This window comes from Hemiscyllium ocellatum, chromosome 47 (assembly GCF_020745735.1).
Source record: "Hemiscyllium ocellatum isolate sHemOce1 chromosome 47, sHemOce1.pat.X.cur, whole genome shotgun sequence".
NCBI classification, from domain to species: Eukaryota; Metazoa; Chordata; class Chondrichthyes; order Orectolobiformes; family Hemiscylliidae; genus Hemiscyllium; species Hemiscyllium ocellatum.
The window spans coordinates 4,188,181-4,306,671 of NC_083447.1; the positions used below are offsets into that span (position 1 = coordinate 4,188,181).

The 118,491-nt window shown below is 43.4% G+C and overlaps 2 protein-coding genes and 1 non-coding gene across 3 annotated transcripts; 2 read left to right on the plus strand and 1 right to left on the minus strand.

Moving 5' to 3' along the window:
• Positions 1-2,085: 2,085 nt before the first annotated feature.
• Positions 2,086-24,326, minus strand: eif3k (eukaryotic translation initiation factor 3, subunit K). The gene is made up of 8 exons (XM_060856089.1): positions 24,150-24,326; positions 17,733-17,831; positions 16,885-17,005; positions 15,300-15,374; positions 11,742-11,808; positions 11,353-11,430; positions 2,807-2,932; positions 2,086-2,197 (listed from the first exon to the last, which is right to left on the minus strand). Exons 1-8 carry the CDS (start codon positions 24,206-24,208, stop codon positions 2,169-2,171), a joined length of 654 nt encoding a protein of 217 aa, XP_060712072.1. The 5' UTR covers positions 24,209-24,326; the 3' UTR covers positions 2,086-2,168.
• A 3,710-nt stretch (positions 24,327-28,036) lies between these two features.
• Positions 28,037-28,165, plus strand: LOC132836809 (U6atac minor spliceosomal RNA). The gene has a single exon (XR_009647399.1). It is a non-coding gene; the product is annotated as a U6atac minor spliceosomal RNA (small nuclear RNA).
• A 4,903-nt stretch (positions 28,166-33,068) lies between these two features.
• On the plus strand, positions 33,069-97,885 carry LOC132836688 (CAP-Gly domain-containing linker protein 3-like). The gene is made up of 14 exons (XM_060856086.1): positions 33,069-33,143; positions 47,995-48,160; positions 49,236-49,375; positions 61,732-61,825; positions 63,082-63,243; positions 64,477-64,595; positions 65,740-65,976; positions 67,629-67,764; positions 69,245-69,373; positions 74,641-74,775; positions 77,023-77,146; positions 77,987-78,051; positions 78,666-78,738; positions 90,489-97,885. Exons 2-14 carry the CDS (start codon positions 48,007-48,009, stop codon positions 90,541-90,543), a joined length of 1,623 nt encoding a protein of 540 aa, XP_060712069.1. The 5' UTR covers positions 33,069-33,143; positions 47,995-48,006; the 3' UTR covers positions 90,544-97,885.
• The last annotated feature ends 20,606 nt before the right edge of the window (positions 97,886-118,491 follow it).

A 118,491-nucleotide genomic window follows, 5' to 3' on the forward strand; every position in this document is an offset into this window, starting at 1 on the left:
CTTACCTCCCAGGTCTCTTGCATTGAAGGAAATGCAGTTTAATTTGGCAACCTTCCCATATTTTCTGCCAAGCTCTTGTCTAGTTTGAGTATTTGACTTGCTCCCCTTACCTGCAATACTAGCCTCAGTCTTTTCTCACTATTGCTTTGATTCTCACACCCACCACTGTCACTCTTGACTAGGTCATTTCCATCCTTGAAGATGGTCTCCAAAAATGTCAATCCTTGCCCAGTGCACCAGCTCCTCAGCTATGCATTCATCTGTTCTCTCCTCCTATTCCTACATTCATTAGCATGTGGCATCAGTAGTAGTCCAGATATTATAACCCTCAAGGATCTACTTTTTAAACTCCTGCTTCGTTTCCTATGTTCTCTCTGCAAAACCTCATCACGTTTCCCTACAGATGTGCATGCTGGTACCAACAACAATGACCTCCTGCTGGTCCGTCTCCCCTTTCAGAATATTCTATACCTTCAGACATCGTTAACACTGGCATCAGGGAGGCATCACACCATCCTGATGGCAGAAATATCTGTCTGTGTCCCTCATTAGAGTTCCCTAATACAATCAATCGTGTGGAACCTAACATATCCCTCATTACAGTAGAGCCAGTCACAGTACCAGACACCTGGCTGTCAGTCTACACTCCCGAGAGGCTATCCCCCACCTACCGTATCCAAAAACAGCACACCTGTTTGAAACGGCAATAGCCACTCCTGTACTACCTGACTACCTCTCCTGCAATTCCTAGCAGTCAACCATCCACCTTTCTATATCTACAGTGACTCCACTTTCCTGGAACTGCCATTCATCACACCCTCTTGCTGTTAACTCCTCATTGCTTCTAACTGCTGCTCCAACCGATCCATTACGAGTCATATCCAGGACATTCAGAATCTCCCTGCTCTCCCACCTCTGATACGAAGAGCACAAAACCCTACTAAGCATTGGTTGACTATTTTTAAAGTTGAGGTAGATTGTTGGTAAGACAGGGGGTAAAAGGTTATTAGGGGTAGGCAGGAAAGCAGATTTGAGGCTACAATCCCTTTAGCCATGATCTTACTGAATGGCACGGCAGCCAAAGGGTTGAATGACCTGCTCCTGCTTCTAATTTGTTTTCGGATTTAACCCGATTGTCAGCTATTATGGGGACAGGTGATTAGGAAATCCAGTAAGTTCTGACCGTTGCGATTTGCCACTCAACCAACTTATCCGAACACTTGTGAAGTTGTAAAAAAAAACAATATTATAAATGAACAAGCTCCCAAGTGCTTTAGTGAATCAGCTCCTGGGCATTTTCTAAAGAAGGCTCCTGGGAATGTGTTCAGAAACAGAGTAGAATATAATTGCATTTGCCCTCAACAACAACGTGGACTTATCACGCACTTCTAATGTAAAAGATCCCAAACTACCTAGATCAAAAATTCTCTGGCCAGATGTACAAAAACTTGTTCGAAATTTAGTGAAATCTAAATAGGTAGCTCTACAATCCTGCCAATTGCTCCTCAAAAGCTTTAGTTCAGTTTGAGTTCAATTGTTTTCTTAGTCTTTTCTCCCAGCTGAATGTTGGAAGCAACGGAAGCTCGGAAAACCCCGACACTCACTGTTGTCTCGGTGCTGGGTGGTTAATACATCCAAACAGTAAAAATGGAAAGATTTGAGAGAAGAGTGATGGTAGGCGGAAGAAAAGCACAAAAACTGCAATGGCTTATCCAATTGTGATTCTGTAATAACTGGCATTTATAAAATGCCATATGAAACATTTCACAGCAATATTTTCTGACAAATCTTAACAGTGATCCCACTAGAAGATATTACCTGTTGAAAAAAAACTATATTTTAGGGTCCTTTACAAAAAAAAGAGGGAGAAGTTGAGAATTTAGGGAAGAGAATTCCAGGGCTTAGAGCAGAGGAAGTTGAAGATTTGGGGGCAGTGGTACAGCCACTGTAAATAGGTGAGGTACAAGGAGTTTTCAAAATAACATTACAGGTTATGAAACAAATTAGGCAAGCAAAGAAAGAACACGTCTGCACTTGTGCTTCAGATTCCCCATTCAGCAACTAAATCTGATCGTACAATTCAAGTAATTTCAATAATTTTATTGACAAGAATAATGGAGAGAGCATTTTGTCAAAAAACACCTGGACGTCTACAATAGCGGGTGTCACTAGGAGGACGCCATGATGCTAGCCACACCTGGAAACAAAAGAAAAAACAATCAGTTCCACGTTCTCAATTTTAATTTGAAAATAAAAAAAATGAACAAATAATAAGAGTATTGATCCACGTTATGTAGTGAAAATCAAAACAATTTGTATATTTCAAAGAGCTTCATGGCTTTACATAACAGGACTGAGAGGAATATATGTAACTTTGTTTGCACAATAATTAGTTGATCCCAGGCAAAGCAGTATTGGGATTAAAAAAAAAACTTACATTTCTTCAGTGCACTTAACAGTAAAACATCCCAATACAACTGGCTGTATCATGCCCATGCTGAGGAGGTAGCAAGGGAAAATCTGCTCTGTTTCCTGCTCCACAGGCTAATCCAGTAACCACTAGTCTTCCAATTCAGGGACAGGCCTGGGGTTCAACTATCAGGTGGGGGCAAATCAGCTCCAGTTAAACAGGGACAGCTTCCTCATGGCCCAATACACTTCTGTACAATGGATAATTGAGGTGTTACTAGAAACAGGACCCTAGATAGCCACAATCACAAAAGCAGTGAATCAAATTATTAACACAAGAAACAGAGTCACGGTCTAACCATGTTATTCCTGCAGTGATATATAAAATAAAACTCACTGTCAAAATCTATCTTTTCCACAATGTTTTTGGGTTTGATACTTTCTTCTTGGTTACATATGAAGATTTTATCTGGTTCAGCCTCGACCCAGCCGTACTTACTCATCCAAACTTGTAGCTGCATATCTGAAAAACATATATTTACATACGTTGAGACACTGCAGATCATCTCACTTCCAAAGACAAAATTAAAACTAGACAACAAGTGTGTATCATTCCAATCTTAGGACATGTGGTCAGGTTTCAAATGACAAAGTGGTGTCCATGAGTTGTGGATTCAGACTCTAAATGAACCGCACCCAAATAGGAGGGGCTGAAGGAAGGTCAGACACTGTTGTACGAAGAGGGAGATCCACTTCTATGCATTTTCCAACATGCGGACTGACTGGTTTAAGTAGCATAACCAGCTTCTCAATCTTTTAGCTCAATATGTGTAGTTCCTGAGGACCAGAGGAAGAGATTCTGCTCGAGTGCTGCAGTCTCGACGCTGCGGACGTGTGCTGGCGGTGGAGAAACCACACGGATCGTGTTGCGAGTTGTCAGAGCTGCTGGAGACCATCGCTGGATCATGATTGGACGTTGGAGGATCGTTTGGTTGTGCTGACCTGCTCTTGGTGGATCTTAATGCTGGCTTCGGCCTAACACCAATTCAGGTATCAGCCAACTTCAGAGCTATGGCCTCAGCAACCGCTCGCAGCCCAGGCCAGGGCATTGGCAACACAGTCAGGGTGACTGTGAAGAAGGTGGAGGAGCACACACTGGTCGATCGGATGGTGTTTGTGAAGATGATTTTGCTGGAGTGCTGCGGGCTCGAAGCAGTGGACGTGTACTGCCTGCAGGATTTCCCTGCAGCCAGCTATTTCGACGTGACCTTCAGGAGCGTGAAGAATTGCGTGCAGCTCCTGAAGATCTTCAGGGAGAAGGAAGGGGAACCTCTGTTCTCCATCTTGTTGGCGGTCCCGTTGTGTGTGCTTCCTGCGCAGAGGAGTCAGGTTGTAACAATCCATATGTACAACCCCCACGTCCCAGCAGCAGATTTCCTGACCTTCCTGAGAAGATACGTCCAGGTCGAGGGAGAGAGTACCGATGTGGTCAATCCTTTCGGGATCTGGACCAGCAAATGACAGGTCAGGGTAACACTGAGGGTCGGTGCCAGTGGGAACATCCTCCACCCACCCTCCAGCTTTGTCATCGGAGGAAGCAGAGGTTACCGGACATACGCAGGGCAGCCAAAAGTGTGCTGAACCTGTGGGAGGTCAGGCTACAAGCAGGAAGGCCACCCGACCAAGGAATGTAAGGAGGCCAAGAACTGTAATCTGTGCGGAGAGGCGGGCCACATGTACAAGGCCTGCCCAAGACGAGGGGCTGCCACCTATGCACAGATGGCCGGAGGTGGCAACACGAGCCGTGGACCACCTAAGACCAGCAGGTTACCACAAAACAGCACGGGAACGGTGTCTGGAGGCACCCAGAAGGAAGGGCAGGCTGTAGCGGAGCAGACGGCAGACAGCGGGGAGATGCAGCAGCCGTTCCAAGCTCCTTCAAGACAGACGGAGGAAATGGAAGAAGAGGGAACAAAGGAGGCAGAGGATTGGATTACTGTCAAAAGCAGGAAGAGGAAACCTCTCAAGGGCCCCAAAGCCACCCAGCGAAGGGGGAAGCGACACCTACACGAAGAGGATACAGGCAGCTCTTCTGACAGTGAGGACGGGTGCAAGGAGGGTCGTCACCAGAGGAAGAGATAGGCCGTGGGGAAAAAGGAGGGCAGCACCGCCCAAACAGGAAAAGACGATCCCTCTGAGGGGATGGGTAAAGACCTTCCCCCACCCGGTGAGAATCAAGAGGTACCCACCGGCCCACAGCTCCAGGTAACTGGGAGCAGTGGTCCTGTGACAGCCCCGCTGTCAGATGGAGAACTGGACGGTGCGGACCCCTGGCCTGACCCGAAAACACCAGAGTGGGGAAATGGCCCCAGCGTGGAGCCGGACAGCTACCTCAGCCCTGGGAGGGTCTAGCAGTTTGCCATCACCACGGGGATGCACACAGCTACCCCAGAGAGGCAAGACCAGCAGCAAATGGATACTGGTAACCTCGTAAACTGTTAAAATGGGGATAAGAATTGCCAGCATCAATGTGCGTAGCATCAAATCTGATTACCTGTTTGTGTCCCGAACGCTCTCGGTCAGATCCACCGACGTCAAGCTGGTGTTCTTCTCTGACCACTGCCTCCTGCTGGCCGACTGTCACCTACAGGACGAGCAGTGGGTGGGTAAGGGAACGTGGAAGTGGAACACAAAGCTGTTGACCCTGGGAAACATTGAGGAGCTCAAGAGGGACTATGCAGGTTGGAGAACCGTGAAGCCCCTCTTTGAGTCCCCAGCGGACTGGTGGGAAATAGTAAAAGGGAACATCAAGAGGTTCTCCATCCTCAAAAGGTGTTCAGGAGGCGAGAGAGAGGCGGGGAAAACTGTCCCAGCTCCAGGAAAGTATGCAGAACCTGCTCCTGCTGCAGACGATGTGGGTGGATGTCAGGGAGGACCTCAAGGAGGTGAAGGGCCAGCAAGCCTCGGAGGCTTCCAAGATAATCTTCGGGTCCAGGGTCCGCTCGGTGGAGCAGGACGAGACATGCTCACGTTTCTTCTTCCAGAAGGTGCACAAAGAGAGCTCCGTGCTCAGCAGCCTGAAGGAAGAAGACGGCTCGATAACGTCATCTCAGGCTGACATCATGAGGATCAGCAAATCCTTCTTTATCAGTCCGTATGACACAAAGCCGACCGACAGCGCGGCCTCCCAGTCGTTCCTGTCCTCTATCACAGAGGTCTTAGACGACAGAACACAGGAGACGCTGGACCAGCCACTATCTCTGGACGAGCTGACCAAGGCCCTCGAGTCCTTCGAAAAGGATAAAACTCCCGGAAGCGACGGCTTACCGGTCGAGCTCTGTTCTGCTCTGTGGGACTTGATTAGCCAGGACCTGCTGGAGGTGTATGTCGGTATACTTCAGGCAGGCACCATGAGTGAATCCATGAGGAAAGGCATCATCACCCTCATCTACAAGCGGCAGGGGGAAGAGGGAGGAACTCAAAAATTGGAGACCAATCTCACTGTTGAATGCGGATTACAAAATTCTGTCAAAGGTAATCGCCAACCGGGTCAGGTGTGCTCTGGGTTCGGTGATTCAACCTGACCAAACCTGTGCTGTGCTGAAAATGTGTTGCTGGAAAAGCGCAGCAGGTCAGGCAGCATCCAAGGAACAGGAAATTCGATGGTTTGGGCATAAGCCCTTCATCAGGATTCCTGATGAAGGGCTTATGCCCGAAATGTCGAATTTCCTGTTCCTTGGATGCGGCCTGACCTGCTGCGCTTTTCCAACAACACATTTTCAGCTCTGATATCCAGCATCTGCAGACCTCACTTTCTCCTCAAACCTGTGCTGTACCGGGTAGGAAGATCGCTGAGAGTCTGGCACTCCTCAGGGATACGATCGCCTACGTGCAAGACAGAGGGTTAGACACCTGCCTGATCAGCCTGGACCAGGAGAAAGCCTTTGACAGGATATCACACAGGTATATGAGAGATGTTCTCTCCAAAATGGGCTTTGGGGGGGACGGAATCTGCAATTGGATCAGACTGCTCTACACCAACATTGTCAGTGCAGTCTCAGTCAATGGGTGGGAATCAGATAGCTTCCCAGTCAGATCTGGAGTCAGACAGGGCTGCCCTCTCTCTCCTGCCTTGTTTGTGTGCTGCATAGAGCCATTTGTCGAGTTAAGGCCTCCCTGTACATGGATGACGTTACCGTTTTCTGTTCTGATCCGCTGTCCGTGCGCAGACTCATGTGCATACGTGACCAGTTCGAACAGGCCTCGGGGGCCAAGGTAAACCGAGGCAAGAGCGAGGCCATGTTCTGTGGGAACTGGGCCGACCAATCCTCGATCCCCTTCGCCGTCAGGACCAACCACCCGAAGGTACTGGGTATTTGGTTGGGGGTGGGGGTGGGGGGGGGGGGGCGCGGTTGGGGCATGCGCCAAGTCTTGGGAGGAGCGTATCAACAAAGTGAGGTAGAAACTGGGCAGATGGAAGCTACGGTCGCTCTCCATTGCGGGGAAAAAACCTGGTCATCAGGTGTGAGGCACTGTCATTGCTGTTATACGTGGCACAGGTCTGGCCTATTCCCAGAACCTGTGCCGCTGCAGTCACCCGGGCCATCTTCCAATTTATATGGAGGTCAAAGATGGACCGGGTCCGAAGGGACTCGCTGTACAAAGATCTGGGCAATGGGGGAGAAAACACATCCAATGCCACCCTCACCCTAATGGCCACCTTTGTGTGTGGCTGCATCAAGCTGTGCGTGGATCCCCGGTACGCAAACACCAAGTGTCACTACGTACTGAGGTTCTATCCGTCCCCAGTGTTGCGAAGGATGGGCCTGGCCTCGCTGCCGCGGAACGCTCCGAGTAGTTGGACCGTTCCGTATCACCTGTCCTTCGTGGAAAAGTTTATGAAGAAAAACACCTTTGACCGCAAGTCTATCAGGAAGTGGTCAGCACGTAGTGTCCTTGAGACCCTTCGGGAAAAGGAGGGTGGATCTTATCAAGTGGTTCCCTGAGCAGACTGTCAAAGCCATTTGGCAGAATGCCTCATCGCCAGAACTTTCCAACAAGCACCAAGACATGGCTTGGCTGGTACTGAGAAGAGATCTTTTATTCACACCTGAACTCTCAGCCGCACTGCACGCTGCCCTCAAAGGGGCTGCAGGTGGTGGTGGTTGGGGGGGGCGGGGACGAGACTGTCACACACATCCTTCTGGAATGTGCCTACGCAGAAGAAGTCTGGAGAAGAATGCAGACAGGTGTTTGTCAAGGTTCGTCCCGAGCAGCGCCATGACGCGGGACTCCGTGCTCCACAGTCTGTTCCCCAGGACGCACACCGAGACGAACATCAACTGCGCCTGGAGGATCATCAACTCAGTGAAGGACGCTCTCTGGGCGGTCCGAAACCTGTTGATCTTCCAGCTGAAGGAGTTGACCCCGAATGAGTGTTGCAGACTGGCACATTCCAAGGTCCAGGACTACGTGTTGAGGGACGTGCTGAAGCTTGGGGCAGCTGCCGCCAAGGCGCGGTGGGGAAAGACCACCGTTTAACCTCTGCCTGCCTAAGAAGAACAGGGGGCCCATGTAGTCATTTGGGCTCTGCTGACGCCTCAGCTAAATAGATGGACATATGATTGATAAATGTACAGACCTGTATATAAAAATGATAAATTCTGATCTCTGTAAATGTTTACGTACGAATGGCATGACCAAGTGTACAGACCATCAAATTATTTTATGAATAAAGTATAATTTTTTTTTAATTTCAAAATTAAGTAGCATAACAAGCATTCCACTGATCATTGCTAAAGATTGAGAATATTGTGTTCAACTGCATCAAGATCCAAATCTTACAATACCAAACAGTTGATAAAAACAGGGATCGGTGCAGGGACCTTAAATGTTGGATGAAGAGACAGGTTATATGGTTGCCAATTTGGTGACTAGACCAGGTCATGTAGTTGAGCAGAGGACGCAGGCTATAAAAATATATTGATAGGTGAAGTGAATGGGCAAAAATGTAAAAAATAGAGTTGAATGTAGGAAAATGTGCATAGTCCATTTTGGCAGGAAGTATTAAAATGAAACATATTATCTAAATGGTGCAAGATTGCAGAGCTCTGAGATGCAGAGGGTCTGGGTGTCCTGGTACATGAATTACAAAAGGTTAACATAGAATCAGAGAGATGTACAGCATGGAAACAGACCCTTCAGTCCAACCCGACCAGATATCCCAGCCCAATCTGATCCCATCTGCCAGCACCCAGCTCCAAATCCATCCAAACCTTTCCTATTCATATACCCATCCAAATTCCTCTTAAATGTTGCAATTATACCAGCCTCCACCACATCCTCTGGTAGGTCATTCCATACACGTACCACCCTGTGTGTGAAAAAGTTGCCCCTTAGATCCCTTTTATATCTTTCCCCTTTCACGCTAAACCTATGCCCTCTAGTTCTGGACTCCCCCACCCCAGGGAAAAGACTTTGCCTATTTACCCTATCCATGCCCCTCAATTTTGTAAATCTCTATCAGGTCACCCCCCCTCCCATGCACACAAAGCAAGTAGTTAGAAAAGCTAATAGAATATTATCATTTATTGTAAGGGAAACTGAATTCAAATGGAGGTTATGCTCTAGTTATATATGGCAGCAGTGAGGTTGCATCTGGAGTACTGTATGTATAGTACAAGTCAACTTATTTATGAAAGGATGTAATTGCATTAGAAGATGTTCAGAGAAGGTTTACTTGACTAATACCTAGTATGGACGGGCTGTCTTATGAGGAAGGGTGGGACAAGCTAGGCTTGTATCTAGGTTTGTGCGAAGATTTGTAGCTTGGGTGCTCGTTGTTGTGGTTCTGTTCGCCGAGCTGGAAGTTTTTGTTGCAAACGTTTCGTCCCCTGGCTAGGTGACATCATCAATGCTTTGGAGCCTTCTGCGAAGCGCTTCTTTGATGTTTCTTCCGGTATTTATAGTGGTCTGTCCTTGCCGCTTCCGGGTGTCAGTTTCAACTGTCCGCTGTAGTGGTTGGTATATTGGGTCCAGGTCGATGTGTTTGTTGATGGGGTTTGTGGATGAATGCCATGCCTCTAGGAATTCCCTTGCTCTTCTCTGTCTGGCTTGCCCTCTGATAGTAGTGTTTTCCCAGTCGAATTCATGTTGCTTGTTGTCTGCGTGTGTGGCTACTAGGGATAGCTGGTCGTGTCGTTTCGTGGCTAGTTGATGTTCATGTATGCGGATTGTTAGCTGTCTTCTTGTTTGTCCTATACAGTGTTTTGTGCAGTCCTTGCATGGTATTTTGTAAACTACATTAGTTTTGCTCGTGTACCAATATACCAACCACTACAGCGGACAGCTGAAACTGACACCCGGAAGCGGCAAGGACAGACCACTATAAATACCGGAAGAAACATCAAAGAAGCACTTCGCAGGAGACTCCAAAGCACTGATGATGTCGCCTAGCCAGGGGACGAAACATTTGCAACAAAAACTTCCAGCTCGGCGAACAGAACCACAACAATAGGCTTGTATTTGCTGGAGTTTAAAAGAGTAAGATGGGACTTGACTGAAACAAATAGAATCTTGAAAGGTCTTGACAGAGTAGATATGGAGAGGTGTTTCCTCATATGGGACAATAAGGGTGTTCATTTAAAAGATTAAATTGTACTGTAACATTACATTAATGTCCAAAGGGTTCAACTGCACTGTCTTTCTCTAAGGAGCTGAGCATTCTGGAAGTCATTGGAGGGGACATCAATACAGGAATTGAGATGAACATTCATTTTAATCCACCCATCATTTGGGCAGCCATTTACTAAAATTCTACTGCTATCATCAATTAATTGGGGCCTCTTTTGACTCAACTCTGCACACTTGCAAAGGGTCACCTAACTTGTCCAGGCTTTAATAAACTTTAACTGCGGAAGTTGGTGTGTGTGAATTGCATCCCGTGTGTGAAACTTTGGGAAATGAACCTAATACCGATACTGCAACTGGAAAAGCCACTTCCCTTCCAAAGGTGATAATACACTTTGAGGTGGTCCCTGGGGGTTCAAATGCAGTTACCTTTAAGTGGCTCATCCAAGCGGCTACTCTTCATGAGTGTGTGAACAGGCCACTCAATCATAATCAAATACTACTGTATAAGCTGCAGGGAGATTATCTGAAAGCACTTCACAGAGGTAAAAAGAATCAGATGTTAAATAGGGAGAGAAGGAGAACAAGAATGAAGAAGGAACGGTGACTGACAGGGTGAAAAGATTAGCTTTGATAAGGCTTTTAAGGGAAGACTGAGACGTGGTGGTTTCAGGAGTGGATTAAGTGGCATCTCTCACTCTTAACTATAGTAAGATCCAATCACAGAAAGATGGAATCACATCAGAGACATTTCAATTTGTTTGGCTTAGTTACACACGGTCTTGATCAACAGCTACAAAGGACAGTCCAGAATATCTTTGATGCACAAAGAAACACAAGCAAAGTGTCAGAATTGAAACTATGATAAGTGAAGATTGGCTAAGTTATGAAGAATTGATTACAAATAGCAAGCCTTTTTTTGTTTACAAAAACCTGTTACAAGATTGCATCAAGAACAGAAAATTGAGAAAGTCGTCCCATGATATTGGGATGAGAATAATTAGGTAGTTGTTTTTGATCAGCACAGACCCAACGGGTGGAAAGGCCTCTTGCTGTGCTGTAGACCTCGATAACTTGAACTTTGAGCTCCTCGGAATAAGTTAACAGAGGACAACACAGTGATTTTGATATTAACACTAAGAGAGCAGTGCAGATGAAAGCTTGTTTCTGATTGCATAACAATGTACTTTATTTACATTAAATTTATTCTAAAAAGATTTACCTGCTCACAGTTTCATGACTGCACCTCAGTGAAACCAATCCTGTGTAACAATTCAGAGGAGCTTCTATCTCATGGTCAGCATTAATCCTTACCTGTCAGATCCCCCAACATTTCGGCCAGTAGCCATTTCTCAATTGTTTGATATGTGATTCCAACGACGTGACAGATAACTGAGGGAAGAATTCCAATAGGTGAGGAGCCATCCCAGACTGTACAGTTTGAAAATCCCACATAGACAGCTGATTCTACCTTAAATACTTGGTTTTGGTTATTGTGTAACTAAAACATTCTAGTGGCAATTTAGTCAAACAGCAATAGCTATTTTATACAATATTCATCAAAAACAGCATTGTAACAAATAGTGTAATTCTGCCAACAAAAACACACACTCTCTATTAAGATCTCACAAATTACAGTTATTAAACCCTTGCAGAGTTCTCTATTTATAGGAAAATCAATGCAGTTTTCTGATTATACTTACATTTTCGCACTGAGTCTTCAAAGCTGGTTATTCCATCAATCAGCTCTGAGTTTTCTTCCAGATTACGCTGGATAGAGAGGGACATTGAAATTTAGTAAATGTTGTTCCCACAGCAGAGTGGAGGGAGCTATCTCATTTCTACCTCACACTGACTGGTTAATCTCCAGTAGCCCACCTTTCCAAATCAGTCAGGCAATCTGGGTTTCACTGACATACATTTTCTCTTTCTCCCTCCTCTCAAAGCACAACAGCAGCCCAGGTCATTTGCAAAACTGAAGTTCAAAGATTCATGGTTCTTCAACAGAAATATGATAGAGAGACAAACAATGCCAGCAATTGTAATCTCTCTGCTGAGAGTCTTGGTGTATTACATACCAGCTTCTCTTGGACCATGCTACTTGATAGTCTGTCTTAGACAGTGTGATAATGGCACAAGTGAATGTGCTATAATAGGACATCGAACATTACAGCCCAGTACAGTCTCTTCGGCCCTTGATGTTGCATCACCCTGCAAAGCCAATCTGAAGCCCATTTAACCGACACTATTCCATTTTTGTCCATATGCCTATCCAATGATCATTTAAACGCCCTTAAAGTTGCCAAGTCTACTGCTGTAGCAGGCAGTGCATTCCACGTCCCTACTATTCTGAGTAAAGTAAATACCTCTGCTATCTGTCCTATATCTATCACCCCTCAATTTAAAGCTACACCCTCTCATGCTAGTCATCACCATTTGAGGAAAAAGGCTCTCTCTGTCCACCCTATCTAACCTTCTGATTATCTTGTATGTCTCAATGAAGTCACCTCTCAACCTCCTTCTCTCTAACGAAAACAGCCTCAAGTCTCTCAGCCTTTCCTCATAAGGCCTCCCCTTCATACCAGGCAACATCCCAGTAAATCTCCTATGAAACCCTTTCCAAAGCTTCCATATCCTTCCTATTGTGCGGTGAGCAGAACTGCACGCAAAAGTCCAAGTGCAGCCGCACCAGAGTTTTGTACAGCTGCAACATGATCTCATGGTTGTGAAACTCAATGCCTCTACTAATAAAAGCTAACACACTGGATGCCTTCTTAACAACCCTATCAACCTGGGTGGCAACATTCAGAGATCTCTATACATCAGACACAGAGATCTCTCTGCTCATCTACACTACCAAGAATCTTACCTACCAAGATTCTTACCATTAGCCCAGTATTCTGCATTTATGTTACTCCGTCCAAAGTGAATCACCTCACACTTTTTCACATTAAACTCCATTTTCTACCTCTCGGCCCAGCGCTGTAGTTTATCTATGTCCCTTTATAACCCACAACATCCTTCGGAACTATCCACAACCTTCCGACCTCAATGGCTGTCCTTCTATACCCTCATCCTGATTGTTTATATAAAAATGACAAACAGCATTGGACCCAAAACAGATCCTTGCAGTACCCCACTAGTATCTGAATTCCAAGATGAACATTTCCCATCACCCTCTGTCTTCTTTTAGCTAGCCAATTTCTGGTCCAAACCACTAACTCACTCTTAATCCCATGTCTCTGTATTTTGTGCGATAGCCTACCATGTGAACCTTATCAAATACCTTACTGAAATCCATACACACCACATCAACTGCTGTTTGGTCATCTTCTCAAAGAACTCAATATGGTTTGTGAAGCACCACCTACCCTTCACAAAACCATGTTGACTTTCCAACACTTTACCTACAACCAAAGTAAGGCTCACTGGTCTATAATTACCAGGGATGTCTCTACTCCCCTTCTTGAACAAGGGAACAACATTTGCTATCCTCCAGTCTTCTGGCTCTATTCCTGTAGACAATGACATAAAGATCAAAGCCAAAGGCTCAGCAATCTCCTCCCTGGCTTCTCAGAGAATCCTAAGATAAATTTGATCCGGACTTATTTATTTATACACACTTGCCAGAATTCCTAACATCTCCTCATTGTGAAATTCAATCACATCTAGTCTAGTAGCCTTTACTTTACTGTGTGGCCCTTCGGCCCAACAAGTCCACACCGATCCACCGAAGTGCAACCCACCCATACCCCTACATTTACCCCTTACCTAGCATGGCCAATTCACCTAACCTGCACGTGGGAGGAAACCCACGCAGACACGGGGAGAATGACACAGTCAGTCGCCTGAGGCGAGAATTGAACCCGGGTCTCTGGCGCTGTGAGTCAGCAGTGCTAACCATTGTACCACCGTGCCGCCCACTATATCTAAGTGCTCTCCTTGACAACATGGTCATTTTCTAGAATGAACACTACTAAAAATATTCATTTAGCCCTTCCCCATCTCCTCTGACTCCAAACACAACTTCCCACTATTGTCCTTGATTGGCCCTAATCTTACTCTCATCATTCTTTTATTCCTAATATACCTATAGAAAGCCTTAAGGTTTTCCCTGATCCTATCCACCACCAACTTTTCATGTCCCCTCCTTGCTCATCTTAGCTCTCTCTTTAGGTCTTTCCTGACTACCTTGTACCTCTGGAGCACCCTGACTGAGCCTTCACATCTCATTCTAACATAAACCTTCTTCTTTCTCTTGACAAGAGCTTCAACTTCCTTAGTAAACCATGGGCTCCCATGCTCGACAACTTTCCTCCCTGCCTGGCAGGTACATACTGATCAAGGACACATAGTAGCTGTTCCTTGAATAAGCTGCACATTTCAATTGAGCCCATCCCCTGCAGTTTCCTTCCCTATGCATCCTAAATCTTGCCCAATCACATCGTAATTGTTTTTCCCCCAGCAATAACTCTTGCCCTGCAGTATATACCTGTCCCTTTCCATCGCTAAAGTAAGCATAACTGAAATGTGGTCACTACCGCCAAAGTGCTCACCCACCCCTAAATCTAACACCTGGCCGGGTTCATTACCCAGTACCAGAACTAATGTGGCCTCGCCCCTTGCTGGCCTGTCTACATACTGTGTCAGGAAACCCGCCTGCACACACTGGACAAAAACTGACCCATCTAAAGTACTTAAACTATAGCATTCCCAGTCAATATTTGGAAAGTTAAATTCCCCCATAACGACTACCCTGTTGCTATCGCTCCTATCCAGAATCATCTTTGCTATCCTTTCCTCTACATCTCTGAAACTATTCTGAGGCCTCTAGGAAACTCCCAACAGGGTGAGCTCTCCTTTCCAGTTTCTAAGCTCAGCCCATACTACCTCAGTTGACGGTCCCCAAACCTCCTTTCTGCAACTGTAATACTGTCCTTAACTAACAATGCCACTAATAATCTAGCCTCCAAACGTAGGAAACCTTTTATCCTCCACATAACAATAAGGATAGTGTCAGAAAGTGAGCACGGAGAAGAAAATACTGTTGCAAAAATCTATGTTGTCACACCAGGTTTAAGTGAACTGAAGCATCACAATGCTGTGCCAAGCTGTCATGTCAGAGGTCAAGTTGAACAAAATCTAACATCAAAAAGATGCCTTCTAATTCATACAGATCCAAGGCAATTAGTTATATTTTAATTGGGAGCCTCTAACATGACACAAGTATAACATAACACAGTCTGAGACACTCTACTCACCCAGAAATCCTGGAAATGGCAGGTCTCCAGTAGATCACCGAGATTCAGGATTTGCTGGATTGGTCGTTCTTCCTGCTGTTTAAGCCCCATTAAGGAAGATCAATCTCAATACTCTCAGCAGGGCTGTGTCATGCTTAAGGAACAAGGATTATTTTTAAAAACATTCAATCTTTGCCACTTAACGTGCAGTTACCTAGATCAGATACACAGAGCAAACCATTTGACAATCCCACAAGAGTGACACATGCATCCAATTTAATGGCAATTCTTCACATCCTGTTAACTCCACCCAGGAAGACTTGCAGTTTCCCTATCTGTGACATTCACTTTGTCAACAGACCGATTTCTCGGGGCCAGTACAGGAAATGAATGAGAATTGCATCTTGACTCATTTGGTATTATAGGAGAAAGTGAGGGCTGGAGATCAGAGTCAAAAAGCACAGCACTTCAGGCAGCATCTGAACTGGAGAAACAACATCAGGAACTCCTGAAGGGCTTATGCCCGAAACGTCGATTCTCCTGCTCCTTAGCGCCACACTTTTCGACTCATTTGCTATTATAGTCAGCAGCAGAGACCACAAGGAGCATAGTAACGGCTTCATTATCCACCTCATATTGAGCAAATTCTATTACTACACAGATGTGCCCACTAGTATAAGTGGCAGGGATTACATTTCAAAATGCAACCAATATGGCAACAGCAGTGAGGGAGGACAGCGTAAAGACCACATGGAGCTTCAGCAACTGTACTCAGAAGAATCAGAATCGGTACAACTTTTCAGAAGCCAGAAAAGTTGCAAAACTCGTTTCAAACAAAAACTGGACAGAATGGTACAGTCAGAGCTCCTTTGAAGGCACACTGTGTCAACACTGGATCTGATGCACAAAGCTGTAGATACTTAACTCTGCATAAAATGAAATTTTTATTCACTCGTACAAAGTGGGCATTGTTGGCTGGCCCACTATTTATTGTCCATCCCTAGCTGCCCTTCAGAACATGGTAGTACACATTGGTAGAATGTGGCTGTTTGTCCCATTAAGTCTGTGCTGGTTCTTTAAATCCACAATCTTATCAGGGATGAATATGAAAGAAAAAAGAAATCAAGACACTGTAGTACAGTAACATGAGATTTGGATCTTAAAAGCGGAGGGAGATAAACAGTTCCAACAGAGTGGGATGTAAACGTGGAATATGCTAATTATTTTTTCATTCATTCTCAGGATGAGAGCAGTGCTGGCTCAACCAGCGTTTATTGCCCATCGGAGGACAGTTACGCATCAACCACACTGATGTGGATCTGGAGTCAAACGTAGGCCAGTCCGGGTAAAGATGGCAGTGTCCTTGCTTAAAAGGACATTAGTGAAACAGATTGGCTTTTACAACAATGACAACGGATTCATGGTCATCATTAGATTCTTAATACCAGATATTTTCAGTCCAATTTTTCTCAGTCTTCACTTTCCCCTTTTGCTGGAGTGCAAAAAGCTGAGCACTCTGATATATTAGTTGCCTCCATTTGTTGATGGAAGGCAGAAGCTAGTTAACAAACCCATGCTGAAGCAGCAGCCTCTCTTATAAGGATACGTGTGTCTGGTCAATCATACATTTACACAGTGTAAAATCAGTGTGTGGCAGATTCGTCAGCGCTTTCAGCAAGATCTGTGCGGTGACAGTGGTCTGGAAGAAGGCAGGATTGAACTGATACCTGCAAGGAAAAAACAGGTAAATAGATCAGTGAGAGAGCCATTTCTGCACAGTCTTTTAAATTTGGGGAAGTCCCTTTCTTCCCATTTCCTTTCAGTTAGTCATTAATTGAGAACAGAAAAACCAAACTGATCTCAGCTCTGGTCAATACTGCAAACTAAGCATCGCCTAACAAAAGATGAAGCGAGATGGTGCTGGAGGGAAGTACAAGCAAAGCATTCATTATGGGAAAATTAAAATATTGGGAGAGTTTGGAGAAAAGACAGATGTAGGTGAACTGCTCCAGCAGAGGATGAGAATAGAGAAGAACCAAATATTATCCATCTGTGCTATAACCAATCCAAGATTCTATGTTGACTGAGCTGGTTTCAAGGAGGGGTACCATAATTCACTTCTGCAACCTGAGGTTAGGAATGTCAGCAGGAGTTTAGTCCCCATAAGAGACTACGGTGCAAGAACTCTACGTTCATACATCAGTAACAAGTGAAATGATAGATAGTGACTGGCACTCTGAAGCTGGAAACTGTTCTCCCCCAACAATAAAACAGTATCTCTAAGAAAGGAGAAGTGAAAAGTGGAAAGGGGGAAGATATTCAGGCTTATTGAAGTTAAAGAAAATCCAACTGTTGAATAAGAACAGAAAACGCAGGAAACATTCAGGTGGTATCTATGGAGTGAGAAACTGTTAACATTTCAGGTCAATGAGAATTCTAAAGAGGTATACATACAGTTTAAGAACAGCCAGATTGGCTTCCAGATCATATGCGTTCTCCCTGGCCTGTGTCTCCACATAACGTTCCAATGTTGACAGATTCTCAGGGTTATACCTGTGGAGGAAAGAGGATACAATTGGTGATGCCGCCTTCTCGCAAAAATTCAAAGGCCTGAATTAATAACCCTGAGAACAGGTGCAAAATCCCACTATGGCAGTTTGTAAATTTGAAACTGGTTAAAATAATCTGAAAAATCTTGAATCAATTGATAGGTATAAGCAGCTGTTAGATTGTGAGAAACAGAGAACAGTTTCTTCAGGGTGAGAATAAAACAAGGGTTTGATGGACAGTCACTGGATTCAAGACATTAGCTCTGTTCAAGAGGGGAAATAGGGATAATCCAGGAAAATATAGATAGTGAGTCTCACATTAGTGGTTGGGAAGTTACTGGAGAAAATTCTTAGGGATGTGATTTATGCACATCTGAGAAAGTGGGGCAAGTCATGTTTCACTAACTTGATTGAACTTTGAGGTGGGGATGAAGGCAATCAATGATGGTAAAGCACTGGATATTATCTACATGGATTTTAGTAGGGCTTTCAACAAAGTCCCTCATTTTAGGTTAATCCAGAATATCAAGCTGCATGGGATCAACAGTGACTCGGCCACGTAGATTCAGAAGTGGCTTGCCCACTGATGATAGAGGGTCGTGGTGGAAAGGTGCATTCCTGGCCTGAGGTCTGTAAATAGAGGTTTTTATTTTAGATTAGATTAGATTCCATACAGTGTGGAAAGAGGCCCTTCAGCCCAACAAGTCCACACCAACCCTTTGACGTGTAACCCACCCAGACCCATTCCCCTACCCTATTTTTACCCATGACTAATGCACCTAACACTATGGGCAATTTAGCATGGCCAATCTACCTGACCAGCACGTCTTGGATTGTGGGAGGAAACCAGAACATCCAAAAGGAAACCAACACAGAATATTGACTTGGATGAAAATGTAGATGGGTGGGTTAGTAAGCTTGCAGATGGTACAAAGACCGGCGAAGTTGTGGATAGGGTAGAAGGTTGTCAAAAACAATTCAGTAAGATACAGATCAGTTGCAGATATGGATGGAGAAATGGCAGATGGAGTTTAATTTGGGCAAGTGTAAGTATGAGGTGCTGCACTTTGGGAGATCAAAATTAAGGAAATGTATACAGTTAACTGCAGGACACTGAACAGCCTGGATGTATAGGGGGATGTTGGGGTTCAAACCCATACCTCCTTGAAAGTGCCCCCGCAAGTAAATAGGGTGGTAAAGATGCCAAACAGCTTACTTTTATTGGGGTGTAGGTTTGCTCGCTGAGCTGTAGGTTTGAAATCCAGACGTTTCATTACCTGGCTAGGTATCATCATCAGTGGTGACCTCCAGTGAAGCCAAGTTGTTGTCTCCTGCTTTCTATTTATATATTTGTCCTGGATGGGGTTCCTGGGGTTTGTGGTGATGTCATTTCCTGTTCGTTTTCTGAGGGGTTGATAGATGGTATCTAGCTCTATGTGTTTGTTTATGGCGTTGTGGTTGGAGTGCCAGGCCTCTAGGAATTCTCTGGCATGTCTTTGCTTAGCCTGTCCCAGGATAGATGTGTTATCCCAGTCGAAATGGTGGCTTTTTTCATCCGTGTGTAGGGCTACGAGGGAGAGAGGGTCGTGTCTTTTTGTGGCTAGCTAATGTGCATGTACCCTGTCTGTCCTACATAGTGTCTGTGGCAGTTCTTGCATGCAATTTTGTAGATGACGTTGGTTTTGTCCATGGGTTGTACTGGGTCTTTTAAGTTTGTTGGTATTTGTTTGAGTGTGTTGGTGGGTTTGTGTGCTACTAGGATTCCGAGGGGTCTTAGTGGTCTGGAGGTCATTTCTGAGACTTCTTTGATATATGGTAAGGTGGTTAGGGTTTCTGGCTGTGTTTGGTCTGCTTGTCACGATTTGTTCCTGAGGAATCTGCGGACTGTATTTTGAGTATCCGTTCTTCTTGAATACGTTGTATAGGCGGTTCTCCTCTGTTTTCCGAAGTTTGTCTGTGCTGCAGTGTGTGGTGGCTCGTTGGAATAGTGTTCTGATACAGCTTTGTCTGTGTGTGTTGGGATGGTTGCTGGTGTAGTTAAGTATTTGGTCAGTGTTTGTCAGTTTTCTGTATATGCAGGTTTGTGATTCGCTGTTGTCCTTTCTTTCAACCGTGACGTCCAGCAATGTGAGTTTGTTGTCGGTTTTTTCCTCCTTGGTGAACTTTATGCCTGTAAGGGTGTTGTTGATGATGTTAAATGTCTCTTCTATCTTGTTTCGTTTTGTGATGACAAGGGTGTCATCTACATAGTGGACCCAGATTTTTGGTTTGATGGTTCGTAGGGCTGTTTGTTCTAGTCTTTGCATTACTGCTTCTGCTATGAATCCTGATAGCGGAGATCCCATGGGTGTGCCGTTGGTTTGTTTGTAGATTATGTTGTTGAAGGTGAACTGGGTGGTGAGGCACAGGTCCACTCACTTCATGATGTTTTCATTGGTAATGTGATTGATGTGATCTATCCTTGGACAGGCTAAGCAAAGACATGCCAGAGAATTCCTAGAGGCCTGGTACTCCAACCACAACGCCATAAACAAACACATAGATCTAGATGCCATCTATCAACCCCTCAGAAAACGAACAGGAAATGACATCACCACAAACCCCAGGAACCCCATCCAGGAGAAAGATATAAATAGAAAGCAGGAGACAACAGCTTCGCTTCACTTGGAGTTCGTCACTGATGATGTTACCTAGCCAGGTAAAGAAACATCTGGATATCAAACCTACAGCTCAGTGAGCAAGCTACACCCTAAACCTCAACCTGAGCTACGAACCTTCTCAAACCTTGCAAATTACTTTTATTGGTTGGGGAATTTAGTACAAGAGTCAAAATGTCATGTTGCAGCTTTATAAGATTTTGGTTAGGCCATATTTACAGCATTACATTCAATTCTGGTCACAGAAAAGGTTTACCAGGATGCTGCCTGGATTAGAGGGTATGAGCTATGAGGAGGCTAGAAAAACTCGGTGTGTCTTTGGAGCAGCGGAGGCTGAGGGGAGACTTGGTAGAAGTCTATAAAATTATGAGATGCAAAGATAGGGTTGACTGTCAGAATCTTCCCCCCCCCCCAAGAGTTGAAATGTCTAATACTAGGGGGCATGTATTTAAGGCGAGAGGGGCAAAGTTCAAAGACAATGTCATAGAGATATAACCAGCACGGAAACAGATCCTTCAGTCTAACTCGTTCATGCCAACCAGATGCCATCCCAAATAAGTCTAGTTCCATTTGCCAGTATTTGGCCCATATCCCTCTAAACCCTTCCTATTCATATACCCATCCAGATGCCTTTTAAATGTTATAATTATACCTGCCTCTACCATTTCCTCTCAATCCATACACTCACCAATCTCTGCTTGAAAAAGTTGGCCTTTATGAGATATTAAAGAGTTAATTTGGTCCACTGACCTGTAAAAATTGAATGCCCTGTGGTGTGTCTTTGTCTTATAGCTGGAATGTGGGAGGTTCACATGGCCATTTCCTTGCCATTCAGGGATGATTTACATTTTCATCCAGAAATCAATAAGAACATTACATTTGGAATTTGACTACTCCCCTATAGTTACAAATAATAATTTGCAACAGATTCGACCATTAAGGGATGATTTGCATTACATTGTTTATGGAGGTGGGGTGGTCTCTGCATTGTATCTCGAGTGGTATGTGACTGTGAGGGGATGGCTGGGGGCTTGTCTTGTGGACATTAACTGTGATGGAAAGATTTTTGTATAAAGGAAAGATTGTTTCCTTTGTTCAGAGAAAGCTTTTGCTATGACCCCGTAAGCCCTGTGAGGTGTGTTAAAGGTTTCTCCAAAGCTTGTACTATATTTTAATAAATTTTGCTTGTTCACAAAAGTTGGCATTTGCAGCTGCAACGAGTGTGTAAGAATTTCAAGAGTAAAAGAACTTAACACTTGGGTCCCTTTTAAATCTTTCCCCCTCACATTAAACCTATGCCCTCTAGTTTTTGACTCTCCCACCCCAAGGAAAAGACATTGCTATTACCCTATCTACACCCCTCATGATTTTACAAACCTCGATAAAGTCACCCCTCAGCATCTGACACTCCAGGGAAAACAGTCCATTCAGCCTTTTCCTAGAGCACAAACCCTCCAACCCTGGCTACATCCTTGTAAATCTTTTCTGAACCCTTTCCGATAGCAGGGAGACCAGAATTGCATGCATGCAGTATTCCAACAGCAGCCTGACTATACAGCTGCAACATGACCTCCCAACTCCTATACTCAATGCACTGTCACTGTCCAATAAAGGCAAGCATACCAAACACCATCTTTACTGTTCTATCTGTGGCTCCAATTTCAAGGAACTATGAACCTGCACTCCAAGGTCTCTTTGTGCATCAACTCTCCCCAGGAATATCCCATTAAGTGTATAAGTCCTGCTCAGATTTGCTTTTCCAAAATGCAGCATCGTGCATTTATCTAAATTAAACTCCATCCGCCATTCCTCTGCCCATTGGCTCATTTGATCAAGATCCCATTGTACTCTGAGGTAACCTTCCAATTTTGGTGTCATCTACAAACATATTAATCATACCTTCTACGTTAACATCCAAATCATTTATATAAATGATGAAAAGCAGTGGACCAAGCACCAATCCTTGTGGTCACAGGCCTCAAGTCTGAAAAGCCACCTTTCGCCACCACCCTCTGTCTTCTGCCTTCGTGCCAGTTCTGTATCCAATAGGCTAGTTCTCCCTGTATTCCATATGATCGAACCTGGCTAACAAGTCTACCATGAGGAACCTTGTCAAACGCCTTAAGTGAAATCCATACAGATCACTTCTACTGCTTTGCCCCCATCCATTCTCATTGTCACTTCCTCATAAAAACTCAGTGGGAGTAATCTGGAACGCACAGGTAGGGGTGATGGTGGAGACTGATATGATAGGAGCTTTTAAGGGACTTTTAGATGAGCATATGAACATGTAAGGGATGGAGGGATATGGACAAGAGATTAGTCTAACTTGGTGTCATATTCAGCACAACATCATAAGCCAAAGGGCCCATTCTATGAGTCAAAGGCTATCAGACTGTGATTGGCGGCACGGTGGCACAGTGGTTAGCACTGCTGCCTGAGACCGGGGTTCAATTCCCGACTCAGGCGACTGACTGTGTGGAGTTTGCACGTTCTCCCCGTGTCTGCGTGGGTTTCCTCCGGGTGCTCTGGTTTCCTCCCACAGTCCAAAGATGTGCGGGTCAGGTGAATTGGCCATGCTAAATTGCCTGTGGTGTTAGGTAAGGGGTAAATGTAGGGGTATGGGTGGGTTGCGCTTCGGCGGGTCGGTGTGGACTTGTTGGGCCGAAGGGCCTGTTTCCACACTGTAAGTAATCTAATCTAAACAAAATGATCAGCCATGGTTTTATTGGATGAATTAGCCATGAGCTTATTGAATGGCAGAGGTGGTTTTAAGTGGCTGAATGGGCTATTCTGCTCTTAACTCTAATGTTCCAGGCCTTAATGGCAAGAGAAAAGTCACCACATTGGGGTGAGGGGTTAGGGGTGAGAGTACTGCATTGTTAGGGATGCTGTGTCTTTCGAACGAAATACTGAAGCGAGGTCCCCTATTTGTCAGGATGGTTTCGAAAGGAGAGAGAGGGAGAGGGGGAGGGGAGAGGGGAGAGAGGGGAGAGGAGAGGAGAGGAGAGAGAGAGAGGGGGGGGAGAGAGGGGGAGGGGGGGGCGAGAGAGAGAGCGGGGCGGGAGGGAGAGGGGGGGGGGGGGAGGGGGAGGGGGAGGGGGGGGGGGGGAGGGAGAGAGGGGGGGGGGGGGGGAGGGGAGAGAGAGAGGGGGGGGGGGGGGGAGAGAGAGAGGGGGGGGGGAGGGGAGAGAGAGAGGGGGGGGAGGGGAGAGAGAGAGGGGGGGGGGGGGAGAGAGAGGGGGGGAGGGGAGAGAGAGAGGGGGGGGGGGGAGAGAGAGGGGGGGGGAGGGGAGAGAGAGAGGGGGAGGGGAGAGAGAGAGGGGGAGGGGAGAGAGAGAGGGGGAGGGGAGAGAGAGAGGGGGGGGAGAGAGAGAGGGAGGAGGGGAGAGAGAGAGGGGGAAGAGAAACTGCTCCTGGTGTCCTGACAGCCCACACGGAATCATTTCCTATCCAGGTGACTGGGGGATATTGCTGTGCACTGACAGCCTGCCGCCTTTCCCGCGTTAGGAGAGGACCGCATTGGTTGTCAGCGGCTGAGGAGGAGTGGGAGCTGTGCTGAGGTCGCGTCAGGCGCTACACAGACGCAGACAATTGTTGCTGCAGGTAGCCGGACACAGGTTGCTATGGGCCCGCCGCCTGCCCCCGGGCTCTGCCTTTCTCACCGGTCGATGCCTTTCAGCAACTTGCCCACATTGGCCCTCATCTGCTCGATGGCGCTCATGCCTGCGGCCCCGGTCTCGGTCTCTCTCTCCCCCTTCGGGCCTGGAACAAACGGCGATGCCTCGACACACGCGACTCCACCAGCCCCGTCAGGTCAAAGGGGAAAGCCACCGGCGAGCATGCGCAGAGGTCCCCACCCGCCGGACCAGCGCATGCGCAGGACCACAACAGACGACGGCATATGGCGCATGCGCATCTCCCCAACCTCCCAAAGTGTCTTAATGTTTGATATTCTCCAGTCAGTCTGTCTTACACATACGGAGGAACCGTTTTTTTTAAGCAGGAAATTATTGGACAGTTGATAAATCATGCTTACTTTTGTTTATCATTGCAGTGCAATTATTTTCCAATGCTTAAAATTCATTCCCTTCATAATAGCATTTTTTTGTCTACAAGTGTGCTTCCAATTAAACCTGTTGGACTATAACCTGGTGTTGTGTGATTTTTTTTAACTTTGTACACCCCAGTCCAACACCAGCATCTCCAAATCATGACTACAGATAAACCATAAGTTACAGAGCAGACTTAGGCCAGTTACATTGGCCCAGCCCACCATTCGATCATGGTTAGAGACAAAAAAAACCTGCAAATGCTAGATTCCAAGGTAGACAAGCAGGAAGCTGGAAGATCAGAGTGGTCCTGAAGAAGGCTTACATCCAAAATGTCAACTTCTCCACCTCCTGATGCTGCCTGGCTTGCTATGTTCTTCCAGCCTCCTGCCTGTCTACCTAGAAGAACAGAGCAAGCCAGGCAGCATCAGGCAGTGGAGAAGTCCATTTTTTGGGTGTAACCCTTCTTCAGGACTCTAGGGGTAGGTGCAAGAGGAGCTGCAGATGAGGGGGGTGGGGATCATGGTATGATTCTCAACCCCATTCTCCTGTCTATAACATGGACCAGCAGTACAAGAAGGTGGTTCACCACCACCTTCTCAAGGACAACTCGAGACAGGCAATAAATATTGGTTGAACCAGCAATACTCACATCCCACAAGAAAATAGAAAAAAATAATAAAAGTTGGAGGGACAGGTAGTATTGAGGAAGTGGAGAGGCTGCAGAAGGATTTGGGCAGCTAGGAGAGTGGGCAAAGAAGTCACAGATGGAATATATTTACTCCATAATGCTTAGACACCCTATCCTGTGGAAATAGTTTCTCTCTGCCTTGATATCTTGAAGAATTTAATCAAACATCTCAACCCTCTAAAATCTATGAAATACAATGTTGGTGGTATAATCGCTCCTTTTCATTTAGGTATTGATTTGATTTATTATCAATGTACCGATTTACAGTGATAAGTAGTGTGAGCTATTCAGGCAAATCATACCTTACATAAGTACATCAGGGTATTAGAACAGATTGAGGGGAAAGTGAGGACTGCAGATGCTGGAGATCAGAGCTGAAAATGTGTTACTGGAAAAGCGCAGCAGGTCAGGCAGCATCCAAGGAACAGGAGAATCGAAGGGCTTATGCCCGAAACGTCGATTCTCCTGTTCCTTGGATGCTGCCTGACCTGCTGTGCTTTTCCAGCAACACATTTTCAGCAGTATTAGAACAGATTGCAGACCTACAATTCGAGGCACTGCCTTCAAGGCCAATATAACTTCCTAAAGTGTGCACAGGACGAAGCCTACCTTTGTATAGTTGAATTTCAAAGTGAAAAATGACTCCTTGTATTCTGACCCTCCAGCATTCCATAGACAATTCTGTTTATAATTGTTTTATTTTATTAAACAGTACAAAATATAAACAAACAATTAACATGAACATTCATATGCAAGAAACAGCAATTTACAGGGGAAAGGGGCACAAACCCTACAATTCTGTGTATATTTTGTACATGTTTATGATATTTAAATAATCTATTTAAATACACTCTTAAGTCCCATTGTATTCCCACTGATTCAAGCTTTGTATTATTTAAGGAATGGTGATGGTGTGGTGATACTGTTTCTGGATTAATAGTCCAGGGTCCAAGGTAATGCTTTGGAAACTTGAATTTGAAACTCACTGTGGCAGAATTAAAAATCTAATGATTACTGTGAAGTCAATTTAATAGTTGTAAAAAAAATCTGACTCATTAATACCATCATTACCTGCTCTGGCCTTCATGTGACTCCAGATCCAAGGCAATATGATTGACTCTTAAGTACCACCAGCATCTGGAAGTTCCCCTCCAAACCATTCACCATCCTGACTTGGGAATATATTGCCATTCCTTCAGCGGAGCACCTGAACATGTAATGTCAACACCCCGTTCAATTGCATGTACGGGACTGCACATAGTACTATTTACATATTCGCCTAAATATACCTAAAACTACAATCATTGTAATAAATTATAATCATTCTAATTGCTACATGTATCTGAAAATTTCAGAATCCTAAAACAGTAGCATAATTAATAGCATTGTGGGTGCACCAAAACTAAACATACTCCAATGTTTCCAAAAGGCAGCCCATCACCATCTTTTCCTCAGCAACTACAGATAGACAATAAATGATGGCCCAGCCCAAATGTTCACATGCCATGAAATAAATAACATTTAGAGGATATTCCAATCTACACCTTTTAGATCCAAAGTGGTTTAGGCCTTACACTTGGTTATATTGAAATCTATCTTCTGCAGTTTAGCTCATTTTGTGAAGTGTGTTATATATTTGTAGCTGAAAATGTGTTGCTGGTTAAAGCACAGCAGGTCAGGCAGCATCCAAGGAACAGGAAATTCGACGTTTCGGGCCAAAGCTCTTCATCAGGAATCCTGATGAAGGGCTCTGGCCCGAAACGTCGAATTTCCTGTTCCTTGGATGCTGCCTGACCTAGTGTGCTTTAACCAGCAACACATTTTCAGCTCTGATCTCCAGCATCTGCAGACCTCACTTTTTACTCGATTATATATTTGTAACCTTACACTTCCAGTACAATACTTACAATTAGGAACAGGAATGGGCCAAAGAGTCCTCAACCTTTCTCTTTCATTCAGTCTGATCTTCTACCTAAATTTCCATATTTCTACCCTATTTCCATATTATTTAATTGCCTGTGTCTCCCCTTTTTAAAAATATGGGCATATTGCATGAGATATCATTTCACAACCTCTCCAATTTCCAGTGCTTCCTTACCAATGATTGTCAATTGATCCCTAGCATGTCAGCTTAAGAGTATAACTTCAGGTGGTGACTACATTTCCAATGTTTTTACTAATTGCTGACTCTTTCAAAGAACATGGTGGATTCCTTCTGTGCTGATTAATTCTATTGTTTCAGCATCCTGGAAATATCAGATACACATAATGATTATGAAACAACTATTTGAGTTTTAGGTTTATTTTTAAATATATACATGTTACAATGTACTGTCCTGTATATACAAGTAAATGGGGAGTGACACTCCACGTTGAGCATGCGCAGTCGGCTGTGGAGTTGGAAGTCACATGACGGCCAATCATTCAATCCGTAATCATCCCTGGACTCTGCTATTTAAGTGCCTATCACGTATTTTTCCTTTTATTTGGGCTGCACACTGTCCCGGATTGATTCACCTTTTGTAAGGTGTACGTTTTGAGCGATTGTTTGAGGCGCACATGTGCATTGAAAGGCAATTGGCTGAAATCTTGCATGTATTAGCATGATACGGCAATTGTTTCATAACGTTGGTCAGATAATCAAACTGTATGTGTCTTTGACAGATTTCAATGCAATGCGCCTTACATGTCCGTAATCGTAGAAGTCAAGTAAGATGTACAGGTCAGAAAACGTCGGGCAATCACATTGACCAGAAAAAGATTTGATATATTGGGATATAAATAACGTTATAAACGCCATATATCTGTTGTGTTGTATGAAAGGAGAGAAGGTTAGCACTCCCCTTGATAAGGATGGAAGGGGTCCTAGTGGCCTTACACAACACATAAATGGTTAAGGCATTGCCATCTACTTAGTGGCATCTAACCATGTTTTTCCCCTTGGTTCTGCTTGAATGATTTTGGATCCGTTGTCAAATCAAGATTGTTTTTGCCTCAATAGGGAGGCAGTCTATGAAACTAAACTGGACTAAATCTTCTTAGAATATATGTCTTTCAGTCCCTGCAATCTCCCTAACAGACCAACATCCAGTCCACAATACACCTCAGCCTTGGCAATTTTGTCATGTTCTCTTCAAAGTAGCAGCGTTCCGAAAGCTAGTGCTTCCAAATAAACCTGTTGGCCTATAACCTGGTTTTGGGTGATTTTTAACTTCGTCCACCCAAGTCCAAATCAAGTTTTTTCCAAGTATTTTCATGTTCCTTTAAATTAAGTCTTTTAAAATTAATTTTTAATATTTATCCCTTCTACTCCTTTCTGCCACAAAACTAATATTGCTCATTTCAGGACAATATGCTTTTGATAAAATTTTGAACAATTGGTGTCCTTTTCTAAGTGGCAAAACATCTTGTTTCCACATTGAGTACTGTAAGTTCATCTGAGATTTCCAGGCGTCGTTCATCCCCACCTTTCTGTGAGTCAATCCAGGCCTAGAAAGGGTCCCATTCTCAGGGAGATAGGCCATGGTCAGTGGTGAATTTAGCAAATATTTAAGGTTGGAGATAAAAGATCTCAATCATTGAAAAAAAATGGCTGCTTAAAGTGGATGGTAATTTGGGAAGAGGACTTGTTTTCCTTTAATAATAACACATGAGAAAGGCACTGGAAAACCATTTTATTTGTTATTCTTCCTAGTTGTGTTGCTCTTGATGTTGAAAATTGGAGGTTCCCGCCAGCAACTGATGGGAAAACTACTGGGCTGTGAGTTGTGGAGAAACAAACAGAGAAGCTGCCCTTTTAAGCAGATCACTACTCCAGAAAAAAACGAAGATTTGCCCATAACGAGGATGCCATTCTAAGCCTTTTTTGCCAGCAGCTACATTTTCAACCATTTCAATCAAATCGCCCTTTTGCTTCTCACCAGAGACCATCTCTCAAGTAGAGGAGGGTGGCATTATATACCAACAAATCACTCGCTATCTGCAAAATAATATTGTAGGAAATATGGAAGGCATTTTTAGAAGTAAAACAAACTGCTGATTAATCCCTCATTTTATTCACAATGACAAACACAATCATTTAATATTCATTACAGAGCTCTCCATTTGTTTCCAGTTTAGAAACTCACAGCATTTTCGCTGATACTCACTGTCTTAACACAATGACCAAAATATCAAAGAACCTTTTATGCACTCCACGGTATCCATTACATTTTATTAAAAGTTGTTTGTATCAAAGAGATGCACAAATATTATTTCCACATTGCTATAGATTTTGGTTACTGTTCTGTCAGTTATGGTATCAATATATTATATTTAATTTTGCTCTGTAAGCAGTCATAAATTCATTTCAGGCTATGTATATATACTGTGCTACAGTTAGGTATTGAATTATTACATATTTACAGTCTTGTAAGAATAATTCAATGTTTAATCTTTGGTCATACAGAACTTGAGTATTGCTGCAAACAGACATATTTTGTTAAAGTTTTTCATTTTTGTATTCATCAGGATATTCACAAGAATAGCAATGTAAAGTGAACAGTTTTTTTATGGTGAATGAGAAGAGTGTGCAGTTGGTTGGCAAGTAGACTCTATTTGGTACAGGTGTTGCCACAGAGAAATTTTGTTGAAGTTGATTAGTTCAGGCATTGCACAAGGAATGAACCAGAGAGTGACTGTCACCAAAGTATGTCTTTTTTCACCAATACTAAATTTTAATCTTTTACATTTAGGTAATGGATTAGTCTATATTTACAATTTGTAACTGTCAGATAATGAGTTACTCCACATTTAGTCTGTTACAGTTAATTAATTAGTCCATCTTTACAGTCTTATGGTTCATAAATTATTCAATTTTTACAGACTGTTATAATTAGATGATAAATTATTTCATATTTACAGTTTGTCACAGTCAAATAATCAATTATTACATATTTATGGCCTATTGCAGTTAATTTAGTATCTTCTATTTGCAACAACAACCTTCATTCACATTGTGTCAACTCAGTAAATATTTGAAGATGCTTCACAAGAACATTAGCTGACAAAATGTAACACTGAACACATAAGGGGATATTAGGACAGATGACTAAAAGCTTGATCTAAAGGCAAGTTCTAAGGATGATCTTAACTGAGAAGAGAAGTGGTGAGCTTCAAGGAGAGAATTCAAGAGCTTAGGACGAAGATGGGTATTGCCCACCAATGGGTGGAAGAAAGAAGGTTGGAGTAGGACAAAAGCTAGAATTGGTCTAATGAAAGTTCTCGGAGGATTGTAGATTAGGAAAGTGCAGTTCGGACAAGATTTGGACTCTTGAATGAAAATTTAAAATTCATGGAGAATGCTGGGTTGAGGGCTAGAGTAGAAAAGTGTGGTGCTGGAAAAGCACAGCAGGTCAGGCAGCAACCAAGGAACACGATAATCGACGTTTCAGGCATCAGCCCTTCATCAGGAATGTCATTCTGGTGTAGGCCCTCATCGGCCATTCTTGATGAAGGGCTTATGCCCAAAGTGTCAATTCACCTGCTCCTTGGATGCTGCCTGACCTGCTGTGCTTTTCCAATGCCACACTTTTCAACTCTGACCTCCAGCATCTTCAGTCCTCACTTTCTCCTGAGGGCTAGAGTTGGTCAGTAAGCACATGGATAATGGGTGAATAGTACTCGGGGCCAGTCAAGATTCAGGCATTAGATCATTTAGATAAACTGACATTAATGGAAGATAGATGATAGAAGACTGATCAGAAGGATATGGGAATAGTTGAGTCTGGAGAATCTTTGAGAATTTCAGTAGCAAATGGGCGGAGGCAGTTACAAAATGGAGTGATCTCTTGGTTTCTCGGCAGGTGTGAGATCTTAAAAAATAATTGAGGTGATGCTTCTGAGGGAGGTCCCTTCGTTAGAGAAAGGGTGCTTTGTACACAGATGGTACAGAGGAGTTTTACTTGGCTGTTGCCAGGGCAGGACTGGAAAAATGCAGCTGTAGGAACAATTGTGTAGGCTGGGGTTGTTTTCCTCAGTATAGAGGAGGCATGCGGGAGATTTCGTTGGTGTGTTCAAGGTTGTGAGGGATTTCAATAGAGTGGCTGGGAAGGACCAATTTCCTTTGTTGGAGAGGTCACTGAGTAAGGGGCTTAGATTTAAAGTAGTTAACAATTAAAGGTCAGAGGAGAGATGGGTAAACACTTTTTTATTCCCCAAAGTATGGTCTGGAATTCAAAGCCTGAACCCTTCAACTTATTTGAAAAGTGTCTGGATAGGCACCTGAAATCCCATAACTTTCAGGAAGGTGAACCAAATGCTACAAATACCTCACTGCCCATTGCTTGGCCAACACACACATAATGGGCAGTGTGGTATTTTTCTGTGCTGTAAAGTTTCTATGGGGAGGTTTGATCGAGACATTCAAAGGGATATTAGGTGGTTATTTAACTAGAAATAATGTGCGGAGTTATGAGGGATAAAGTGCTAAGTCATAAAGCTCATTTGGAGAACTTGAGCAGATATGATGGATTGAATGGGCTCCTTCGTCACTATAACAGTTCTGTGATTCTGTCAGCCTCAAACAGTCGCCAAAGAGAGCCATGGAATCGATGGCAGGTGAGCAGAATTTGTAGTTAGAATGAAAGACAATGGCTTCTGTTTTCACATTTCGTTGGAGAAAATTTTTTCTTATCCAATATCAAACAAAGGAAATGCAGGTGGAAGGTTGGGGAGTGAGGTTGACTGGTTGTTGTCAGTGTACATGTGAAAGCTGACTTTGTATTTTTGAGTGCTTTCTTTGATGGGTAGTATGCCAATGAGAAATATGAGGAGGTGACATTCAGATCCTGTGAGGAATCCAGTGGTAACAGTGCTATGGTGGAAACAGAAACGTAAATTATTCTGGCTGCCACTGCACAGATAAGAGTTGGCATCAAGTGGAGACGGACTGAGACAGTGGAGAAAAGGCAGAGGTGGTGGATTATGTGGTCCATCATGTCAAAGTCAAGTTGAGGAAGGATAATACAGCCTACTCATAATCATATGAATGCCACTCTGGTTAAAGTTGTTTCAATGCAGCCGGTTCAGAAATCTCGATTTTATGGTTCAAATATGAAGTGACAGCAAATATGAGCCAGATTTTGTACAAAGTTAAAAATCACACAACAGCAAGTTATGGACCAACAGGTTTATTTGGAAGTACACACTTCATCAAGGAACTAGTGGGGCAGGATCAGCAGACACAAAATTTATAGCAAAAGATCAAAGCGTCATACAACTGATGCAATGATTTTGAGGGTGACCACACTTTTTAAGACTTTAGAGAAGGAAAGGAGGTAGGAGATGGAGTGACCCCTTTCAACAACTAAGGCATCGAGGGCATTTTTTGGGGTGGGGGTGGGCGGTAAGTGACCATATACTGCAATTGGTAACCGAGACTGCAGCTTCTTGAGATGAAATGCAAACTTGAGCTCCCACATTTAACATTTAATGAATAGAAATTTATTATTCTAGGAATATGCTGTTAACGAGATTGTTTTCCTCATGAGTGTAAGGGGAAAGCATTAATCAAAATGGATGAAAACCTGTTAATCTATCCACAATCTGCAAACATGTTCATGGTGTGGATTTCTACTTGAGTGTGGATTTCTACTTGAGCCTGGGTTGTGTGTCAACGTGGTAATGCCACAGTCCAGGGGAGTGCAAGGTATTGAACATTTGTCCTCAATGCAGTCAGCACCACCTGAATGAGAGTGTTTTCTAGAATTTGCAGTTTCGGGTGCAGCAGCACTGACTGATCAATTCTCAGAGGCCAGGAGGAGTTGCTGTGACGCAGGCGGCTGGGTCCAGCCCCAGTCTTCAGCAGCTTCTGAATGACTTGGAGATCCAAACAGCTCGGATCAGCACCAAGCAGGCGGCGGAACTGAGCCACTCCGGTAGGACTGCACGACCATGATCGAAATTGTTTCTTGTTTTCAAATTTATTCTGTAAATGTAGCCCAGGCGGCCGGTGCCGCACCGTCGGTGGAACTGCAACCACCGCTGCATCAGGTTCCCCACCCGCGGCTGATGCGCTTCCCCGGGGCCCGCCGCTTCTTTGCCAGGAGCCGGGGTCGTCCCTTCAATTGCTGTTGACCTCCCCCAGGCTTCATGTTTCACCAACGTGAACGGGTAGCGTCCAGTTCTCCAGGCCAGGGGGGGTCCACAGGGTCTCTGATCGCGGTGTGTCTTGTACTATTCCAGTGACGCAGTTTGCAATCAATGCAAGACTGCTGATGTTCCCCCTTCCCTATTGTTTGCAATCCTCAACTGAATGGGAGGCAGCAAGAATAAAAGGCAAAACATAGCGGAAAAACTGATCAGTAACCGATGCTGAATTATATTACTTCCTAAATGTGCCTCTGATTATTATTATTATAGAATGGACTTGTATAACATGTTTATATTGTTAATCATCTGGTCTCCCAAGGCTTGGTCGATTAGAAATGATCGTTCTAAAATAACCATTTCATATGATCAAATCGTGTGCTTGAAACGCCGTCTTACAAACCCCCCTGGTTCACGACTGGAACTGATTTCTGTTGTCGCCCCCGATGCAGACTAATTATCCAACATTTACAGAATATTTCTCGTAAGTTAAATAATTGATGAAAAAGTTTAACATTCGCCAGAAAATTCACTTGCTTTTAAAGTGACCGTGGTTCCTTTCTCATGGTTTGTATGGATAGTAAATATTTGGAATTTAAAATAAGGTCTCTGAATGCATTGTACATCCAGTGAATGGTACAATAGAAAAATTCTAAGAACACAATAGTTTTAAACGTTACATTTGGGTGACTTGAAAGTCAGTGTTTTGTGTTGTTTATATAAACAACACACTTTCAGGGGAGTCACCCCACATTTGAACCGAATGCTTTCAATTGCTTTTATTTTTCAAATGAAACCTTTTGAAATATTAATGAATTTGACGAGCAGCTCTGTGTGGCAGTCAATTTGGATAGCCCATTTTGTCCAAGTCATTGGAAGGCTCTGGGCCTGAAAGGGTTATCTTTACTCTTGTTGAAAATGACCAGATGATGGTCCTGGTAAGGGTGAACACTGTTTCTCAAATTCCCATAATTATTTCAGCACCTGGACACATTTGAGAGCTTAGTGATGCTTTTTAATTGTTGTGGGAGAGAGAGATTACTTTTCCCTCTTCCTCCTCTTCCCCCCCACCCCTTCTCCTTTGGTCTCCTCCCTTAGCTTCTCCCCACTCATTCCTCTTTCTCTTTTGCCCTCTCCTCTTCCCTCTATCTCCCAACTCTTCCGTTCCTAACCCTCAAAATTTAATTCCTGGTCTCAGTCTGAACAGCAGACTGAGCACAAATCCACCAACGTCAGGATGTTTTTCAATTATTTCTGCCTTCCCTCCCAATTTTTGATGTAAGTAAATCTCCTCCAGTGAAGCACAGCATGCCCCAAGATGATGAACCCAGCCTGACAGTTGCCTCTTAACGATTCATTTTTCTGAAGTTCACGAGTAGCTATCAGGGTCACTGAACCTTTAGTTTTCTCTCCCTCTCCCCTTAACTCTTTTGGGGAAAAGCTTTGCCTGCACTTGGCTCTGTCATCAGAGAATGTGCTGAGAGCAGGAACACACCATATGGAGAATAACAGGTGTCAGCCCACCTTCCTCCTGTGAATCCTTGGCTCAGAACCAGCTCAAAAATTGTATTAATATTACCAGGACTCCCACGGCTTCCACTGACGCCTAATCAGTTGATGTCCTGTTTTATAATATCAGGAATATTAAACCTGTAATGTACGATGTACTACTCTTATATTAAGATGGAATATACTGTGCTGCTAATATGAGGCAGTGTTATAAAGTTATAATGGCAGAGAAGGAGTACATTCAGCCCCTTGAGTCCATGTTGATATTAGCAAAGAAATCCAGTCAGTGCCCTTCCACTACTGTTTCTTTAATCCCACAAGTTATTTCCCTTAAATGCCCATTAAACATCCTTTTGAAATCATTGATTGTTTCCAGTTCAAACCCCATGTAGGCAGGAGATTCTGTTCTTGATCAATGTGTAAAACAAGTTCTTCCGTACACCTCCTCTGCATCTCTTGCCCCAAACCTTAAAAGGTGTATTCACTAGTCCTTGTACCGTCAGCTCATGGAAGCAATGGACTACCTAATCTAAATCTGTTACAATCTTGTACATCCCTCATAAATCTATCCCACTGCCCTTGCTCCAAGGAGAATGGCTGTAGCTTCTCCAACCTAACCCTCATCCCCGGAACTGTTCTGGTAAATTTACTCCATCTCCAGATTTATCATTTTTTTCATTTAAGTGTGGTGACCAAAACTGAAGGTGGTTCCTTCCTTTTAAGGCCTTTAATGTCTTACTGGAAGTAGGCACAGCTTGAGGCTTTGCTGAGTTTGATTAGTCACTTCGTGATGGATGGTTTGCAGACAATGTCATTCTTGTAAGCTTCTGTCTGTAAGTTAGGGAGATTACACAATATATAAAGTGTGGCTTTTAAAGAAAATATCCTAATGGTGGCAGTGTGTGGTTTGACGTGAAAAAGTTTGTTTTTAATGAACGATTATTGACAGTGAAGTCTGTAAGATTGCTACTATTAGAAGAGCTAAGATTAATTTTGTGAAATTGCAAATCACATTATCCACCCTGATTAAGAATTTTCTTGTAGAATTTTCATGAAGAAAGGAATTTAGTTTCATGTGCAGTTTTATATGAAGCTGAACAGTTCTGGAAGATCCCAGGATCCTTGCTGTGTTGCATCTGAGTAGCTGTATGAGTGCTGCAGGTGGTTTCTGGAGATTGGGGAGGGTGTGGTATGGGATAGCGGTTATCTAGAGGAAGCAAATATCAGCAGGACATTTGGTTCTGATTACTATCTGTTAAGAGCTAAGATCTGATCGTTTGGTTGTGGGATCTCTTAGCTCTGTCATTTGCATGCTGTTTGGCATGCAAGTAGTCCCATTTGGTGGCTTCACCAGATTGACATTTTTAAGATGAAAGGGGTGAGAGAGTGAGAGAGTGAGAGAGTGAGAGAGATCTTAAAAATACACAAGGTGCTTTTTTTTAAACAGAGGTGGTTTGTGTATGGAATGAACTTCCTGAGAAAGTGTGGATGTGGGCACAGTTACAATGATTAAAAGACATTTCGATAAGTACATGAGTAGAAAAGGTTTGGAGGGACATGAGCACAAGCAGATGGGACTAGCTTAATTTGTGATTATATTTGGCATGGACTGGTTGGACCAAAGGGTCTGTTTTCATTCTGTATGACTCTTCGTGAAGTTTGTACAGAATCTCTGAAGACGACTCCTATTGGACTTGAAACATTAGCTCTGTTTCTCTCTCCACAGATGCTGCCAGACCTGCTGATATTCTGCAGTGATTTCTGTTTTTAATTCCAATCTCTAGTACCCTCAATATTTTGATTTTGGTTTAGTTAATACTTGTACCTCCTCCCAAATACTTGAATAGGCTCAGTATTCATTGCTCAAACTCTTATGGTGTAGCCTGTAACTTTGAACCTATGTCTCATTGTATCAAACCAAATGAATTGTTGCCTTCAGGAGAGCATTTGAGGGAACAGGTCAAAATTGCAAGTTTGTTTAGAGAATAGCTTTTATAAAATGGAGAGTTGAATGAAAAGAAAGGATGCCATAGAGTCATAGAGATGTACAGCACAGAAACAGACCCTTCAGTCCAACTTGTCCATGCTGACCAGATATCCTAACCTAATCTAGTCCCATTTGCCAGCACTTGGCCCATATCCTTCTAAACCCTTCCTATTCATATACCCATCCAGGTGCCTTTTAAATGCTGTAATTGTACCAGCCTCCACCACTTCCTCTAGCAGCTCATTCCATACACGCACCACCCTCTGTGTGAAAAAGTTGCCCCTCAGGTCACTTTTTATAATTTTTCTCCTCTCACCCTAAACATATGCCGTCTAGTTCTGCCAGGGAAAAGACCTCGTCTATTTATCCTATCCATGCCCCTCATGATTTTATAAACCTCTATAAAGGTCACCCCTCAGCCTCCGACACTCCAGGGAAAACAGTCCCAGCCTATTTAGCCTCTCCCTATAGCTCAAATCCTTCAACCCTGGCAACATCCTTGTCAATCCTTTCTGAACCCCTTCAAGTTTCACAACATCCTTCTGAAAGGAAGGAGATCAGAATTGCACTAAATATTCCAAAAGTGGCCGAACCAATGTCCTGTACAGCTGCAACATGACTTTCCAACTACCATACTCAACGTTGGTTAGGCCAATAAAGGAAAGCATACCAAATGCCTTCTTCACTATTCCATCTACCCGTTACTCTACTTTCGAGGAAATATGAACCTGCAATTCAAGGTCTCTTTGTTCAGCAACTCTCCCCAGGACCTTACCATTAAGTGTATGTCCTGCTCTAATTTGCTTTCCTAAAATGCAGCATCATGCATTTATCTAAATTAAACTCCATCTGCCACTCCTCAGCCCATTGGCCCATCTGATCAAGATCCTATTGTACTCCGAGGTAATCTTCTTCGCTGTCCACTACACCTCCAATTTTGGTGTCATCTGCAAACTTACGAACTATACCTCTTACGCTCACATCCAAATCATTTGAACAAATGTCAAAAAGTAGTGGACTCAGTAGAGATTCTTGTGGCATATCACTGATCATAGGCCTCCAGTATGAAAAATAACCTTCCACCACCACCCTCTGTCTTTTATCTTTGAGTCAATTCTGTATCCAAATGGCTAGTTCTCCCTGTATTCCATGAGATCTAACCTTGCTAATCAGTCTCCCATGGGGAACCTTGTCGAACACCTTACTGAAGTCCATTTAGATCACATCCACCGCTCTGCCCTCATGAATCCTCTTTGTTACTTCTTCAAAAAACTCAATCAAGTTCGTGAGACAAGATTTTCATGCACAAAGCCATACTGACTATCCCGAATCAGTCCTTGCCTTTCCAAATACATGTAAATCCCGTCCCTCAGGGTTCCCTCCAACAACCAGCCCACCATTGGTGTCAGGCTCACCGGCCTATTGTTCCCTGGCTTTTCCTTTCTTAAATAGTGGCACTACATTGGCCAACTTCCAGTCTTCCGGCACTCGCCTGTGATTGTCAATGATACAAGTGACCTGGGGATTTATCCACTTTTAACCATTTCAAGACATCCATCATCTCCTCCTCTGTAATATGGACATTTTTCAAGATGTCACCATCTATTTCCCCACGTTCCATATCTTCCATGTCCTTACCCACAGTAAACACTGTATTTTCTATTGATAAATAACAGTGATGGGGAAGTGAAATGGTTTATCCATCCAGTCTGCAAGTCTGACAAATTCTAGACCAGAAACAAAGTAATGCAGATACTGGACAGGAAGAAGTACAGAAACCATTGGAAATTCTGGCAAAGTTTGCAGAGAGGGGGACAGGGTTAATGTATTAGGTTTTAAGTGGCCTTTCATCAGAGGGTGGTGCATGTGTGGAATGAGCTGCCAGAGGAGGTGGTGGAGGTTGGTACAAATTCAACGTATAAAAGGCAAGTGGATGGGTAGATGAATAAGAAGGTTTCAGAGGGATATGGGTCAAATGTTGGTAAATGGGACTCAATTAATTTAGAATATCTGGTTGCCATGGGCACGTTGCACTGAGGGGTCTGTTTCCATGCTATACATCTCTATGACTCTATAACTGAAAAGTTAAAAATGTAAAATGGGGGAGGGATAGCAAAAGAACAAAAAAGAGGATCTAGATTTCATCTGACTCTCCTCGTGTTGCTGAAAATAGTCTGAATAAATCCATAGTCATAAGAGAGCCCCTGACCTTGCATATAATTAAATAAAAGGTAACTTTTCTCTATGCGCTTGTGCCCAAAGGGTACCGAAGCTGCCAGTTGATTTCACTTCGAGTGTGACAGCAAGTCGCAGGAGCACACACAAAGGCACTGTCTGACCAAGCTGGCATCAGTCCCAGGTCTAAGAGGAGAAAGGACCTTCCAGCTCTCTGTTACTCAGTCTTTTAGCAGCATATTTCTAATTGTCCTTGTGATGCTGCTGAGAATTAGAAATGAGAAGGAAATGACATAGTCTTGAGGATCTGGGCCTTGGCTTTGGGACAGAGGCATGATTGTTAGACGCTATGTTCAAGAAAGCATCTGGAATACTTTATTGACTGAGACATTTGGCTGGATTATAAACTCGGGGGGGGCGGAGATCCACACGCTAGTGTAAATGTCAGGGAGAAACCTGCCTCTGTTTACCCCACTTGCACCAGTTTAATGTTTCAGGCAACGACTCACTTTAGTGTGAGGCAAGGCTCCCCTGCTGTTTGTGGAGCCTCAACTGGGCCATGGGGTGTACCCACATGATGCCTCCTCTGTGATTCGTAAAGTTGCAGCTGGGCCGAGGAGGGGGTGATCACAGCCATTGGCACAGCATCCCAATTTACATGTCAATATACAGGGAATGATTTGTAGGACAGCATGGGCTTAATTTACACTGGTATAAAGAATAATTGTCAGGCCACCATGAGGGTGATTTCAGATTGATACAGGATTGATGGAGTGCCATGGGAGTAATTCACAGAGTGAGAGCGAATGAGTGATGGTACACCATGTGGGCCATTTACAGAGTGACAGGGAGTGATGTAGAGGGCCTTATGTGGTAATTTTCAGACAGGGCATGACCTGGAGGATACAATTGCTTCTTGTACGCAGTGATAAGAAATGAATAGCAGGAGGTTCTGTGGATAATTAAGAGTCTTATGGGGTACTTGAATCGTAAAAGAATTATAATAATGATAGGGAGTGCCAGGATTCCTACCTGTAGGTGTCGCGTAAAATTGAACCCAGGAGCTCAAGGGCAAGAGGTCCGCTGTTTACAGAGACAGGTTAGGCTAGAAAAGCACAGCCGGTCAGGCAGCATCCGAGGAGCAGGGTAATTGATGTTTCAGGCAGGACCCCTTCGTCAAGAATGAGTCTTGTGGGCCAAGGGGGCTCAGAGATTAATGGGAAAGGGGTGGGCCTGGGCGGAAGGTAGCTGGGAATGCGATAAGTAGACGAACGTGGGGCTGAAGGTGATAGTTCAGAGAGGAGGGTGGGACAGATAGGTGGGAAGGAAGATGGACAGGTAGGACTGTTCAAGAGGGCGGTGCCAAGTTGGAAGGTTGGGACTGGGATAAGGTGAGGGGAGGGATGGGATGGGGAAACCGGTGAAACTTGGCACCTCTGATCACATGGGAGAAGTGCAAAACCTGAGCCACACCTCCTGCCTCACCTCCGTCCAAGGCCCCAAAGGATCCTTCCACATCTGACAGAAATTTACCTGTACTTGCACGCATATCATCTACTGCATCCATTGCACCCGATGTGGTCTCTTGTACACTGGGGAGACAGGATGCCAACTTGCAGATTGTTTCAGAGAACATCTCTGGGCCATCTGCACTAACCAACCCCACCACCCTGTGGCTGAACACTTTAACTCCCCCTCCCACTCTGCCAAGGACAAGCATGTCCTGGGCCTCCTCCATCGCCAAACCTGAACCACCTGACGCCTGGAGGAAGAACGATCCTCCAACCACGCAGGATTGCATCAGTTTCCCCATTGCCCCTCCCTCACCTTATCCCAGTCCCAACCTTCTAACTCAGCACCGCCCTCTTGAACAGTCCTACCTGCCATCCTCCTTCCCTACTGATCTGCTCCACCCTCCTCTTTGACTTATCACTTTCAGCACCATGTTCGTCTACCCATCACTTTCTCAGCTACCTTCCACCTCCATCAAACCCACCCCTCTCAGCCCCCTTGGCCCGTAGTCTTATTCCTGATGAAGGGTTTATGCCCGAAATGTCAATTCTGCTGCTCCTCGGATGATGCCTGACCAGCTGTGGTTTTCCAGCACAACAGTCTCGACTCTGATCTCCAGCATCTGCAGTCCTCACCTTCTCCACATGTTAGGCTAGAACGAGAGAACTGCACATAGCTCCGTTTATAAGAGGTATTGGAGGGGGCACAGAGGAGGAGAATTAAAGGGAGTGATTTCTGAGACAAGGCGATTTTTACAGATTATTAGGCAAATGTGAAAAGGACATTCAAGGATATACTTAGACTAGAGAATTTTAGCCATGAGGAAAAATTGGACTGGCTGGGGTTGTTTTGTCAGGCCCAAAATGGCTGAGGGGGGAATTCATTGAGATGGATAAAATGGTGATAACACTAAATAGATTGGATAGGAAAAACCTGTTTTCTTTAGCAGAGAAGGATTTAGATTTAAAATAATTTGGAGAAAGGTTAACAGGGAAGTTGTGGAGAAATGGTTTCACCCAGAGGATTGTGGGGTTCTGGAACTCTTGTCTGAAAGGATGGTAAAGGTAGAAACGTGCATTTACCACATTTTTTAAAAAGGTGTGTATACCCAATTGAAATTCTGTCACAGGGCTACATCTGGGACGTACAAAGTAGGAGTACACCAGATAGCTCCTTCTTGGCTGTGGTGAAATAATGGGCTGAATGGCCATTTTCTGTCTCCTTAATCTTCCAAGTTATGAAAGCATACATTGCTCAGGTGGATGGAAAAGAGGATTTAGCAGGGTGTGTTCTGTTTTTGTCTCCTTATCTCAAGAAAGATGTTTTTGCCACACTTTTCAGAACCACACCTTTTGACTTCTTCTCAGGATGTCCAAGTGGGCAAGTTGGGGCCATGTTCCCTAGAGTTTCGAAGATTGAGAGATAATCTCATTGAAATTTGCCAAATTCTTAATAAGATAAATGGAGGTAAGATGTTTCCTCTGATTGGAGGTGAGTCTAGACCTGGGGAGGGTGGGGGTGGACAGTTTAAAAATAAGTGAAATGCCACTTAGGACCAGGATGAAGGGAATGATTTTTACTCAGAGTTGTGAACCTTATTTTAGTATTCAATATTGCTTTTCAGTGCTGCACTAAAATAACTGGCCCCTGTCCAGCAGAGTTTGATTGGCATGCTCTGATTGTGTATAGCTTCAGACAGACCGGGTGACCAATCCTTTGTTAACCTCAAGTCTGTCCTTCTGTCACATACCTCAGCTCCCTTTTCTTATTACAACCATGGGGGGTACTTTGCGGAATTACCTCTCCCCTTCTTTCCTTGTTCCCCTCCCCCCACCTCTTTATTTTTCTCAAGTGTAGATATGCCTTTATTTCTTTTACGATGCGAAAATGAAGAGTTATTCACCATCTAATTAATTCTGCGTTGAAATCTCAGAGCTACGCAATCCTTCCCTCCCTCAGTCTCACTGAAATAGAGTGCTTAAACATAAGCTCACATTCCTAATCATGACTTCCTGATTTGGCTCCTCTTAATTCAGCCCACGCACTGTCTAACAGTTGGATTTCACCTGTCTCTGTCGTTTCTCATTTAAAAGAGAAACAAAAAAATCCAAATCCAAAGAGGAAGCAGAGAATTTTTTTTGTTTGACCTTAGTTTCTAATTGCTAAGGCAGTGGCTGCAGTGATGAATTATAGGATGGAACCCATCACTCAGTAATTGACTGGTTCCTAACGGTAACTCAGCAGCAGAATGTTCTTTTTACATTTACCTAATAACCTGTCAAAATAGCCTTGTATCAGAAATCACTCCCTTTAATTGGCTGGCTGATCAATATTTTAATTCATTTATTTCCAAGAATTAGTAATAATGGAGGGGGGAGGGGAGCAGAAAAAATGTTTCCCCAGAAAGGATCAGCAGATTTGTCTTCGCTGAACAATAAGAAACCATATTGCTGTGTTAGGAAAAAGCAGCTGTTATTTTTGCATAGCGTAATAGACCACGTATTTTTCTTTTTTGGGACTATATATTTAAATGGAAGTTGGAGTGAAATACCAGAAGAGTGTTGCAACTATAAAAAAAAATCATGTGCTGCATATTTCTTGAGCTCTATGATACTGTGCGGTTTTTTTTAAAAAAGTGTTTAGAGGGGGATTCAAGACTGAGCAGCACAGAGTCTTTTCAGTTGAAGTAATTCTGCCTGACAACAACAGCCCTCTGATTGAACTGCAGTGTTAAAAAAAACTCTAAATGTTGGGGTAGAAATGGAGAAGAGAAAAATAAAGCATCCAGGGCCTGCAAGTAGAAAGCATCCATCTCTCACTCTCTTTTTGTTTGTGGGAAAAGAAAGCAGGAATATCTGGAGAGATTCAAAGTCTGGGAGAAGATTTGTTGCTCGGGTGCTCGTTGTTGTGGTTCTGTTCACCGAGCTGGGAAGAAGAACACCTACACAATGTATTCGCCAAAAACGGATACCCCTGCAATTTCATCAACAGATGCCTAAGGGAAAGACAACGGAATGTGGACATGTCACAACCCAAAGGACTAGCCACACTACCATACGTCAAAAACATTTCTGAACTGACAGCCAGACTACTGCGACCACTAGGACTCATAACAGCACACAAACCAACAGCCACTCTCAAACAACAACTCACCAGAATGAAGGACCCGATACCCAACATGAGCAAAACCAATGTAGTGTACAAAATCCCATGCAAGGACTGCACAAAACACTACATAGGACAAACAGGAAGACAGCTAACAACCTGCATCCATGAACACCAACTAGCCACGAAACGACATGACCAGCTATCCTTAGTAGCCACACACTCAGATGACAAGCAACATGAGTTCGACTGGGACAACACAACTATTATAGGACAAGTCAAACAGAGAACAGCCAGGGAATTCCTAGAGGCATGGCACTCATCCACAGATTCAATCAATAAGCACATTGACCTGGACCCAATATACCGGCCACTGCAGTGGACAGCTGGAACTGACAACCGGAAGTGGCAGATACAAATCACTATAAATGCCGGAGGAAACATCACAGAAGCGCTTCACAGGAGGCTCCCAAGCACTGAGGATGTCACCTAGACAGGGGATGAAACGTCTGCAACACAAATTCCGGCGAACAGAACCACAACAATACCTAGAGAGATTTGAAGAAAGAATTCTGAAGCATGGGGAAAAAAAAAATTGTGTGCACCTGATCAACCATTGAATCGAAGTACAGCCATCACTTCAGATAAAAACATATCATCATTGTTCAAATCAAAAAGACTGTGTGGCCTGGATTTTCAAGAGACAGAACAATAGCTCTATCACCATCATGTCCATTAATGGGTCGAGATGGTCCAAGTTCTCAAAAGACCATTTTGAGACCTAGGTTTTCTTAAATTATGGTGTAATCTAGAACATCCAAATATTTTATACTTAAGAATTCAGATGCCTGCAAATAGACAGATATGTCAACTGATCCTTTGGTGTATTAGGAATTTTGGAATCCGTCACTACTGAGTTTTGAAATTGCCAGCAGAAGTTCTGAGAATTGTGTTTTAGGTTTGATTGCAAGTAGCTGTGGAACACCTTAGGTTGTTGAGATGTTATTTTATGAGGACAAATTGCATAGCTCTTTCAAAAGGCTAGTATTGACACAGTGGAGAGGCTGAGTGGGGAGGTAGTGACAGAATGATGTTGTCCACTGGGCTAGTAATCTCGAGACTGAGGTAATGTTCTGGAGACCAAGGTTCAAATCCCACGTTGGCTGGTGTATAAATACAGTCCTGTCAACCCTGCAAGCTTCCTCCTTGCCAACATCTGGGGGCTAGTACCTAAATTGGGAGGCGTACCTCACAGACTAATCAAGCAACAGTCTGATACAGACATGTCCACGGAATCATACCTTTACACACAATATCCCAGACAACATGATTACCATCTTTGGGTATATCCTGCCCTACTGGGAGTGATGGTAGAACAGTGGTATACAATCAGGAGGAAGGGATTTGCCCAGGGAGTCCTGTATGTTGACTCCAGGTCTTGGGAAGTTTCATTGGCATCAGATCAAACCTGGGCAAAGAAACCTCCTGCTGATTATCACGTTCTGCCCGATGAATCAATACTCCCCCATGTTGAACAGCACTTGGAATGAAGAAGCGTCACTGGACTCAAAGCGTTAACTCTGTTCTTTCTCCACAGATGCTCTCAGACCTGCTGAGGTTTTCCAGCGCTTCCTGATGAGACATTGAACTGAGTCCTGTCTTCTCAGGGCTGAAAATGTATTGCTGGGAAAGCGCAGCAGGTCAGAAGAAGGGCTTTCCTGAAGAAGGGCTCATGCCCGAAACGTCGACTGTCCTGCTCCTTGGATGCTGCCTGACCTGCGCTTTTCCAGCAACACATTTTCAGCTCTGATCTCCAGCATCTGCAGTCCTCACTTTCTCCTGTCTTCTCAGGCAAATGTACAAGTTCCTGTGGTCCCAGTATGCAGAAGAACATGGGAATTCTTCCAAGTGTCCTGGATCAATATTTATCCTTCAGTTATATTCACTAAAGCAGCTTATGTCTTCATCTTCACGTGGCTCTTTGAGGTCTGTCTGTATATAAATTTGATGCTGCATTTCCAGCATGACAATAGTGACTTCAAAAGCACATCATTAGCTGTAAAAACAAAAGCTTTGAGAAGTCCAGATTTAACAAGGTTAAGGATGTTCTCAAAGGTAGAAAATTGTTGGAAATACTTCATTCCCCAATTTCAGTGGATGACTCTGTAACTACATCAACGCACAGCTAAATCTGAGATTGCCCATGTAGTGCAGGTTAGTATCAAATTAGGATGCAATAGACCTGGAACTAAGCCGAAAATCCTATGGATCTCAAAGCCTCTATTTCCACCTGGTGCTATCTGAATGCGGCCAGTGAGCTGGGTTACACCAGCAGTGAGAGGAAATTTCTAGTCCTTACAGTTTACAATGCAATCGAACCCTAATATTTCCTGCATTTATAAATAGTGACTACATTGGTTGTATTTCACAATAACTGAAGGCAATTACCTTTTATATGTAATTAAAATAAAGTCGCCACAGTCCCAAAGGAGCACGCAACTGCTGTCTCATTACACAGAGAGAGAGAGAGAGAGAGAGACGGAGGGAGAGAGAGAGAGACGGAGGGAGAGAGAGAGAGACGGAGGGAGAGAGAGAGAGAGATAGACAGACAGACAGACAGACAGAGAGGGACAGACAGGAGTGGTGCTGAGGTTTAACCTGATGGTCACCATGCCTGAGGCAAAGGGTAAGATTGAGAACCTTCATGGTAGCCTCTTATTGGCCCCTTTATCATGATAACATGCCCCAAGGAGCTGTTCAAGAGTAATTTATCAAAAATAAATTACCAAACTCCAAAAAGAAGGATTAGGGCAGGTGACCAAAAGCTTGGGAAACAGAGCTGGCTTTTCAGAGCTAGAAAAGCACAACGGATCAGGCAACATCCAAGGAGCAGGAGAATCGACGTTTTAGGCCCGCTTAATTGACACTTATGCCCAAAATGTTGATTCGCCTGCTCTTCGGATGCCGCCTGATCTACTGTGCTTTTCCGGCACCACACTCTCGACTCTGATCTCCAGCGTCTGCAGTCCTCACTTTCTCCAAGGTTTTAAGAGCGCGTGGAAGGAAGGGAGTGAGAGGGAATCTCTGAGCTCAGTCCCCAGGTGTGTGAAGGCACAGCCGCTAATGACAGAGCAACTAAAATTAAAAGGTACGGAAGAAGCCACAATTAGAGGCGCTTTGGAGCATGCTGAGGTTGTGAAAGATGCTTAATAAATACTTGTCCTTTCTCACTGATGTGAAAGACAAATGTTTCAGTCAGCTGTTACTCTGCCTCGCCTTGCCCCTACTGAGAGTTTAATTTAAAAGCCCTTTTTAGGAAGCAGTCTCCAGATTGGTGAGAAATGTGCTGAGCATTTGGCTTTTTAATTATTATTATGGTTTAACTCTTATGTAACTCTCATCTACAGCACAGCCAATAATTAGCAAATAAAGCCACCTGATCGGGCCTGTAACCCAACAGAGCACTGGAACATATACGAAAGCCTTAAGTTACTGTGTCAAAGGCAGCTCTCAAGTAGTGAGTTCCACTGGATGAGTTCACCCGTTCTCATCCAAACAGCTCACAAAATCTGCTCTGCCATTCAATGAGATCATAGCTATTCTGATTATCCTCAACTCCACTTTCTTGCCTTTCCCTCATAACCCTTGATGCTTTTACTGATTATTTTTATTTATTCATTCATAAGATGAGCATGTCGCTGACCAGGCCAGCAGTTATTGCTTACTCCTAATTTCCCAGAGGTCAGTTAAGAGCCAACCACATTGCTGTAGGTCAGGAGTTACATGTAGGCCAGATGAGGCAAGGATGGCCATTTCCTTCCCTAAAGGAAAGGGGGGAGTGAATCAGATGGGTTTTTCGTGATAATTGATAACTGTCATAATTAGACTCTTAATTCTAGATGTTTATTGAATTCAAATTCCAACACCTGCTGTGGCAGGATTTGAACCAGGTTCTCCAGGCATTACCTATGTCTCTAAATTAACAGTACTATTATAATACCATTAGCCCATCGCTTCCCCCTACTTCAGCCTTGCATATGTTTAATGACCCAGCCTCTACAGCCCTCTGCGATAAAGAATTCCATAGATTCCCTACCCACTGAAAGGAGAAATTTCTCCTTATCTTTGCCTTAAATGTACAATCCCTTATTCTGAGATCATTCCCTGGTCCTGGATGTGCCCATAAAGCCTGAGAACCAATCACTTTCCCCATGGCCTCATTGTTATAAGGGACGAGATGATGAGGATAGCTTATCACATCGTGTATGTGTAATTAAACACCCGCCAAGAAAAAAATTGAAGGTTGATTTTTTTTTTGTCCAGCGGCGATTAAACTTTTGGAATTTTTTCAGAAACTGTTGAAGATGACAAAAGAAAATGTGACGGATGTTGCTTCAGAGGAAGAGCACAAAGAGCTCCAGGAGCATCAGCCAGCAGAGTTCCAGAGCCCGGTACTAGAGAGACGCAAGAAACCTGTTGTTCACCCATCTGCCCCAGCACCACTGCCCAAGGATTATGGTAACTGCTTTGAGCTATAATTGGCTTTGAACCTGGTGCTGAGCTCTCACCAAGGGTCCTAATGTCTGACTCTTTAACCCCATGTACTCTAGTGTGGCCAAACAGCTGCCAATGACTCTCTTAGAAACACCTCAAATCATCTTTTCTGTTGGTGGTCTCATCTTCCAAATCGGTCAAGGACAGCGACAAGCCACCACAACAGGACAATGGCCATTTACAGTCAACGCAAACCCCTTGCGCCTTACCTCATTTTAACTCAACGTAATGCCCTTTTACTTCAGAACTACACCCAGACCTCTGGTAGGGTGGAACTATTAGCCGGGAGATACATGGGTGATTCCCTACACACTGCGTAAAGCTATCTGCTCCAAGTACTTAATATGTCCACTTTGGCAGAAGCTATGACCATCAGACTTAGGATGAGCATAACCACTTCCATTTGAACCATGCAATGCCTTGAACTCTCTGGAAGTTACTCCATAAACTATTCCCCTCACCTGCTCGATTGAGCGGTGAAGATTGTGGTTCAGTCGCTGTGCTCCATGTGATCCTGAACTCTGCTTCTAATGCACTATTCTGTCCATTCCCACTCCTGCTCACTCTCTACAATGCCATGAACTCACATTCAGCACCAGTGACATACACACCCAGATTTTTGTCCTCCCCATCTCCTGAGCTGGCTTTCTATAACTGACCCCTGGCTGATATCGTGAGCTCCACTAGCACAAACTCCTAACTCATCCTGAAATCAACCAGGTACATCTGCCCAGTTACTGGAAACCCTCTCCAAAACCTTCCTGACTCGGCTCCTTTAAAGCTGTTTTTGAATCAGACTCTCAATAACTCTCTCAGCAAGACTCAATTCTGGAGGCATTTCCCACAGTGGAGATGCTAGACAAGTGTAAATCATTAATGGAAATGTAGCTATCTCGTTCCTTGCCATGTGCTGGGGCTTCAGTTGATGTTATATATGGGATCTAGCTCCCGAAGGTGGTCCTGGATCTTTGGGTGCTCACCTGTGCGTGGCAACAGGTTAATACAACACAGTAATTGGTTGAAATATGTTTCTGTGCAGCCTTTACATTCTTTGACCCAAATGACCCGGCCTGCCAAGAAATCCTGTTTGACCCACAGACTACCATTGCTGAGCTCTTCGCTATCATCAGACAGTGGGTCCCCCAGGTGCAGCATAGGATCGATATCATCGGAAGTGAGGTGAGTCAGTGTGTATGTTCTCCTGAGAGCTGACTTTATTTGAATCTGCTGCACAATTAGAAACACTGTTTGGGAAGATTGTAAACCGAAAAGATTTAAAAACTAAGGAAATGCCTGATGTTAAAAACAGGTTCCTGTGCAATTTAATCTTAAAACAATGACCAAAACCTTTAGAATTACCTTCTAAATCCATGACTGCTCTCATCCAGAAGGATAAGGCCAGCAGATAACATGGGAATACCACTTCCTACAAGTTCCTTTGCAAAGCACTCACCATCCTGACTTGGAATTACCTTGGGTGTTCTTTCAGTGTCACTCGGTCAAAATCCTGGAGCTCCCATTAAGAATGTACCTGCAGCACATGGACCTCATCCATTCACCACTACCTTCTCAAGTGCAATTAGGGATGGGCAGTAACTGTTGGCCCAGCCAATGATGCCCATATCCCATGAATTGCTTGAAGAAAATTTGCTTAATTTTAATTGAACAGATCATGAATTGGTGATCTCAAGTAATTGATGTGATTAGCTTCAGTCTGAACTCTTAATTCAGTCTGACGTTGAAACAATGGTCTGTTGAGGGTCAAAAGCTTCAGGTCTAGATTCTGCATTAAAACTAGGGGAGACTGGCAATGCAATCTCTTTAATTGTTTTTTAATGCCTCAGTGCTCATGAAAGGAATAAGCAAATGTCATGAAGAGGACAGTAGCTTTTCAGTAATTAAAGTGCTCTTCACGGGAGGGCAAGCACCAGGTCATTCCTATGGGTGGTCTTCAGTATGCTTTTAAACAGCATTGGTGTGTGAGTGGCTGTTGTGCACTGACATTTGTATAGGCTTGGTACAATAATGTACAGAGGTAATGTGAGGATTTCTGCAAAGGGTAACCTTTCTCCAATTTGTTTCTCAACCAGTTTAGTATTTGTTCCCATTTAGGAGTTTATGGAAGAGTTTTACTTTTGATGAAACAGTTTGATGGTGTTCACTTTTGTGTGGATATACAAAATGACAATGGTCTGTTACTACTCTGTATTTATTCTGTCTGTAGTGATTATTCTCTGTCTCAGTTTTCTCCTGCCTTCCTTCACTCAAACCTACCAGTGTCTGCAATGTCCTGAGGGAATACACCGTGAGTAGGTTGCCCATTAGGCCCAGCTTGCCAGATACTGTCTGACCTCAGGCCTGTCGAAGCTTTGTCTTATGAGACACAGCTGTTTCTCAAGGGGTGACATTGCTGGGATATTCAACACCATGACCCACAAGGTCCAAGGGTTTGAATCTCTGGGCTGAGAGGAGTGAGGTATGACTAGACAAACTGCCCAGAGATGGGATAAAATGATGCTCAGGGAGATATACAAGCTCATGCACTTTGTAGGTTATACATTGGGCACATGTATAATGGGCTGAATGAACTGGACTGTTCTGATTCTGTGAATAGTCATTGACTATCACTCAGTAACAAGACATAGAGTCATAGAGATGTACAGCATGGAAACAGACCCTTCAGTCCAACTCTTCCATGCTTACCAGATATCCCAACCCAATCCTGTCACACCTGCCAGCACCCCGCCCATATCCCTCTAAACCCTTCTATTCATATACCCATCCAAATGCCTTTTAAATGTTGCCATTGTACTAGCCTCCACCACTTCCTTTGGCAGCTCATTCCATACATGTACCACCTTCTGAGTGACCCCTTAGGTCTCTTTTATATCTTTTCCCTCTCACCCTAAACCTATGCCCTCTAGTTCTGGATTCCTGCACCCCAAGAAAAAAAGACTTTGCCTATTTATCCTATTCATGCCCCTCATGAATTTTATAAACCTCTATAAGGTCACCCCTCAGCCAAGTCTGTTTGTCCACCTCAGTAATTTCGTCTCAGTAGCCCTGGGTCCAGTGGATCCTTGTGTGGCTGATGACCTCAATCCTAGAGCCACTTCTCTGACCACACACTGGGCAGATGCTCCTGGGAGCTGGAAGTTGTCCTTGTCCTTGAGATTCCTTTCTTGTTTTCCTTTTCTGTCCTTAGTCTTGCCAAGGTGTGTTCTCAAATAATTGTGCCCTTTAATGACAGAGATTCCTCCAAGTCAGTTTCTTCTGAATGATGGTCTCCTGTGCATTGATATCTATGATGCATTTCTTGTGGGAAGCCCCCTTTCATTTGAGTGACTTCCTTGAGCTGGGTGGAGAGGATGTTCTTTGGCAGTCAGTATTCCAAGGATGTAGCAGCCCAATGGAGTTGGTTTCGGATGATCATAGCATTGATGCTGGTGATAATGGCTGCTACAAGGATACTGGTATTAGAATGCCTGTCCTCCTAGCTGACGCAGAGAATCTGTCTCAAACAACATTGATGGTATTTCACAAATTGGTGGCATCTAAGTTTAGTCCAAGGACTTCCTCAACTGAATGTGTGTAATGATGGTACCCAATATGAGAAATGTAACGCTAGATGTATGACAGTAACTGGTGAAGCATGAATCTAATCTCTTGTAGCACACAAACGACAGATTTCAAACCAGCCGACTGTCTGGATTTATATGATATTGCTGTCCCCGATGATTTATTTCCACTTGGTTAAAGTGGTGCTGCTTGCTGTAATATGAACCATTCAGCTAACGGACATATCTGAAGCAGTAATTCAGGGAGAGAGCTGCACTTTGTGTTCAACGTTTAATCTGCTACAGGATGACATTGAGAGTTTTATTAACCCATCTCCAAATCCAATCACCTCTACTGGCAAAAGCCCTTTGCAAAGCCCATGTTTTTCAGCTACAGCTCCTACAAACCCTTCCCTAGGACGTTACATTTATTCCTTCGCCGATCTTATTTATTTTCTTGCCCTTTCTTGAACCTGAAAACTTTTCTCTTGTTGAAATTTTTAGCTGAATTAAAGTTGTTCAAACATGTGCCTGGTGTTTGAGCCTTCCCTCAAATCATCAAACGCCAAGGTGGGGGTCACAATGGGGGAAAGTTTGAGAGAGACTGAGTTGATGCCTCTGCTGAGCATCCTTTCATTTAAAAATTGGCCTTGCATGTGTTTCAGTGTGGGCCTTGGTTTGGATGTGGTCCTGTTGGATTTCCATACTGGCAGCATGATGACCAATGCCAGTCTGAGTGTGACTAACTGATCCTTGTTGCTATCCAGCCTGCACCTCTCAATGAGTTCATTTGCCCAATGTTTGGGTTGTAGCAGTTTCTTGTCAGAACGAATTGCAATCCAACCTCTAATAGTTTCACCAGTCAGGATTGTTGTTTGTTTTATTCTTTGACGGGATACCAGCAGAAACTGATTGGTCATGTCACTCGCAACATCAGCCCCAGGCTAATGTTTTGAGGCTGTCAGTTCGAATTCCACCATGGCAAAAGGTGAAATTCAAATTCAGTATGTTTTGTCACTAAAAAACTACATTATCATAAATACCTATCTGGTTCACTTTAGAGGAAGAGAATCTGTCACCCTTACCCAGTCTGGGCCCACAGTGTGACTCCAGACCCACAACAATGCTTTTAGCAGCCCTCAGAAATGGCTGAGTGAGCCTCTTCACTTAAGGGCAGATAAGGACAGGTGGTAAGTGCTGGCCTAGCCAATGATGCCCACATCCCATGAATGAGTTCTTAAAAAAAAAACCTTCTGCCACACAGCAGCAAGCTGTAAGGTCCTGACTTTGCAGAGTGTCAGCACTGAGTCAGTCAATGTAATGAGCAATCTTACAGACATTAAACCATGGATGAACCTCTCCAACACACTGAAACATTCAAACCATCAGTAGCTCACTAAACCACAGGCTGTGGATGCAGATGCATTGCAGGAGCTTTCTCATGGAAGGTCATGGACGCTGGAAGATTGTTTCCATTAGGTGGGGAGACTAGGACCCGTGGGCACAGCCTTAAAATTAGAGGAGGTCAATTTAAAATGGAAATGAGGAGACGTTGCTTCAGCCAGAGAGTGATGGGCCTGTGGAATTCATTGCCATGGAGTGCAGTGGAGGTTGGGATGTTAAATGTCTTCAAGATAGAGATTGATAAATTCTTTATCTCACAAGGAATTAAGGGCTATGGGGGAGAGTGTGGGTAAGTGGAGTTAAAATGCCCATCAGCCATGATTAAATGGCGGAGTGGACTCGATGGGCCTAATGGCCTTACTACCACTCCTGTGTCTTATGGTCTTATGGAGGGAGTGCAGTGTAGACTTACCTGAATGATACTAAACATGGATTCCAGGGGATGAATTGCAAGGAGAGATTGACTAATCTAGGGTTCTGTTCCCTTGCATTTACAAGGTCAATTGGTGATTTACTAACAGACATTAAAAGACATTGAGGATAGCTAGAGAGGAATTAATTCTGCTGACTGGGGGGTCCACATCTAGGGGACGGACTCCAAAAATTAGAACTAAACCTTACAGGAAACCCTCCTGCACTGAAAGGATGGTGGCACTCTGTAGTTCTCCTCTGCAAATGACAACTGATGCTTGATCAGTTAACTTCAAAATTGAGATTGATAGGTTTAAAGTCTGGTTGAAGATTTGTAGCTTGGGTGTCCGTTGTTGTGGTTCTGTTCGCCGAGCTGGAAGTTTTTGCTGCAAACGTTTCGTTCCCTGGCTAGGGAACATCATCAGTGCTATTGGAGCCTCCTGTGAAGCGCTGCTTTGATGTTTCTTCCGGTATTTATAGTGGTTTGTTCTTGCCACAATATGTCAAGTACAGACCTCAGCGGCAAGAACAAACCACTATAAATACCAGAAGAAACATCAAAGCAGCGCTTCACAGGAGGCTCCAATAGCACTGATGATGTTCCCTAGCCAGGGAACGAAACGTTTGCAGCAAAAACTTCCAGCTCGGCGAACAGAACCACAACAGATTGATAGGTTTTTGTTGCTAAAGGGTATTTAGGCCGAAACAGGTATGTAGAGGTAGGTCACAGATCAGCCATGAATCTATTGAATGGCAGGTCAAAGGTCAAGGTGCTTCTCCTGCTCCTGGATGTTTTACCTGCGATTGGGGATTGGTGACTGGTATTTACTCCATCCTGTATTGGACCCAACCCAGTGCTGTTTGCTCCTAAAATAGGAAGCATGCAGTCTCAGAGTTGGTGAGTGAAATACAAGTTATATCAACAAATAGATGATTAAAGGGTAGAGAACTAAAGTGATTATGGGGAGAGGAGCAAATACTTATGATTAAGATGCTGCTTATAGGAAGGATAATGACCATGAAGGAGGGGATGGGATGAATGGTCTGCTTTTGCGCTGTAATTACTGTCTGGGAGAGCAACAAAGCAGAATTCTCTGTCAGTTTGCTGTAAATTTGTAAGCTGCCAAAGTTGTTGTAGGAAATACAAAATTGAATGTTCCAGTATAGTGTTGTCTTCTGGGGTCAGGACTTATGACAAATTGGGACAGGGAGGTCCCTCCTGTAAGGGCAAAGTCTCAAACAGGTTCTTTGTCCTGCAAATAGCAAGTACAGAATCATTTCCCCCAAAGTTTCAAGCGGACTCCAGCATATGCATGATGGGCTGAATGGCCACCTTGTTTTGCCCCAAGTATAATGTAGATCGCTGCATACTGAATGTGAGCGATGCTGGTGTTGAGCACAGCAGGGGTCCTGGTAGAGGTCAAGAGCTCAGATCCCGAGGGGGCAAGTTGTGAAATTGAATTCAATAAAACCGGTTGATATGGAAGCTGACACAGAATTGGTAAATCATGAAATTTGTTGGGCTGTTGATAAAATGAAAAGCTAACAGGTTCACAAGTGCCCCCCAGGGGTGGGGGGGACCTGCCCTGTTCGTGCAGAGATTTGGCTGCTGATGGCTGTTCCCAAATCCTGTCTTTGTTAATATCTGTGGTAAAACTACTAATTGGTCATGATAACAACACGGTAATAAATTCAAGCAGTGTGCTCCACTCCTGAGGGTAAATAATTTGCCCCTTCCCTGGCCCTTGCATTGAAATGTACAAAAAAAATCTACAAGCAAGTTAAATAAATAAAACTGAAGAGATTTAAAGCAGAATACTTTGATTTGATTTAAAAGCTTTGATCAACACTCTAGCTGTCTCTGTTAAATTATCTGGCTGGAAATAGCTGAGAATCCCATTTCCCTGTGACCGATTTATTACAGACCTTATTGCACTCTTGCTGTTCTGTGACCCAGACATAAATCCCATGGTTTCTTCATAATTTAATTGTCAGATTGGTATTTACTATCTGGAGTCTCTGATATGACTCCCATATGGTTCAGTCAGGACTTGGAATTAGCAAATCCCTTCACTAAAAGTCTAACGCATTAGCTTAGGAAATAAATCAGCAAAGAAAATGCAATTTGGGAAAACTGTTGAGCATGATTGTCATGTTTTTTTCCTCTTTTATTCCTCCTCAACGTTTGGTTCCACAGTGCAGTGGGAGGCTGTTTGGTCCATCATAGGAAACAGTTGCAGTGGTAGACCATTCGGCCCCTCAAATCTGCTTCTGCCATTCAAACAGATTATGGCTAATCATCAACAGTTTCCCCATATTATTGATATTCAAAGGCATGGAAACCATAAGATTTTGGAACAGAAAAGATCATTCAGTTCAGTATAGTTGTGCAGGCTTTCTGAGCAAACTGTCCAATTAATAAATCTGCTCTGCTCTTTCCCCAAGCTCCTTTTTTTTAACCTTTGAAGTATTTACTCAATTCCTATTTGAAAGCTGTTTCTACTCCCTATCAGGCAGTTGTGGTACAGAATCGTAGTACCTCTCTTTCTAAAGAACAAAATCTCAACTCCGTCATTTGGTTGTTTGGACATTTATCTTAAATCTGTGTCCCTCTGGTTACTAACTGTCCTGGGATTGCAAACTGTTTCTCCCTATGTTTTCCATCAATACCCTTCATCATCGTGTTAAATCTCCCTTTAATTGTCTCTGCTCTAAGGAGAACAACCCCGCTTTCTCCAGTCTCTCTGCACTGCGACATTACTTGTGCCATTCCAGTCAATCACTTCTGAACTCTTGCCAAGATCCTAACATCCGTTCTACCACGTGGTATCGAGAATTGGACGCTATACGCCAACTGAGACCGAACCTGTGATATAAAAAGGAGATAATACATTTACATTTTAAATTTGGTTTTAATCCATTGGATTAGACAATTGAGGTTAATTCTGCCATGGTAAAGCAGCATGTGATTCAGTACCAAAATGCACCATCTAGTATAGGTCTGAGCCACATGAGCTGGTAAGATCCCAGTGTGAGCCACTGATCAGTCACCATTCAGTCAACCCTGTTGCAGGGAACATTGAGGTAGCATTCACCTGCGAGGTTTCCTCTTGCATGGTCTAATTTCCTGTCCACCTTCTCTTGCCATCTAGAGGCAGATGTGAAGAACAGCCACTTGGGAGGCAGGGTAGAGAAAAGAAACCCCTGTCAATGGGTCTACATTTGGGCACAGCATGTGTCAATGTGGCACGGTTGGGAGACCACTCACCTCTGACTCACCACAGCTTGTGGGCAGCAAGCTCGATTCCAGTGCTTCGATACCTAGATCGAGGGTGCTGCGAGAGTGGGGAGAAAATTCTTTGCGAGATATCCCAACCTTTGAAGATTTAATGCAGAATTGCAAGAGAAACAGGCCATTCAGCCCACCCAATCTGTGCTGGTATTTACATGCCACTTGAATCACATTCCATACTCAAATTTCTTCATTTCAGCCCCTCAGCATCTCTTTCTGTTCACGTTTCACTCTTGTACTCATTCAGCTTCCCTTTGAAAGCAAAATTAAAGCCCGTTGGATTGGGGCTAATGTATTGAGGTGGACAGAAAGTTGGCTGGCAGACAGAAAAGAGGGGTGACCTTATAGAGGTTATAAAATCATGAGGGAGATGGATAGGATAAATAGACGAGGCTTTTACCTGGGGTGGGGAAGTCCAGAACTAGAGGACATAGGTTTAGGGTGAGAGGGGAAAGATATAAAAAGGACCTAAGGGGCAACGTTTTCACGGAGAGGGTGGTACGTGTATGGAATGAGCAGCCAGAGGAAGTGGTGGAGGCTGGTACAATTGCAGCATTTAAAAGGCATCTGGATGGGGATATGAATAGGAAGGGTTTGGAGGGATATGGGCCGGGTGCTGGCAAATGGGAGTAAATTAGGGTGGGATATCTGGTTGGCGTGGATGAGTTGGACTGAAGGATCTGTTTCTGAGCTGTACATCTCTATGATGCCAAATGGATCTTTTTCTGAACGAGAGGGTGATTCACAAGGATCCTACCAAAACTCCAACTATTCACAATATATATTAATGACTTAGATGAGGGAACTAAATGTAATATCCCAACATTTGCAGATAACATAAAGCCAGGGGATGGGTCATCTGTGTGGAGGATGCAGGGATGTTGCAGTGTAGTTTGGACAGACTGAAGGGCATCTGCCTCTAGATAGCAAATGCATGGCAGATGCAGTATAATGTAAATAAACGTGAGGTTATCCACATTGGCAGCAAAAATAGGAGGGCGGATTATTATTTGAATAGCTGCAATTTGAGAGAGGGGAATGTTCGACGAGGCATGGGTGTGCCCGTTCACCAGTCACTGAGAGTAAAACTGCAGGTGCAACAGGCAGTGGAGAAAGCAAACTGTATATTGGCATTCCTTGTGAGAGGATTCAGGTACAGGAACAAGAATGTCTTGCTACAATTATACAGGGCATTGGTGAAGCCTCACCTGGAACACTGTGTGCAGTTTTGGTTTCCTTACCTGAGGAAGGATGCTCTGGTGATGAAGGGAGTGCAATGAAGGTTTACTGGACTGATTCCTAGGATGGCAGGGCTGATGTTTAGGATTGTATTCCCTAGACTTTAGAACAATGAGCCGAAACCCTACAGAAATCTATAAAATTCTAAGAGGAGTAAACAGGTTAAATGCAGGAAGAATGTTCCCGATAGTGGGGGGAGACCAGATCTAGAGGTCATACCTTAAGGATAAGGGGTAAACCTTTTAGGATTGAGATAACAAAAACTAACTTCACCCAGAGAGAGGTGAGCTTGTGGGATTCACTGCTGCACAAGGTAGCTGAGCCCAAAACATTTGTGTTTTCAAGAAGGAGGGAGGTATATCTCTTGTGGCTAAAGGGATCAAGGGATATGAGGGAGGAGGGAAGGGTTAGGATATTGAGCTTGATGATCAACCAGGATCATGATAAATGGGAGAGAGCAGTCTCAACGGATCAATTAGCCTGTTTCTGGTCCTGTCTTCTATATTTCTATCTCACTCTCTTCCTCAAGTCCATTCTGTGGTAACGAGTTCTTGCCTAACCATTCTTTGAATAAAGAAATTTCTCCTGACCTCCATTTTGTGACTGCTTTATACTTGAAGGTCCTAGTTTCAGAAGTGGAACCTATCCTCTCTGCATCTTCTCTGGTCCAACACACTTGTAAATTTTTAATACCTGTATGAGGTCTCTTGAAAATCTTTGCTTTCTTCATGAGAGAAAAACTCAGTCTGTTTGGTTATTCCTGATAGCTGTAATCCCTCAAGTCTGGTCCTTGTTAAAACTAGAAACAGTGGAGAAAGTTGAAAAATATCCTTCTTTATGAAATGAAGGTCAGGGTCCATCGTCTCCTTCTGTGAATCAGATAAGACTGGGGCACTTTTTAACCTGCTTGCTCTAGATTCAGTCCTGGTCCACTCCCACTGATTCCTGCAAACTCAGCAGCCACACGCCTAGAAAAAGTTAAAAATCACACAACAGCCGGTTACAGTCCAACAGGAAAGTACACGTTTTCGGAGCGCTGCTCCTTCATCAGGTTGTGTGATTTTTATCTTTGTCCAGCCCAGTCCAATACCGGCACCTCCACACCACACTCCTGGAAGCCATTGGGAGGCTTCAAGAATTGCAAACTTCTGCAAACAGGAACACAACTCGGATTCGGTTCAGATTCCCAATTTCTGCCCACCATCCCCACCCCCAGAAAAGCTGGGCCCAAGGGTTGCGCTCTGATTGCAGCCTAGGATTGTCCTTGCCACTCTCTAGTAGACCCATTGCAGTGGCTTAAAGATAAAGGGGAGGGAGTGATTTTTCCAATGTCCTGTCCAGCATTACTTTTTTCACACAACAAGGAGCAATTTAACATTGCATTCTTATCATTATTATTTGTGGGATCTTGCTGTGTGTAAAATGGCTGCCCGTTGGAAAAAGTCCCCTTGTACAGTGAACTGCGTTGCCTCGTTTTGAGTGGTGCGGGGAGGTGGATTGTAAATGTACCAGTTTTTGTCTCCTTTGCCAGTTTAATCAAGAATGATTTCTACAGTGGAACATGATCACCAGCCTGTGCATTACTGTCGTCTTTCTGTCTCGTCTATAAAAGAACTCATATAAAAGAACTCCGTTTTGTTATACGAGTGAGCGAAAGAGGCTGTTTATGAAGCATTACTGGGGTCAAGGGATGCTTTGAAAGGATGAGCATTGTTGGATGAAAGCTCAGGGGAACATTGATTTTTTTCAGAGCAGTATATTTTCTTAATGTGCAGTCAGTATTAACACTGTAAGAGTGGACTGTGACTGTATGTTAGTGATTGATTTTACACCAGATGCACTAGTCCCTGGTATAAAAGCTGAGATTATAACTGCTTGTTCAAATAGGAATAGTTAAATATTCAGGTATTCAAAGCTGGAATAAGGCAGGGGGACAATTATTTAACAGTTCCTTTTGTCCAAGGTTTGTTCCTTAAGGTTCCCCCCCCCCCACCAAACAGACTAATCTTTGGAGAAATATAGGATCAGAAGGTGGCTATTCAGTCCTTTGAAATTGTGGCTGACCTCTATCTCCATCTATCTGCCTTGGTTCACTAAATGTTCGTCTCCTTTTTAAATAAAACAAATCTATCAGTTTTCATACTTTCATTTAACTCCCTTCCTCACACCAGTTTTGTTTTGGTGGAGGGAGTTCCAAATTTCTATTGTCACTTGACGAGACTGCAGGGGAATTGTATCTAACAGTGTGTGTTTGTTGTGTGTAATGTGCCGCTGAGTCTGATGCATCACTTATTGCCATTCCAGCTGATATTCCTCTCAGTCTCGGAACAATGATTTGCCCTATCTCCTACTGCAGCTGAGATGTGCTGACCCAGCGCATGCTGGCTATACTGGTCTGTATTGCTCAGCTGGCAATGAATCATCATAGAGTCATACAGCACAGAAACAGACCCTTCGCGTTAACTTGATGAAGGGCTTTTGCCCGAAACGTCCATTTCGCTGCACTTTGGATGCTGCCTGATCTGCTGTGCTCTTCCATCACCACTAATCCAGAATCTGGTTTCCAGCATCTGCAGTCATTGTTTTTACCTTCGCTTTAACCAGTCCATGCTGACCATAATTTCAAACTAACCATATTCCTACCTACTTACTCCTGGCCCATATTCCTCCAAACCTTTCCTATTTGTGTCCTTACCCAAGCATCTTTCAAACATTATAACTGTGCCCACATCCACCACTTTCTCAGGAAGTTCATTCAAGTGCAAACTCCCTTCTGTGTAAAAAAAAATTGCCCCTTGTCTTTGTTAAATCTCTCTCCTCTCACCTTCAAAATATGCCTCTGGTCTTGAAATTCCTCATCCTAGAGAAATGACAACTACCTTTAATTCTATCTATATCCCTCACGATTTTATAAATCTCTGTAAAGTCACCTTCTAACCTCCTATACTCCAGTGAAAAACGTCCCAGCCTATCCAGCCTTTCTTAATAACTCAAACCTTCCATTTCTGGCAACATCCTGGTAAATCTCTTCTGAACCCTCTCTAGCTTAGGAGAGGGAAAGAAAGCTTGCCTTTATTTAGCACCTTATAGTCTCATGACAATGCCAAAGCACTTAACAGAGAATTAAAGGTTCTTGAAGTGGAGTCATTGCCGTGATATAGAAAATGCAGCAGCCAATTTGCACACAGCAAGATTCCATAAACAGCTGGCTGTATTATTGTTCTATTTGGAACTAATGTCAAAGTTGAGCCCTGATATTATTGAAGGCCAAAGCTATATTGCCGACTTCCACTCCTGTTGATGATTGAGAGACTAGTATTGGCTCAGGGCACTGAGGAGAAATGTGCTGTTTGAAGGAGTACCATGTTTTACTCTTTATCTCCACCTGAGAGGGGCAGACATCTTAAAGGAAAGCTAGCACCTCTGATAGTGTAGCACAACTGCGCTGGAGTCTCTGACTCGATAATTGATAATGAAACAACTTTACTGTACATTAACCTGTACTTAACCTTTCACCCTTCCTGCTTTCTAATGTGTGTCAGGCAGATTGGCATAACGTGACGAGGTGATTAAGGGGATTCTTGTTTGTTAGGTAACTCTGAGGTCTCCTCTTGCTCTTTCTGTTGATCCAGATTCTCAAGCGAGGTTGCCATGTGAACGATAGGGATGGACTGACCGACATGACTCTATTGCACTACGCCTGCAAGGCAGGAGCCCACGGAGTTGGTAGGTGGATGAACTATACAGCTGTAGGGGGTCCACCGAGATCTCTGAAAGGAAATGGGGAAGGGCTCATGCCTGAAACGTCGAATTTCCTATTCCTTGGATGCTGCCTAACCTGCTGTGCTTTAACCAGCAACACATTTTCAGCTGTGATCTCCAGCATCTGCAGACCTCATTTTTTACCCGAAAATGCAGCACCCACCTTGTTCCCAAATCTGACATCTATAGCAGGTTAAAAATGAACTTCACTCCCCCAACACCAACCTGGCCCTCCCAGAAAACACACAGTGAAGGCGTCGTTCTGTGAAATATGGAGTTTGTGTACTTATTATGAATTCCTTAACGAAGCAGAGCCTTAAGGGGTTTGTTGTTGCACTGAGGTGTATCCAATGAAACATCCAAAAGGTCCTACTTTTATGAAAAGTTCTGTTGCAGTCCCTTAAAGATAATCTAATTGCTGTAGCTTCATCCTCTTATAAATTCCAGCTCATCCAAAACTCTGCTACCAATGCACTAACTCACGCCTTCATTTAAACAACTTCTTTTTATGTCCACTCATCAAATTGGCTCCTAGTCCAATTTTAATTGAATTTTAAATTCTCAACCTCATGAACAGCTTGCTTTGGGATCTCTGTGCTCCTCCAGTTGCAGCCCCTTGAACATCCCTTAATTGTAATCACTCTACCATTTGTGAATGTGCTGAGACCCCAAATGCTGGAAGCTCCTCCTAAAACTCCTCCACTTACCCCCCCCCCCTTCAATTGAAATCTACCTCAGTGACAGCCTGAAACCTCCCTCACATGTCACATTTTGTTTGACTCCTGTGTGCAGTTTCTTGGGATATTTTATTTTGTTACAGGTGCTATGTAAATGAAAGTTGTTGATCATAGAATCCCTACAGTATGGACGCAGGCCATACAACCAATCAAGTTCACACTGACCCTCCGAAGAGCAGCACACCCAGACCCATCCCATCCTCTCCTTGTAACCCTGTATTTCCCATGGATAACCACCAAGCCTGCACTCTACAGGGTAATTTACCATGGCCAATCCACCCTAAACTGTGCATCTTTGGATTATGGGAGGAAACTGGAGCACCCGGAGGAAACCCACGCAGACACTGGGAGAATGTGCAACCCCCACACAGAGTGTAGCCCAAGGGTGGAATCGAACCCAGGTCCCTGGCGCTGTGAGGCAGCAGTGCTAACCATTGAGCCACCACCATTGATGGTAAGATCTGTCTCTGTTTCTGTGTCAAGGGGATCCTGTGGCTGCTGTGCGCCTGTGCAACCAGCTGATTTCTTTGGGAGCTGATGTCGGACTCCGTAGTCGCTGGACCAACATGAATGCCCTTCACTACGCCGCCTACTTTGATGTCCCAGAGATAGCCCGGATCCTCCTGAAGGCTCACAAATCGAAAGGTAGGGGATGGGCTTCCAACATTCTACCGGCTTCAGACTTCAGGTTGCTGCGGGCCTGGATTCTGTGTCAATCTTTCTCGCTCTATTTACTGAAAACTGAAACACCACGGCAAACTCTGTGGGTGATGGTTGTTTAGTTGTTACTAGTTGGGTTTGAAACCGAAAGCCTCAACTCTTTGTCAATCCAATGCTAAAACTCTGTTTTGTAGAATAACAGAAACATGACATGCAGAAGGAGGCTATTCAGCCCTCCAAGTCTGTACTATCTCTTTGAAAGCACATCTGGCAAATAAAGACCCTGTTATTGTCTCCTAGTTTCTGGCACATTTCTTTTGAGAATTATATAATTACTATACAATTCAAAGCAGGGCCTTGGGTAGTATTATAGAACAGAGAGATTTAGGGAGTTTGGGTACATAATTCTTTGAAGTTTGCTTCACACGTAGACAGAGTGGTTAAGAAGACATTTAGCATGTTTGCCTTCATCGCTCAGACCACTAAGTATAGGAGTTGAGATGCCATGTTGTGGTTGTATAGGACGTTGATGAAGTCACTTCTGGAGTACTGTGTCCGACGCTGGTCCCCTGTTATAGGAAGGATATTATTTAACTGGAGAAGGTTCAAAAGAGATTTACCAGAATGTTGCTGGAAATGAAGGGCTTGAGTTATATGGAGAGGATAGAGTATTGGAAGTTGAGGGGTGACCTCTCTCAAGGTTTATAAAATCATGAGTGGCATAGATGAGGTGAATAGCAGGTGTTTTCCAAGGGTAGGGGTTTCAAATCTAAGGGGGGTATTTTTAAGGTAAGAGGAGAAAGATTTAGAAAGTACAAATAATGTGAGGCAATTTTTTTATACAGAGAGTGGAACGTGCGCAGTATGACTTGCCAGAGAAATTGGTGGATGTGGGTACGTTACAATGTTTAAAAACATTTAGATAAGTTCGTGAATAAGAAATGTGTGGTGGGATATGGGCCAAGCACAGGCAGGTGGGACTAGTTTAGTTTGGGATTATGTTCAGCACGGGCGAGTTGGCCTGAAGGGTCTGTTTCCGTGTTGTATGACTCTGTGGGATATGGGCTATAATATTTCCTTAATGGCTCCTTGCATTTGAGATATGACCAATGCTCTAAAAGTAGGAACTTTCAATTTCCTATTTTTTTTTGGCAAAGTGTGATCTCCGGACTTGAGGTCTGTTTGCTGAAATATTTGTTCTCTGCTGTGTTTCCACAGTGCTGAACTCCACCTGCAGTGACTTCAATCACGGAACAGCCCTGCACATTGCAGCTTCTAACCTGTGCCTGGGAGCTGTAAAGTGTCTCCTTGAGCATGGGGCTAATCCAGCGGTCAGAGTAAGTGGAGAGCTCTTTGCTCAACTCCGACGTTCCCTCCTTCCCTCCTTTCCTGAAGGCCCTGGGTTACACAATAACCGGGAACTGCTGACTTGCACTTCACTGACTGTCCAATCCTCAGGTGAGTATACCCCTCAGATCCTCTTATCTGGCATCCACCCAGCCCATGGCTGATGGATTATGGCAAGTACCATTTTATACCACCCCCCTTATTTTGACCCAAAGAGTCCCGAATCCCATTGCATTGCCCCCCCAGTTGTTCCCCTAGCTTGTTATGTTGGATTTGTCGGCATAATTTCACAGGCTCCTTGTATGCAGGAGTAAATCTGCAGAAATTGCTGGAGAAACTCAATGGGTCTGGCAGCATCTGTGGAGAGAGAAGTAGAGTTAATGTTTCAGTGACCCTTCTTCAGAACTCAGTCTGCAAAATCTCCTACGAGGCTGCAGGTTGTGCTAAGTTTGAACAGAGCCAAACCCACTGTTTGTATTTTCAGTACAACTTGGTGTTTCACTTGGACCTGGTCAACCTGCTCACTGCCTTTCTGCCCTCAGACACGGCGCGTTTGCCCAGCTCCCTAGGCAGGCCCACGGTGATTTGGATCTCCCAGGAGATGATATTGCTGTGCTGGTTGTAATGGGCCAGGCGGGAAATTTCCCCTGCTGTCCACTCAAACATTTTGTTGATGACCATGTTTATGAGGCTCATAGCATTGGGCGAGATGCAGGGTTGGGGTGAACATGCTTTATGTACAGCATGTGTCCCAGCCACACTCAACAAATCCAATGTAAAGGCAGCTTGAAATCAACTGGAGAGACTGTAGTATAGCTCAGTGTCACTGGGCTAGTAATTCACAGTTAGCGGCCTGACTAACATGAGTTCAAATCCAACCACGTCCATTGGAAGAATTCTGTGCTGGGTCACTACCACCTTCCCAAGATCAGGGGGATGAACAGGAAAGGTTGGTCCAGTCAGCTATGTCCACGTTCCATGAAGGTGGAAAATGTGCTCCTTGGCTGTTGTAATGTTTTTGCTTGGGTTGCTTTCCCGGTCCTCGCCTTGTTGACCTCACAATAGTAAGAACTGCACTCCTACGTCTCTGTTCTTTCGAATGTTTAGACGTCTCGTTCTTTTCTAACCGAACAGAATCGGAAAGGACAGGTTCCGGCGGATGTGGTCCCTGACCCGATGGACATGACGCTGGACAAAGCTGAGGCTGCCATGGTTGCCAAGGAGCTGAAGCAGCTGCTGCTCGATGCGGTACCTCTGAGTTGTAACCTTCCCAAGGTCACCCTACCAAACTATGACAACATCCCTGGGAACCTGATGCTCACCTCATTGGGTCTCAAACTCGGGGACCGAGTCACCGTGGATACAGACAAGGTAAGGACATACTTTTGCAGAGTCCGAAGCTCACTGTAACGAGCTCTCCAACATCTGCTTTATAAATTGGAAGTCTTGTGACATTGCTGTGGCTTTAAAGGCCACATTGTCCAGGTCTCTTTTGAAGAGAGGTAGCAGGCAGCTTGAGAGGCCTTGGGTTTTTTTTAATGCAGACTGAATGGGTGTGGCCAGCTCTCACACATCAGGATTTCTGGGTTTTGGTTTATTTCAGTAACATCAGAAACTACTGGAATGTCAACAGTGTTGGGAGTTTCAGTGAATGCCTCCTGGCTGCTACTCTCTCTCTAAATTTTCTCTTGGAAGTTTTTCCCTCCTGGATTGGAGAACTTCATGTGAGACTCTCTGTCTGAATTTTCCTTTATTCCAAGGGGAGTGTTTATGGGATGTTACTGAATTGGAACAGTTAATTAGTAACAGTTACTTATCTACTATTCTGTTAAGTTTTCTAATAGACTTAAGTTATTCTAAATAACTCTTTCTTTGGTCTTTTTTTGTAACTGCAGTGTTTAAATAAATTGTGTTTTGTTTAACATCGAGGAGTTTGACCAGTACATCTGAAACAGGCACTTGATATTTGCCTTTAGAATAAAAAGTGTTAGAATCTAGGCTACCTTCTTAAGATGTTTTGAAGGGGTCTGGTCTGGTTCTCAACAGTCTGGTAGACAAGGAATGGTTTTTACCTTGAGAGAGCTCGGTATGGAGCTGAGGCCTATAATCCAGAAAGTGGGGAGAGGTCAACCAACCGTGTGTAATTGTATATTAGAGTGAATTATAGTCTCGTGTGGTGCAGAGATATTGTTCCTACCTCAGGACTAGGAGCCCCATGTTCAACAGGGGAGGTGATGGCCCAGTGGTATTATCGCTGGACTGTTAATCCAGAGACTCAGGGAACATTCTGGGGAGCCCGGTTTGAATCCAGCTACAGCAGATGGTGGAATTAGAACTCAATGAAAAAAACATCTGGAATTAAGAGTAAATTGATGACCACAAATCCATTGTCGATTGTCAGGAAACACTTAGCTGGTTCACTAACGTTCCTTACCTGGTCTCATGTACATGTGGTTCCAGACCCACAGCAAGATGGTTGACTCTTAATTGTCATCTGGGCAATTAGGGATGGGTAATAAATGCTGACATAGCCAGTGATGTCCTCCCTCCATGAATGAAGAAAGTTCAATTTGCTCAGAGGTGTATAATAACGTCTCGAAACAGTTTAGTTAGTAAATATTGAAGGTGAATGAATTGACGAAGGCTTGGAGAGGTAGGGAGATCTTGGGTTTGGCTCATCTCTTGTAAAGCATCCCCAAGTACCTCGCAAATGTTTGTGGTTCATTTTTCTGTGCACCATAAATGCAGAAACTACTCTGAGTCCAGCAAAATTCCTCAAGACCAATGGTTGGTCAATCTGGGTTTTTGGTCAAGGGGGGAGTTTTGACCTTACAGTGAGAGCTGTACCACACATTGTGATCTGGGTCACATGCTCAAATTCTAGGGTAGGGTTTGATCACAGAACTTCTTTGTTCAAAAAGGGAGAGGGTTTTGGATTGGGCCAAGGTGAATTTGCCATCTCACCTCAAGCTGTGTGTCTCCTGGAGACTGAAACCTTTGATTTGTTTCTCCACTTGTTCTAGGCTGGAACGCTGCGATTCTGTGGCACCACTGAGTTTGCCAGTGGACAGTGGGTTGGCGTCGAGCTAGATGAGCCCGAAGGGAAGAATGATGGCAGTGTTGGAGGAATAAGCTACTTCATTTGCCCTCCGAAACATGGTGAGGGATAGCTTGTTCACTGGCTGAGGGATTGGTCCTAGAGTCAGAGTCGTACAGCATCGAAACAGACTCCTTGAAAACAGACCAGTCCATGCCAAACATAATCCTAAACTAAACTAGTCCCACCTTCATGCTCCTGGTCCACATCCCTCCAAACCTTTCCCTATTCATGAACTTATCTAAAAGTCTTTTAAACGTTGTAATTGTACCCACATCTACCACTTCCTCAGAAAGTTCATTCCACATGTGAACCACCCTCTGTGTAAAAAATGTGCACCACAAGTCTTTTTTAAATCTCTCTCCTCTCACCTTAAAAATGTGCCTCCTTGCCATGAAATCCCCCACCCTAGGAAAAAGACACCTATCATTAACCCTATCTGTGCCGCTCATGATTTTATAAATTTCTGTAAGTCACCTCTCAACCTCTTACGCTGCAGTGAAAAAAGTCCTAGCCTATCCGGCCTTTTGGTTGTTTTAGCCTTCTAAGAGATCCTCCTTCATTCTTTTAAACTCCAGTGAATATAGTCCTAACCAATCCAGTCTGTCTTCGTACATCAGTCCTGCTGTCCCAGCAATAAGTCTTCATCACACTCCCTCCTTCGCCAGGATGTCCTTCCTGAGATAAAGAGATCAAAATTGCACATAATACTCCAAATGTGGTCTCACCATGGCCCCTATAACACAGCAACAAGACAACCCTGTGCCTGTGATTGAATCCTCTTGCTTTGAAGGCCAGCATCCCAGTTGCCTTACTGATTGCTGTACCTGCAATGCCTACTGTCAGTGATTGATGTGTAAGGGCGCCCAGTTCTTATTGCACCTCTCCCTTTCCCAATCTGCCACCATTCAGATAGCAATCTGCTTCCCTGCTTTTGCTACCAAAATGGATAATTGCACATTTACATACATTATACATTATCTGCCATGTATTTGCCCACTCAGTCAAGTTGTCTAAATCACACTGAAGCAACCCTGCATCCTCCCCACAGCTCACTCTTCCACCCAACTGTATGTTGGCTGCAAACTTGGAGATATTACATCTAGTTCTCTAATTTCAGTCATTAATGTAGATTGTGAATAGCTAGGGTCCGTGCAATGTGCATTCTGCTGGTACCTTGCTAGTCACTGTCTGCTCTCAGAAAATGACATGTTCCTAATCTTTGTTTTCTTGTTGGCCAGCCAATTCTTTCCATGTCGGCACACTGTCCCTCATCCCTGAATGCTTAATTTCACTCGCTAATCTCATACGTGGGACTTTATTGCAAGCCTTTGGACAGTTCAAATAAACCAGATCCACTTGCTCCCCCTTAACAACCTGACTAGTTACATGCTTGAAAATTTCCATGATTTTGGTGAACCTTGCATCCAATCCTGTCACTGATTTTCAAGTACCTTGCTGTTTAACTCTTTTATAATGGATTCTAATGATTTTCCCCTGCCTGATGTCAGGATAACTTGGTTTTTGTGCTTTATTTTCCAGGTTATTTTTCCCCAGTGTCTAAAATCAGTAAAGCTCCCGATCAGACCCCGTCTTCTGTAACCTCGACACCTAAAACTCCCAGAATGGATTTCTCTCGAATGACAGGGAAGATGAAGAAAGATAAAAAAGGTGTGTGTGTCTCAAATTGTATTTCCACCTGTTCGCTGAATATATATACAACGTTCACCCTTGGTGTGTACAGAGGAACCCCGATTATCCAAATATCAATTATCCAAATCTTGGATTATCTGAAGAAGATCTCAAGGTCCCAATAGAAACATTACATCGAAGAGATGTTTCCAACACTGATCGCACCTTTTGTTTACATGATTAAAAGTGAACTCGGCTTACTGTGAAATGCTGCCAAGAACAGCCATTGATGGGAGCCCTGGCACTGTCTCTAAATGACTGATCCCCTGCCCTCCCTCCCTCCCCACACGCTTTCCTTGGAGTTTTAAACCCCGATTCCCCAGATAATCTCTCCAACGTTGGCCTGTAGAGGGCAAAGGTGGATCTTGTCAAAACGTTGCAGTGTGTGTGTGCGTGTATGTGTGCGTGCGTGCATGTGTGTGTGTGGCCTGACTCATGCCCCCACCCCAACAAAGGCAGCAGCAGTCTTGTTGTGGGTGTCCAGTCCGGCTGCCCTAGAGGTGGGGGAGGGAGCGGGGTTGGTGGGGATGGGGGCAGAGTTGGATGGGGGCGGGGGTCTGTGTTGGATGGGGTTTCAGGGCAGCCGGGGGTGCAGGCTGGGGGCTGATGGGGGGTTGGTGTTATGTAGTTATTCACATTAATCAGTTTGCATTCAGGAGAATCCCACAAATTGCAACGAGATGAAAGGCCAGTGAGCCTAATGAAAATAGTAAATGCTGAGAAAAACAGAGATAACTTTGGAACTCTGATATCTGGACTCTCTCTCCACAGATACTGCCAATTCTGCTGAGTTTCTCCAGTATTTTCTGTCTTTTATTTCAGACTTGCAGCATCTGCAGTATTTTGCTACTATTTGCTTGTTTTGTGCTGTGAAGTTTGACCCCCTACCCCAGATAACTCCCCTTTCTTTCAATGCTGGGGGGGGCCATCATCTTTATTTAAAGCAATCACCAATGAATGACTGTAACACAGTGACATTATCATTCTCTGGTAGAGGTCAGCTTTCTGCTCAGTGGTTAGCACTGCTGCCTCACAGTGCCAGGAAACCCAGTTCGATTTGGGTGACTGTTTGTGTGAAGTTTGCACATTCTCCCCATGCCTGTGTGGGTTTGCTCTGGTTTCCTCCCACAGGCCAAAGATGTGCAGGTTAGGGTGGATTGGCGATGGGAAATGCAGTGTTACTGGGAAAGGGTGAAAGGGTGAGTCTGGGTGAGATGCTCTTCAGAGGGTCAGTGTGGACTCGATGGGCTGAATAGCCTGCTTCCTCACTGTAGGGATTCTAAGTACAGAACAACCTCAGTTATCCATGCATGAATTATCCGAAATTTGAATTATTTGAACAAGATCTCAAGGTCCCATAAATGCTCCTTTGTTTACGATCAGATCAGTTATCTGAACAATAAGTTTTTTCTGAACAAAATACTGCCCACCTGTCTTATTTGGATAATCGAGGTTGTTCTGTAATAATGTTTCCTTGGTTAGTACCTTTGGCCCTCAGATTAAGGAGTCAGCTGAGGGACAACCCTTGTGACAATGCAGCACTCTCCCAGTACTCCGTAGGGAATGTCCACTCGAGGGGGTGCAGTGATCCATTGAGACATAACTGGGCCGGAATTGGCACTTTGCCAAGTTCCGATAACATCATCTGTTACTTTGTCATAGAAGTATATGGAAACAGGCCATTCAGCCCAACAAGTCAACACCAGCCCTCCAAAGAGTAACCCAACCAGTCCCATTCTCCTACTCTATTATCATACATTTACCCCTGACTAATGCACCTAACCCACCCATCCCTGAACATGATAAGCAATTTAGCACGACCAATTCACCTAAGCTGCACATCTTTGGATTGTGGGAGGAAACTGGAGCACCTGGAGGGAACACCCACGGACAGAGGGAGAATGTGCAAACTCCACACAGACAGTCGCTGAGGTTGGAATCGAACCCGGCTCCCTAGCCGCTATGAGTCAGCAGTGCTAATCACTGAGTCACTGTGCCGCCCAACTTTATCTTGCAGATCATCTTGGGCTTAAACATTTTGTGACCATGGTTTGTGAAAGCCAGTGCGAATGTTTTATAAGAAACATGACCTTACCAGCAGTGCCTAGCATCATTTAAAGTTTCTAGTGTATATTGAGAAGTTACAATGAGTGGGCAGTAATAGACACCCAGTGGAGTGTTCAAACATATCGAAGCTCCATTTTGATATATTTTGCTGTAATGTAGGTTGATTTGTTAATATGCCTGAAACATTGACTCTCGTGCTCCTTGGATACTGCCTGACCCGCTGTGCTTTTCCAGTGCCACACTTTTCAATCCAAATAAAATGAATTAGTGTCACAGCCTGTACAATATAATGGAACTGTACGAATGGTTATAAAATATTAATGTTTATTAAGGGTTCATGTGCTATGGTGTGATTTTGTCACTTTACAGGCTCAGTATATGTGATAACTTTCCAATAATACATGCCTAAATTTAAATCCATCTGAACATACAGGTTTGAGCAAATATTCTTATTAAGGGAATATAGACTCCATTACATACAAAAAAAAATTAGGAGCAGGAGTAGGCCATTCCGCCCCTTAAGCCTACTGAATAAGATGGTGACTGATTGATTGGTTTGTGTTATGAATTCCCCACTCCCATCTCTGCCCTGATAACATGGGTTTATGTTCAGCAAGGAGATCAGTCTATTTCCACGTCAGAAATATGCAATGACCCTGCCTGTGAAGCAGAGAGTTTCAAACTCGCATACCCCTCTGAGAGAAGGAAAACTCTCTTCATCTCTGCCCCAAAAAGGTGACCTCCAATTTTCCTTATGCTATGATCCCAGCTGATGTTATCATTGGACAAGTCAGATCCCAAAGTGAAATCTGGCTTGATTAATCAAGTTCTGTTTTAGTTTTTATTCACTGAAGGCAGTCTTTCACTAAAACATAAACATGCAATGCAACAGCTTTGGTTTTGAATAGAAGTTTCCTTCACAAACAAATGAGGCTAGAATAAAACCACCTATTTACATAAAACACAAATTGGAAGATTTTTCAATTCTGGGTCTTAAAGAGTTTGATAACCTCTTCCATGATCATTAATACAGTTGAGCTCAGACTTTCTCAGCTTCACATGACCCTTCCAGGGTTCTGGTCTGGAGCTCTCAAGCTAAAACCCATACACTGAGGAAATCTATTTTCTGTTTCAAACTAATTCCTTTCTCTAGGAGAAATGTTTTGTATATCTAACCTCAGCTAGGACTTATTCAAATGGAAACAAAATGGCTGTCCACTCTCTGGGGATTTCTCCTCGACAAAAAAGCTTAATTTTTCTAAACCAAAAGAACGCTAATGTTTGTCAATGTTTGCTTCCTCTGGTCATAAAACTCTCACAATACAAACAAATTACCATTATCACTCCAGGAGCCATCTCACTCTCATATTTGTTACAAAAACCAGTTTTAGAAAAGTTAACAAATTAATTATTTAACCACTTCATACATACAGACCAAAATAATTCATCAGTTCAAGTCCACAATGTAAAACAGACTATTATATATCATATTCTGGATCAATGGTGCTGGAAGAGCACAGCAGTTCAGGCAGCATCCAACGAGCAGCGAAATCGGAGTTGAAATGTTGGGCCACGGGGCGGTGTGGTTGATTGGTGCGGGTATCTCAGAGATGTTCCCTAAAGTGCTCTGCTAGGAGGCGCCCAGTCTCCCCAGTGTAGAGGAGACCGCATCGGGAGCAACGGATACAATAAATGATATTAGTGGATGTGCAGGTAAAACTTTGATGGATGTGGAAGGCTCCTTTAGGGCCTTGGATAGAGATGAGAGAGGAGGTGTTCCTGCGGTGGCAGGGGAAAGTGCCAGGATGGGAGGGTGGGTCGTAGGGGGGGCGTGGACCTGACCAGGTAGTCACGGAGGGAATGGTCTTTGCGGAAGGTGGAAAGGGGTGGGGAGGGAAATATATCCCTGGTGATGGGGTCTTTTTGGAGGTGGCGGAAATGTCGGCGGATGATTTGGTTTATGCGAAGGTTGGTAGGATGGAAGGTGAGCACCAGGGGCGTTCTGTCCTTGTTACGGTTGGAGGGATGGGGTCTGAGGGTGGAGGTGCGGGATGTGGACGAGATGCGTTGGAGGGCATCTTTAACCATGTGGGAAGGGAAATTGCGGTCTCTAAAGAAGGAGGCCATCTGGTGTGTTCTATGGTGGAACTGGTCCTCCTGGGAGCAGATACGGCGGAGGCAGAGGAATTGGGAATACGGGATGGCATTTTTTCAAGAGATAGGGTGGGAAGAGGTGTAATCCAAGTAGCTGTGGGAGTCGGTGGGTTTGTATAAAATGTCAGTGTCAAGTCGGTCATCATTAATGGAGATGGAGAGGTCCAGGAAGGGGAGGGAGGTGTCAGAGATGGTCCAGGTAAATTTAAGGTCAGGGTGGAATGTGTTGGTGAAGTTGATGAATTGCTCAACCTCCTCGCGGGAGCACAAGGTGGCACCAATGCAGTCATCAATGTAGCAGAGGAAGAGGTGGGGAGTGGTGCCGGTGTAATTACAGAAGATCAACTGTTCTATGTAGCCAACAAAGAGACAGACATAGCTGGGGCCCATACGTGTGCCCATGGCTATTCCTTTGGTCTGGAGGAAGTGGGAGGATTCAAAGGAGAAATTGTTAAGGGTGAAGACCAGTTCGGCCAAACGAATGAGAGTGTCGGTGGAAGGGTACTGTTGGGGACGTCTGGAGAGGGAAAAACGGAGAGCTTGGAGGCCCTGGTCATGGCGGATGGAGGTGTAGAGGGATTGGATTTCCATGATGAAGATGAGGTGTTGTGGGCCGGGGAAACGGAAGTCTTGGAGGAGGTGGAGGGCATGGGTGGTGTCTCGAACGAATGTTGGGAGTTTCTGGACTAGGGGGGATAGGACAGTATCGAGGTAGGTAGAGATGAGTTCAGTGGGGCAGGAGCATGCTGAGACAATGGGTCAGCCAGGGTGGTCAGGCTTGTGGATCTTGGGAAGGAGGTAGAACCGGGGAGTGCGGGGTTCCCGGACTATGAGGTTGGAAGCTGTGGGTGGGAGATCTCCTGAGGTGATGAGATTCTGTATGGTCTGGGAGATGATGGTTTGGTGATGGCGCCAAAATAATGGCCAATTTAGGCCCCAAAATAATGACAGATAATTGATCTCACCCAGCCTGGTGTCTACATTGCTATCACCCCCAGTTTATCCCTCTCCCTCTCTCTTCTCAGCCTTGAGAAGGAAGTCCTTGTCAGTGGGAAGCCTTGATCGAGAAGGTGTGAAGATCGAGATTGGAGACCAAGTGTTGGTTGCGGGTCAGAAACCAGGAATAATTCGGTATTACGGTAAAACAGACTTTGCTCCAGGTGAGTGAAGTCATTAAGAGATATTCGGAGTGTCTTGTGGGCTTTCAATCGTGGGGACATGGTACTTAGAAGCACGAGTAGAGCATCTGGTGCTTTAAGCCTGTTCCACCATTCAATAAGACCATTGTTGATCTGAATGTGGTATCAGCTCATCTTCCCGTATGTGCCCCACAAGACTTCCCTCCCTTTGTTGATCAGAAATGTGTCTAAATCAACCTTGAATAAATTCAATGACAGCACCTCCACAGCTGGTGAATTCCATAGAGTCATGTCTTTCTGAGAGAAATTTCTAATTTTGCCTGGCTTCCATTTTATTCTTAAACTGTGTGCTTGTTCTAGTTTGCCTAATAAGAAAAACAGCTTTCACTCTGTTCAGTCCCTTCGGGATCTTTATAAGTTTCAATAAGATCACTTATGAACTTATTATTTACTCCAATGGTTTAAGTCCCAATCTGTTCATGCTTTCCTCTTCCTAGGGGAGGGCAGTGTTCTGATGGTAATACCACTGGGCTAGTAATCCAGAATGCCAGGCTAATATTCTGAGGAATCCCACCATGGCAGATTGTGACATTTGTATTCAGCAAAAAGCAAGTCTAATGGTGTCAATTGTCATGAAAACCCACCTGGTTCACTAATACTCTAATCTAACATCTTTACCTGGTCTGACCTACATGTGATGCCAGGCCCACAACAATGTGGTCAACTCTTAACTGCCCTCTGGGCAATTAGGGATTGGCAATAAATACCGGGTCACCAATGACATCCTATGAATGAATAAAAACTGATAAGACCTTTAACCCAGGAATTAGTTAATGTTACATTGTTGTGTCACGGTCCCTACCGGATATTGACCATCAGAACTTGCTCATGTCTTGCCTTGGAATGTTGCTGGTGCTCAGGGAAAGGTTTAGAGCACTGACTGTCCTCGTCCCAGAGAGACTGATTAGTCTGTTCTGAAAACACCAAGCAAATCTAGGATGTGAGTTGAGGTAATCAATGCACACAGATCAAATAAGGTTTCTTGTCTTATATACCAATTTTATTTCACAACTTCATGTCACTGTAACTCATACCAGCTTTTCATTGAAGTTTTATTTAATAATTGAGTTTGAATTCATAAACTGGTGGATTCTAAACCATATCTGCAGAGTGTTAGTACTCCCTTTGGATTATTAGTCCAGTGTAGAGCTGTTGTCTAGGGGTCTGAAAGGGTTAACAATGAGGAATGTCATAAGCACCATCCACTATGATGATATTGTCATGTGGTCTTGATGGCAGAACAGCTTATGTTCTTGAAGAGTTAACTCCCAACCTCTGATCCTCAACATCCCATATAGATTTTCTAATCATCCTGTTCCGAGATGGTATTACACACCTCTGGAGCAACTTGAGTCCGGGCTTTCTGTCTGAGAGATAGGAACACTGCTACTGCAATAGAAGAGACCCCAAAGTCTATCACAATATCTAACAATGTCTCTTACATCGAACTAATTTTTTTACTAGTTGCTAATAAGCAGTAAACCACATCTTGTTAACTGCGAGTGACCCTCTAGTCAGACCAAGAAGTGGTTTTCCTCTGTCATATTGGACCAAGCAGGTGCTATAATTTCCTCAACTTTAAAGAGGTTGGTGGCAGCTACCTTGATCACAAGGGGCAGCTGTTGATACAGCATAAAGAACTGGCTCTGCCCAAAAGTGAAATCTCCAATGAGCTGGGTTACCAGTTGGCACAGCAATAAAGTCAACACCACTTTCTCGAGGATACCAAGGGATGGGCAGTAAATGCTGACCCAGCCAGCAATGTCCTTGTCCTGTTAAATGTTTAACATAGTTTGGATATTATTAAAGAGATAACGGATTACTTGTGTTAATCCACAGAGCAATTGCCCCCCCCACCCGTGAATTGTGATTGCTTAATGACTGGTATTTGCAACTTTTTAAATGTCCAGTCCTGTTCTTGGATATTGCAAATTCCTTAAGTATTACGAATAAAGGAGCCAGGATTAAGAGGGCAGAGCTGTTAGTTCTAGCAACCTCTTCTTCTGCTGAGAGGTTGTGAGATTTGAACTGTTTTAACTCTACATTCCTTTCTCTTGACCTGCTGAATGTTTCCAGCACACTTCCAAGATTAATTTGTGTCTTTTTTTCTCTCTGGGACTTTAGACAGACAGTGATCCTTAGAAAAGTGTTAGCTGCTACCTGTTTTCTCCATTGGTTATTCATACCAGGTCAATATTTCCCTCGCAGGGTACTGGTACGGTATCGAGCTGGACAAGGCGACTGGGAAGCACGATGGCTCAGTGTTTGGTGTCCGGTATTACACCTGCTCTCCAAAATATGGCGTGTTTGCCCCTCCTTCCAGGGTGCAGAGGTAACTTTCACTAGTCATTATTTTGTATGTGCTGAAAATGTGTTGCTGGAAAAGCGCAGCAGGTCAGGCAGCAACATCCTGTTCCTTGGATGCTGCCTGACCTGCTGCGCTTTTCCAGCAACACAATTTCAGCTCTGATCTCCAGCATCTGCAGACCTCACTTTCTCCTCGATTATTTTGTATGTCTAAAGATTTATGGGACCCATGCATTGCAGGCTAATTTGAACTGCCCTTGATTACACGCAGAGTTGGATATTTTTGTTTCTTTTTCCAGCTGAGAAATTGGCTTTCATTGACCCGGAGCATAAAGATATTGCCTGACAGAACCTAAGACAATGTTGGCTTCTTCTGATGTCCTATCTTGACAGTGTCACCTGTGGCTTAGTGCCTCATGAATCACTGTAGAGTCTGTTAGCAACCAGTTAGAGAAATGTCTGAAAGTCTTATTGTTTCACGATCCATTGTGGAGAAAGTGAGGTCTGCAGATGCTGGAGATCAGAACTGAAAATGTGTTGCTGGAAAAGCGCGGCAGGTCAGGCAGCATCCAAGGAACAGGAGATTCGACGTTTCGGGCATAAGCCCTTCTTCAGGAATTCCTCAAGAAGGGCTTATGCCGGAAACGTCGATTTTCCTGCTCCTTGGATGCTGCCTGACCTGCCGCGCTTTTCCAGCAACACATTTTCAGCTCTGATATCCATTGTGGTCAGGCCTAACAGACACACAACTCTCAGTGCTCCATTCCAACAAAATATAGACCAGGAATTGCAGAAAATTGTCCCCACATGTCATTGTTTGGAGATGTATCAAATGAATAGTTTTTTTCTTCTTTCTCTGCTGCAGGATTGGTGGCCCTAAGGGACCCCCAGGTGATGGGACCGTTGGCAAAAAAATTCACCAAGTAACAAGTAAGTTGAGGTGACATCACTCAAATTTAAAAAAAAACTGGTTTATTATTAAAAGCAGAGAAGTGTAGAGCTCAGGAGGACGTTATTTGGCCCGGCGTTCCTGTGCTGGCTTGCTGAAGGAGTGATCCTGTTCATCTCAGTCCTCTATTTTTTCACTGCACCTTTCAAATGTTAAGCTGGAGGATGGGAATTTGTGGATTGTGAAAGGGCAGGGGTTCCACAGCTCTGGGATCCTCCGGAACGGGTGAGAGATTGTACAGCGAATCTGAATTTTAATGTAAAGAGGATGCGGGGAGTTTGAAACGGTTAGTCACATGGATTGGATTCTACACTGTTTCATGTTTTTGGAGTCACATCACTGAAAGCTGGTTGGACCACATTAAAACATTTTAAAAGATTCTTAATGGTCACTTGAAAAACAACTTTGATTTCCTCAGAGTGGATCCCAGGACTAACAGAGAAACGTGCTGACCTACTGCCCCCAGTCCTGTATTTGAGTAAAACTCAAAACAGTTATTGCAGGTGACGGCTACTTGGAGTGAGATTTGGATCAGTTCCAGCGTGCGTGTGGTAGCTGTGACTTGATCTCGATCTCCACCTTTTTGTTTCTACAGTGACTCAACCCAAGAGAAATTTAGCAGCTGTGAGGACTCCCAAAGACATCACATCAGAGAGCTCCATATCCAGGTAATGTGTCGTCCTGCATTGTTCAAGAATGCTGTATGCATCTTATAAATAAGAAGGGATAGAATAGAGAATGTACTTCTGCTTTTTCTCCTTCCTGACCTTGCAACCTAATATTCCAATGTTAGACAGGAACACATCTCTCATTTCTCCTTCCTGAAATTTCTCAAGACATCTCTTATGTCTTGTCTCTTCACCCCTCTGAGCCACGTTCTTGCTCCCATCAGGTCTCAACTTGGGGTACTTTGAACAACCAGTGGAATGAGCTCCTTGTGATTACCCATGCTCATGTGGAATCAAAATTCAGGCTGACTAGTGCAAATGCAGGATGTTCTCCCTTGCCTAGCCCAGGGATGGAGGTGGCGGGGATGATATGGAATGAGGAGAAAGTGAGGACTGCAGATGCTGGAGATCAGAGCTGAAAAATGTATTGCTGGAAAAGCGCAGCTGGTCAGGCAGCATCCAAGGAGCAGGAAATCGACGTTTCAGGCATAAGCCCTTCTTCAGGAATCCTGAAGAAGGGCTCATGCCCGAAACGTCGATTCTCCTGCTCCTTGGATGCTGCCTGACCTGCTGCGCTTTTCCAGCAACACATGATACAGAATGACACTTCTGCACTGGCTGAGTTCAGTTAACATTTCTTTACTCATTCAGTGGGCGTGAGTGCCATTGGCTGGGCCAACATTTATTCCCATCCCTCCTAAATGTGAGCTGTCTTCTCAAACAGTTGCTTGGTGTGCTGTTACTGAGGTAATTCCAAAATTTTGACCCAGTGACAGTGAGGAAACGGCGATACATCTACAAGTCAGAGTGGTGAATGGCTTGAAGGGGAACTTGCAGATGGTGGTGTTCCCGTATATCTGCTGCCCTTGTCCTTTTGGGAGGTCGTGGGTTTGAAATGTGCTGTTGGAGGAGGCTTAGAAGATAGAACAGTATGGCACAGGAACAGGCCATTTGGTAAGGATGGAACTTACCTTCCCTAAAGGGCATTAGAAAATCAGATGGGTTTTTCTGACGATTGATAATGAATTCACGGTCATCATTAGATTCCTAATTCCAGATTTTGTTTTTGCTGAATTCAATATTCACCAAGTGCCTTGGCAGGATTTGAACCCAGGTCCCCAGAACATTACCTCGCTGGAACATTTCAGGATTAATAGTCCAGCGATAATACTACTAAACCATTGCCCCACGAGAGGGAAATGATGAGGAAAAGGTTGTGAAATGGTGTTACAAATTGTACGTATATCACTGTTACTCAGCATAGAGGCTCATTCTTATCCTTAAACAACCTCCACCAATGTCCATTTCCCCATCAGGTGTCACTAGTGTGTGTGTGTGTGTGTGTGTGTGTGTGTGTGGTGGAGGTGCAGGGGTGGAAACTCCTTTTATTTTCAGCCTTATTGCAGTGCTGACGCCAAAAGATACTCAACCACAGCTCATTGGATGGATTCACTCAGAGACTCGGAACTTGATGTCGAATCTTCAGCTTGTATATTTCATGGACATACGTTGTACTGGTGAATGGACAGACAATAAAAGTTGCATCAAGTAACAACAGAAAATGCTGAAAATACTCAAAGGTCTGATAGTGATTGTGAAAAGACTAACTGAGTCAGCGTTTTGAGTCGATGGCCTTCCTTTAGTCCTGGTGAAAGAAAGATAGAAGTACCGAAGGGGATGTCAATGTCATGAAACAAAATGTGTATCAGGTTGAGGTGTGAGTGACTGGAAGGTAGCTGGCCAAATGGAAAGTGGAGACATGAAGAATTGATCAAAATACAAAATAACAACAAAAAAAAACCATGAAGCAAAATGAAATAGAACATAGAACAATACAGCACAGAACAGGCCCTTCAGCCCACGATGTTGTGCCGAACATCTATCCTAGATTAAGCACCTATCCATGTACCTATCCAATTGCCGCTTAAAGGTCGCCAATGATTCTGACTCTACCACTCCCACGGGCAGCGCATTCCATGCCCCCACCACTCTCTGGGTAAAGAACCTACCCCTGACATCCCCCCCCATACCTTCCACCCTTCACCTTAAATTTATGTCCCCTTGTAACACTCTGTAGTACCCGGGGAAAAAGTTTCTGACTGTCTACTCTATCTATTCCTCTGATCATCTTATAAACCTCTATCAAGTCACCCCTCATCCTTCGCCGTTCCAACGAGAAAAGGCCGAGAATTCTCAACCTATCCTCGTACGACCTATTCTCCATTCCAGGCAACATCCTGGTAAATCTTCTCTGCACTCTCTCCAAAGCTTCCACATCTTTCCTAAAGTGAGGCGACCAGAACTGCACACAGTACTCCAAATGTGGCCTAACCAAAGTCCTGTACAGCTGCAACATCACTTCACGACTCTTGAATTCAATCCCTCTGCTAATGAACGCCAATACACCATAGGCCTTCTTACAAGCTCTATCCACCTGAGTGACAACTTTCAAAGATCTATGTACATAGACCCCAAGATCCCTCTGTTCCTCCACCTGACTAAGAACCCTACCGTTAACCCTGTATTCCGCATTCTTATTTGTTCTTCCAAAATGGACAACCTCACACTTAGCAGGGTTGAACTCCATCTGCCACTCCTCAGCCCAGCTCTGCATCATATCTAAGTCCCTTTGCAGCCGACAACAGCCCTCCTCAGTGTCCACAACTCCACCAATCTTCGTATCATCTGCAAATTTACTGACCCACCCTTCGACTCCCTCATCCAAGTCATTAATAAAAGTTACAAACAGCAGAGGACCCAGAACTGATCCCTGCGGAACTCCACTTGTAACTGGGCTCCAGGCTGAATATTTACCATCTACCACCACTCTCTGACTTCGACCGGTTAGCCAGTTTTCTATCCAATTGGCCAAATTTCCCTCTATCCCATGCCTCCTGACTTTCCGCATAAGCCTACCATGGGGAACCTTATCAAATGCCTTACTAAAATCCATGTACACTACATCCACTGCTCTACCCTCATCCACATGCTTGGTCACCTCCTCAAAAAACTCAATAAGACTTGTAAGGCAAGACCTATCCTTCACAAATCCGTGCTGGCTGTCCCTAATCAAGCAGTGTCTTTCCAGATACTCATAAATCCTATCCCTCAGTACCCTTTCCATTACTTTGCCTACCACAGAAGTAAGACTAACTGGCCTGTAATTCCCGGGGTTATCCCTATTCCCTTTTTTGAACAGGGGCACAACATTCGCCACTCTCCAGTCCCCTGGTACCACCCCCGTTGACAGTGAAGACGAAAAGATCATTGCCAACGGTACTGCAATTTCCTCTCTTGCTTCCCACATAATCCTAGGATATAACCCGTCAGGCCCGGGGGACTTGTCTATCCTCAAGTTGTTCAAAATGTCCAACGCATCTTCCTTCCTAACAAGTATCTCTTCTAGCTTACCAGTCCGTTTCACACTCTCCTCTTCAACAATACGGTCCCTCTCGTTCGTAAATACTGAAGAAAATACTCATTCAAGACCTCTCCTATCTCTTCCGACTCATACGCAATCTCCCACTACTGTCCTTGATCGGACCTACCCTCGTTCTTGTCATTCTCATGTTTCTCACATACGCATAAAATGCCTTGGGGTTATCCTTGATCCTATCCGCCAAGGATTTTTCATGCCCTCTCTTAGCTCTCCTAATCCCTTTCTTCAGGTCCCCTCTGGCTATCCTGTATCCCTCCACTGCTCTGTCTGAACCCTGTTTCCTCAACCTTATGTAAGCCTCCTTCTTCCTCTTTACTAGACATTCAACCTCCCTCGTCAACCAAGGCTCCCTCACACGACCATTTCTTTCCTGCCTGATAGGTACATACGTATCAAGGACACGTTGTATCTGCTCCTTGAAAAAGTTCCACATTTCCACCACATCCTTCCCTGACAGCCTATGCTCCCAACTTATGCTCCTCAAATCCTGTCTTACAGCATCGTAATTTCCCTTCCCCCAATTGTAAAATCTACCCTGTTGTGCGCACCTATCTCTCTCCATAACCAAGGTGAAAGTCACAGAATTGTGGTCACCATCACCAAAATGTTCACCCACTAACAAGCCCATCACTTGTCCCGGTTCATTACCGAGTACCAAATCCAATATGGCCTCCCCTCTGGTTGGACAATCTACATACTGAGTTAGAAAAGTTTCCTGGACACACTGCACAAACACCGCCCCATCCAATCTACTTGATCTAAAGAGCTTCCAATCAATATTTGGGAAGTTGAAGTCGCCCATGACTACGACCCTGCACCTTTCCAAAATCTGTTTCCCAATCTGTTTCTCCACATCTCTGCTGCTATTGGGGGGCCTATAGTAAACACCCAACAAGGTGACTGCACCTTTCCTATTTCTGACTTCAGCCCATACTACCTCCAAAGGCAGATCCCCCTCAAACTTCCTTTCTGCAGCCGTTATACCATTTCTAATTAGCAATGCCACCCCCCCTCCTTTTTTACCACCCTCCCTAATCTTACTGAAACATCTGTAACCAGGAACATCCAACAACCATTCCTGTCCCTCATCTATCCACGTTTCCGTGATGGCCACAACATCGTAGTCCCAGGTACCGATCCACGCCTTAAGTTCACCCACCTTATTTCTGATACTCCTTGCGTTGACCTATACGCACTTGAGCCCATCTCTGTGTCCACAAGTATTCCCTGTCAGTGCTACCTTCTCCACAGCCTCCCTACATTCTTGGACATCCTGACAAACAGCTAGCTTACTTGCTGGACTACAAGTCCGGATCCCATCCCCCTGCCAAATTAGTTTAAACCCCCCGAAGAGTGCTAGCAAACCTACCCCCCAGGATATTGGTGCCCTTCTGGTTCAGGTGCAACCCGTCCTGCTTGTACAGGTCCCACCTTCCCCAGAATGCAGTCCAATTGTCCAAATACCTGAAGCCCTCCCTCCTACACCATCCTTGCAGCCACGTGTTCAACTGCACTCTCTCCCTATTCCTTGCCTCACTGTCACGTGGCACCGGCAACAACCCAGAGATGACGACTCTGTCTGTCCTAGCTTTTAGCTTCCAGCCTAACTCCCTGAGCTCTTGAATGACCTCCCCACCCCTCTTCCTACCTATGTCGTTGGTGCCAATGTGTACCACGACTTCTGGCTGCACACCCTCCCCCTTAAGGATTTTGAAGACACGGTCCGAGATGTCTCGGACCCTGGCACCCGGGAGGCAACAAACCATCCGAGAATCTCGCCCATGTCCACAGAACCGCCTGTCCGTCCCTCTAACTAGAGAGTCTCCTATAACTAGCGCTCTCCTCCTCTCCCCCTTTCCCTTCTTAGTCTCAGAGCCAGACCTCACGCCACAGACTCCGTCACTGCAGCTTACACCTACAAGGCTGTCCCCCCCAACAGTTTCCAAAGCTGTATACTTATTGTTTAGGGGAACAACCACAGGGGAACCCTGCACTGCCTGCTTCTTCCCCTTCCCACCTCTAACTGTTACCCAGCTACCTCTGTTCTCAGGCGTAACTATGTCCCTGTAGCTTCTATCAATCACCCTCTCAGCCTCTCGAATAATCCTCAGTTCATCCAACTCCAGTTCCAGTTCCCTAACACGTTCGGTGAGGAGCAGGATCTGACTGCATTTCCTGCGGACGAAGTCGGCAGGAGTATCGGTGGTCACCCCTACCTCAAACATCCTGCAGGAGAAACATTCCACTGCCTGCGCTGCCATGACTGTACACTTTGTCTCCAAAACAAGAACACTGAGTCAATAACACCGAGTTGCTTACCTGTGGACTTTAAAGTTAGGTTAGAGGAGGAGGATGGGAGGGAGGCCCTACGAAGTAGGGCCTGGGGTCTAGAACACACCCACTCAAATACCAATCACTTACCTTCCCGACCAGCTCTGCACTCCAACCTCACTTCCGCCCAGCTCGCGCCACTCTCTGCGGTGAAAAGCTAATTGTCACCTCTACTACTTCCTGTGGCAGCTCATTCCATACACACACCACCCCCTGTGTGAAAAAGGTCCCTTTTAAATCTTTCCCCTCGCACCCTAAACCTATGCTTTCTGGCTTTGGACTTCTCTACTCTGGGGGGAGGAAACCTTAGTTATTTACCTTCCCTATGCTCCTCGTGATTCTATAAACCCCTATAAGGTCACCCCTCAGCCTCCAGCGCTCCAGGGAAAGAAGTCCCAACCTATCCAGCCTCTCCTTATAACTCAAGCCCTCCAGTCTCGGTAACATCCTTATAATTTTTTTTGTAAATCTTCTTAAACAGCCCAGAAAGGTTGGAGAATTGGGTTGGGGTTGGGGCAGATACTTGAGGTGGAGAAAGCAACTTGCCAGATGAGAAGAGAAACATTAGCTTTTTACGTTAACCCATTTTGATAGGTGACTTTAAAAAATATATGTCGCAAAGCTGTCATAAAATTTGAACTGAGTTTAGGTTTGATTCCCAACAGTTTGATTTGAAGCAGTCTCTTGTCTTTCCAAGATTTGACCTCTCACTGTGAATTAATTCTTCAGTAACAGCTGTCACTAGCCTTAGTCTGTGTTCAAACTGGTTTTGAACCCAAGTGGATCTTGAAGGGGAGTATAGCCACAGGGAAAGTCTAATTTGAATTCAGTTGGTTTCTGGTTGCCAGCCAGAAATACGTGAACCTAAATAAAGTGGGTTTCTCACCTCTCTATGATGTTTATACACGTCACTTCAAGTCAGTAATTCACCAAAACAGACTGCGAGGTGTTGACCATGGGGATACCTGTTGGATGGACAATCCCTGTTGATAACAGGGAGGTTTAGAATTTGCCACAATTGTTTGTCTCTCCTTCTTTCCAGTATCGTTCTTAGGCAGCAGTCACCCTAACCTCCTGGGTACACTCATTATTTTAGAGATCAGTGTGTGACGTTTGGGGGTGCTCGTTCGTCTCTGGGTATGATTCTCGCTTTGGATTTTCTATTATCTTTACTCAGCGAGTCGTGAGTTCATGGAATGCCCTGCCAGTAGCAGTGGTGGACTCTCCCTCTTTATGGGCATTTAAACGGGCATTGGATGGGCATATGGAGGATAGTGGGCTAGTGTAGGTTAGGTGGGCTTGGGTCGGCGCAACATCAAGGGCCAAAGGGCCTGTACTGCGCTGTATTTTTCTATGTTCTATGTTCCCTCACTAAGTCACTGTTCAGTGTATTTAGGGAAATCATTATAGAGAGACTAAAACATCTTACGATTTCATTTTAAGTGATTTCCCCAATATTCTGGTTCGATATGATTATTGTTCTCTAAAGGAGTCTCAAACATAGTTTATTGCACTTTTTCACCCAGTTTTCAACACTATACCTTTAAGATGTTGACTCCAGGTTAGCAGTCAGGCGGAGTGTCCCAGTCCTGGGCCTGTGAAGGGGGAAATCAGCAAGGATTCTTGCTCCTGTCCATTGTCCAAAGGTTAATTTGCACCTATGAAGGTCTGGTGAGAACAGGGTTTGAGTGTGATGCCTCACGTTGGTCACCAGTTCGTCACCACCGTCATGGTCTTGGCGGAGGTTGGCCAGTTTGAGTGAGGAAAACAAAGGGCAAGGATCGAATTTGACAGCAATACGTGTGAACAGGAAAATGAGGGAAAATCGGGGAGGCAATCTCAAGGTTCAGTCAACTTCCACTGTCACTGCCCGGAGGATCATTAGCTCCATGTTGATGAGGCGAAAGCTACAACCCAAGGTCCTGTGAGATAAAGCAAGTTCCTGGGAGCATTGCAGGGCAAAGGCCAGGGCATTTCCTGCACCTGTGGACCAAGTTTTGATACAACTCTTGGTTGTTTCTCTTTGCCTCACATGATTTTGTGAGGGAAAATTGTTCTCTCGTTCAGAGACTGATGATATAAACTAACGCTTTGAAGGTTTGAGGATTCACAATAATGTCTTCTGGTGGCCACTCCTTTTTGCAGGTTTTCACAATAGTGATCAAATTAGATTTCCTACAGTGTGGAAACAGGCCCTTCAACCCAACAAGCCCACATAGACCCTCTGAAGAGTAACCCACCCAGACCCATTTCCCTCTGAATGATGCATCTAACACTATGGCCAATTCACCTAACCTGCACATCTTTGGACTGTGGGAGGAAACCCACGCAGACATGGGGAGAAGGTGCAAACTCCACACAGTCACTCAAGGTTGGAATCGAAGCCAGGTACCTGGTGCTGTGAGGCAGCAGTACTAACCACTGAGCCACCGTGCTGCCTGATAATGTGTCTGATGTTATTTGCCATTAGGTCATTATAAAATGATAAAAGGCTATTAGTGTTTACTTTTTTAAAGAAAAATCACGTGGAATTTAAAGGGTTAATTGAAAATGTTTCTCATCAGCAACCATCTGAATATCAAACGCTTAGCACAGGGTTAGAACATCTTTCTCTCAGTCCCTGCTTTGAATGTTATTTATGAAAAATGCAGAAAGCTGATCATGGAATGTTTTGAAAGGGGGTACTGTCTTTTAGTGAGGGAACTGGATTAAAACCCATGCTAGACTATTCTAGAAAATCTTAATATTATTAGTCCATTTGCATGCTTACAGCTTGCACATTACTTCCAGTTGACAAATTCTTCACACGTTTTTGTCTCAGCTTTTCCCATTAAAAAAGGTGGATGTAGGAAGTTTTCATAGGACGTTGCCACATGAAGTTGTGCTTTAATGATACCCTCTAAATGTGAAGGGGCTGGAGTGCCACGTCTGTGCTCCAACCACTGTGCCCCCCATTTCCTAAATTCCCAGTTTTGGCCTTAATTCTAATACATATTAAAATTACAGCATTACATAATAAATAAAGATCTGAAGACTTAAGTTCACTCCTGAACCCAATGCCTTGTGGAGACTGACCAGATTTTAAAGTATTCACTAAACCATCTATGAATTGGTAATCAAATTAATGAAACAATCTCTGCATAGGTACTTTGATTCTGACAGCAATGTGTTAATGAAAGTGCATTTTGTCATTTTAATTCGCTCGATTTTAAAAAATATTTTAGAGGGAGGATTTCCACACAATGTGTTCTTTGTGTTTGAATGTTTACTTTGTAATTGTTACAAGCTAGATTTGTCCGTTACTATTGGGTTTGCGTGGATTTAAGTTTCAGTCTCCAACTCCCTCAGCAATGTGTCATCAGCATTCAGCAGATTTCAATTTATTCTCTTCTGCGAAATGTAGGGGACTTTGGTCAGGCCAGTGTTTATTGTCCATCCCTTGGACTGAGAGGCTCAGTGGGGCCACGTCAGGAGATACATGTGGGTCTGGAGTCGCATGTAGGCCAGACCGGGTAAAGATGGCAGATTTCCTTCCCTAAAGGACATTAGTGAACCAGATGGATTTTTACAGCAATTGAGGATGGTTTCACGGTCACCATTAAGGCTAGTTTTTGGTCTCCAGCCGATTTGGGGATAGGCAATAATGCTGGCCTAGCCAGTGATGCCCACATCCCATGGGCAACTTTTCTAAACTCGAGACATTAACACTATCACCTCCTCCCCATTTCAGTGTTATTGCCATGGTAATGAAAAAAAATGTGCCTTGTTATGATTGGGAAAGAGTATAGGGTGAGAATATCACACACGCTATGACCCTTCCCAATCTAGGGTTAAAACATCTTCCTTAGTGAAAATGGGGATAATATCCTCAACAGTCTCTACAACTTTGAGCTGTGCATGCTGCAATTTGAACTGCTCTCAGGATCACCGACTCACCACTTCTTTCCTTCATTTCACCCTTTGGAGTCTCCTGGATGAACCAGTCTTTGCCCCTGGGCACAGCTGAGGTCTGGGAGCAGGAGCCTGCTTGCAGTGGGAGACTGGGGAGAGGATATCAGACAAGGAGAGGACATTGCAACACTAGAGTATGGCACATCACCAGATCCGAAATAGCCTGATCCCCAGTTAAATCTACAACATATTGTTCTCGGTATCTGCCCCAAATATACAATAAATTCTTCCTAATGGCTGCATCTGCTAATCTGATTTTCCTAATTTACGTGAATATTAAAGTCATTGATGATTAATGCCCTGCCTTTTTTTACATGTCCTCATCATCTCCTGGTTTATTCTCTGTCCTACTCTGTCGCTACTATTGGGGAACCTTTAGTACCAGTGTTTTCCTGCTCTTGTTATTTCTTACCTCCACTCGTGTGAATTCTGCATCTTGCAGCCATGAACGCAAGTCCCTAAGGCTGCGATCTCTGCCTGTTACCATAGCAACAACACCTCCTTAGGGCTGGAGAGGGATTTGGAGAGGGAGGAAGGGGTTCCAATCATCGTTGTCCATGTTGGTACTGAACAAGTTGTTTTTAAGAAAAGAATTGTTGAAGAGTAGAGACCTAACCACAAACTTACTTTTACTTTAAAGACTAAAAATGTTCACCAGTCCTACCCAGCTGCTTTCCCTGCACTCACTTTATATTGTGGTTTCTGACATCACTGTGTCACTGGCCTCACTGCAGGTTGGCATCTATGTCTTTTGTAATCTCATGCTGACCTCTCACGTTATATCCTGCACAAAGCTTTATAAAATCATGACGAGCGTGGGTAGGATAAATAGACAAGGTCTTTTCCCTGAGGTGGGGAGTCTAGAACTAGAGCATAGGTTTAGGGTGAGAGGGGAAAGATATAAAAGAGACCTGGTCAGCATGGATGAGTTGGACCGAAGGGAGTGTTTCCATGCTGTACATCTCTATGACTCCATGACTATGATTCTCCTTCTCAACCTCTTCCCTCACCTGAGGTCTGCTGGCCCTCTGGTTAAATCACCACCAGTCGCTACTCTCTAATGAAGAGAGGAGCCCCTATGGTCTGGTAAGAATATGGTCACACAACATAACATAGTCCGAACAAGGGGTCAGAAACATCTGTTAAATTGTCAGCATGAACCCATGGATGTTCTAAAGTGAAACTCCAAATTTACTTTTTCTCCCTTCACTCTTTTCTTATTCCACTGAAATTACAATGTGGTCAAAGGTCAGTGTTGTATTTATGTTGCCAACAGTGCTGCCCTCCTTCAGTGCTGCAGGAGAGACTTCAATACCAATACACACCTCATTCTCTTTCAATGCTTTTGAGTCAAAATTCACCACAATGGAACTGTTCAGGACTTATTACTAGTACAGAAGGAGACCATTCAGCCTATTGTATCCATGCTAACCTATTGCTGGGGCGATCCAGGTCTAATCCTTATGACCTCTTCCTCCCATTGCTTGAAATAACAAATTTATAAGAACTGAGAGTTATTCCTGTAGACTTCTGAAACTTCCAGTTCCTTCTCTTTCTCTAAACCTGTTTATCCAGTTTCACAAAGGAGCCAGAGAAACCGTCACCAAAAACCATGGATTTGGCAAAATGAGTTTGGTCTTTGGTCTGTGCATAATGTGTAACCTGTTTTTTGTGAAATATTTCTATCATTGTCAATGACTGCGTAAAACACACAAAAATATTAGGACAAGGAATTCCATACCTTAATTTTTACGCAGAAAATTCAGACCTGGAGTTTGGAATTGGTGAGTTTAAAGAGTTGAGATGCTTGAAGATGAAATAATTTAGAAAGAAATAAAGCTGCTAATTTATTATTCTCAGAACGATGTCAACCAACTGGGAAAAAGTGGATGGGTGACTAATGATTTACTCAGCTCATCGTCTGTTTTGTCTTGGGTCTGAATACCCCTTACTGAATCCTTGCTGCTCTTTATATTCCTGAATGTCCTTATCTCAACTCCCCTCCCTCTCTTGTCTCTTCTCATTCCAGATTACTGTTCTGCTGTTGGTTCCCCTGGATGCTGAGAGCAGAAATGCAGTCGTAAAAAAAAACCTTCTCACCCTCCTCCTCGGACTCTACTCTTCCTCCTCAACTTGGTTCTTTATTTGTGCTTTGGAGAAAGACTGCCAATCACAATCTTAGATACTAGTTCAGCTAGATGCAGTCATAGTTGATTCTAGTGCCTTGTACCTTAATTAAATATCCCCGCATTTCACAGTAGTTTAAATAGATGAGATAACCTTTCCTTTGATACTGATTGAAAGATATATATATATAAAATTATATATAAATGAACGTAAAGATGGTTTGTGATTCCTATCTGTTTGATTGGTAAAAACCAAAGGTGTGTTTACTGTCAAAATTATGACCTGAACCATGATACTGAGAACATGCGAACTTCCCTGTGCAGTGAAATATGTGTCATGTTGGTTTATCAACTGCTTTGCTGTATATTAGAGTGTTAAGGGATGTAAATTGTATTTGCGATTTCATGAGACTGGTCAGGAAGAATAAGTTATTGAGTGCTTCAGTTAATGCCTGATAGGAATAAATAGATAAAATGCTGTTGAAGTAAAAACCAAAAATAAAGTTCAGGAAAAATTAACATATGCACCACTGCTTAGGATTTCAATAATTCATTCCTCATTTTCTCATCTCCCCATATCTTGAAGTCTGGTTTAACAGGTGAGCCTCAACATTGATTGGGGACATGTCATTAAACTACCAGGGGCATCACAACGTAAGCCAGTCCGAGCTGAACTCCACCATATGGCGTTTTAGGTAAGTGTGTAATATTAATGAGTGGTGTTGCACCAACCTCAACTCCACTGACAGTTCCCAATTTCCCCCACTCCCCCTCAACCATCACTACCATCACCATCATTTCCTGCAGGTATGATTGAGGACAGCCATCTTGGCAAGACCTGAGAGCAAAGGACTGCTAGGTTCTGGGATGGGAAACATTTCATTTCTTCTTTCATCCTGATCATTTGAAATTGGATGAAGATTAATTGGAGACTTCATTTGGAGTTATCCATCTTCTATCTGGATGAAAGCTTCGCTGTGGTGTTATTATTGAGGTTGAATGTTGTAACAGTTTTCAACATTATTTAAATTTAATTTGCACTAATCTTTTCAATCCCTAAACCCATTTGTATTCTCCAGCCTTCTCAGTAGGATTTGATTTGCAGCATCTTTTACAATGGGGGGAGGAGGGGATTATCTTTTATTTCAAGGTGAATTTCATCCCTCTATTTCCAACTTTTTCACCCTCATATTCAGCTTCCAACTGACCAGAAGCCAGCACTCTTTATGAAATGGGCTTGTTGGTCTCAATTTGGGTCTCAGGGTGAAGTACCTCAAGCAAGAACTGCTCCTGGCTTGGTACTAAACTTTATAAGACAGGCCAGAGGATGGCCAATACAGTGAGGGTTGGAAAAGAGGGAGCTGGATGTTGTATCTTATCCATGGTCCTCCCAACTCTGTCTGCACTTGCTACTGACACAGAGGTAGTTACTCAATCCCCAGCACAAGGATTCCTCACCTTGATCAGAGCAATAGGAAATAACTGATTGAAGGTGTGGGAAAAAGGGAAAATCGTCAAGCAGGAAATCTTTCTTTGCTGTCCACATACCCAAGCAGCACTCTGCTTGGATTTGGGATTGCTGCCTGTCAGGAAAAATTCATTGGAGAGCAGAGTGTTCTCCGTTGGATAACCAGGTTTCAGCTTAGAAGTGAAGACGGGGTCCTGATCTCTGGTTAACCAAGGACACGCTGAACGTCAAAGTCTCTAAATGCAACTTCAGAAAACATCTGGTATTTTGTCTTCCATAATTCTAACAGTGAGCAAAAAAAACCTGTATCAGAAACCTGAAAACAAAAGATCTGAGAGAACACAGTTAGCTTCTGGACGTTGCCTCATTAGCAGCCAGATCTGACTTAGATTTTCAGGTCAGATAGCCCAACATTTTGGAAATTGGAAACCAGACACCTAAAGTCTTCAATTGTGTTTTTTTTAAAAAGGTTGATTCATATCATTACAGAACCTTGTCATGTGGGAGCTTCTGTCAAACAACCTTTTAAAGATATTTCACCTGCAGCAAGGTGGTTTTGATTTGTGGGTGCCAGTGACTGACTGCGATCTTAACAAAAAATGTCACTGAGATCCAGGAATCTTCCGTTATAAAACCAGAAATTGACATTTCAGTTGCACTGAAGCCTAGGGTCTCATTTAAAGTTCAGTGGGTTTTGTTTTGTAGAGGCCTCTTGTGGTTTATTTTAATGTTTTCACTGAATCACAAGAAGTGATCACCAACAAAACTCCTCCCGCATCAGAGTTTGGTTCTGACATTTCAGTCGGCTTTGATCATTGGCACTGAGAAGGTAAGGGCCCCAAGCACGGGGGGCCTGCTCCACCCAGTCATGGTCCTCTCCTCTATTTTGCTCCATGTTTAGTTTTAAATGTCAACAAAGCAGTAACCTAGCAGTTAAAGAGCAAAGCTGCTGTAAATGTGAAGTGGACGCTGGAAACACAAGCCACCTTTTCTCTGGACTTGTTACTTTAATGTACTAATCAATGTAAAAAAGTCTTATATTAATATGTGTGAGAGAGTGAGTGTGTCGTGGTAAATTTGGCAGCTATAAGATTGGATTTTTTTTTAAAAGAAAAGAAAATAATGTGAAAAGATGGAAGGTGAATTAAACCGAACTCATGAACAGACGTGTAGCGAGGAACATTGGAAATTCCTGATGTTTTATAAATGTGCTATAAGTACATTGAGGTTGGTGCTAAAAGTTTTTTGTAACAAGATTGCTGGATTTATTCCTCTGAAATAAGCAGAAAGTCATGTGTTTTATTAATCCCCTTGATTCTATTGTTAATTAATGTAAATCTTAAGGAATTTCTTTTGCCCCTGAGAATAATGATCGTGGAAATGTGTTCGTGTTTATGATAAGCTGTCCCTTCTCTTGTTGCCCTCTTCTGACTTCACCCTCTTCTTACTGTACCCCTCTCCTCATCGCATTATCTCCCTTTCCCTCTCCTTTGCCTGCTCCCATCCCCTTCTTCCACCTGAGTCTCCCTTATCCCTTTCTCTCCCCTAGCCATCCCCCTCTTTCACTGTCAAAGTTGTTGCAAATACTTCTTTTATAACAAAACCATGGATCTCATTGAAAATTCAGGCAGGGCTTAATGGACTAGATGTAGGAAAGATGTTTTGCCTGACTGTGGATGAGGGTGTTACAGCAAGGGGTTGCATTTTTTGAGATATGGAGTAAACCATTTAGGACTGTATACAAGGAATGATTTCACCAAGAGTGGTGAACTTTTAGAATTCTCCAGCACAGAAAATGTTGGTGGCTAAGTTACTGACTACTGTATGTTAAACACAGAAATGGATAGACTTTTAGATACTAAAGGCATCAAGGAGTATGGCTAGAGAGCAGGAGTATGGAGTTGAGATAGAAGATCAGCCTTTTTTTAATTGAACGAGTGGAACCGGCTCAATGGGCTAAATGGCCGACTCCTCCTCCTGTGTTTCTATGATTCTAATCTCTCGAAGTTCCCTTCAGTGAAGTCAAACCATATTAAAACGTATTATGTTCATGTGTGGCGAAAGTGAGGACTGCAGATGCTGGAGATCAGAGTCAAGATTAGAGTGGAAAGGGCTGATAAAGGGCTTTTGCTGGAACGTCGATTTTCCTGCTTCTCGGAAGCTGTCTGACCTGTTGTGCTTTTCCAGCAACACTCTAATCTAGATTATGTTCATATGTGGGATCAGTGCTGTCTGTAATTACTCCAGCTATGTACTTTCACAGATGACCTTGTCCCTCCATAATAATTCGAAATGTATTTATAATTGTAACTGATATTACCTTAGCTAAATCACAAACACTAATTTTATTATAATTTATCATGGTGTCATTGTAGAGCTTCCTGTGTGCTAATTGGCTGGTTGTCCACATTACATCACTGCGTACACTTCATTGGCTGTAAAACATTTTGGAACATCCATCTATGTTGTGAAAGGTGCTATAGAAATGTAAGTCTTTCTTTCTACATTATAAAAATGTGGTCCTCTGTTTCCTCCCTTCAGACACAACCCTGCACCCATTTTTATTGTGAAAAGTTAGGCAATGAGCTGGAAGGCTGTTTGACCAAGGAAGGCACTGTGGCAAGACCAGATTCTGCCCTGGTCCCAACCTTCACTGTTCAGAAGCAAAAGAAACAGGTTTAGTGCAAGCTTACACTCTATGTTGAGTCTCAAATTGCCTAACTCATAAAACACCACAAGTTTCCTATCATTAAGCTTCGATGTTGTATTGCTTGTCTCTATCCACCAGGGGGAGTCTAATAGTATAGAATAGATCATACAATCTCTACACTGTGGAAACAGGCCCTTCAGCCCAACAAGTCTCCCGACCCTCCAAACAGTAACCCACCCAAACCCATTACCCATTACTCTTCATTTACCCTTGAATAACGCACCTAACCTACACATCCCTGAAAGCTATGGGCAATTTAGCATGGCCAATTCACCTAACCTGCACATCCTTGGACTGTGGGAGGAAACCAGAGCACCTGGGGGAAACCAATGCAGACACGGGGAGAATGTGCAAACTCCACAATTGCCTGAGGCTGAAATGGAACACAAGTCCCTTGCGCTTCAAGGCAGCAGTGTTAACCACTGAGCCACCATGTCTCCCTTTCTGACCAATGCATGTTGTGAAGGGTGCAATAATGAACTGTCGGTTAATTAATTAATTTTTTTGTTCAGAATTTGTGCAACTTATAAAATTAATTCAGCCTAGATAAAATTTATTAAACTACAATCAGAATTATTTTGCTACACACACCTATCTGCATTTACATAGCACCTTTGAGGATGAAAAATATCCAAAAGTATTTTATCAGAATATCAGCAAATAATATTTGATATTGAGTTACAATATGGAGGAATTCTCACAACCTTTGTCAAAGAGGTCAATTTTAAAGACCATTTTAAGGGGGGAGGGAGTGAGTTTAGAAACAGAATTCCAGAGCTTTGGGTCCAGATGACTAAAGGCATGGTCACCAATGATAGGGTTAGAAGTGTAAATGCATAATCTAAGTACTTTCAAGTGTCTGACTAGCCATGTATTGTAGCAACAACTGATATCCCTGTGACAAATAGAGAAGGTGCTCTATACCGCGCTGACACATCCCAAAAAATGATGTAGGCATTATTGGCAAGGCCAGCATTTATTGTCCATTCCTGATTCCCTTGGAAGAGGTGGTGAGCTATTGCCTTGAACTGCTGCAGTCACTGCTGTCAGGATTGGAGAATATTGAAGGAACAGCAATATATTCCCGAGTCAGAATGGTGTGCAACTTGGGAGGGGACCTTGCAGGGGGATGGTGTTCCTACGCATCTATTACCCATCTACTCTGCTTGGTGATGGAAATTTACAGGTTTAGATGGTGCTGTAAAGGAACTTGCTGGATTACTGCAATGCATTTTGTAGATAGTACACAAATGGCTGCTTTGTGTAGGGTTGTGTGGAACGTTTTGAATGTTTTGGATGTTTACTTATTTCTAGCAAGTGGAGAGTAATTCAATCATGTTTCTAACTTGTGTCTTGTTAGTGGTAAATAGGCATGGGGGAGTCAGGAGGCTAGAATATTCTACATCTGATCTGCTCTTGTAGCCACAGTATTCAGTTTTTGGTCAGTGATAAACCCCAGGATGTTGATGGTGCGGAATTTCACGACAGTAATGCTATTAGTAATCTGGGGGAATAATTCTGACTGGTTGTAGGTGGACATTGCCTGGCACTTATTTGGCATGAATGTCACCTGTCAGCCCAAGCCTGGTCTTGACCAGGTCTTGCTGTGTGTGATTATAGCAGAGCTCATAGCATGGGTCAAAAATGCTTGAACATATTTTGATCAGATGGTTTTAAATGAGTTGTTTGGAAATATCGCTAACAAATTCAGTTGCTTTTCTATTTTAATGAAAGCTAATTTTGTCCTCACCATTGTGTTGCACAATTCAAAGATATTTATATAAATCAAAATCGTTCTGTATCACATCTTGTCCCTGGTCTTGCTACCCCTCAATACCAGCTGATTACCTATCCCTAGTCTACACATCTGTCCCTATCCTGCTATTATAAGTCTCACTCCATCTTGAACACACTCTGCCCAACTTCTGATCCACTCCAAACCTGTCAAGTTTTCAGAAAATTGGCCCCATTCTGAATGTACTTTTCCTTGTAAATGTGACATGTGCTCATGTTATCTGAACTGCCTTTTTGAAGTCCCCACTGGAATTTCTAATTGCCCAACTTTAGCATCTGCTCGTTAAGAGGTAGCAGTGTTGGTGTCTCCAAAAGGTGCTCCCGGATGTGATGCTGCTCAGTCTTGACAAAAATGTAAATCTTTTGCAATCTTGGGAAGAAATGGCTGCCAATTGGCAGCATGTCAGTTAGCCCGTCCACTGCAGACATTAAAATGACCAGACAGAGGGTTGTTATTTGTTCACTAATTTTAACTCAAAATACAAAGTTTTTCAGGGCTATGGGAAAAATATTCAAGGAGGAGTGGGACTAATTAGATATATTTTCAAGATGCTAGTACAAGTGTGATGGGCTGAACAGTCTTCTGTGTAGTAAGATTCTATGATTCGGAGACCTTCCCTTATGTACCTTCCTCAAAAAAGCATTCTTCATATGAGAGCTAGTCAATGAGTTACTTGAGTTACTCCAACTAGGGGTTGGATGACAGATTCCAGCATCCATGAGACCTTGGTCTAATGCTCATATATGCACATCTTCAGGAGGTGTCAGTAGGTACTGATCATGACTGTGTTTTATCCACTTTTTGTTTCTCATTCCAAGGGGACAACTGGAGCCAATAATTATCATGGGTTAAACACTGTCCTGGCTGAGATCAGCTCCCTGGATACAAGGCTGGGAATCAAACTTGGGAGGTGCAGACTTGTGTAACTTGGTGAATCACCAAGTACAGCAAATAGCCACTGCCCTGCTCTATGGGATGTATGCTTTATAATTCTCTCTCTAAATGGTGTTCTTGCAGTTTCAGTATATAAAGCATTAAGATGCCTGTACAAACCAGATGGGCATTTGAAGGTAGGTAAGGATGGCTGTTTTTGCAGACCGAAAAAGCAAAATTTTCTCTTTTTATATCATTGCTCGTTATTATTTCTTGGGGTTTTTCTGCTTCTCTTGTATTAACTTCAAGTCTGCAGCCCTGCAAGTTACTGCATGCTCCTGCCTAACTGATGCATATTCTCTTTCTGTGGAGACCATGTATTTCTGAATGATCTGTTGCTCTGGGCATGTATTTATGATGTTGCTTAAATAAACATATTTCTATGTGCATTTTACCATCAATGGCCATGGTGTCTCTTTGTAATACAAGATGCCAAGTCCTCACCACCTTCACAGAGGGCCTGTTCTTTAGGTCATTGAATTCCTTGCCAATGCTTTGATGGAAGATCATTGTGTGGGATGATAGCTAAGTTTACAATAATTACCAATAACTCCAGTAAGGAGTTTGTTATTTAAATCAGTTTGAATCTTTTCCACCAGGCTTATCTTCTCTCCTGACTTAATTTCCATGAGTGAAAGTATACTTTAGGCTTATATTTTGCTCTCGCTGCTTTTGTCTGCTCGTGTTGAGACTCAAGCTTTGGAAAAGTTTTGATGTAATTAATACACAGACTCCTAGAATAGACTTACATTTAGGTGGCAGTAACCCCTAGTATTTGTGAACCATGCAGGGTTATTTTCCAGAGGCAGTAGAAGAACATCTGTTTGGTTGAGATGGGGAGGTCGGTAGTGAGGGGTTATGCAAGATATGCAAAAGGTTTAATACTGACTTCGCAAAGATAGTGCAGAGAAATCAGATGGATCTTTGAGATGAGTGGTGAAATCAGTAAGATAATAAACTAACAATAACTTGCATTTATGTTGCACTTTTTATGTGATATACCATCCCAGGGCGCTTCAGGTAGACACCTTCAAACAAAATTTGACACAAAATGACAAATGGGGTTATTAGAATAGATGTCTAATAAGATTGATCAATGAGAGAAATTTTATGGATTAACTTAAAATAAGAGAGAGGCATGGGGATATTTAGGAAGGAATTTAACGCTGCATATAGAAAACAGGGTATGGTGATATTAATGTCTATGTTCAGAGCATATCATCAGAATTATTGGTTTATTTTCCATTAGAGAAACATGGGAATAAAATTTCTTTGGGTGGCAGTGTGGATTCAATCTCCCTTTACAGTCTACCCAACATTCTTGACTCGAAGTTGATGAGAAACAAAATAAGGAAAGAGTGTAAATACAGAGGTGTGTAAATGGGGTGGGCATAAATTCACTGGAGTGTAAACAGTTGACTAGCTCTTGCCCAAGATGAAATAACTCTCCATGGATTTTGAGAGTGTGATTGAGGTAATGAAGGGAGTACAATTTGTTCATGTGGGTGGGTTATTTGAGTTGGAGAAGCTGGGGAAATCTATCGATACAAAATAGGAAGAGGAAGTTGAGATGCAAGGGGTTACGGTAATGCACCTCCTCCTGCACCATCCAACCACTACCAATGAAAAGAGTCATCAACGTGAATTTGATTTGCTTTAAGAACTGCGATTGGAAGGACATTTGGTGTTGTGTAAGATTATGAACAGCCAACAGTGATGCCTGCTTTCTCCTAGAGCTCGGTGGTCTCATGAAGAAAGAATTCAACAGAATTTGTTTTTCCCAATTGGCCATTTTTTTTTTCTGTATTTGGTTCTTCCTGTCCCAGGAGTTTACAGAGAGAAGAGATTGCACCAGATCTGGATGGTTCAGATGGGTCTTGCCCTGATATTTTGTATTCTTCCTAGTGCTATAGATACCATGAGTGTTTGTAAAGTTTTCTATTCTCAAGGTAATTTTAGGGCCTCAACAGTTAGTCTTTGTGGCTCTAGGGAGAATTAATCTTTCTTTCTACCTGTTAACTCTTACATTTTAATTGTGGAGGTTTGGTAGTAGGAGCAGGAGAGAATATTATGGCTCCTGAAATCGGATAAGCTGAGAATGTGAACTGGAATACTTGTCACTTGCGTGAGTACTGGAGGGAGAAGCCATAGATGACACCTTCAACAGAGGAAAAAATAACACCAGTGAAATGAGAAGAAAAAGTGTATGGATTATTCAAGACAAAATAAAATAAAGAACTGCAGATGCTGGAAATCTGAAACAAAACAGAAATTGCTGAAGAGACTCTGTAGGACTGCCAGCATCTGTGGAGAGAAAGCAGTTAATGTTTTGAGCCCAGTGACCTTTCTTTGGAACATTAGCCTCAAAATGTTAACACTGCTTTCTCTCCACAGATGCTGCCAGACCTGCTGAGTTTCTCAAACAATTTCTAATGTTTTTCAAGCCAAAATTCATTGATGTTCATGAAAATATCAAGAAGGAATGAATGCAAGATGTTCCTGCCTTTATAGACATTATATAACTCATTGAAGAGTTTTCTTATAGAAATATGTTTAAAAATTACATTTCCCATTTCTGCTCTGGAATTTATTACCTATCTGTACTGGATTTGTGAGATTGTACAACCAAATGCAAAGTAAAGCAGTTGTTTAATGAAATTGAAGCTTCAGGACTTGTTATTGCCATGTCATATACCAGAATGCACAGATTACAAATTAATTACAGCTCCCACGGAGCTCTACAGAAAGGTTTATATTAAGGTTAGAGTCTTTTCGGAATCTGCAGCAGCCATTATGTGATGCTTTCAGTCGCCCCCTGGCCCTTGCAAAGGCTAACCATCACAGGCCAAACCTTTCACATTATACTCAAGGAGGTGGACAAACAGCCACTGTGACACTTAAAAATATTTCACTGAGAGGACCATTAACAAAACATTTCTGGGGAACATAACAATCAATAAAACTTCAATAGTATAGTGACAAAGAGAATCTTGCGTATTGGACCCATGACCAAACAAAGACAATAAAATTAAGTATTTGTATATAAATATACAGTCATGAGTTCCAAGGCCAGAATTTAGACACCATTTGATTAGTTGACTAAGATTAGAATGATCTTGGGTTTTCCCAGACAGTTTATAGCTTTACTCGCTCTCTAGGTTCAAGGAAATTAATCCATTATTCTCCAAAATTATATTTTTTTTTAATTTTTGCAGTAGAAAAATATGTGCTACACAATTCAACTGAATCTGCTCAAAGGAAGGTTTCAATCTTAAACAAGTTGATTAAGGTAGGTCTCCATATGGATGAGGTACAAAATAGGTAAGACTATTTCAAATTAAACAATGAAAGTAGAACAGTAGGGCAGTTTCACATTGATGCAAAGTTACTTTAGGACAAAATTAGGAGTAAATGGTGGAGGCAAGAGACGGTTCCTCTGAATGATCATTTATAGATTGTATACAAAAGTCTTTTTACATTTTGCTTCCCTAAGATTTAAATAAGATTGAGAACAAAGGGGTATTTCTACATGTGTATTGTAGTAGTCCCTCTGTGCCGAGCTGTCATGAATTGATGTCGCTGTGCAGTAACTGTTTAGGGCATTCTTCCACTGTCTCTGTGCTGTTGCACTCACTCGAACTGTCCAGCTGCTGCAAGAGAGACATCTTCTCTTTCCTCACCTTTGCCCGACGGTTTTTGAACCAGACCTATATAAATATGATGAGAGTTACAAATAAGGACACTGAAACAATAACAATTTGTATTTATATAGCGTATCTTTTAACATAATATAACATCTCACAGAGTTTCCCAAGAACCAGATATGGAAGGTGACAGCGGACAACCAGAACACAATCAAAGAGTTAGGATTTAATGCTAATTTAAAAGAAGAAACATGAACGGGAGAGATTTGGGCAGGGAATTCAAGGGCTTATGGCCAATGTGGATCAATTCCAACTGGGGATGTTGGGAGAGGCCAGAATTAGAGAAGTGCAGAAACCTTAGAATGTTTCTGAGCTGGAGGAATTGCAAGGGTAGGGAGGGGTAAGGCCATGGAATTGAAAACAAGAATGGAAGATTGGGGGAGGAATCATTTCTCACTGAGATGCTAGCTTTTCCTCCCACAGTCCAAAGATGTGCAGGTCAGGTGACTTGGCCATGCTAAATTGCCCATAGTGTCAGACGTATTAGTGAGAGGGAAATGGGTCTGGGTGGGTTACTCTTCGAAGGGTCAGTGTGGACTGGTTGGGCCGAAGGGCCTGCTTCCACACTGTAGGGAATGTAATCTAATCTAATCTAATTCTCTCTACAATCCACTGTAAAAGTGCTACCTTTTTGGTGCCTTTCTCCATCTTCTAAAACATGGTTTTACTTGCATTTGGATGTTAAAAAGGATCTTGTGTTGCAGTAGTAGCATCTCTACCTCTAGGCTAGGTAGTCCAGGTTCCAGTCCCTCACTCTTGATTTGTGTAATATCATTTCTGAACAGGTCAATTAAAATAACTACAGGAACAATAGGGCCAATGGCAGAGGACAGGATGGGGAATGTAGTCATTAAACTGTGAGGTAAATTGACCAGGCAGTGTTGAAGAACACATATCATTGCGTTATTGGATTAGCAAATTTGGTTGATGGCTCAACCTCCTCTCCAAACAACAGATCCAGCTCAGCAGGTCATTTAGTCGGTGTCTCGCAATTTACTGTAAACCTGCTCACATCTTAATTGTCATAAAATAGTATAGTAATCTCTAAACCCAAACTTTTCGGGAATTAATACATTTGTTGTTTGGTTGAGACTGCAGGACCAGAGCACCCATGACCTGGATCTTCACATGAATCAAGACAGTAACAGGTGCAGGAGGCCATTCAGCTCATTTAAATTCGCCCATATTGAAATAATTCACCAATTCTCCCCTTACATCTGCTTCTCCCATTGATGTAAATAATTGTTTCTTATTAATCAATTCCAGAATTTCCTCTTCCACTACATCATTTTGTGCATAAATGTGTCCTGATGTCTGTCTTAGATTCAAATTAAAATGTTAATTTATCAGCCCCTATCAGCCCTGTACTACTCTTTAAAAAAGTAATCCTCTGGTTCTACCTTTTCCATTCTCTTACTTATCTTGTTCAGCTCTCAGCTCCTGATTTGTCTATTTCCTGCATTTGCCACAAAATTACCATTTGTCGTGTACTTTCAGTATCTCCAGTCCATTTGTTATGAATGATCCCAATCATGTCCTTCCCCAGTATCTACAAATGTAATGTTCAACGGAAGTCATTGGATACTAGGCTGATAATTATCTAACCAGATTATAATGTATTAAAATTGTGTTTGACTCAGTTTACCTTTGTAAAATTGATCCTTTCTCATGGTCAATAAATTTTATGTTGTCTGAAATTAGAATATTATGAGGGGGCTCTTGTGGTAGTGTCTCAACCTCTGAGCCAGAAAGGCCTGCTTTCAAGTCCCACCTGCTCCAGATGTGTGTGATAAAGTCTCTGAACAGATTTGATTAGAAAATACTGACAACATGCCACTGCTTTAATATGTTCTAATCACCTTATTCACACTCTGGAACAGACAGGACCCCTGGCTCAGAGGTATGGGCACTACACTGCAAGAGCCCCCAGTCACTGCACTTTTCTTTCTGTCGCAATAGTTGCTTTCTTTTCTCTAAATCCAGATGAGCTCTTACATACAAGTGAACATTTTCTTTCCCACCACCAAATCACCCTTGGTCTTTATTCACCTTTTAACCACTACCAGTAAATCACTTGTTTTCCAAATGGTTAATTAATGTGAAAAGCCCATTCAGGGCAAGGCAAACTCTCAAAGGGGCGAGGAAGGGGGAGGACAAGAGGCTAAATTGGAATGGACTTGGAAGAGGAGATCCAATTATTGCTCTAAGAAACCTTTGGAGGGTGTTGGGGGGGGGGGGTGTTTAAATTGGTCACTTAAGTCAAAAACAGGCAGCAACCAATTAGCCTGTTGTAAATACTGACTTGACCATCCACAACCATTTAAACACTGACTACAATTGCTGTTTCCCAGTAGTTTAGCCACCCTGTAACTGGAGGATTGGTACCTTGATTGTTTCTTCAGAGAGGTGGCTGTTCCTGGCCAGGGACTCCCTGGTGCCGCTATCCGGGTAGCTGGTCTTGTTGAAGAGGTTTTCCAACTCCTGAAGCTGTCTGTCTGTGAAGACTGTCCTGTGTCTCCGTCTCCTCTTCTGAACCTGGCTCAGCAAGTGCAGCCCTAGCTGTGGCACAGCAGCAGGACTTGAGATGCCTGGGACAGGGGCATTACACAACAACGCTTGCATTTATTAGTGTGGAAACAGGCCCTTCGGCCCAACAAGTCCACACCGACCCGCCGAAGCGCAACCCACCCGTACCCCCACATTTATCCCTTACCTAACACTACGGGCAATTTAGCATGGCCAATTCACCTGACCTGACACGCTGTGGGAGGAAACCGGAGCACCCGGAGGAAACCCACGCAGACACGGGGAGAACATGCAAACTCCACACAGTCAGTCGCCTGAGTTGGGAATTGAACCCGGGTCTCAGGCGCTGTGAGGCAGCAGTGCTAACCACCGTGCCGCCCACCATCTTTAATCTGCTAAGCTGTCCCAAGAGTTTTTACTGGATTGTTAACAAGCAAAATTAACATTGAGCCATGTAAGAGTTTTTTTTCAGAACAGGTAAATCATCTGCTTCAAACATTGGCCAGTGAGAGGATTTGAGTTGGTGGCAAGAGAACTGGTTTTGTCTGCTGAGAATTAAAGCATCATGCAAAAAATAGGAGAGAGAGTTCCCTGTGTCTTTTCTCCCTCAACAAACAGCACCCAAAACAGAGAATCTGATTTTTTTTTCATTTGAGATTGATGGAATCTTGCTGTGTACACATGTGCTACCAAGGGTTTTTTTTTACATAATAACACTGAATGAACTTCACAAGTAATTTCTGTTTTGGACATGTTACTTATTGAAAGCGAGGGTTTTATGAACACTGATTATTTTTTAAATTTGGGAGCTGACAAATGATTATTTCCTTAATGCAAATTAAACAAGCAGCATTGGAAAGAGTGTATTAAATGAGACTGGGTCATGAACTGCAGTTTGAATCTTGACAGTAGCTTCTGATTTAAGATGAGAAAATGGAGCTGGGAACTGTGAAATGTCTTTGAGTTGTCAAGTTAGAGTCAAACTCCAATGTTTTTTTAAGCTAATGTACAGATCAAACTGCTTCAGTGACTGTACATTAAAGATATTTTTATGAATAAAATATATTTTTGAAATTAAAGAAAAGGGAAGTCTGACAGTCTGAGAATTACTTGCAAATTTCCTCTTTAAATCCACTTGATTGGGTACCGTGTGGATCAGTGGTGCTGGAAGAGCACAGCAGTTCAGGCAGCATCCAAAGAGCAGCGAAATCGACGTTTCGGGCAAAAGCCCTTCATCAGGAATAAAGGCAGTGTGGAACAGACCAGGTAAATCCCTGCTTCAATCTCTGCCCTGACATCAGTTAGTATGCCACAGCCACTGTAATTTGCCTCAGAAAATCTTGATCATGCTCCTCTTTCTGATTATTAAACCTCAACATTGCAGGAGGGCAACACAATTGTGAAGAATGCTGACATTCACTGTCTCATCCTGTATCGAGTGCAAGCTGCTTTAGTAAGAATTGCAGTTAGGGCTGTGTAATCTTAGTAAGAGGTTGGGAAGAAAATTGGGGGATAATTGAAACTAACCCATCCACGTGGAAAAAAGATGATTTTGGATCTGCCCTCTGTCTCTGATTTTTGGGGAAATCTGTAACCAGGTACTTCTGATGAAAATAGCCTTGACTGACTCTCCTCTCCCATAATAACACACACAATCTGTTACCACACTTCAGATCCAAATCTAAAGCCAGTACCTCCTAAATTAAATGAAGTTTACTATATTAAACCATCCAAATCACATTGTGTTACCTGCGTGTCTCAGACAGTAACGTGGAGAGGACTGGTGGACCCAATCTGAATAGCACGATTGCCTTTCCATGTGTCCACAGTAAACGTCTTCATCAGTTGGTACTGACCGTGGAGCTGAGTGAAGTCCAGAAAAACCGAGATTGTGCCAGTTGGGCAGAAAGCCATTCGCAGAATGGAGTAGGAGTGGGCAACACTGCCAAAGGAGTTGACCAGAAGGACATTTGTTGTCCTGGCTGGACAAAATACTGTCTATACTGAAATCCCTGGCAAACATCCGAATCTGGTGTGCACGGTCCTTCCAAATGTCCACTTCCAACCATAGATGAGACAGTTCCCTTGTGATCCTAAATTGTGAAATGTCTCACTGGGTTTATATTCCTTTCACTTGAAGGTTAGTTCTCCCAGACTATCCCCCGGCACTTATCCGACAGATCTCCTGTGTATTCATATTTATCAGTCAGATCAGACGTTTCAAACTGTGATCGGCTATTGTTCACAGACAACTTGTGTATTTAAGAAGAAGACGCCTAATCTGAAAGCAATTAGGGACATCAAATCTTCATTTCTGCACAACAATAAATACAGTCATTCCAAACCACAAGAATTACAAAACTCTCTCTTATTCAGGTCATGTATATACTGTCACAGATTAGAAAACATAGGAATAAGCGTTTGAGCTTTGATCGGGTACCTTTCTTGAAAATTTCAAACACAGTATGTAAACTTTGATTTTGTAGATAGGGCATTTGGTTTGTTGCGACATGACATTTTTGTACAGACCGCTGCATTATTTTTTTCCATTCTATAACAACCCTGTGAATCTCCACACCCATTACAGTTGATTTTAATCTTTCAGTGATTGACTGGAGGACTGTATGGATTGCAGTGGGAACCAGCAGCCAACCTCCTGCACTGAGCATCAAACGTGTCCCAGGCCAGCTCATTTGTTCGAGGCATGTCGTTCAAGCTGGATAGACCTCCTCTTGCACACTCTCTCTTCCCTCCCTCCCCCAAAATCAAAATTATTTACAGTCAGGCCACATTTACAAAGGAAAGGGAGAATGGGAAGCTTATTTTGCAGATCCCAATCCCAGGTTTTGCAGTTCTGGGACCCACACACATATTCCACCACTTAACCTGTGCCCCTTCTGTTTAATTCTTGTGGAGTTAGTTAAAACAAGACCAGTGCTGGCCTATACTGATAACTGTTTGCTTTATTTCTCCATTATAAAGTGACTGCTCTGCAAAAGCAAAACCTTTGACAGTTGACGATAGGTTTAAGGTGAAAAAGATTTTAAAAAGGACCTGAGGGGTAACTTTTTCACACAGAGGATGGTGCATGTATGGAACAAGCTGTCAGAGGAATTGATGGAGGTGGGTACAATTACAATATTTAAAAGGCATCTGGATGGGTATATGAATAGGAAGGGTTTAGAGGGATATGGGCCAAATGCTGGCAAATGGGACTAGGTCAGATTTGGATGTCTGAGCAGCGTAAATGAGTTGGACCACAGGATCTGTTTCTGTGCCGTAGTACTATAGACTGTAAGTCCTGAAGTTGTTAGAAGGGACTGCATTAAATGTATGCTTTTCTTATTTCCATGGCCATGAAAACTGAAATAATTCCCAAGGTGTAGTCTGGCAATATTTGACACAGAAGCAAAGGTGGTTTTAGCTGACTAAACGTTTTTTCGAAGCGTTAAGCATTGATGAGCATTTCAAAGGAGAGAGAGAGTCAGGCAGAAAGATTTAGGGAGGATATTCTAAACTGAAGCATTCTAACTGAAGCATTGTGGGTGGCACAGTGGTTAGCACTGCTGCCTCACAGCGCCTGAGACCCGGGTTCAATTCCCGACTCAGGCGACAGACTGTGTGGAGTTTGCACGTTCTCCCCGTGTCTGCGTGGGTTTCCTCCGGGTGCTCCGGTTTCCTCCCACAGTCACAAAGATGTGCGGGTCAGGTGAATTGGCCATGCTAAATTGCCCGTAGTGTTAGGTAAGGGGTATAGTAGGGGTATGGGTGGGTTGCGCTTCGGCGGGTCGGTGTGGACTTGTTGGGCCGAAGGGCCTGTTTCCACACTGTAAGTAATCTAAACTGGGCTCAATATATGTTCACCAATGGTTGGGCTGAGGTATTGAATCATCTTGTGAAATGATGTGTGATTAAGATATTTGATAATTATGCACAAGTAGAACTTAGTTTAAGAGGCACACAAAACGATTCATTTGGGTTTTGCAGAGATTCTGAAGCTGTGCATTCAGGTCCTGGACCTACAAATAAAGCAGAGTTGAAAAGTGTGGCACTGGAAAAGCAGGTCAGGCAGCATCTGAGGAGCAGGAGAGTTAACATTTCAGGCATACATCCTTTACAAACAATGCAGGTGAGTATGTAGTATTCTCTTTGCATGAGTGAAAAATGAGGTCTGCAGATGCTGGAGATCACAGCTGCAAATGTGTTGCTGGTCAAAGCACAGCAGGTTAGGCAGCATCTCAGGAATAGAGAATTCGACGTTTCGAGCATAAGCCCTTCATCAGGAATAACCAGTTTTCATATACTTTTGGAAACAGCTATCAAACATTACTTCACAGGCACTTGTTGTTCATGAAGTGTGCAGTGATTCATCTCCCAGTGATTCAGTGGTCAGTCCTTACCACCCAGGATGCCACAAATATTTCTAAAGGATTCCATGCAATTTTTAAAGTAATTTGAAAATTGTACTATTTCTTTCAATGTATATTGTTTTTGCATTTCATAAAAAGTAGTTTTTAACTTTGCTTTCATTTTTGTTTTATAGTATTAACTTGGTGGGAGGGAAGAAGGGAGAGGACTGCAGTTAAATAGAATTTCACAATATACAAAAGGATTTCTTAACCAGGTGAAGATAATGTATACTGTGCTGAACAATAGACAAATCCATAAGTTAAAGAGAGGGTTGATCCTGTCATGTTGTTCCCCGAGCAGACAGTCAGTCATTTGGCAGAATGCCAGAACTTTCCAACAGGCACCAAGACACCACTTGGCTGGTGGTGAGAAAGGTGCTGCCCATCAGATCCTTCATGTCCGCCTAGACTCTCTCTGCCACCACACGCTGCCCTAGAAGTGGCTGTGCTAGTGAAGAGACTGTCACACAGCTCCTTTTGCATTGTGACTTTGCAAAGAAGGTCTCGAGAAAGATGCAGTGGTTTTGGTCAAGGTTCATCCTGAGCAGTTCCACGACATGGGACTCTGTGCTGTACAGGCTATTCCTCAGGATGCACACTGAGACAAATATCAACTGCACCTGGAGGACCATTAATTTGGTGAAAGATGCTCTTTAACTTGTTGGTCTTCACGTGCAAGAAGGTGACCTTGACCAAGTGTTGCTGAAGGCGCATTCCAAGAACTATGTGCTGAGGGATATACTGAAGCGTGGGCCAGCTGTTGCCAAGGAGCGATTGAAAAAAGGCCACTGTCTGAGGTGTTTCTTATAACAGAACTCCATTTAGCTGTCAGATCCCCTGTTGCCTCATAAGTAAATATTTCCTTCTCGCATGAATTAAAAATACTCTTGTTATTTGCCATGATTTGGAGATGCCGATGTTGGACTGGGGTGTACAAAGTTATTTGCAACTGCACAGTAAGTGATTAGATTATCTACAGTGTGGAAACAGGCCCTTCGGCCCAACAAGTCCACACCGACCCGCCGAAGCACAACCCACCTATTCCCCTACATTTACCCCTTACCTAACACTACAGGCAATTTAGCATGGCCAATTCACCTGACCCACACATCTTTGGACTGTGGGAGGAAACCGGAGCACCCGGAGGAAACCCACGCAGACACGGGGAGAGTGTGTAAACTCCACACAGTCAGTCACCTGAGGTGGGAATTGAACCCAGGTCTCTGGTGTTGTGAGGCAGCAGTGCTAACCACTGTGCCACCCTAAGTCTGTGGGATGTAGAATTCCAATGTATCACTTGTGTTTCTTTTTCATCTTTGGAAAGATTATACAGAACAGAATGAGAAGCTTTTTATCTGTATCTATAGATTTTTTTGTTCTGAATAAAGTTTTTTTTGCACTAAAGAAATCAGTGGCTCTTGACATTTATGATATTACATTCAGACCGCTTAGACGCTGAGTTGTCTTGTTGAATCACTCCTAATAGGGACTGCTGGTCTGCTACCTGATGTGGCAACAGGATTTCAGCAGAAATACGAGAAACACATAAGACAGTCATGATTTGACTTTAAAATAATATTTCCAGATAAAAAATACTTGCCAGATGCAGAAGTAGACTATTCAACCCCTCAAAGCTGTTGCAATAAGCTGTTAGTCAATATCAACTTGTACCTGATGGAGTTCTTGATAACCAACTGACCCACAGGTTGTTAATTTAGCCTAGGACTTATAATGCACTGATTATAAGAGAAGGCTAATTTGGAACTCATGCAATGTGGGTGTAACTAGCAAAGCCAGAATTGTGGTCCATTCCTAACTGCTCTTGGGCTGAATGGCTACTTAGATATTTCAGAATGACTTGATTTCTTGTGGAACCTCAGATTTCCTTCTGTGAAGGATTTTAGGGTGGTTTTTTTTAACAACAAGCACCAGTAGCTCTTCTCTTGCCTGGCTTTTCAAAAATGTCTCAGAATTTTTAACTAAATTCCATCAGCTTCCAAATAATGTCCAAAAAATGTTTGTACAGGCTGCAGAATACTAGGCTGGTAATATTAATTTCTGGATCAGTGGTGCTGGAAGAGCACAGCAGTTCAGGCAGCATCCAAGGAGCAGCGAAATCGATGTTTCGGGCAAAAGCCCTTCATCAGGAATAAAGGTGATATTAATTCCCGACCAGGCTTCCAGTGAAATGAGAGAAGAGGTCAAACAGCATGAGGGTTTAAAAGGATACATATTCGTGGCGACAGTGATTTTAACTCAAGTGTGGAGAAGTGAGATAATATCATTGTAGGTTTAGAGAAAGTTTACAGCGTTTTATAGTTGGAAAGATATATGGTCTCCACACAAGGGAGGATTATTATGGACTGTCCTACCGCGCTAATCACTCGCCCTTCTCTGTGTAATAATGGTTTGTAACAAGTGTTAAAATCCGTCTGACACAAGACAACAGGATGTGAGATTTTTTTTGAAAGTTTACAAAAGGGATTCACTGGGGAGTCCAGATGGGAAGAGGAAACGCGAATGAAAAAAAGGTGTGAGATGGGGCCATTCGCAGCGGGAGGCTGGTGTGAGCATTTACACCTGGAAAATGATCGGTTGTGGCAGAAAACATGTGTGGGTTGCTCTCGGCCCAGCTCAGAAACACAGCTTTTAGTTTGGTTTAGTTTTGCCTCTGATGAGAACCATGCGCCGGCTCAATGTCTTGACAATTAAAATGCTAAAACTGACTCTATGGGACAGTCCCTGGCATAGGCAAAAAATAAACAGATAATTCAACAATGGAAACTAACGGTAATGTGCTGTCTATTCAAGGGTGTTGTAAAATTTTAAAGGGGTTAGGATGGGAGATGAACTGGATTTTGTATCGGCATATACCTTACCGTCAATAAAGTACTTTAGAAAAACAGGCAGTTTGCAAATAGCAATACTAATTTGATAACCACTGGCTCATCTGTTATAGCGGCTGAGGGGCAGATATCGGAAAGGAAATAAAATGCAGAAATCGAAAAACACTCCCCTTCATTTAGTAGCGCCCTGGGATCTTTTATGTCCATCTGAAGACGTTGACAGAGCCAGAGTTTAGTGACTCAATCCAAGTGACAACACATCATACAATGCAGCTCTCGATCAAATCTGCACTGAATTACATGTTTAAAGTCCCAGTATACTGGCACTGGAGCGTGTCCAGCAGAGATTCACACGGATGATCCCTGGAATGGTTGGACGGAATGGCTGAGGATCCTGGGATTGTATTCATTGGAGTTTAGAAGATTAAGGGGAGACTTAATAGAAATTTACAAGATAATACATGGCTTGGAAAGGGTGGACGCTAGGAAATTGTTTCTGTTAGGCGAGGAGACTAGGACCCATGGACACAGCCTGAGAATTAGAGGGGGTCAATTCAGAACAGAAATGCGGAGACATTTCTTCAGCCAGAGGGTGGTGGGCCTGTGGAATTCATTGCCGCAGAGTGCAGTGGAGGCTGGGACGCTAAATGTCTTCAAGGCAGAGATTGATAAATTCTTGATGTAACAATAAGGGCTACGGGGAGAATGCGGGTAAGTGGAGTTGAAATGCCCATCAGCCATGATTGAATGGCGGAGTGGACTCAATGGGCCGAATGGCCTTAATTCCACTCCTATGTCTTATGGTCTTATGGTAAAAGATTTGAACCCATGATTTTCTGGTCCCAGGAACGGGGGTGGGGGGGGGGGGGGGTGGCTGGGGGGGGGTGTAGCAGTGAACTAGGCTGACACCTTCAAACATTGGGATGAGCAACAGTTCTCTGTGGCTGGAATAACACTTGCCAAGCACTTTTTGCTGATTCCCCAATGTCCTGAAAGACTGGGAAAGCCAATAAACAGAGTCACTTGTCCTGCCAAGGCCAATAAGACTCAGGGCCAAGGGCTGAAAAATGTGATTACAATAGGTGGTTGTTTCCGACCAGCAGAGACACAATAGGCTGAAGGGCCTTTTCCCGCCCTGTAGACTTCTATGATTTCAGAGGTAGTCGAGTCAACTAAGTGTGGACTGGAATCACAGAGGCCCAAACTGCGTAAGGATGGTAAGTTTCTATCCTTGATGAACTCTAATGAAGTAATGAATTGTTACAGTGTAGGAGGCCATTTGGCCCTTTGCATTTGCCTGAGCTCTCCAAATGGACATTTCACTTGGAGCCATTCTAGCGAATAAACCTAAAACATCAATCCTTTTTGAAAACATTTTTTGAACCTACCTGCCTTCACCACATATTCAGGCAGTGCATTCTAGACCTTAAGCAATTTGTTTAATGAAGAAGTTTTTTCTCAACCTTCCTTTAGCTTTCTAAATCAATAACTTTAAATCTGGGCCTTCTTGTTCTTGATTCCATCAAATAGGAACAATATCTTTCTATCTTCTCTGTCAGATCCCTCAAATGTTTGAATCCATCTCTCAGATCTGAGCTTTCTACAAGGAAACTTACAATTTCTTCATAACTGAAAGTAAACATGCCTGGAATTGTTCTTGTGGATCTTTCAGTACTCTCGCCGATGCCTTCACATCTTTCCTAAAGTGCAGCGTGTAGAACTGAATGTAGCATAGCACCAGAAGCTTTCGTACAAGTTCAACATAAACTACTCGTCCTTGATTAATAAAGGTTAGGATATGAGATACTTTATGAACCACACTCTCTACTTGTCCTGCCACCTTTAATGATTTAAGTGCATGTACGCCCAGGTCTCTTTGCTCTTGCACTCCCTTTCAAGTTGTCCACTTTTTAAAACAAAATTGTCTCTGCAGTCGTTCTTTTACAGTAATCTTCTACTGATATCAAATCGTTACTTTCATAATTTTTCAAGTTATTTCAAATCCTAAACTGCATTGATGGAATTTGAACATTTATTGGATTATTGGTTCAGTAACTTGATCATTATATGAATGTATTCATCTTGAATACAATGTATTTGTAATCTTTAAAAATAAAGAGGAAGAGAGAATGTGTATGAAACATCACCTATACTTCATAGAATTGCAGTATTTTATAGGACAGAAGGAGGCGATTTGACCCATCATGCCTGTAACAACTTCCAAAAGAACTATCCAGCTAGACCCACTCTCCAGCTCTATCTCTGTGGTCCTCTAACATCTTCACTTTCAAATAAATATCCAACTCTGTTTTGAAATCTCCAATGGAATCCATCTCATTTGGTCAGTCAAAAAATCAAATGAAAAGCATTGTGCAATTGTAAAGTACTTCACTTCTTTGCTCACGAAATGTTGGCAGATTTTCCAGGCCAGTCTCTCAGGAAGTCACCCAACTCTTGCGTACCATTACTCCGAAAACTGTCATCAGTGCTGGCGATCTGCAAGATCACCCCAGGGCTCACACTTGAGAACATGCTCAACAATAAACCACCTGAAGATGGATACATGGGAGCTGGGTTCAACAAATGAACTGATCCTAGGCCTAGAAGATCACGTAATGGGGATGTGTTCGGCGTGGGGTGAAACACTGTGGGTTCAGAGCTGCCATTAACATCAGCATGCTGTTCCTTTTTCACCTCCTCCAGGTCAGCCAAGCTGCTGAATTCCTTATTCTTCAGATTGTTAAGGATAAACTCCCCCCCCCCCCCTCCGGAAATGGTGGCATCTCTCCAACACAGTTGCCTAGCAAGCAATAGCTCAGTTAGGTCTGAGGACATTCCAATTCTGCAAACACGCCCACTTCAGTTTAACATACTGATGTTTGAAATGTTAGTGAGACAAGAAACATGAATTAAAAACAAAAGGGATATTCAATTGTGATGAAAGGTCATCATGCTGAACCATTAACTCTGTTTATCACTTTGCTAATACTGCCTTATCTGCTTGAGTATTAAGGAGTCTGATGAAGGCCCTGGCTTCAACGTAGGGCTAAGGGGTGTCTTAATGATCAGTTAGGTAGCTCAGCCAGAGCAATAGTAAACCTGACCTGTTCCCTGGTCATAACAGTGAGCGTTAGTCATAATATTCCACTCCAACTGCTATTTCTCAACCCTTGGGGAAGTGTGTTCACATACACCTTCGAATTATTCTGCAGCAATTGACATCATAGTGGATCTGACATGATAGATATGTAAATATTGGTCACTATTACAATGAGGTTGAACATTTTCATAGGAATTATTATCCAGGGACACACTGCATTTAAGGAGGTGGAGGGATGGAATATATAACTGACTGAGGAAGTTAATGAAAATGAGGAAGAAGCACTTACAACAGCTCAACCCAGTGAGGTGAATGGCCAGTTGCAATGAATCAGTTAGAGAAAGAAGATTACCAGGTTTGAAACAAAACACCATTTGTAGAGAATAGGTGAGGATCATGTAGAGACTGTGAAGCACATCATAGTTGAATAATTTATGGACTTCACATGAAAAATGGCCACAAAATCATAGAACTGTACAGCATGGAAACAGACCCTTCAATCTAACTTGTCCATCCTGACCAGATGTCCTAAATTAGTCCAGTCCCAGTTGCCAGTATTTGGCCCATCTCCCTCTAAACCCTTCCTATTCATATACCCATCCAGATGCCTTTTAAATGTTATAATAGTACCAACCTCCTCTAGCAGCTCATTCCACACACGCACCACCCTCTGTGTGAAAACGTTTTCCCTCAGGTGCCTCACCTTTAAATCTTTCTTACCTTTAAATAATTTGCCTACCTTTATTTTAAAGGCAGGTAAAAGGTGCCAGCTGATCTTTGAGGGACTTTATTCTAACTAGAATCATTACCATCAATAGAAGAGAGAGAATGTTGGCAAAACAGGATGAGTTGTTGGAGAAAGCTGGTGAATCCTGTAGGGTTTATGGTCAGGTGAAAGATAAATTTATACAATCTATTACCACTCAATGCACTCCAGTGACACACTCAAAACACACTTCAGAAAACTGTGCAAATGTAATCAGTTCCTTTTCTTAATTAGCCACTTCATCTAATAGTTAATTAATTGTATTAATTTAGGGTGCCATGGTATGTCAATTTACAAATCTTTTCACTATTATTTTTATGAAAAAAACCTTGTGACAATAAATTGCTTTTCTATTCTTTTGAAATTAATAACTGGAAATTAGTTAGATTCTTGGAATGCACCTGGGAGTACAAAAGTGAATAATTCACTCCAAATGGCTTCCATGAAAGACACGTGAAGCCCCCATTAAGAACTTGATGGGCTGAAAAGATCAGGCTGGGATCAACAGCGAAAAGCAGAAAATCTTTGAGAAACTTCAATTTTGATCAACAAACCATGTCGCCTGCTTGGATGGACACAGATTCCCCAAAGCAAACAAAATCAGAGGGGTTAGCAGTTTCTGCAAGGATTTTGACATTTATCGATATATAGCAGTGTATTTGTAACCAAGGGTACTTTTTAAGACAGGAGAAAGTGAGGACTGCAGATGTTGGAGGTCAGAGCTGAAAAGGAGCAGGAAATTCCTTCGAGGAGAAAGTGAGGTCTGTTCCTTGGATGCTGCCTGACCTGCTGCGCTTTTCCAGCAACACATTTTCAGCTACTTTTTAAGACAACCAATCTGTTATTGAAAATGAGAAATTACTTTGTATAAATACAATAATTTGACTTAATCAAAATAAACGCAACCAAGTTGGAATACAGTGCTAAAATTTAATTGTTAGACAATATGAATTAATTGTAGAATATACAAAGTGAATAGGGTGTATTCCTGTAGCAACAGAGCAGACAATGAGTTTAAAAACTCACCTGTGAAATTTTTCAAGTTGTTCTAATTATGTTCACTAGCTCAGTTAAAAGAAGGACTAAATGCAATTGAACACCACAAACAATGGGATGTGAAGTTAATGGTATAAGGACAGATCAGCAGGAAACAAGTGTCTGAGTCACTGTTAACTATGTGAAACATTGATGGATAACTTTATTAAAAGGATTTGGCTTTGTAACTTAAGCAGTTCTTAAGAGTTCTTCCATGTCAAATTCCAAGTAGTTGTTTGTACAGCTCTCACATAATGTGATTCAGAATACACACAAGATAATGCTGCTTCTAAACTAATTATTCAATCAGGTAATCCTGTCAAGGGGATTCTGGTGCCTGGAGGTGATTTACTTTGCTGGTAATCAAAATCTGCTAGCCACTGTCTGAGGTTGAACGAGAAAATGTGCAGTTTTGCACACAATCAAACAGAGAAGGCATTGACCACAAAAAGAGACTTTGACGGGAATGTGCTGAGGTGAAGTTGAGGTGCCTGAGGGAGATCACAAAATCCAAACAACCCATCTACATTACCCAACACTTAAAGCACTACTTGCTTTGTTTGTTGGGTAGAGAATTCCAATGTTTGTTTACATCATATGCTAGCGTACAGAACAGAACTATTTTAGTGATTATGTATATATATATATAATAAAGATATTTTTATGAAATATGTATATTTTTGAAATTAAAAAATGACTTGCCTTGCATATGGCAGAGTCTACAGTTTGCAATTTGGATATTACAGCCATCCCAGATCCCACATAACTAGTGAGGAGGCAAGTCATCCTCAATCTTGATGGTCTGCTAAAGAAAAGTTCTATTTGACTTTAACATAAATTTCTAACCATATATTTGCACCATCATCAAGACTACTCACTTCCACTTCCACAACATTATCTGACTCTGCCCTTGCCTCAGCTCATCTCCTTCTGAAACTTTTATTGACGCCCTTGTTACCTTGTGACTTGACTATTCCAACACATTGCCGATGAAGTGCTCTGGCCCGAAATGTCAATTTTCCTGCTCCTCATGCTGCCTGACCTGCTGTGCTTTTCCAGCAATACACTCTCAACTCTGATCTCCAGACCTCACTGTCTCCTATTCCAATTCATTGGTGACTGACCTCCCATCTCCTACTCTCCATAAAGATGAGTTCATCCAATACTCTGCTACCTGTGTCCTAAACTATAACAAGTGCCACTCCCTCATCAGCTAGCATGCACATTGGTTCTCAGTCTGGCAAACCCTGAATTTTAAAATTCTTATTCCTGTTTGCAAATCCTTCCATGACCTTGCACTTGGCGCGATCTCTGAAGCTTCCTTTAACTGAAAAACTAACCCTGAAAATACTGCACCTCTCAAATTCTGGCTTCTTGTGCTTTTCTGTTGTTATCACTTCACGACTGGCAGCCGCACATAAGCTACCTGGGCCCTAAGATCTGAAAGTGCCTCTCTCTCCAACACTCTCGCCTCCTTTTAATACATTCCTTAAAAGTTACCTCCTTGTAATTTTTGTCAGCCTTCTCAATATCTCATTATGTGACTCACTGCCAAATATTGCTTGATTTCATTCTTATGAAAGACTTTGGGATACTTTACTACATAAATGTGCCAAATAAACACAATGGTTGTTGTTGCCTGTGGTTCAGCTATTCTGTATGCCTAGGACCCATGTGTATTTCATTTCAGTTGGTATTTCTCTTTGCAGGCCGGTGAAATTGTGATAAGAAATATAGGAACCACATATTTCCACGTGTGCCCATGTTATAACCACCATATGCATCTGTGTAGTTCCCTGCATTGTGCAAATGCCTGGAATCAATTCATGGAAATCAAAAGGAGGGAATAGGGAAGAGAGTATAAAGTATGGTCAAAGGGGTAGGTATCAGCTTTGAAGTACAAATGTATGTTACTATAGCTTCAGAGGACCTGCTCTCTCATTCGAGACAGACAGCCGGTGATGAGTTTAACCTGAGGCTCACTCCACATCAGATAAGGGACAAAGTTGAGAAAGTGCGGCCTTCAAGATGACCTTAGAGGATTGGAGTAAGCAGGATAGATAGAATTAAGGAGGATGTTCTCTGAGTTGATTTGGATGGCTAATGGTTTTCTATCCTCTGTTGACTCTTTGACACCCATGACTAGATTTCATGCAGAATCTCCCGCAATGAAGGTGGAGGGTGAAAGGAGTGGGATTCCTGGCCATCAATGGCAGGATGTCAATTAATGTAATTACTGAGCCAATTGACACCCTTTTTCCCTGAAGCCACAGCACTTTACTGGTGCCTTGGGGATTTAACAGGAGTCACTTTGCTTTCCTGTGCTCCAGGTATGGCAGGAGCCTCCCAAAGGGAGAAGCCATCAGGAAATGCAGGGCCTGTTGAAAACCCCTCTCCTTTCCTTGTCTCAGATTCCTAATGGTGCTGGTGCCAAATGATTAGCTGTCAGCTTCTAATTGGTCGGCAGCACTCATCATGTAGGACTCACACCCAACTGGAGACCTCAGTTGTGGGTGGCCATTTAAGTGCTGGAGGGAAACTGGTTTCTGTCAGGCCTTCTAGTTGAAACTGATGGGGATTCCTCATGCAGAATACTTGGTGCCATCTCTGTCCG

Excerpts from the sequence above, each read along its gene's own strand:
- LOC132836688 (XM_060856086.1), top strand. The coding sequence starts at position 48,007 with ATGACAAAAGAAAATGTGACGGATGTTGCTTCAGAGGAAGAGCACAAA. Across the intron at positions 78,052-78,665 it reads AAAAATTCACCAAGTAACAA|TGACTCAACCCAAGAGAAAT; the intron begins GTAAGTTGAGGT and ends TTGTTTCTACAG. Across the intron at positions 78,739-90,488 it reads TCAGAGAGCTCCATATCCAG|ATTACTGTTCTGCTGTTGGT; the intron begins GTAATGTGTCGT and ends TTCTCATTCCAG.
- eif3k (XM_060856089.1), bottom strand. The coding sequence starts at position 24,208 with ATGAGCGCCATCGAGCAGATGAGGGCCAATGTGGGCAAGTTGCTGAAA. Across the intron at positions 15,375-16,884 it reads GTATGATTGACCAGACACAC|CAGGAAGAACGACCAATCCA; the intron begins GTATCCTTATAA and ends GGGCTTAAACAG. Across the intron at positions 2,198-2,806 it reads GGAAAAGATAGATTTTGACA|GTGTGGCTAGCATCATGGCG; the intron begins GTGAGTTTTATT and ends TTTTGTTTCCAG.